Source organism: Numenius arquata, chromosome 10 (assembly GCF_964106895.1).
Source record: "Numenius arquata chromosome 10, bNumArq3.hap1.1, whole genome shotgun sequence".
Classification (NCBI taxonomy): Eukaryota; Metazoa; Chordata; class Aves; order Charadriiformes; family Scolopacidae; genus Numenius; species Numenius arquata.
In genome coordinates this window covers 2,941,298-3,063,193 of record NC_133585.1, presented here as the reverse complement: position 1 = coordinate 3,063,193, position 121,896 = coordinate 2,941,298, and the positions used below count along the sequence as shown (strand labels likewise).

The 121,896-nt window shown below is 42.2% G+C and overlaps 4 protein-coding genes across 4 annotated transcripts; 1 reads left to right on the top strand and 3 right to left on the bottom strand.

The window, feature by feature from the left end:
- Window positions 1-5,316: 5,316 nt before the first annotated feature.
- Window positions 5,317-12,518, top strand: ZNF488 (zinc finger protein 488). Its single transcript, XM_074155178.1, has 3 exons — window positions 5,317-5,535; window positions 8,985-9,213; window positions 11,323-12,518. The coding sequence occupies exons 1-3, from the start codon at window positions 5,317-5,319 to the stop codon at window positions 12,516-12,518; spliced, it is 1,644 nt and encodes a 547-aa protein (XP_074011279.1).
- A 7,774-nt stretch (window positions 12,519-20,292) lies between these two features.
- On the bottom strand, window positions 20,293-35,267 carry RBP3 (retinol binding protein 3). The gene is made up of 4 exons (XM_074155150.1): window positions 32,220-35,267; window positions 24,741-24,931; window positions 22,374-22,516; window positions 20,293-20,621 (listed from the first exon to the last, which is right to left on the bottom strand). The coding sequence occupies exons 1-4, from the start codon at window positions 35,265-35,267 to the stop codon at window positions 20,293-20,295; spliced, it is 3,711 nt and encodes a 1,236-aa protein (XP_074011251.1).
- Window positions 35,268-45,935: 10,668 nt separating this feature from the next.
- GDF2 (growth differentiation factor 2) lies at window positions 45,936-48,913 on the bottom strand. Its single transcript, XM_074155093.1, has 2 exons — window positions 48,568-48,913; window positions 45,936-46,876 (listed from the first exon to the last, which is right to left on the bottom strand). The coding sequence occupies exons 1-2, from the start codon at window positions 48,911-48,913 to the stop codon at window positions 45,936-45,938; spliced, it is 1,287 nt and encodes a 428-aa protein (XP_074011194.1).
- Window positions 48,914-54,570: 5,657 nt separating this feature from the next.
- Window positions 54,571-66,455, bottom strand: GDF10 (growth differentiation factor 10). The gene is made up of 3 exons (XM_074154900.1): window positions 66,158-66,455; window positions 59,784-60,691; window positions 54,571-54,762 (listed from the first exon to the last, which is right to left on the bottom strand). The coding sequence occupies exons 1-3, from the start codon at window positions 66,453-66,455 to the stop codon at window positions 54,571-54,573; spliced, it is 1,398 nt and encodes a 465-aa protein (XP_074011001.1).
- Window positions 66,456-121,896: the final 55,441 nt, after the last annotated feature.

Genomic DNA, 121,896 nt, shown 5'->3' with positions numbered 1-121,896 from the left:
ATCCTCCGTTCCTTATAACAACGGAGAATAATAAGCGCCGCGGACAGAAGCGCTCCGCCTGCATCAGCTCAGTTCCGTTAATATCTGCAGTTTATTGTGCGTGACGCGGTGTGCCCGGTCGGGGGCTCCTCAGGCCGACAGACCTCCTGGTGGCATCAGAGGCGGTTCTGGCAGCGGCCACAGGAGCGCCTTGGCAGGAAGTCACAGGTTACGTGCTGCAGGGGAAACGCTGTCACGCTTCTGAGCAGAGAGGAGTAAGTTAAAAGGTGAAGGAAATGATGGTTCCGGTACTTAGTATTTCTTTTTTTATTTATTTTTGCCCTATCGGTTTTGTCGGCTTGGCAAATACCAGAGCTGTCCTGTTGGTGTTAGTCCCTGGTCTGGAGAAAGTCTGGAGTGGATGTAGAAGCGGCTGGGGAGACTGGGGGGTGATGCTTTCCAGCATCAAATACGTGCATCAGGTTTTATGAGTAACTTCTGTGCTGTTGGGTTGGGGTTTTTTTTCCAACTGAGATAATTGCTTCGAAAGTGATATCACTATATGCAAATCAGCCCACAGTTGAAGTGGAAGGTGAAGGTGAAATGGAAGAAGCTATGGATTTTTTTAACAATCAAATTAGTTTAAGAGAAACAATTTTTACTATCCCCTTCCATTTGTGATTGTGAAGAGCTGAATTAGTTAATTAAGTTCTGCCTGAAAAGTTTCCCCTCTTGCAAAGGCGATTCATTTGTTTCCTTCACGTTGGCAAACTTGATCGCAATATTAAGCAAGGCTGCGGTGCTTTCGCGACCACCAAGAAACTCCAAGTGATAGCACAGTCCGGCAGGGTCGCTGCGGCAAGGAGAATCGGGCCAAATCCGATGAAAACAGGGAGACAGGGGAGTCTTTGGTCGAATCGGTCTTTCTACATTTGGGCAATTCCAGACATTTCTTAGAAGAGCTTGCAGTGACATCTGAAGGCCGTATAGCAGAAAATCAGGGATCTGAAAAGCAGCTCAGAGCTGTTCCTCCGCCCTTCTCTCGCTTCCCCTCTCTAGAAACATATTTTTCTCATGAGGTGAGGGAGCTACGTAAGGGTTTTTCAGGAAGGCAGAAGCTGTAACCCCAGTTAGTTAATGGGAAGGTGAGCAAGCGCTAGGAAATGGGGAGAGAGACCCAGAGAACCAGGGTCCCAGCTTGGAGGAGCGTTCAGGAAACTAAAAGATGATCAGCAATTTGCGTGCTGCTTCTGGAAGCGAGCTGGCTGGGAGCAGTTGCTGTGAGCACCGTCTCTTCCGTGTGCTTGTTGATGGAACACCCGCGGCTGCACAGTCCACGGAGGGGCTGCCTGCCCGTAGGTACTCGGTGTTTGACAGATCTGTCACACTTCTCAGAAATCAAGATGCAAAATCCATCACTCAGGGACATGGTCTATGTGTATCAGATACTCTCTGGGGGATGGAGAGGCCATTAAGCAGCGAGTCCCTAAACTCATCCGTATGAGGGATTCGCATCGGTGACAGATAGAATATGGAGAACACCCATCGTCTAACAGGTGATCCGACCCTGATCTGCCACTAAACCGCTCTAAATATTAATTTATTTCACCCTTTCAGAGACGTGGCGGGGGGTGTGTGTGTGTGAGCCCGGAGGGATAGGAGCTGCTCATGCAGAAGGCGAGCCGGAGCAGCAGGATTGTGTCTCTGGGAGGTGACGGCTCTCCCAGCGCTGCGTGTCCCTGCCTGCGTGGAACGGAGCTGAAGATCTGACCTTCACACAGAGGCTTAGGACAGAGCTCTGTAAACTTTGCCGTAGAGCAGAAAAGGAGTGAGTTAGTCAGATGTAGCGAATTTAGAATCACAGAATTGCCCAGGTTGGAAAGGACGTTTGAGATCATCGAGTCCAACCATCAACCTCACTCTGATAAAAACCGACTCTAAACCGTATCTCTAAGCACCACGTCTGCCCGGCTTTTAAATACCTCCAGGGATGGTGCCTCAACCACTTCCCTGGGCAGCCCATTCCAAGGCTTAATAACCCTTTCAGTGTAGGAATTTTTCCTAATATCCAATCTGAACCTCCCCTGGCGCAACTCGAGGCCATTTCCTCTTGTCCCATCGCCTGTTCCTTGGGAGAAGAGACCGACCCCCACCTTCTCTGTTTCAAAAAGAGAGTGCTGTAAATTTAAACTACACTCCCTCCCTGACATCACCCTGACCAAACCCTATAAAAACCAGTACCTTTGGAGCCACCTCACCCCTTTGGAGACCTCTAATCTGCTGTTTGAGCAGAGACAGCGCGCCCAGAAGCTGTGGAGATGAAGAGGCTAAAACCACCAGGGACTCAGGGGATGTCCTGCTGTCACTTTGTCATGGGACGCTGTGTTATACTGAGATGTTACACTAGATGGTGCATTTGACAAATTATTTGAAGAGATGGGTCTGCCCATGCCAGAAGCTTTTGGCCTAGGGCTGACCCTAACGTTTGCTGTGTACACACAGAGCATCTTTTCATAACTTCCCACAAAGTTAACCCTTCCATGTAAGAGCTGAATGTCACCACAGCTGCCAAGGCTGCACTTTGAGACTTCGGCGTTTATGCCTGTAGGTTTGAGGGGCTTTTTTTGCCCATCACAGGTCTTTGACTAATTCAGAAGTCACTTAGCAACCAGCAAACCGTAATGGCATATTGAGTGTGAGGGACGCTTGAGTTTGAGGAGGGGAAAGATCTGTTAGAAAGTATGTGCTATTCCTTATTAACCTGCATTTCCTAATTTCTAGGCGAATTCACTGGAACTGAAGATGTGCACATACTGATTTATTCGCTGGAGAATAAATATTGATTTATTTGCCCCACGGTCTTTTCCATGGAGCAGTGCTTCTAAGGAGGAGCCATGGTTTCTCTTCCCCCTCCCCAGAAGGGTGGATGATCCTGCAGGCCCGTGGGACGGTGTGTACGGGCAGAGACCTCTATGTCCAGGGCACTAATTATTCCCTGCCCTTCCCCTTGGGCGTGTGGAAGCCCCTCTGTGCTCAGGATTTGGGGCAGGGGAGTAGGCAGCACAGAGAGCTGATGGTTGCAGCTCTGTCTTGCAGGTGACAAACCCAGAGTGGGGCAACAGCATCTCCTGCCCCTTTGGGAATCCTTCTTTGGGACATACATTATGGCAGAAATCACTAGGTGGTGCTGTTACACGTAATTCTCACACTTTTTCTTGGTACCCGCACATTTTCAGGCATTGGAGAAACGGTTCTTGTTCGGGTTGGGTTTACAGTACCTCTTTGAAAAGCTGCTGAAATAGAGAAAAGTATCAGGGAGTGTGACTTCTTCCGACCCTCGTGTCTGTGCTTGGGCTGAGATTTCTGGAGGAGGAGCCCAACCGCACACAGGTAGCACCTTCCTAGGGGAAGTGTGTGTGCTCAAATCCAGCATCCTTCCCCATGGAAAACTCAGCTACGAGGATCCTGGGTTTCTGTTTCCTCTGGAACGACCGCAGTGTGCCACGGCACAGCACTGCCTTAGTTTACGTGGAGAAATTCAGATTAATTTCACAGAAAGGGAAATCTTAGTAAGAGGAGTTGCCTTCTGGGCACGTGGATATGTGAAATAATGTCAGAAGAGACTAGGAATTTCCTGAATGTGAATTCTTTAGAAAAGAAAACTGGTTCGGGTTATAATTTATTTCTAAACTTTTTCTTATTCAGAGATACTTCTAAGCATTTTAGATCTCAGATTTAATTTCTGATTCATAGTCATAGAATGGTTTGGGTTGGAAGGGACCTTAAAGATCATCCAGTTCCAACACCCTGCCCTGGGCAGGGACACCTCCCACCAGACCAGGTTGCTCAAAGCCCCATCCAGCCTGGCCTTGAACCCCTCCAGGGATGGGGCAGCCACAGCTTCTCTGGGCAACCTGATTGGTTTGGAACTTTTACTTTTGGTGTTAGTTAAAATAAATAGGCCTTGACTGTTTCCATTTATTAAAAATGGGTATAGTTTACATGGAAACAGAAATACATATGAATATGTTGTGTTTATTTAGGTAGATTTTATATATTGTTCAAATGCACACGTAGATCCCATCATTCTGTTCTCGCACCAGTAGTAACTTCAGGAGATTATTGGGAAAGCAGGCAATGAAACTCGTCATCAACAGAAAGCAGAAACCCATTCTGTCCTTTTCTTAGTGACTGATCTCTGCCATCTGACCTTTCTTTCACCTTTTACATCCCACTTTTTGCCTTGGTTCTCTGGTTTGGGCCTCCATCCTTCAGGTGTTTAATACTCACTGCGTATGTAACCACGTATTTTAATGTTTTCAGGGTAGGGCCTTAGATCTTGCCTACCAGGAAGAAATTTTACTGAATTAACTATAGCGATTTATAAACTGATTTAGTTAAATCAGTGCAACTCTCCTGAGCGCTTTATATCACTTCAGTTTAAGTCATGAGTCAGGGAGTAACAAATCAATTCTGTTGGCAGAGAGTGAGAAAGATTAGACTGGATCTTCAGCCCTTCTCTCTCGGTATTTATTAGGCTAAGGCCTCTTCAGGGCTTGTTGCTGTTCTCTTTAATTTTCTCTGCCTAATGGACCTGATCCAGCTCCTGATGGCGTAAACGAGGGTTTTTCCATGACCTCCAGCTGGGAGCTGGAGATGGCAATATCTTTATTAAAAACCGAGAGAAGCTGAGAATGACAAATAACTCAAACCTGCCTCCTCGCCGCGTACAGAGTTCTCAGATTGTGGCTCATGCTGCAGAAACCGCCTCTGCTCTGAGAATTGGAATATTCTACGTTCAGGGCAGGACAATCCACCCTCCAGAGAGAGCAATCTCTGCTAACGTTACGCTGAGAGTATCCCCACGCGAAGAGTCACGATCTGATTCCGTTTTCCCAACCACAGCAGATAAGTAGGATCTCACGTCTATTTTGAGATGGGAAGAAAACAATCTTTTTGTCATTCTCCCCAGGTTTTGTGCATTCGGGCTGGATGGACTCGGGGCTCGGGTTATTCCTGGTTTTGTACTGGCTTAACCAGAGACGAGACTCACGTTGCGTTCCCAAATCAAAAAAGCACAGCTTTTGAAAATGCCATTTCAAAAAGTGCTTGCTGGTTTTTTTTGGTTGGTCTCCTTCTCTACCTTTCTTCACACTTCTACAAATGACTAATATTAAATAAGAAGAATACCTGAGAATAAGCTGAACAAGGATGTGCCGAGTTCCACTCTCTGAAAATTTTGCTTACTGTTTTGCTTATCTCATATCATGAGTGGTGATGCCCTTTTCTGTTTCCATCTCTGTTCCAAATGCAATGTCTTCTTTATTTTACAGGTTTATGATGGAACTTACGTCTTTGCCTAAATTCCTTTGGACAAGTGACAACAAACTTTTGCATCACCATTTTCCCGACATACTGGCTACTGTTCATACCACCCAAGACATTCCCGAAGAAGTCGTTTTCGGACCATGCATGCTCCAGAAGACCCTGCTGGACACTGTAGCTTTTATTGCTCTCAAGTGTTCTGACAGACGGAACATCCACTATGTATTTAAGGTAGGAGAAAGCAGCGTTTCACGTGAGTCATCTCAAAACGGGTTGTGCCATCCCTGAGAAGGTAACTTTGCCCAGGAGTAGAATTTTGGTTTCCTCAGCACAACTAACGACTCCTTCAAAGCGGAGAAGCAGCCAGCGCGCTTCTGATTTACAAGCTGTAGACTGGAGGAACCTCAGTGAAAATTTCCTTTGCAGGAAAAATACCAAGTCCTATTTCTACGCTGATGATTGATGACCTGCCCAGAGAAGCTGTGGCTGCCCCATCCCTGGAGGGGTTCAAGGCCAGGTTGGATGGGGCTTTGAGCAACCTGGTCTGGTGGGAGATGTCTCTGCCCAGGGCAGGGGGTTGGAACTGGATGGTCTTTAAGGTCCCTTCCAACCCAAACCATTCTGTGATTCTATGATGCTATGACCTGCTTCAGCACTGACAGGGAATTGGAGGAAAGAAGGAGAAATAGTTTAGAAACTTCCCACTCAGGTTTTATCATTGCAAAGGACAAAGGAGGCTTATCAGGAGGTGTGACAGCCCTGTGGGAGCAGAGAGGGATGACTGTGGCCTTGCACTGGTCCATGCAGGTGGTACCTCCGCAGCATTTATTGACAGATCTGAGCAGCACTAACCCACTTTGCTCAGTGATCCATAAAAGTAAAGCCACAGTGGCAGCGATCTACAGTATGAACTGTAGAAGATGACAGTCAGGCAACAAGTCCACACAACCTTCAGGTGGCCACAGCTTACTGCTATTAGTACATGGACCTCCTAAAGTTACCTTAGATACGTCTGCACTTTTCAGTCACTGTAGAGAAGGCACACGGATATGGCTGTGAAACAACAGGAACTGTCTTGTAAGGAAAGTCAGAAACCCCAGGACTGTGATGGGGTTTTAACTCTCCAGCTCTAGTTCCCAATTTTCCTTTTGGGAACTTACCCTTAGTGTTCCTTAGCCACTCTTTATCATAACATTTTCATTTGGACAATGCATATTTCTCAGGGTGGCCTCTTACCTGGGCTTTCTGGGTCTTGGAGTGCGTTTCGGTCACCGTTGGTCGAGATGGAGATGGGGAGGTGGTGTCTTACAACGTGAGGCCAGAATTTCCCATGTGGTATGGCATGGATAGATCTAGGAGAGATCTTAGGTTCTCCTAAGATTTCTGTGCTCTGGAGGAGAGCAATCCCAGGGAGTTCGTGTAGTATGGAAGATGCAGCTGTTGGGAGATACCCATTTGGCACTTTTGCCTTAAACAAATTAAGAAAGAGAAGAAGAGGCTTCAGGGGGTTTCTGACTATTTGTTTGAGTCTCTGGCACCAGTTGCTTGGACCATGTTATTAGTTCTCCAGGAGAACTACAAGCTCTTTGGAGAAAGATCTCTCCTGAAACGAGGCTTTATTTGTGGAATATTGCTGTGTTTCCTCTGGGAGAAATGACAGTTGACTCAAGAAAGAGCCCCAAAGGGTTTCTGCACTGGCAGAGCCCTCCAGAGGGATGGCTTTAGTGTTTTGCTACATTTGAGCTAAGTGATTGTTGTGCAGCCATGAAATTGGATGCCTGGGCTGGCTCAGATCTCCGTCTGTGGGCAGTAAATACATCAAATTCCCTGCAAGTAGCTGTTTCAGATGCAGTCGGTGGCCCCATGTCCTCTTAGCTACTCATCAGTAAGAGTAAACCTTCCAGAAATCAGGAACTATTGTTAAGCTCCTAACTCTGGACAGTTAATTAACAATTCAATCATGATTCTATGTTTTTATCGTAGCACCGAGGCGCAAAAAAGAAATGTGTTTTGATTTGTCGGCTATGGCACGAACGGAATATAGACAGGAATAATTTGGCAAGGTGGATTCTTCGCAGCTGAGGTTCCTGTTCACCACAGCCCTGTCCTTCACTCCTCCCTTCTCCACCTTCTTCAGGCTCCCTCAGCTCTTTCCCTGGAGTCCCGGTTCCCGGAGGAGCCGCGTTCCCTTTGACTTTGCTTGGAGCGTCGGGTGGACGCTCGGTGTTTCTGAGACACAGAAAGTAATAAATGACAGCCTCTGTCATAGCTATTAGTTACAACCCCCGCGTGTGGGTGGGTGTGCTTGTGGTGCTGTCAGACTTTTCTATTTCTCAATCATTGCTAATTACCACGGCGTTCAGCGAGAAGCAGTTACAGGGCATGCTGATTTATTTTCTCCCTTTTTCTAATTAACTCTTACCCTTAATGTTTCATTCTTGCACTCAAGCTACAGATGTGGTCATGCTCTTTTCATGGTAGGTAATAGTCGGAGAGAGTTAAAAACAGAGAAATAGCCAAAATACTGTTTCTGATACCGAACACCAGGGAATGGCTGCCCTGCAATTAGTGGAAAACAAAGAGCTATACGTTGCTCGGGGTGAGATTTAGATCACACTTGTCATTAGACATTTGTCATTTCCAAACTTCTTCCTTTCTAAACAATGACTTGGTGCTTCAAAAATTAGTTGAGGCTTTTTATGCGTGTAAATGTTGCCCTTGATCGCCCTCTGTTTCAGCCTCCAAGCGATTAAAATCTTCCCCGTCTTTCAGATGCTGCCGAGGACATAGATCTGCTGCGGTAAACACCAAAGAAAAACCTAGAAAGAAATAAATCGTTCCCTATTCGGAGCAAATGCAATAAAGTAACTAAGACGGGAGCCACACACGGAATGAGGAGCACGAAGCCAAATATTTTACAGTTATATTATTTCCAGAGCATGGTCAACCTGTGACTAAATGACTTAGGAGTCCTGTGGAGGAAGGAGTGTATGTGACTGAGGACGATGCCGTAATATACACACAGAAGGGAAATTTAATTTGAGCAGTAGAATTAATATTATTTTTTTAACTTCTGGGTGCCTGACCTTGCAACCTAAGCAACGTCTTTTAATTTAATCTGTTTGGTATTTCTGAATGCACACATACTGAATACCAGCCCCTCACTACTCTCAGAAATAATTTAATGAAAAGTATTCATCTGATGAGCTTTTATCTGTTTAGATACCTTGAAATTAATTTAACCGATGTATCAAAGGCAGGGATAGGAATATATAATAATATATTCTTTTTTTTCTGAAGAAGGAAAGAGATCATATAAGTGCTTCTTAGTTGCATTCATTAAATCTTAATTTTTACGTAATCTAGCCAAACAGTTACATATGCAGATATTGTCTCCTTGGGGTGTTGAATCAAAAAACTGAGATTATTCTTTTGCCTCCTGATCCGTGTCCTCTTGTGTCAGTGAAAACCTCCACATGCAGCTGCCCAGAGCGTGTGTCCATTTCCTGGCTCACACCGTGCTGGTCCAGGGGTCCTCACATCTCGTACCCCCCAGGCCACAGCCCCCCCTGCTCTGTGTGAGGCAGAGGACAGGCTTCAGTCTTGAACTTGATGGAAGTCTCTTTTGGGTCCCAAGACTTGAAACTTCCCTTTTTTTTTTTTGGTGTCCTGTCTCGCAGGTCGATGTTACGTCGGTGCACAGCCCCACAGGACTGCCGTGGATGAGGCTGGTACAAGCGGCTGCCAACAGCAAGGAGCAGAACTTGGAAGCTTACTTAGAAAACAGTCAGTTATACTATCGCTCTACTAGGAGAATCAATAAAAATGAGGAGCTGCTCGTCTGGTATGACGAGGAGCTTTCCAGCCTCTTGGGTTTCGATGAGATCAAAGCTCAGAGTCGCCAGAATGGTGAGTACTAAATTGTTGACTCAGGGGTCACCGAGGAAATAAGTGAATCCGCAATTTCTTTAGTATGCGGTGATCTTGGAATATAGGAAGTAAAACCCGTCTAAACCCATCTTTTAGCTGATCAGCTAAAAGAGAAGACCTTCTGCTTTGGGGACTGAGCTGGAGGCACAGAGCAAGAACAAGTTCACAGCTCTCAATGCCATTTTCATCGCTCCTTTCCAGCAGAGGATGGTGCACTAGGGATTAACGCCGACAGTTTTGAGCTGTGTAACAGATGTCTCTGCACCTGACTACCTTGGAATCCTAAAAGCCTAAAATATCCATTGGAAATACGCTTAATTTTTTAGCTCACCGAGGAATCAGGTATAGGCTAGTGTTTGGCTTTAGTCTTGTAAATGAGCAGAGCTGGAAGAAATACCTAACAACCCCAGCAGTGCAGCCTAGAGCACAGTGTGCCTGTGCAGCGTGGGACCAGTGGGAGCAAGGAAAAGGGTGTGATTTGCATTCTGAGATGCTGCTAGAGATTCACTGCTCTAAAAGAAATGGAGTTGGCAATTGTTGAAAAAAAAATAAAATATCTAGATTATGGAGAGACCAAGCAAATGAGTGTCAGGTCCATGCCAAGGTTGACTCCAGCTGTCATTTGCTCCAGACTTTGACGAAGTTAGACTGGAAAAAAAATCCCTTTCTGCATTCCCTTTGGTTGATTTAAACACAGCTGATACAGCTTGATTAGGAAGGGTTGGTAAAAGTGTGAGTTGCTAAATCTACGTGATAATGTACTTGCCTGTAAATTAATATTAAATTAACATATAGACACAATCAGAGCAGGAACCCACTAAAATGTTTTAACTGATTTCAGCATATTCTGTTAGCATCTGTGTAGACACACACTCTCAGCCCTATGCATTTCCCAAGCCGTATTGTGATCTACACAAGTCTATATTTAGACTCAAGACTTTAAACCAGCAGGAATAATGTTCCACCCAAACCAGACGTTATTTTCTGTGCCACGGGCATCTGTGCCTTGAGGCATGTGACAGTTTGCTGCAAGAGCAGGAGTGAGGGCTTCAGGCATTATCAGCAGATGATTTGTGAAAAGTATTCAACTTCCAGAGAATCTTATGCAGAAAATAGAGGCTCATGCCAAAATCTTTGACTTCAGGTCTAAACCACATTACTTGGGTATATAGAATTTAACAGTTGCTCTACTCTGCTCTGGTGAGACCCCACCTGGAGCACTGTGTCCAGCTCTGGAGTCCTCAGCACAGGAAGGACATGGACCGGTTGGAGCGGGTCCAGAGGAGGGCCACGAAGATACTCGGAGGGCTGGAGCCCCTCTGCTGTGAGGACAGGCTGAGAGAGTTGGGGGGGTTCAGCCCGGAGAAGAGAAGGCTCCGGGGAGACCTTATAACGGCCTTCCATTATCTGAAGGGGGCTCCAGGACAGATGGGGAGGGACTCTTGATCAGGGAGGGGAGCCATAGGATGAGGGCCAACAGTTTGAATTGAAAGAGGGGAGATTTAGATGAGATCTTAGGAAGAAATTCTTTCCTGTGAGGGTGGTGAGACCCTGGCCCAGGTTGCCCAGAGAAGCTGTGGCTGCCCCATCCCTGGAGGGGTTCAAGGCCAGGCTGGATGGGGCTTTGGGCAACCTGGTCTGGTGGGAGGTGTCTTTGCCCATGGCAGGGGGTGGGAACTCAGAGATCTTTAAGGTCTCTTCCAACCCAAACCATTTATGATTCAGCCTGTATTAAAGCCAGGGACTGACTTTGGAAACATAGACCCAAATCTGGGTTCAGACTTCAAATTGTCATAGAAGTTCCTATGTTTTAATCCAGATCATCGTGTACTGGCCATTTTACGTAATACTAACTTGGCTGGAGAGTCTAAATGAAATAATTTCTGCAGGTAGCACATGGAGGCAAATATGGGTGAACCATTTTCCATAGCAGCAAGGGGCCTGATTCTGCACTGGCTTTAGCGTTGGCCTGTGTGATCTTGACACAAGAAATACTTACGGGTTTTTTGTTTGTGCCAACAACAGGGTCAGGATCTGCCCCCGATGGTACCTTTGCAAAACTCATTCGTCTGTTGTCTGTTTCTGCAGAGCTGAGGTGCCAAGAATGTAACCGAGTCTTTAAATGCGAGCATTCCTATCTCTCCCACGTCCGCTTCCTGTGTGTCCCTGAGAAGAGCGCGCTGCTATGGAGGAACTTCCAGGACCCTAAGACTGAAAAGAGCAACTTATCTGAGCAGGGCACAAATTTCCACAGCCTGGCAAGGGATCTAGAGCTCAAAATAGCAGCTTGTAAAGATGATGCCCGTGGTCTCCCAGGAGAAAAGAGAGCGAAATCCGAAGAGGCCGAGAACAACAGAAGCAGGAAAACAGTGTTGTTGGAGAAAACCAATCATCTGAGCGAGGAACGTAACTGTGGGGGCAAGGAAGAGGCTGGGGGGGAGCATGCTTTGGCTGGTTCTTTCTGGAAGCTTAGTTCAGGGAGGCCGTCAGCTCGGAAGGACGCTTTGGAGCAGAAGCAGAGCGCTTTCACCGAGGTCAGGAGGATGAAGGAGAAGCTGAGGAACGAGAGACCGAAGGAGCCAGAACAGGAGGATGGCACGGCCCCGCTTGGTAAAGAGCAGGCATCAAAGGAAGCGTTGCTGAACTCCTCCGGTAGTGCTTTCTCCTTTGTGTGGCCCACCAGAGCCCGAGGAGAGCAGAAGAGCGCTTTCAGCAAGCCCAGTAAGTGTCTAGCAGAAAGAGCTGCAGTAAATTCTTCTCATCCCATGAGTGAGTCAGCAAAGAGCCTGGGGGAGCTGTCGGGCTTCGTTGCCACCACAGACATCATGTGCTGCAGCGCTCTCCTCGGCTCCAAGTTCTATGTCAGTGATTTGTGTAACGCTCAGATGCTGCAGACAAGCATCACTCGGAGCAGTGTCTTCCCATATACCTCAGAAGCCTGGCCCAAACAGGCAGGAGGACAGTTACAAAACACAACCACCACTTCTTCCTCCTCCTCCTCCTCTTCCTCCTCTTCCTCCTCCTCTTCCTCTTCCTTGACTCTTCTTCCCCCCACCTTCACCTCCTTTGGAGTGGCTGCCCAGAACTGGTGTGCCAAGTGCAACCTGTCCTTCCGCATGACGTCAGATTTGGTCTTCCACATGCGGTCGCATCACAAAAAGGAGTACTCCTCGGCCGAGTCCCAGTGCAAGAGGAGGCGAGAGGAGAAGCTGACGTGTCCCATTTGTCACGAGTACTTCCGAGAACGCCACCATTTATCCCGGCACATGACTTCTCATAATTAGAGCTGCGCAGGGAGACCTCACCAAGGGACTGGGCAGGCTGGGTAAAGAAGGGGAAGACGATTCACTTGTATCCATTTCTCTTTGAGTTTACATAAATTTCTTACAGGAAATCACTGTTTACAATAATTTATAATAGATGCTTTGCAAAGCAAAAAAAATAATATAAAATGTTTACAAGAGTCTGAGTGGGTTGTAAGTTTTGAAAACTCAACCTAGCCCTTGTCAATCTATTTTCGAGGAAATAAAATAGTGACATGAATGCAGACACGGTGTTGATTTGCAAAGAGTTGGGAACAAAATTATTTGTTTGGCAAAGAGATTTTTCTTTGCTTGTGTTTGATTTGCGGGTGTCTCTGCAGGACAGTGTGAATACAGAAGTAACAACCGCCTCATGGAACGAGGAATCTTTAAGCACTAAACAAATCAGAGCTTATACGCTAAAAGAAAAGAAGTTGCTGTTTTTAGCAGCTTTGGTGGACTCTCACTCCTTTATGTTAGCTGAATCCGCTGAGTCTGAGTAAAAAATTGGTATCTTACTGTCTCCTTGGCTTGGAAAGGGACTTGAAGTTAAGACTCTTATCTTGAAATTTGTGATCGTCAACAGCTGGCCAATAGACTGCCAAAGAGGATGTGACTTGTAAATCAGCGTATCCGAGTTCTGTTCTAGGCTCTGCCACGTTTGAAACATCTTTTACAAAGTCAAATCAGCCTGGATCTGTATCAAAATGCCACCCGTTGTCAACGTTACTGTGTAGACACAGGGAACAGAAGTTCTGCCCCGATCTTGCAAGATCCGTGTGACTTCAGAAGGTGTACAGATCTGATGGGGGTAGAGTTTGGGCTGTTGTTTTCAGGTTGGGCATACTAAAGAAAGTACCGGGTATTTGAGTTACTATTATCTACTGACAGATAGAATCTTTGCACTTTAATTGTGGAGGACAGGCTCTGTTCTGCTGACAGCGAGAAGAGGAATGTTCTTCACAAAATGACACAGGAACTGCATTGCATTAGAGCAGCTTGTCTGTCCTCTGGGTTCTACGTGGGCCAACTCCAGCTTCTTTGTAAAAGTGCCAGATTCTCTCTATAGCCTGTCCATATGAGACGTTTTTTCTCTTGCCTACTTTGGTTTGAGCTCTTAGAAGCTTGGTTTGCTTAGTCTCAGAAGCGGATGAGTTTATCCTGCTCTGGGTGGGTGTGTGGGAAGCAACAATCCTCTCTATTGTTACTGCGGCTCATCTAATTAGCCTTTCATTACTTTTTTAATCCATTTAGGGGCTTGTTCTTGACAGCTCATGACGTGTTCTTCAAGCAGGCATTTCTCTCTCTCGTATACTATTTTTTCAGGTTGCCTGATGTTTTTGTGGCCTGTCTCTGAACCTCATCTGCTGTTATTCCCTTTCAGATAGGTAATTATCAGAAACCACTCATTTCCCATCCGAGAGTAAAGGACATTGCAATATGCTCCTTATTATTTTCCGCCACGCTGATGATACAGTCCAGTCTAGTTTGTCTGCTGCACACTGGACAGAGGTTTCCTTTGAGTTCCCATGAGGATACCTGGGCTGGTAATGCAAGTATCAGCAAGTAAACACATCTGAGTGATAAAAGAGAGCCTGAGAGTCTTAGGCTGTCAGTTGGGATCAACATATTACACTCCCTGTCGTCTCTTGGGAGATTTCTGTAAGTGAGGAGATGTTATTCTTCCTAATATTTTGCTGTTGAACATTAATAGATGGCTGTTTCCCATTAACATAAACATTGGACTTATTACAGGCCAACCACTGGCTGTGCACCCCGGCTTTATTTTCCAAACATGAAGCGATTAAACTGTTAGATCATGCCTTTGAGTTCAGAAGACATAAACCCAGACTGGAGGTCTGGTTGGATTGTAGGACAGCTTTCCAAGGTCAGCGGTGGAAGCCCTTTCACTGGAGTCATTAAAAACCCCCAAATGAACAAAAGCTTTGAAACGTGGAGCAGGGGGAACAACCTTGCATTGAGCAGGAGATGATGTGGTTTCCTTCTAATCTTTCCATCTCTAGTTTGTGCCCAGTAACGTTTATTGGGCAAGGAATATATTTATGGCAAGGTTTAATGGGCCAAATTTCACTCCATCTGGTTTTCTCTGGGTGCCGGCCAGTTTACCGTGAAGCCAGTGTCCATAAAGTGTAATGAAGGACTCCACGGTGTAACCGCCCCCGTGTGCGGTTGGGGTTATAGTTCCCATTAGTAGTTTATGCCAGATTGTGATCTCACTTATTCCAGTGCAAATCCAGAATAATTCCATGTCGCTGCTCCCCGTTTACATCAGTTACTTTAAGATCAGCCTGGCCCAGTTTAAATAAGACTAAAGATTTTTTGGTGCCATCGCTGCAAAAGGTCCTCTTCTCTACTTAGTGAAAGATGCCGTGTTTTCTTAACAGTTTTCTGGTTAGAAACCTGCTTCAGAAGGACAAAACCAGCTGCGTAATGCTCCGCTTCAACGGTACCCGGCTCCAGGGGCCTGTTTTTCCCGCACGCCACACCTGGCCTGTCATTTAGATGGGGAACGAAGCGGTGCCACGTCTCACCGGTTACATGTTTCTGTGGCTGGTGTCAGGGATCTTGAGAAAGTGGGGAAAATCAGCCGCTGGTAAAAATCAGCTGCTCAATCTCAAAACCTTCTTCCAGTGGTGTGTTAGATCTACATCCTTAGAGGGCTCACCCGCAATCAAAGTTCTTCACTCTGCCTATGGTATGAGGGTTAAGCAAGCAGCAAGGCTACAGGCAGAGACAGCTTTCCTCTATGTAATGAAATTGGGGTTTTTTTTTTGGGAATAGAGGGGGGAAATCGGAATTCTTACCCCATTTCTTTGTGGGTGTATCTCAGCCACAGCTGCCATGGACTTATGGCAGCGACTTATGGACTGCCATGACAAGTGATGTATGAACGAATGTGTAAACGCCTCCTGTGCACAGAAAGACAAGAGAATCAGTTACGAAAAGTGGCAGAGCTCTTTCAAAATGCAAAAAAAAAATGAAGGGAGGCTTTTAATCAGTTTTATTTCTGGTGCTGTGCCCACCTCCCCCAGCTACGGGGACGGCGCAGTTCGGTCCCAGCACGTAAAGACTGGGGATTTTCCCTCTTGCAACATGGAAATCCCAGCGCGGGCAAACGTGCGCAATACTGCCCTGGCTCCTTCGTAGGTGGGCGCTGGCATAAAAACAGAGTGAACAAATTGCTTCTTATATACTCGACTAAAGAGTTCTGTGAGCTGAGACTCGATGACACACACCCAGGTGAGCACTATGCCATCTTGTTGCCTGCTCCACCTGTGCTAACAGCAGAGCAGAGGTGCCACCAGAACCACGACTTGCTTCCCCGTGTGTAAAAAAGATAAAAAAGCCCCTCGTGCCGGCGGAGAGAATGGCTTTTGTGAGTCTCGGGCTTAAGCCACTGTCTCATCTAAGCTGGGTTACGTAAACCAGGGGGTCTTACCCAAAATTTCTGCAGATTTTTATATCTTGAAACAAAAAATAACTTGTATTAAAGCTGAGTGAACCAAGTATCGCACAGCAGAAGGAAGCCTAACGAGACAAAGAAAAACAAACTTCCTATAATTGAGTCATGCTGGAAGCTTTTTTTTTTTTCTTTCCTTATGTCTAGAAGTCTGAGCATTTAAATTGGTGCAGATGAAAGGAAATCCTGCCGGAGGAAAGGCACGCCCCCCACCAGGGCGGGGGGTTTGTGCAGAAATTAAGGGACTTCAGGAATTCATGAAGGACTGCATTCAGCCCCAGCGCAATCCTGTGATTTTACTGCAGGGATCTGTGTCTTTTCCACAAGGAGAAATGCTCAGAAGAAATAAAATAATAGGATTTTGGTTTTTTAAAACTGGAGAAGGAGACAACATGAGGCCAGCAGAGCGGTTCTGTCCCTGTCTTGGCTAGCAACTGCCTGTGCTGTTTTGGTCAAATCCCCGTTTCTCGTGACATCTGTTCCTAGATGAGTGACAAGTGACATATCGCGACGCGGCCGAGCTTACCTGTCCCGGCTGTGCTCCTCCAGAGGGCTGTGAGTTTGCCGAGAGGCGATGCCAGATTAGGGTACTTGTTCACTCATTGACCCCTGACCGCCTTCTAATGACGATGTGTTCCTCCATCCAAACCGCACCCAGATAGGTTTTTGTGGAATATGTATTTCCTTGCTTTTGGAGGGTAATTTTTCACTAACTGATGCAGTCTGTGAGCTCCCGTTGGTTCTACAGACCAAGGGCGGAAAATCACTGCGCTAGGACAGCTTTTGTGGTGGGATCAGGAAAGGCTGCATTAGAAGTGCTCTCCAGAGAGCAAGAATGCAACATTTTGTAGTAAAAAAAAATAATAAATGAATAAGCTGGCTGCCATTTCTTGGTCAGAGTTCTGTGAATTGCTAAAAGGAGAACGATCATCCTGCCAGGATGCCTGATACACCAGCGCCTTTCTTGCTGCCTTTAAAAGGAACGTGATTAGAATGAAGCCTTCGGGAAGTCATTCTAGGTGAGGAAATGACGTGATAAACCGTTGAATGTCCGCGTCAGCTCTGGAACCAGAGGAGAGAAGGGTGGCAGTTTCAGCACGTTGTGCTGTGGAAGGGCGCTTCCGAAATCGCTTGCCCCTCCCTAAGAAAACGTCTAACTTTTTAAACCACAAACCACGGGTTTTGCATAACTGATTTTCATTCATAATTTTGTGATGTTCAAACCTTTCGATGCAGCGTGATGTTCTGTACAATCCCTGTCTGAGGTTGTGTGACATCTGCTGATTACCCTGTGCTGTGCTCACGGGTGGGGTGGGTTTTCATACGAGGCTCTGGTGGTTTGAGCTGACACTTTCAGTGGTCACTTCAAAACATCGCAAGTGCCAGGTGGAGCCAAACCTGGGGGACGTACATACGCAGTGGGACATGCAGCTCGGGATCCGTGTCTTCCTTGATGCTGCAGAATAAGGTGGAAGATCCACACAGAAAGCAGCTGTGAGGGAAAAAAAAACAGTCTTCTCGACCGCACAGATGATAGAGATCAGTTTTAATTCTGAAAGTATAGGTTTAGGTTTCAGGGAAAGTTCTGTTACCTGTCAAAATTCCAGCTCTTCTAGAAGTGTCTGGTACCCCTAAACACTACAGTCCTACCAGGTTCAGTGCCACTTGCCTCAGGGAGTCCTGCAGACTCTGCCTTTACAGGTATTTCCTTTTTGTCAGTTCTGAGTTTGCTCCCTTTCAGCTTCACTGGAATAAAGTGAGATAGAGTAGGATATAATTCATCTATCCTGCTTGTAGAATTATATCCTACTCTATATCCTATATAGAGTAGGATATAATTCATCTATCCTCTCTCTGCTCTGAGATAAGCAAGCCGGTCTTTTCAGGGTCTTCAAACAAGGTGTTTCCTGTGACCCTACCTCGAGCAGAAAGTACAGTCCAGCACAGTGTACACCACACCATGTCCAGGTTCTAGGCTCAATGAGATGGGAATAAATTTGACACAGCAGTTCGTGAAGACAAGGAAAAAATAATTTTTTAAGCCTGACTGATAGTTTCAATGCATTGGCAATAGATGACCTATGAAATAGTAAATATTTTGTCAATTAATACAGTTTGTCAAGGTTGCACATTAATCTTCCAGTGAAATCAATCACTTTAGTGAACTAACAGCACTATTGATTTCAAATGGACCCACCAGCAAATGCATCTTCATTGTTTTCCCAACTGGATTCCAATTTCTAGACATATTTATTATTTGTAAATACTTACCCTATTACTACAGGAAGGAATTATTTGCTATTTGTGCCCGTAGGGTGTAGCTTTTGGTCCCTGAATGGATGGCGAAAGTTTTTAAATGTTAAACAACTACTATTGTTCGTACATGACAGCGCAACTGATTGTGTTTAGGAAAATAAAGCAGTATATCTGGATCATTTAGACATTAAAGAGGCTTAAAAGACATTAGAAGAAATACATTAGTGTTGTTTACTCATTCATTGACTACTCCAGACTCTTTCATATTAAGTATCTTTAATATTCTTCATACATATATCACTTTACACAAAATTCTGTATGAGTTTTAATTCATTTAAATATTTTCCACAACGCTGAGAAGTTCAACAACTAGCTAGTGCATAAAAATCAAAATAGGAAAATGACCCAAAAGAGTCCAGGTTAGCGATCGCGCTGAGTGTAGCTGATAAGACAAACAAGTAGTAAAAAAGATGGAAAGTCTGTCTGGTTATTAAAATTATTTGCCTGTAAATACTGAAAGAGATTCTCTGCAGTCACATGTTTAAACACGATTTATAAAAACCCACAGCAGTAACTTACAATTGAGCGAGTAAAAAGCAACGTGTACATACTATCGACTCAACTGACTAAATTTGGGGGGACCGTTTTCCTAACTTAATTGCCTCACAGCTGGCATTCTGTAGAGATGAGAAATGTTGAGATCTAGATTTGAGATAGAGGTATTTCTAAATCATTACAAAGACAGATGGTTAGATAAGAATTGCAAGAAAGACAAGGAATGTTGTGCCTTGATTAAGCTCACATCAATAACTCTGTTAGTTGCCCTGGAATACACTATTAATTACTAGCTTGTTAGCAGGGTGCAAAGGATGCTTCTCTGCTTTGTACTTGTCTTTGGGGCAGGGCAGACAGCAATCTGGTTTTAGCCTTAAGTAAAAACATATGATTTTTTTCCCTGACTGTTGATCTAGCACTGGGTGAAAGAGTCGATGCACGGCCTTTCTCCTGCTCATCCCCCGTCCCTCTGCCAGATACCGGGGGAGAAGCCGCAGGCACCTAAAAAATACCAGGAGTTGGGGCAACCCTGACAGAGCAGGAATGGTTATTTTTGGTACATCTAAATGACAAAATGGAGAAGAGACTTAATTTAGCTCTTGCATTTTGGAAAACAGACTCTCCCAACTACCGTTAATTCTCCTTTAATATCTATAAGTAAGAATGTACACAATTTCCAAAGGAGCAGAGGTGCCTTTTCTATTTTTGCATAAATGCTTTGAGGTGGTTCACGTGACTTCAATACTGACAGGTGGGATTTTCTACGGGACCGATGGATATCTCTCTAATTTGGAGCTAAATCTTAAAAAACAGACACTGCAACAACTAACATTTACATTTAACCACAAGAGAGGAATACAGAATTCCCAGTGAATTATCCAAGTACCTCAGCCATGCCCAGAAAGAGGTGGGTTCCACAGAATGGGTTGAAAAGGGAGTCACTTTGAGCTGTGTACAGGGAATCAAGCACTGACCAGAGATTGAACGGAGTTCCCACTCCTTTCTAGGGTTTACATTTGGGGCAGTAGCTTGCTTTCCCTAAGAACTTGGTTACTAGAAATCTCACACAAAGAATGAGACTCCGTTGTGAAGCCTCCCTCAGCTGATAGGAGCTCAAATGCACTTCTGCTGCCCAGAAGAGCACCATTGCTCCTGCTTGTGAATTATTCTGGGCAGCAGAAAGGCCTTGCACCTCCTGCTGTTGGAACTGGGCTCTTGTGCAGTAAACAACCCGTGGTTTACTGAGCTAGACAGACAACAAACGGAGGAGCACTTGTAGCACATGCACATGCTGTGAGATTTTTAAAGTCTCAATTTTGCATTAGTTACCTAAATTACGGCTAAATCCTGTTCTGGGTTCCCAAACCCATTATTAGTTCAGCTCCTGAGAGTAGTGTAAGTCCTGTGGGCTCCTTTGAAAATCACAGCCTACCTTTTTTTCCGGGGGCACGTTCCCCCACTGGGCTATCTAGAGCTGTGCAGGTGAGCGCTGAGCATCTCCTTGGCTTTGATGAGCGCCGTCTCAGCCGGCGTTTCCATGTGAGGAGGCACCCCTTTCCCTTCCCAAGAAGCGCTCCCCGCAGAGGTGACCGATCTGGAGGTGGGGATGATGATGTAGAAGTTGGTATCATCTACTTGATGTGTCTGCGGGGAATGGCAGCCCCCACTGGTCTGTTCCCCAATGATGAGAGCTCTGCCCAGTCTCTTCATTATGTACACAAACTCCTCGGCAGCCCCGGCCGTCACAGCGCTGGTGAGGATTATCAGCCCCTTCTGAGAGCCATACCTCTCCCCTGCCGGAAAGGACAAAAAGCATCCAAAAATGCATCCGTTTTCAGAGATTTTTTTGCATAATGGAGAAAGAGAAGCCAAGATACAACACACTTCATTCCCTACCTGCTATTAACAAGCAAAGAAGTTTGGGAATTACTTAGTACCTATGATGTTAAAGCACTTTTCACACTGTCACCCTGTGTGGTGCTCTTGTGCCATCAGTTTCTGGTTACAGGCTCCAGCTGGGAGGCCGGCTCATGGTCACTATTGCTGGCTCTTCTGTGGCTCTTTTACAGGAGCTCTAGATCCCATCAGAGGAGCGGGACAGGAATACTCGAAGCTTGGCCAGCAGCATCTTTGGTTTCACTCCCATCCCTGCTCTAGGAACACGGCTGTAGCAGAGCTTGGCCTGCAAACTATGCAGGCAGCATTTTATGAAATTATAATTATAGCAGTTTCCCACAGGCTTTTTATAGTCTATAAATGGAAGCTGTTCCATGGCTTTTGTTGCACGTCCTTCAACAAGTACCCCTTTATTATTAGGATCTGAGCCAAGTTATCTCATTTTCTTACAGAAACCAGCTGACAGGAGTAGGAGGTTTTTTTGCACCTCATTTTCAATACATCTGAACATGCTAGATACTTTTTGAGAGCTTAGCTCTTTTGAAAAAGTGACCGGTGTGTCATAACTGGCACCTGATAACTTGAAAACTACTCTAAACTGCTCTAAAAATGTCATTCTTTAAGTAAGTTACAGTATGACACATGATTCTCATACTAAACTGTAAGAGAGGGGCATGGTAATTAATTTTCACACCATCTTTGCTCTTCTCATTTCACTATAGACATAATGTCCATTAGAAGACCCCTTTCACAGCAGATATATATATGATACCGGCCCAGATCCAGCTCCTTTGAAGTTAATATGACTCTGCCTGTTCTCTTTGATGGGAACTGGAATGCCTCCATAGTAACCGTATCCTTTAGCAGAGCCCACCTCCGACTGCCTGGGAAGACAGATGGACCCTGCAGCCTCTGACAAAGTTTAACCATTTCAGCGTGTTCCAAGCCAATAATTGCAGACCCCACTGTGACACCCTTTTTGGTTCTGTCTTAGCTTTAAAGGGGAAAATAATTAAAACCAATGTTTAAGGCTTCTCAGCACTTTAACTGCACTTTATGAGCACTGAGCAGCTCTGTTTCTGCACGTTGCAGCATCTTTTCAACTTCCTCCAACAGTGGGGCAGGGTATGTGTGGGATACATTGCCAAGTGCTCCAAACTCACTCAAATGTGCAAAATTTAGTGCGTCTCTTTCTCTCTTGCATTCTCTGGACAAACTGGGCTATTGTGGGTGTTTTCTTCTACTGAAACAGTGGATTACACAGGTAGGAAGTGAGCAACTACATAAGAAACTATGTGAGTATTGGAAGAGATATTACTAGAAGTCCAGGCAGCACAGGATTTATTTTTAATTTTGGCAACTTTTAAAAGCAACAAGTCACAACCGCTGCACACAGTATTCAGTTAAATTTTTGGGGACCGGTTTACAAACCTCCGTGCCAAATATATGCCATTCCTTGTTATTTACAGACGGCATTGAGGGACGTGGCTGAAATGCACATTTTTGTTTTTACATTCCCTGCACAGCTTGAGCTAATTGTGGCAGGTGCTTTCACCAACTGAGTTACGGTGTCTAATGGCTCACTTTAAACTACACAAGGAGGGATATCTGAAACGAAAAGCTACTCTAAGAAGAAACAGTCATTTTACCTTTGAGCTGTGGCTGGGTCCAAATTTCCTTTACTGAGTCACTGGGTCTGTCATAAACTTTGTCCAGGAGAACTTGGTGTCCTTCATCAAAGAAGTATGAGCAGAGGATTGCTATGGAAGTGGTGGGGCCTCCAATGTTGTACCTTTTCAAAAATTAAAACTATTAAGGAAAGAATTGAAAATCTCCCTTCCAAGTATTGTTCCTTAGCATCAACACTGAAAGGGCTTACGGCTACATTTTGATACATTTGCATTAATTCTCCCCTATCATCATTTGCACATTTGTCAGAGAAACAAAATCCTGTCTAAGAGTCTTGGGCTGTTACTGCCCACCACTGACACACATAAAACTGAACGCTCTGTTTTTTTCTTGATCCAACCCAGAAAAAAATCCAGAAAGTAAGCAAAGACTTTTAATCTGCAGAGAAACATCAGATTCTCATTATTCTTCTCCTCTGAATAACCCATGCTATTACTGACATAGGCAGCATGAGGAAATACCTAAACCCCAATATATAAATGTAAATCCTAATCTAAGCAATATATGTTTGTAGAACTGTCACGTTCTTATTTCCTGCTGCACACAATGAGAATACTTGGTGTTTGGCACCGTATAAAATCAGGCCATTTCTTTTTGTGCCTAAAAATGGCATTAGTTGCTTCATTTAGGACAGTCGTGTTTGAAACCTTTGGTTGTAGTTTAATTTCATACCAGTCTATGAAGACTGTGAAACAAACGGTGCTGATACGTAAAGGTTGTTACAGACTGCTTGTGTGACACTGGGGAAGCTGTTTAGTTATCAGTGTCTCTTCTCAATGCTGTGAAGGTTGAAAATAGGAAGTCCATGAGTGGCACAGCTGTTCCAGGAAAGGGAACTATTAAGGTGAGAGACATTATGCATTATGGCTAATCCCATGCAAAATTGAAATGATCAAAATATGAAATTCATGAGCAGCCCAGCTGTTCCAGGGAGGGAAACTTGTAAGATGAGAAGCATTATTCATTATGGTTAATCCCATGCAAAATTGAAATTACCAGCCTTGCCTTAAAATCGTAAGATTGGTCTAGGGAGAATTTCAAAAAGTAAAATATTTGGGGCTCTCTTTTATATGCCTTCAGACACTGGGTCTTTTGTGTGCACTCAAAGGGCTGGAAATACATTAAATAAAAGAACACCAAAGCAACCCAAGAAAAGAACCGTAATAAGACCATTTGGTAGCTCAGACGTTATTTCACCTTTGCTGTTTTATTGCCCCTGGCCCTTAATAGGAGTTTTGGCTTGGGAGAAAACTGGGGCAAGAAAGAGAACAGCCCCAGTCCCGTCTCAAGTCTGCTGGAAGATGGTGGGGCCTTTGCTGAACTGGAATTTAGTCATGGGTTTGGTTTTTTGGTTGCTGCCCTCCCTCCTCTGTGATCACACAGTGAGATCTCTCTCTCTGCTCTCATCTCCACACTCATCTTTTCCTGCACATGCTGTAAATCCCAGAAGAATGTTAAGAAGATTACCAAATATTAAGAGCCCTGTGATGGCAATGGACGTAAGTGGTTCTAGCATTGAAAATAAGTTCTTACAAAGGCCTTCTTTCCTTTAGCTGATATTTGCAGTATTCTGGGCTCACAAACATTAGCTCTGGACCAAAACAAGGGAATGACTTACCTAACTATTGTATGGGAAATGCATATTTGTGATATTCATCTGCTTTGATAGATGGCAGCAAATGGGTGCCATCTTCTGGCTTGTAAGATTTGGAGCACTGTTGACACACTGAAGTGTCCAACGGAACCTTAAGTTGAGAGCAGGTGATGATGCTGTAGCTTTGTGCAGCACGGTCCAGGACTGCTACAGCAGCTTTGGGGCAACAGCACCTTTAAAACACCTTTGTGCTCTGTGCACAAGAGTCACTCTGTACAGGGCTGGTTGCCCTGCAGATATGGCAAACTAGATGTTGTAACACAGCCTTACGCATGGTCTGTTTTTTTGACTGTTCAATCACTTGACCACTGCCAGCAGTAAAAGATTTAATTAAGCTGTATATATATAAATATATATAATTAATACAAGGCACATGCAAAGTTAGATTAGAAAGAAATGAGAGAATGAAAACAGATGGGACATCCAGGATTGCGTTCTGCAACATATTCCCTAAATTTGCTGATTTAGTTCTAAACATCTCAAGTGATGGTACAATTTATCTTGAGATATACTTCCAGACTGTTACTGTTTCCCTTGGCTGTTTTCCTTTTCTCATTTAATCCCAGCAATGTTAGCCTGTAAACAGGACAGTAAGCCATGTAAAGCTAATTCACGGTTACAAGTAAAATGCTGGTTTGAGAGAGCTTTGGTTATTTGCCATTCAAAGGTTTACCTCATGTCTATGATTAATGCATCCGTGTGAACAATTTTCTTCCAAACATGCTCTACCAGTAGGTCGGACACCTGGGTTAGAAGTTCACTGTCTCCAAACATATCGAATCTCAGATAGCCGACGTTGTTTTCAAATACATTTGTGTGGAATGAAAATTTAATCAGATCTTCAAATACTTCTGGGGAAGGGATCTGAAAGAGTTTGGAAAAACAAAAGCAAATCATTTGCTGGCACTGGTAGCTTGGCACAAGATTCAGAAAGAATGATGTGGGTCAAGTTTAGTCCAGGTGGGACATATACGAGGAATGTAACCAAGTTCAAAGAACATAATGGATGATATTAAGACTTTTGCATATGAAATATAGGTTAGCATTGGCTGCTGCGTTGTTTGCTCAGTAAAGGGTGCATCAATAGCATGCCCAGAATGTGGATCAGGCACCTATTTGTCAGGGCTCAGTTTATTTTTAAAAAATACAGGAATTTCCTTGGACAAAAGATGCTGAGCAGACTACAAGCACCATCCCCCCAGCCTGCATCCCAGGCCACTATCCCAGGCCTGCCACCCAAGCCCACTTGCTTTCTTTAGTAGTTCTTTCTAAATACAGCACTTGGGACTTTGATAATCTCTTGATTGGCCTCAGCTGACAAACAGCAGCTGGCTACAGGTGAGGGTGGCCCCAGCCCCTCTTAACGAGCCAGTCCCTGTGACAGTGAGGAGCCTGGTGTGTGAGGCATGTGCTAGGATACTCAGGAGGTGTTAAATCTCTTCTATGGTGGCCACGTGCCTGCAGTCTCACGTGTTAGGCTGTGATTAATTTCATTTTGTTTAGCTTATGTTATTAAACAGCAGAGTTTTTTTTAATAGCAATGTGTAGCCAACTAATAAAGTTATTCTAATAAGCCCTAAATGCACTGGGGATGTAGGCTGCTCCTATTGCCAAACATATGCTTTACATGCATGTGTCTGAAAATGGAAGACTTTCCTTCAGCTTAAGGAGATAAAGCTTTGGGATATATATGACTTCTGTGACCTTCAGCAATTGGGCCTTTTCTCCTCAGGGTTGCTGGGAAAATGATTTTATACTTGCTTTTTAATCATTTGCCCTCTCCATAGCTCACCCCTAGACAATCCATACTTTTACACCCGAAAGAACGAGGAGTCAGCAGTGAGCCCTGTGCTAAAAGGTGCTCTGCCAACCTGCAATTTGCTGCAGAATTTGGGAGGCATTTGGTAGAGGAGTCAGGCAATCTCCTGCCCTACGTGTAGTGCTCTGGCCTGGGGTTCAGCTCCTGCCAAAAGCATGTCTGCCCCCAAAGAAGGTATGTAATGCAGCTGTATTTGACTCAGCTCAAGCACTTTACCTTTACCTGGGGGAAAATTACCCACCATATCCCACTTGGGGCTGCCCTGGGCTTCTTCATCATTCAGTGCCTTCTCTATGCCAAAATTGCCAAAATTTCACACATTAATTTAAAAACCCTTTTGGCCAGTACTTATTGATCTGATTGTAAAAGCAAACTCTGCTGAGTCCTTTTCTGTACCCTTCTTTCTCACCGTACCTTGTGAAAATAACCGTTGTATCTGGACTGTAAACATATCAATCCAGCACTGCCGAGTTTGTCATTTCCAATCCACTTCCCAGTGACAGCAATGCTACTTGATCTGCCCACTGTACTTTGATTAACAAATCACAGTTTTGAAGAATATATCCAGCATGCATTGCATTGTTCTGACAGAGCTCATCTCTAGTTCAGAAGTACTGGTCCCCCCGGGAGAAAAAAAATCATCACTCGTTGGTGACATCGACAAATAAAGTTGATGTGTTACTCTCAGCCACTTACTAACAATATTTAACTGAACACACAGATTTCTTAGCATATTGTCTCCAAAAATAATTGCTAAATGCATACCTATAAGCATGTTCATTAAAAATAACCTCTCTGTCTATGTCTGGTAATTTATTTTTTCTAGTTGTTCTTCTACTGTGCTGCATCACATCTTTGTTCACCGAGGACTTCGGTACCTGCCAGCAGTTTTGCCAACTCCTGGAAATTCATTACAGATTTCAAGGTGGGCAGGTTGCTCCTAAAGCCTCAGGTCTCATGGGGTAAAAATGAATATGCAAGGATCTCAAAGAAACTCTTCTTCATCTTTGTGGCTGCAGGAAAAGGTATGAAAATATATCTGTTCTAAAGGCTTTAAGACCGTAAGTCAGGTGAAGAGCACTCAGAATGGGATTCTGAGGGGCTGGGGAAAGCCTCCTGATTTTTAAGCAAAGGAAGGGAGGAAGCTGGGACTGACAGTAAAGTTGTTGTCATGGAAAATCGCAGGTTTGTGACACTGGCACACGGGCCATTTTCTGCGGGTACCCAAGGAGGTGAATCTGGCTTCAGAGAGCAACAGCGCGTTCTCCTTTGGAAGGCAGGGCCTTGTTTGCAGGCCAAGGACAAGCTGGGACAGGATGCAGCTGAAATTAAGATCCTGCTGCTCAGTCAGACAATGTTTACATACAAATGACTTGATGTTAAATATAAACCCTCAGGTGCCTTAGTAAGAACACTATAAGCAAAGTGGCTAGACTAAAGGACCTCCAAGGCCACTTAAGCCAAGGAAGAATTGTTTTTCGTTAACTATATAGGGTCTCCAGCCCTATCCTACAGTCTCCTTCCACAAGTAAGTGGCATAACTGGAACAAGTGACGTGACACAAAATAGGACCTAGAACACTGCCCTGGGACACACGCAGGGAGTTTCATCCCTGGCTCTGCTACTGACACATACCCCAACCATGAGCAACCTCCTTTTTCAGCTGTGCCTCTCTTCCTTCTTTTCTCCCCTTTCACCTCTCCCCTAAGTTGTTTTGCCTATTTAGATGGAAACTGTATTTTCGTTGCTAATTTTGTGCTGACCATTGTAACGTAGCTCTGAGTTTCAGTAAGTTTGCTCGTGCTGTCAGCTTCCAGCTGTTAAAATATTATCAGCCAATACCCTTGAGCCATTGCAGATCCTGAGGCTGGTTTAAGAACCCTGAGATCTCAGGGGCCGAGTGGCGGGTTTGCACCTTGCTTTTTTAGAATAACATTTGGGTTCCTTGTGTACCTTCACAGGCTGGAATGAACCGTCCATCCCAGTAGGTCTCCCAGCTCAAGGACTGAGCAGGATCAGCTATATCGCTGACAGCCCACTCTCACTTGCTCTTAAAAACACCCATAAAACTGGGTGATTTCCAGGCAATCCAGTTTAGTACGTCACTAGCCTTACTATTACAAAGATGTTTTTAACGTCTAGTGTAAACAGTCTAAGTTCACTACTTTCTACAGTCTAAGTGCATTACTCCTTGGCCTATTTTCCATGGACAAGGGAACAGCTTATTCTCCTCATACTTGAAACAGCCTCTTATGTATCTGAAGACTGTTTTCATGTCTCCTCTCAGGTTTCTTCTCGCCGGAATAAACAACTCATATCTTTTAAACTTTTTCAAGATGACTCTTACTCAGCCTTCTCTTTGCTCCTTTTCCTCTTTTTCTGCCGTCTCACCACTTGAGACACATCCTTCCAGAAAAACATTGCCCAAGACTGCACAGAGTACACTCTAGCTGAATTTTCTTCATGAATATAGCTGAATATAGCGGAAGACCTTAACCGTTCCAGTTTGATGGTTATTATTTTTTACTGCAATAACTTGACTCTACTGATGCGTTCAGCTTGTGAACTCTGAAAAACCTGTATACTTTTTTACAGAACTCCCCCTAAACAAGCTGTTTTTCTCCCAGAGTCGTGCAGTCAATTACTATCACCCTAGAAACTGTGGAAGAACCCTGCACGTGTTCTTAGAATCATAGAAGTATAGAATGGTTGGGTTGGAAGGGACCTTAAAGATCGTCGAGTTCCATCCCGCTGCCATGGGCAGGGACACCTCCCACTAGACCAGGTAGCTCAAAGCCCCGTCCAGTCTAGTCTGTCTTATTTAACCTCATCCTGATTTTCACAGATTGTTTCTCCAGTTTTTCCAGACCTGTAGCTTTGAATTCTAATCCTGTCCTCCATTGCACCCAGACAGCTAGGACTGGGGCTGTGTATGTGTGTGTTACCAGAAGTAAAAGCTGAAACTCTCTGTGACTGTGCTCTGGAAAGGATTAAAAGAGATGGAAGGCACTAGGAAAAGAAAAAAAGTGATTAACAAAGTGTCACATTCTTTTCTGCACCAAATACAAGAAGCATGAACTGCAAAAGATGAAGAGTCCATGAGAGTTAAACACGAGACATTTTTTGGGCTTGCATAAACTGGTATAGTTGCACTGCCTTTCCTGTGGTTATGTTGCTATAAATCAGCATCGTGTGGGCCCACAATAATTTTTTTTCCCACCCACTGGCAATAGATGTAGGAATTTGATTATCTATCTTGACACTTTGAGGCTGAGCATTTTGATTTCACTCATTAATGAAGGGACATCAGCAAACTATACTCCTTTCTCGTGAAACATCTGTAACTATCGCCTCCTTCAGCAAGTACAATACTCTGCAATAGATACATATTATTTATCTGGGAAAAGGAGGACTTCAAATGCAGGAACAATTTCTCTTTATAAAGAGATTTATAAAGGATTTATAATCCTTTATCTTTATAAAGAATTCATTTTTGTCTTTGATCATCATTTTCAGCCCTTTATCTAAAACACAAAAGTACTCTTCGGTGTGAAGACTGCATTAAAAGTATTTAGGCGTTATCAGGGGGCCAAAAGAGTCACTCAGGGAGATTCTTGTCACTTAAAATTGACATAAAACATTTGCCAAAATCAGGTAGCCTACAATACTCAGATATTCATGATCACAAATGTTTTGGTACAGAAGGGAAGGTCTGACTGGAGGGAGAGAAAGGCAAACAGAAGAAAAAGAAGTAGGGATTATGGAACTGAGCAGCAGCAAGTTTCCAGAGCTCTGCCTCATAAGCAAAATGCTATTTTCTGAATCACAAACAATATATACAATATTTGCCTCTGGGAAGGCTGACTTTGGAAAAATGGCATTTATGCAGCAGACAACTCTGGCTGGTAGTGACCTTGCTGCTGTCATAGAGGAGACATGTTCACCACCCCGTATTATGCTTCAGCAGCTATTCTAATGTAGCAGATGCAAAGGTCTACATGCGTTTCACTTGTCTGTCTCCTACGTCCCATCCCATCCTTCCTGCAGTTATTCATCATCACTTTCGTTTAATTGCGTTGGATCTGCTTCGCTGTCAAGGTCGTTATCAAGAAAATCCCACTGTCAAGGGAAAGGGTGGCTTGGAAAGTAGGCAGCACAAGAGAAAAACTAGTTCTTAGGTTTTTGAGGAATAAATGTGATACAGATTAAAAGAGCCACTCTGTCCACGTATAGGACTGTAAAAAAATAATAATTTACAAATGCAATTAGTGCCGTCATGTCAGCTTCACTATAATCTTAAGGCATTTTCTCTCTGGGGTATTGGCATGGGGTATTCCTGAAATTTTCCACAGAAAGTATCCCCAAGGCAGGACTATTGCTTCCCAGTGCTCAGGTGAACTTTCTTTCACCCCTATCACAAGGAAAATCCTTTACTTCAATGTGTCTTTGTTTGCTCACCTTCTTTCTTAAAGTGTCTTAATGCCACTCCCTTGTTTCTCTGCCTCCCAATTCCTTAAGCACTATAGGGAACACATACGCCTTTGGAAACTATTTTAGCCTCATAAGAGACCCGGGCTTTTCCTCTGCTGTTTATACATTATCTCCCCTTGGAGAAAGCTCACATTTGTCCTGATTTTCATCCACACTGATGTGATTTCCTTCTTATGGATATATCCCTGACCTCTTCCAATCATTTTGCTTGACAAAGAACTGAGGTAAACAGAGGCATTAATTAGTATAATGGCCTTTCCTCACTAGCTCTACCAGGATCAGAATCTCACGTCATGTGACAAATAAGATATTTGTCCTGTACATCCTGTTCTGAACATTCAAGGTCTGAGTAAAGTAAGCAAGGTTCGAACAAGTAAAAATAGCCATCAATTACCATTAACAGCTTTCAGTGAAAACACTGACTAATTTGCAAGATGGGCCCACTTTTGTAGAATGGGGAGAAATTATCATGTATCACTACTGATACATTGCTAAGAATTTAGCAGGGAGCTCTCTCAAAAACATCTTTAAAGTGAAGTTTTCTACACCCAACAAATGTAGGAGGGTAAGAAAGTGAAGGAATAGAAAAATCCTTTAATTAATTATTTCCATTTAAGCTTAGAGGCAAGAATGGGGACGGTACTTCTCAGTTAACAAACTTGAAAAAAATGTCCTCCCCGGCAATGCTTAGACTTTGTCCTTGACCTTAGCATTGGAGATAATACCACAAAGGTCATACCCACTTCAAATCATGCATGCCAAAAACTTCAGAGGATGGAAGCCCACCGATTTCCTCCCCCAGGAAACATTTAATAGTTACCTGACACTTGGTATACTCTGGTTCATTGCAAAGGCAAATACATTCTCTTCAAACAGTAATTTTATGAGTCCCCGGAGAAAAGCCGTCTCTGATAGCCGTGCTAGAGCAGTAGCCAGAAAGCAGCGAACTCCATCCAAGAAAGGGATCAGGTTATCCTAACCCTCCCTTTAATTTGAAGATGGAATTTTAACAAGTGCTCCTGGGAGCTCCCTCCAACACAACAATGAAGAAGAAAGATTGCCAAGGCAGAGCAGTATATAAATACCCAGGCTCAGAACAAAGCACAGACTGTTATGCAAACCACACAGCAAGGGCAAAAGTAGATTATTAAAAATCAATTTCTCCCTGGGGTCACCTAACTTCCACCGAGATACTTCTTCCAATGTATTTCTAGGTCACTGGGAAACCATCTGATGCTGAGCATGAGATACAATCGGAACAATTTTCCACTGTCACTAGCAAAGGAGCTGCTCGTTATTCTGCTGTAACAGAAGTCAGGTACAGCAATTTTATATAGAAAAATCCATTGTGTTTGGTGGGTGCATTTTATTAATTTTTATTTTAAATTATTAAATTTTGCATTTACTCTGGTTCAAACAAATTTTTCTTAAGTTACAAATTCGGTTTGTAGCCAGTGAGGTTCTGCATTGATTTATTATACTCGAAAGGCCACAACACTGAAAGAGAAGGGCTCACAGAGACAATGAGGTGTCTTCCCTCTCACCGTGAGGCCCTGCGTATTTACTCCTGTGAGATGGCAACTGAAAGAGATTCAAAGCCTGAAGGTTGTTCCCAAATCGCATGCATCCAGAACTACCACCTACTACCATGAGCTACTACCCTGACTTGCTTTAGTGTCAGAGAGACCTCAGCCTCCAAAACCCACTCAGGCACTGGCTTCTCTTCTGGGTACAGGTAAATCCCCGTGGGTTTATCATATGGGCTAGAAACGAGATAAGGTATCTGCCCCAGTGCTCCCATTCTAGCTGGCATCAGTATAGCTGGGTACAAGTCAACTGTACCTGTTTTGGCATGATGCCTGGGATGCTGTCCTTGGCGTGTTCGGGGACGTAGAGTAATTTCAGGTGCTCATCATCAGAAAGAGCTTGCAAGTTGGCAGTCACCTTCTTGGCCAGTTCCTCTTCTGTATTAATCTTTTTATAAACACCTTTGTTGATGTTCTGTGTGAGGTTGGATGCTATAACAGTCCCAATATCCACAAAGGCGTAATTATCTGCCACAAGCTTGCCTATAGTTTGCAGCATCTGTGGCACCTGGGCACGCAGGTTGGCAATCTGCTGAGCTACAGCCATGGCTTCACTGGCCTGGATGGTGATGTGTGGCTCCACCCCAGACACACTCCATACTTTGCCGGTGACTGGGCTGAGCACCACCTGGCTGGGGATGGAGGCATAGAGGGAACTGTTACCAACCCGATAAATGCCCACCGAGAGGGAACCACCTACTGTGGGCTCACCAATAACCGTGGCCCGATGTAGATCCTTCATGGAGCGAGTGAAAGCTTCAGCTGCGGAGCCACTCATATGGCTTGTTAGGATGTAGATGTCCTTGAGGGAACCGTATCTCTTGCCGGCGACTTGGGGGAGAGTCCACACCTCTGTGCTGCGGGAGGTACTGCGATCGAAGATGGTGTAGAGGTGTTGCCGAGGCTCGGGCTCAAAAAAGTAGGAACAAAGTATTGGGATGGCAGTGGAGTAGCCACCTGTGTTGTACCTCATGTCAATGATCATGGCATCCGTGTTCACCAGCTTGCTCCATATCATCTGTATCAGCTGGGGTCCAATGGCCTTCACTGTTTCTGCCTCAGCCATCATATCAAAGCGAAGGTAGCCCAGGTTGCCTGGCAATACCTCAATTTTGAAGAGCGCCTCAATGATGTAGCTCAGTTCCTCAGGGCTGGGAATCATGTTGGGAAGCTGTTCTTCTGGTGTTGGCTCCACATGGCTGTGGAAGACATGAAGCCGATGGTCCCCTGAGGCCTCCTGCAAGTCACTGGTAAGCTGGGAAGCCAATGTCTCAAAGTCTACAGCTGATCGATAACCTCCTTGGGCCCGTTTGGTGCTAAGCATAGCACTGGCCTTACTAGCCACTTCTGGGATGGCATAGTGAGCCTCTAGGAGTTGCCCGGTACCTTCCAAAAGTACTCCCATGTTCTTGTGAAAAGCTAGCACCTCTTCAGCCTTCTCCAGTGCATCCTCAGCCAGGACTATGGCATCGGGCACAACACCTCCACCCATCCAGCTTTCCCCATGGTTGTCTATGAATGTGATGACAGGAACTGTGATAGTGAGGCCACGGGTGATTCCCTGCTCAGGGTGCAGCAGAGGGAAGGTACGGGTGTGCGAGAGGCTTCCAGCTGTGATCTCGCCAATCAGGGTGGCACGGCCCAGGGTCTGCATGAGGTAAGCAAACTCCTCAGCAGCTGTAGCAGTGTGGTGGCTGGTGAGCAGGTAGATGCCACGCTGAGCCCCGTAGGGCTGGCCCAGCAGTTCGACCTGGCTGTTGTGCTCCTGTGTGTGGTTGGTGCGCCTGTCATAGGTTGTGAAGAGATGGACGGGGCCAGCAGCAGGATCTTGGAAATAGGAGAGTAGCACAGGCACAGCAGAGGAGGAAGGGCCACCGGGATTGTAACGCAGGTCCATGATCAAGTTCTCTGTATTTTGGAGGGGCTCCCACACTTTGTGGACAATGTAAGGTCCCAGCTTAGCAAGCACAGAGGCATCTGCAAACTCATCAAAGCGCATGTAGCCAACATTGCCGGGCAGCACCGACACCTTGAAGACAGTATCCACCAAGGCATGCAGCAGCTGCTCGTTGTCAGGCAAGTTGGCTGCCACTGCAATTGGCTTCTCATCAGAGGGGGCAGCAGCTTCGCCTGGCATCATGACTCGGACCAACAGGCGGGGGTCTTCAGATAAGGTCTGCATCTCAGTGTTGAGCTTGGAGGCCAGGTCCTCTGCTGACTGCACGGAAGAGAAGTCGGAGGTGACGAGGCGCCGCAGCAGTGCTGGCACCCGCTCCACTAAGCTGTAGTAGTCCTTTAATATGTTTGTGAGGTGGCTTAGGGTGCCCGGCACTGCTCTGCGCACTGCCAGGATGTCCAGGGATTTCTGCAAAGCTTGCTCTGCCTCAGTAGCCACACATGGCATCACCCCACTCACCTCCCAGCTCTGTCCACCCCCACTCAAGGGGCTCACAGATCGTGACACGGGAACCATCATATAGAAATTGGAGGGGCCAATACGCAGCTTCTGGATGTCCAGTGAGCCCCCGGCTGTCTTCTCCCCGACAGTGATAGCCCTGTTCATGTGCTTGAGGATGTAAGCCACATCTTCAGCCACTCCTGTGGTGTGGCGGCTGATCAAGACAATGACATCCTTGTCCTTGCCGTACCTCTCTCCCAACACCTTTGGCAGTGTCCATATCTCTGTGGTAGTATTGGAGGGACGATTGTATACAGTCTCAACGTGCAGCATCTTGTCGGCTTCATGCAAGTATGAGATGATGAAGGGGAGGCCAGAAATCTGTCCCCCCGTGCTGTGACGAAGATCTATCACCAGGGCAGATGTCTCTATCAGTGTCTTCCAAACCTTGTCCACCAGAAAAGCTCCAACTTTCTGTACTGCTTCCTCTCCTATGATATAATCAATCCTCAGGTAGCCAACATTGCCGTCCAGCTTGTCATACATGACCACATGCTCAATAAGACTCAGGAGTTGTTCACGAGTTGGGGAAGCCTCAGCTTCTTGTTTGGGAGCTGCATGCGGTGATGGCTCATAGGAAATCACCAGCCTTGGGTCATTCAGAGCACCTTGCACTCCAGCTGTTAAGACACTGGCCAGCATTTTTGGATCTGAGATGTCCAGGATCTCCCCGCTCTTGATCGCTTGCTCAATGGCTTCTTGCATTCCCACTAGGTTTTCAGGATAGCAGTAGTTATCCAGAAGGACTTTAGCCATGTCCAGCACTAGAGTTGGCTGAAAGATCTCCTCGGCAGGTATCCTGCACATGATCAGTGCTGAGAACAGGAAGAAATGTGTCCTGATCATTTTGGGTTTGTATGGAATAGAAAAAAGAAGGAAAGAAGTCAGAAGCTCCTATTGATTAAGATGAATGTGGCTCTCCAATGACTCTCTGTTGGTGAATCACTCTGAAATCCCTCTGTTGAATGCAGGTGCACTGAACAGATAAAAATCTTTTATCTGCATTAAACCTTTAATCTCATTAAAATGGAGTGCATCATCCGAAGTGCACCAATAGACGAAGTTCAGCTCCTTACTACTTTACAGCCTTCTTATGAAACAGTAATAAACTTCAACCAAGGCAGATCTTTCTGGCAGTTAATTGTTTCCAAAAGCTACGGTATTGCCTGTTACAAACCGTTCCTGGCTTATCCTGACAGTGGATTGCTTAAATGCAAACCTTTGATTTAAGCCCCAATTAGAAAAGCAGTCATCCAGTCTTTTACTATTATTTATGAAAAGCTTATACCAGGAGACTCTGCAGTGACTTAGCTCTATCAATATTTAATATTTTTTTCAAAAGTTGTTGACAATATATTGTCTTTGGTGTTTTTCAGTCTGAGCTGCAAAGGACTGTTCCTACATTCTATGACTAAGGGCTCCAAACAAGGAACTCCAGACATTTAGAACAGCTCATAAAATCCGAGGTAATGACAGCCTGTTAATTTCTGCGCTGAGAATTGCAGCGTTTTAAACAGGACTTTGAAATACATTTGCCTCAAGATAATACAGCTAAATCTGAGGTGACTTTAATCTTAATAATTTGCGCTCAATTAGGATTTACTTGTAATACCATTGAGTAACATATGGTCATGTCTGATGACAGCTCCCAGCCAATAGACTTTAGGCTCAACATACCAAAATAGAACGTGTGGGGGGGGGTTGTTTTCTTCTGCTCACAATGTATTCGAGACCCTATTGTGTAAAGAGTTTGAGAGAGGATCAGAACATGCGGGATGCAACTGCGGGCTGTACCCATGTGAGTTGGCAACATTCGGAGCCCCAGGACGACACGCCAAAGACACACAAGAACAGATTCTTGGCTTTAAGTCCGAAAAGAGCTGCTACCCCAGCCGTTCTGCTTGCTGGAGGTAGCTGCAGAACAGATTCAGGAATCTGGGAAAAGTGTGTTTTTGTATTGCTTTGAAAAGATCACTTGTTGCTATGTATGAACGCACGCAGGAGGGAAGAGTCTAAAGATGGTCTGCCCTGGCTGGGTGTGCTCTGTGGGTGCCATGTGTGGGTGTCATGAGTGACAAAGCAAAGTGTAGCACAGTCCTTCTGGGTCATTCAGTTGCAGTAATATAACAAGTCCATATAGGAACAGCCTCGTCGATATACACGGGTACAATTTCATCCCATGGTTGATTTGTATCTGTGTGTATGTAAATGTACAAATGTAAAGGCATCAAAGGGGACAATTAAATTGTTCTAAGAGTCCATTAGAGAAAGGAACGCTCTATGGCAAAAGCTGTAAAACTCCATGTTATAATCACAGCTCTCTCTGCCAACCAGGCTGTGCTTTCATCTGTAAAAACCCCACAGTTTAAAAAATGTTGCCTCTTCCCTTGTCAAAGAGAGGCCCAGGATACAGTGGAAATTGTTGTTGATAGCATATAAATAAGTTATTAAGCTTCAGGTGTGCCACAGCAACATTCTGTGTGCCTCATCGGTAGAGAAGCAGTGAAATTCAGATCTGTTGTATCTTCTTAATTTTAGGGGGCTGTTCTATATTGTGACAATGTGTGACATCCACCACAGAGCTAACTCCTGGGCATTACCGCCAGTTTGGATCGCTCTTCTTGCTTTCCTCCTGCAAAGAACAACCCAGCCCTCCAGGCAAAGGTAGCCAGAACAAAAACTCTCCAGCACAACCACGCTTTGTCCCAAAACTGACTTTTGAGCTATGGGATTTATTGCCAGAACTGCATTAATTCCTCATGTGGCCAGCAGAGTGGACAGGCCCCTGGGCACATTGATTTTTATTGTTTTTCTAACTCACAGCAATTCTGTTTGTCAAGCTTGGAAAGTTTTTGGGGCAAGGGATATCTTCTGCTACATTAATGTCTACCACACACTCTACCTGTACTTCCAACCTCTGATAGTGTCTCTAAATGCTGTTACCACAGGAATAATTGCACACGCTGTAGTGTACGTTAGGATAATCAAGTCAAGAGACAAGATATTGTACCTCATAAATTCCCAACTTAATTCTTAAGCACCATGTGCTCCGTGCACTGACTCAGGCAGCAGACGTCTGAAATAAATACGTTATTGTGTCATTAATGCATACAACCAAGAGGGGGATGATACACAGATAATCTTAATTCTGACATTTCCCACTTTAGCGCACGTAACATTTTAATGTTGTTTTACTCTCAGCAATTTTTGGGTGTTCCAACATCTTTCAATTAACTTGAAAGGGAAAATATAGACTAATTTTGTTATAATGGAAACAAAGCATAATGGTAAAGAAAATACACGTGATCTAAAACAACGAAGTAAAAATGTGAAAATATGGAAGGGTTAGATATTTCGCCTGCTGGGGAAGGGGGCTGGGTTGTTCCATGGGTCCCCTTTTCTTGTTTCTTATTTCTTTCTTCCTTTAATTCCTGCTGGGTGCAGGAAGGGGGCATGCCCAGCAGCCAAGGAGCAGGGTCACAAAATGGATCCATTGTGACAGGAATTGGGAAAAAAAGTACAATAATCCATGTCCCTAAGAATATGTCAGGATGGATCTCTATTTCTGTCCGTCTGTACAGTAGCTTTAAGCATGCAGCTTTCTATCCCGGAAAAAAAGAATGACATTGCATGTTTATGGAGTATACCTAGGACTTTCTTTATTAATCCTTCAGTACATAGTACATAATGGATACATATTGATATGAAACTACTCAACAAGTACAAGATAATGGTGGAAATAACGTTAAATTATTTACCATAAAAATCAGTTTAAATCACAGCAAATCTTAAAAACAATCTTATTTTTTCAGAAGGGCTGTATTCTTCTGTGCCACTTTCTGCTTTTAGAATAGAAATTAATAAACTTGAAATGACAAAGCATTACTCAAATTTTCTTCAGTTTCAACTTGCTGTGCAAAGGGCGTTATGGGGTGTTACAGATGTTATATACAAGGTGTTAACCTCATCTTACTGTCGATGCAACAGACACAGATGAATTGCCATGAAAATCATACTCAGAAAAGAGACAGTGACAGGCAGTAACTGAGCATTTTTAATCGACACGTGCCAGATAATTACATTCCACATCTAAATGAGTTCTATATATCCACTGCTAAACTCATTTTGTGATAATTTTTTTTTCCTAGCATAAGGAAGTATTTCCACAGACTCACAATATTTTTCTCTGGTGAAGCCTTATGTAGAGGTTAAAAAAACATGAAATAGCCCTTTCCTGCCTGTGACTGTTGTAAAATCGTAAGATTACAAAAAAAAAAAAAAAAAAAAAAAAAGAATTTTTCTCTGTTTTTCTAACATTTATTGTGCGTTGTATTATGTTCTAAAGATTTTTTTATCAGAAAGTCTGGAAACCGTAGCTGAGGTTTTTATGAAGGTAGGGTTTTGAGAAATATATACAGGATTATGATTAGTTTTACCAAGTAAAAACCAAGATATGGCAACACTCCATAGTTCAATTTATTCCTCCAGTTCGGATGCCTATTTGTCCTCATGCACTTCATCACTAATGCACAGAAACAAAACTCGCTTCATAATGGAAATGTAAAATAAATGCTTCGCCCAACAAGTATGACTTAAAAAGCTAGGACAGTGGAAAAAAGTATTTTTCCACATTGGATCTGTTCAGTGATTTATTTCTCTTGCCCCGAATTCAGTGTGACATGTGTCACTCACTGCTACCTTGGTAATTCTTTATAGATGATATTAGAAGGTGGTGTGGTGGTCCACGTGGTGTGGATTCCTCAAGCTTTGGAGAATGGCTATTTACGTACCCATTTCTTGATAAATATAGCTTAAATTTTTATCAAACATGTTGTTGAATGCAAGTGTGTTCATTGAACTCTTGAGTACCCAGATCCAAAATGTAACTCTACCGTCTAATTTCCAATATAACCCAAGCCAAATTCCTATTTTGATTTTAGTTTTGAGCTGAACTCAATAGCTCAGGCCTAACTCTAGATTATATAACTCATAAAACTTTATGATCCTTTAAAATCTGTCCACAAGTATTTCATTTTCTGACTTCCTGTGGGTATGAACTTCCCACATACTCTAAGAAGAGGTATTTTCTTTTATCCATCCCAGACTAGTCTGCAAGCAGGGTCTGCATCACTCACATCACATGCTAAAAAGCTTCCACGAGAGTGAAATTAAGTATTTTGGTATCTATTTTTCACTTTATATATTTTGCTCCAATATTCCTTGGTTCCGCTCTGCGGCTGGCCTCACTGTTCCCTCACCAGGCCCATATAGACCGTTTGGTCGTTGATAATCTGCAGTATCGGAAGGCTCATCTGAAGGTGGCAGGAAAAGCAGTTTTTTCACTGGCAGAAACGCCAACAGAATAAAGGAGAAATTTGGAAATAAACTATTTTGCTTTCAGTGGAGCCTTCTAGTACAGCCATATTTTAAATTACATGTAAGAATTAGAATTAATGTAAAGGTGATACTGGGCTCCTAAATACTCGGAGGAAGGCTTTATTAGCTCAAGCACAGGGCTATGCCAATGAAGTACTTATTGCTTGCAGGACTTGGTAAGTATCTCTGGACAAACCTCTGCTGCCTTTTATAGATATACAAGTCTGGGTCAGTGCTACTCCATGGCTGTCTGCGGTAGGCATGACTCGATTGCATAGTTATGGTCTAAGACACTGTTTTCTGTTCTGTCCTTGTACTGGATTTTGATTTTCTTCTGTTAATTTCCCCTTCCCTTCTCTTCCCTTCCCTTCCCTTCCTTTCCCCTTCCCTTCCTTTCCCCTTCCCTTCCCTTCCCTTCCCTTCCCTTCCCTTCCCTTCCCTTCCCTTCCCTTCCCTTCCCTTCCCTTCCCTTCCCTTCCCTTCCCTTCCCTTCCCTTCCCTTCCCTTCCCTTCCCTTCCCTTCCCTTCCCTTCCCTTCCCTTCCCTTCCCCTCCCTTCCCTTCCCTTCCCCTCCCTTCCCTTCCCTTCCCTTCCCTTCCCTTCCCTTCCCTTCCCTTCCCTTCCCTTCCCTTCCCTTCCCTTCCCTTCCCTTCCCTTCCCTTCCCTTCCCTTCCCTTCCCTTCCCTTCCCTTCCCTTCCCTTCCCTTCCCTTCCCTTCCCCTTCCCTTCCCTTCCCTTCCCTTCCCTTCCCTTCCCTTCCCTTCCCTTCCCTTCCCTTCCCTTCCCTTCCCTTCCCTTCCCTTTCCCTTTTTACAGTGACCAAGAAAGAGAAAAGGAAAAAGAAAAAAAAAAGAATGAGAAGACAATATATATTTTTATTGAAAGACTGGGGGAGGGTAGAAAACGTACATTCCCATTTTGAAACCTCTCCTAATTTCAGGCAGGAGCAGGTGGAGTCATCACAGATCACAGAGCCCAGCTGTGATAAACTCAAACCGACCAGCTCCGCTGAACAGATGAACTGCCACATTCCAGGTAAGCAGAATATTCAGGAAAATCCATTGCACCTATCCAGCCTGAACTAATTCAGGAACAGAGTTTTGAATTTTGGCAAGTAAATTTTTAACAAAAAGGAAAAACTGATGTGCCGTCCTTGGAGAATGGCTCTATTACGTGCTTGCATTATCTTGCCTGTACTCCTTAGATCCTACCTTTCTGATAGATTTATATGTTTGTTCAGCATGGTGCACCAAAGAGAGATAGCCGATAATAAATAGTGAATATTAAATATTGCATCGAGAGCCCTACTATCCTGAGGTTATTACTTAAATCAGTGAGAACTCCAGCCGTCCACGGTAGCCTTTGTTTTTAGGTCCGGCACTGCCAATGGCTACCACCAAACCGATTCCTAGGGACCGTGCTGCTGAGGCGGGACACCTCTGATGACTGGTCAAACGTGTCCTGGCCCTGCTGTTGTGAACTTTGTTGTGAAGAGCTCTCGTTGCTGGATCAGAAGTTTCGGTTGGGCCAGTGTCAAGGCTTTTGTGAGGGCTAATGGCGGGTCTGCCGGGCTCCAGCCAAACCATACGCCTCCGTGAAGGGACTGTCTCAGGGCATCCCATTTTCCAGGGCTACACTGAAGCCATTCTCCTGTGAGGATTTTAGTTGAATTATGACTGATGGTCCAGCAGAAGCTTTAAGGGAGAGGACAAAAAAGCAACAGGAGCTGCTCTGAGGCAGGTCGGAGGGACGACATGTTGCTGAGGCAGCCTGGAAGCAGCAGCCAGCACAGAGATGGCAGTGGGGCAGCTCAGAGGTGTGGAGAGGACAAAAAAGCCTGTGCCCAGAAGGAGAGGCATCTTTAAACTGCGGGATTTTAAGCTACCCTGTGAGGGACAGTAAGAAAATGAATGGAGAAAGACGGCTGGGGAGTAACGAACAGAGCTGCCGCAAAAGCACCAGGCAGCCTGAAGATGGCGCCGAGGCAGCACGAGACCCCTCACAGCCCAGAGACGGCGTGGCGGGAGCGGTCTGGAGGCCTCTCACGGCCCGGCGATGCCACCGAGGCAGCATGAAGGAAACACCGAGGCTTAGAGAAAACAATGAAGGCTGAAGAGAGGCCAGAGGTGGCTCTGAGGCGGTTTGTTGGCCTCGGTCAGCCCCGGAGCGGCACTGAGATTTGCACCTCAGGCACCTGCAGTTGGAGGCTCCCGCCCAGCAGATGGGCGGGCGGAGCTCTCTGAGCCCCTCCTCTCTAGAGCCTGCGGAGGGACCTGCTCTGGTTTTGTCTGTGCTAAACACACAACAAATGGTACGTTGGGGAGTTAACACGGGGAGAAGGGATGTAGTCAGATGTGGTACCCTGTGAGCTGTTCCGAGCAGCCAGAGGGGACCCGGAGCTGTCTTTACACTGTTTGAGGGTGGGGTCTTGCCTCACACACACTATTCATTTACTGCTTGTTGGCTTTGCCAGCTTGTTCTGTGTTTCCCCCGGGTACCCTTCAGCTCTTCTTTGCAGTAACAAGCTTTGATGCAGGGCTGCGTATGAGGAGCTACAGCAAGGTACTGGTACCTCCTGGAGCTCATAGTGTGTGCCTCTGGGGGCCTATGTGGTGCATGGCCATGACCCTACCTACGTTACCTGCCTGGTGATGGCCAGGCTCTGAGGAGGCTGGAGAGAAGAATCAGCTGTGGTCTGGGAGCAACATTTTTTGTGTTAGAGCCCAATTGTGTCTGAAATGATAAGCCCCCTTGAGAGGCAGCCTAAAAGTTCAATATCAGGAATTGGCAATTCTAGCTTAACATTTCTATATTGTCAGGATCTTTCCAGTATAAAGGTATCTGAGCAGATACCAGCTGAACACCTCCAGATTCCCGTGAGGCCATTGGCTCTTCAGCTGTGGAAAAGAATAGTGAAAATGGAGATCTTTTTGACTTTTAGTGATCTCTGGTGCTGTGTTGTGAAGTCGTAAGTTGCATCTGCTCTTCTGTGTTGGGATGTGGCACAGAGGAGTGGATGAGATCAGAGGGCATTGTGCCTCCTGCGTACATAAACAAGGTGGGAAGCTTTGTAAAAACAGCCACGGCTGTATCTCCTGACCCGCTTCCACCGTGTTTATCTATTAAGACTGAAGTGCTATAGGGTAGGCATAAAATTGGCTGTGGAGTTGGCTGGTGTTTCTGATGTTACAGGGCTGTTACACATACAGCAAATGGGCCTGAGGAGGGAATGCTCCAGGCAGTTTGTGTTAAACAAATAAGTTTTAATTTTAACTGTGTGTCTGCTGGACAGTGCACAGGCCCCGATTTGCACCTCAGTACCTACAAGCTGTTAGTCGATGTTCAGAATCCAGTGATGAGAGAGGGTTTTCTCAGTGTCTGTTGGGGCCCGGCTTGAAGCAAGGGGCAAGATGCTTTGCCTGCTCTTTGCACCCCATATACTCTCTAGCACATCTTGGCCACCTGGCTGATTCGTTGCCTCACAAAGCAGTTGAAACATGAGGGAACTCGAGCAATTGTTTAAAATGAAACGTTCAAAACTACATAAATCAAGCTGCTAAATATACAATGTAAAACCAAACATCAATTTGACACACACTTCAGCCGTGCTGTAGGTGGCATCTGTAGTCACTACCGTGTTCTCATTTCTTCGTCACCCTGGTCATCACCCTATGGAAAGATTCATATTTCATTTTACTACTGTACCAACCAAAATGTTAAGCCTATCGGAATGTGATCGTTAAAGCTGGCTGGAAGAGCAATTGATTTTTTTGGTTGAAATACAAAAGTGACTTGTAGTCCGGTTTTGGGACAGGATCTGTAGAGCTTCTCTGGAATTCTGATAGCATAGCTAGGATCTGAGTTTTTGAGCCAGAAATGGCTTTGGGTTTGCTTTTTGTTGGTTTTTGTGTTGTTTTTTTTTTCCTCCAAATAAGCTCAGGAGCAAAGATCAACATTTGACTTGAAAATGTGGGGAAAAAAAAAGAAAAATTGATTCTTGAGAATTTCTCTCTTTGAGCTTGTGGGGACTGTTCTTTCCCTTTCCCCACTTTTTCATTTAATTATAGACAAAGTCCTGTATTCAGTGAAGTCAAAATATAACCAGGACCTTGTGTTTTGATGACTTAAGGGCACACAGCTACAATTACCTTGACACGTGGGTGAATAACTTTTCTAATGGGATCACACCAAGTGCATGTTCGGTGGTTTCTTTTCCTTGATGAAGAGAAGTTGTGCAAAATGTCATGAGCTTAGGAGATGTGAACAAAACAGGGAGACAATACAGGGGGTTCTGAAAGAAGGAAGACATAACCATGAGTGTAAAATGACAGGAGACAGTGGGGAGTGGTAAAATGAGAGGACAGGAAGCTTAAGAGGTTAATGACATGCAGCGATGGATGGATGGAGTTTGCATGGATCCACATCTCGGATCTGATCCAGTTGCAGCCCAGTTCTAAAGGGAAAGGCTATAAATCAGTTCAAGGATTCTGGTGAATCGTGCTTTGTGCTCATGGGTTGTGATGTAACCAGTAGTTCTTGATAGAATTACAGCCACCCTGCTCACACTCACCTGCTATTTGCTCTGTATTAAATTAACAATAGTAAATAAACTGTGTATTAGATTTCAAGCTGACCCATTCATGCCAAATGAATTCGTCTTGCCCGCAGGCTGCCCTAATTTAAAACATATGTATCCATTTAAATCCTGTTGCTTCCATACATTAAGCTACTGTTTAGATTTTTGCCTCATCAATATTCTTCACCATTTTGAACAGATGTGTAGTTTGCCCTGGGTTTGGATCAAAAGTGTTCTCTAATAGATTTTTATTTTTGTGTGTGTGTGTTTAAGGTGGTGGAGGAGTAGAAGTTAGGTGGACTGTGGTGGCATTGTACTGCACTTGTACCTATCACCTGAAATCAACAGAAGACACTTTGTCTGTTCTTGTACAGGAAAAATTTTCATTAGAATCAAAGGAAGATTGCTTTAATTGCAGGAAAGATGGGGTCCTTGTTCAGTGAAAATAGAACTGAAGTCAGGAGAACTATTGTATGATAGTATATTTCCCATAGAGCAGTGTAAGTCTCTTAGAACACAGAAGTTATCAGTTTTTCCCAGACTTCTAAGGGTTGAAAGAATTCTGTATGTAAAATACAGTTTCTCCTAAGAAGACATTTTTAAAAAATTGGAGCCTAATGTCAGACTCCAAGGAACATATTTAAGCCTCTCAATAAGTCGCCTGGGCTTTTCACAAGTGCTGAGCTCTGCCAACCCCCACTGCTCTTAGGATACAGCTTCTAAGGCTGGACGTCGTTTGACTGCATGTTCTTGCAAAGAAATACTAAGAATATGCAGTAGGTCAAAGTGGCTCCTTATCTTTGTGCGGAGATAAGGGCTGCCGTTCCTCCTAGGAAACAGTGTCTTAGAAGCGGAAGGCTGCACTTCTTATCATTCAAGTATGTGCCATAAAGGGGTAAAAATAGGGACGTTAAGGATAAGAAAGCTGAAACCAAGGCACCTGCTACCCACAGAAGGAAACTTGGGAATGAAATAGGACTGTGAGTTTCTTCTGTTTTGAATACTGCAAATCTTCACGTACGGGAGTAAATAATTTGCCTGTAAAAGCCTCTGAGATTACTGATATGAGAAAAGGGTCGCAGGACTTAGATTTCTGACTTTACCATGCAGACTAAATTCTGTTTACTGAGTTTTACAGAAGTTGAAAATGTCAGAGTTGGCTGAGAGAATTAGATTTCAATACCTATTAAACATTTAAAGGGCATCTTAAATCCCCACTGAAAATCCTTTAGTTTGTGACCTGAACAGAATCGATTAAACAGAAAAGTTAAAATAAGGTATTCAAATCTTATCCCTGTTGCCCAATAATGCGTAGTTCATTCAATCTCACACTATTTTAATCCAGTATTCACTTTGCCATGATATGTAATGCAGGCTATTTACAATGATTGCCATTCTTTAAATGCCAGTTTTCCTTTAAAACAAGCAGCAACAATAATAACCAGCCCCATACCCTGCTCCAGACCTTGTTTGCAAGGATTTTGATGTGCATCACTAATGTACAGATTTACACAGAGCAGAAAAAGGGGGTATTCTTATTCCTAGCGATTCTGCCTTGTATACTACCTGCAGCCGCATTCTGCCACTTTCATCCCTTCGTAGTTATATATCAAAGTGGGCACACCAGCATCATCCTTATAAAGAATGGAGATTGAATCCAATTTGGTTGGAACACAACAGGCCTTGGAAGCTTTCTTTGGGTTTTGGAGATGCACCAGAGTTTGGACAATAGCATGTTTTGTTGGGGTAACGTTATCTGTCAGAGGGAAGAAGCAACCTCCTTTACACTCAAAAGCTTCATAATCTTTCGGTGCAATGATCCAGGAATCCCAGCCAATCTCTTCAAAGTTCACATGGAGGGAAGTTCTCCGGCAGTGGTTGGCTCCGATGCTTCTCTTGCTTCTGGAGGAATGGTGGTGGGGCCCAGCGATGGCCTTTTCCTCTCCCAGTTCCTCCTCTTCAGACGAAGTGTTGTTCTTCCCTAATTTCTTGAGCACACTTTCTTGTTCATGAACAATCATCTCCCGGAGCTCCACTTTGGTCTCTTTTGTCCCATTGCTGCGGTCATTGGAGAACACTATTAACAGGGGCAGATTTTTAGTGTCAGGGGTAACACTGATATCCAGCTTCCCACAAGTGAAACCACCTAGAGCCTTACTCTCTATAACAACCTCTAGCTTATTTTTAGTTTTCAGTTTGTCTGCCCTGACCCATCTTTTCACAGCGCTTGACACTTCAAACATCTCCCAGCCACACTTGTGGATATTGTGGGAGACAAGGAAAGATTTGGTACTTTCTGAGTTTTCCCAGTGGTCACCACCTAGAACATCATAAATGACCATGTTGCCTTCCAGCCTAGAGAGAGACCCGACTTCCCTGTGACAGGAGATATAAATTCTCAGTTCAGCTCTGGTGATCTCCTCATATCGTGGAATAGAGATGTTGAAGAGCAAGATGTGTTTCTGAAATGGATTTTCTTCTGGTGAAGTTAAAGAAACAACATCTGCAATAGGAAATTAAAACACGTGGTTACAGTGCTTCTGACTGTCCAAGTAAGTTGCTTTAAAAAGACTCAGGATTTTGGGGGGGTAAAATAAAAGCATGATGATCAGAATTAAAAAAATAAGTAAAAAATACCATCTTCTGGCCAAGTTTCAAGGGCAGGGAGTGAAAATTGGAAATGGAGGTCCCTGATGTTGGTAGTATTTTCACCAAGATTGCGTGGTCAGGTGAGTATTTGGAGGGGAGCATGAACAGTCTGCCTAGAACAAGCTGTGGATGATGCTGGTCAGTATTAAGTACATAAATAAGGCATCTGGGAAGTGTTCAGATTTAGCAATTTCTAAAGAGATTTTTACACAAAGAATACTTAAAAAACCCTATGAATTTCCTACTCTTATCATCATGCAATGGGATGCACTGCCCTCCTAATACAGAGAAGTATCCTACATAATTAAGTGTCTCTAAGAACTAGCTGTGCTGAGGCTTTTGTTGTCTTCAGGTAACTTTGAAAGTAGCTTGAAATACTGGGAGTTTGGGGAAATAGAAACGTTTTTGAAAATCCTGAACTGAAGCTTCAGATTCTGTCTAAATTGGGAAAGTCTTGGTGGGAAAGAGCCTTTCATGCCCCAGCCCCAGTCTGTTCCAGTTTGGACTCACTGAGCTTGTGTGGGTTTTGTTTGGTTTCTTTTTTTTTCTGCAAAGGTATGTACAGTACCAGAAACTCTGCCTTGAGAGGGGCAGATGTTTGTCTGGAAAATCAGATTGGTGATGTTTAAAAGTCATCACTGACTGATGTCTGTTTGATAGTCAACGTAAGATAATTACTCATTCATGATTGGGTTTTAGGGCAATTTTAGTTGGCTAATGTTGATACTTCTTCAGAGTGTTTCCCCACTAAAGCAGTTGGAGAGTCAGATATGGAAACTATTATCTAGCTCATACTGTTAAGGTTTCTTTCCATTTCAGGACTAGGAGCACTAATTTGGGAGTCTGGAGTTCTCCATAGTGCTGTTACCTGTGTCTGTCTGTCTTTTGTATAAACAGAAGCTTCAGTTCTCACTGTCTCATTTTTATCATAAGGATTGCATTTACTTTGAACTTTTTTACTTTTTCTTTTGATGGAGCTTTTAAAACTCTATTAAATGTTACACAGGCAGAGATCTTTTATTTTTTTAGTTGAGAAAAGCTTGACTACCCCATTCATATAAATCCTTCCATCTAAACCAGAATTCTGGGGGAGCACTGCTGTTACTTGCTTGGATCCAGAGACATTTCTCGGTTGGCTGCTGTGGTTTTCAAGTATGAGAAGAGCCCACCTGAAAGATGAGCTCTCTAGCATGGATGTCTCAATTACAGATGATCAAATTAAAACTCTGTCCCAAACCTCTAGCTTTGAGAAACATGATTCATGTAAACCTTGTTATTCAGTGCATCATCTCAGTTGATGGGTTTGAGAAGATAGTATTGTACAGTAAAAATGCCAAAGAAGAAAACTAAAGGTAATTGCATTTTTTCAAAGATTGAAAGAAACTACAGAGCAAGACTACAATCCAAAATTTTAATCTGTTTCTTTTCTAAAGAATCTGTGGAAGTTAGACACTCAGTTCCCTCTGAATTTCAAAAGAATCTGAGTACCTACTGTCCATGTACATCTTTAAAAATTCTAGTCCACCTATTTAGGACTTCTCCTACCTTCAATACTGAAGCTCCTTACAATATTGGATGCGGGGATGGAGGACTTGTCTGCAGTATATCTGTTGTATAAGTCAATCATGAACTGTGGTGGTTCTTCTTTGGTCTTCACTTGTGAGGGGACTCTTGATAAGTTCAAACTCCTTAGTAAATCCGTCTTCATATTCTCCAGGAAAGATTTAAAGTCGAAATGAGTCTCATCTTCCACTTCCCCAGGATCATGAAAGTGTGCATCAGGCTTTCTAATAGCCGAGAACTTCTCCCAGTCTTCCAAAGGCTTGCCTCTTGTCAAGCAGGCAATGATGTTGAAAACAGAGAGTGCAGCTAATACTCCAAAATAATGCATTTCTTCTATATTTAATTTCTGGTGGAGTGACAAGAGGACAAGGGTATTTTAACTGCTTAAAAATCTTGTTTCATTACAGACAGAGGAAAGGAGATGGAAGGCAAACAACTGGAATGCCCTTTGCAGATCACTTTCTTGTGTTCTTTTTGCAGCCTGCTTCAAACCCCAGCCTCTTGTCAGTTGTCAAGCAGATTGGTTGTACACTTGCCCTTATCAGAGTCATTGATGCCATGCTTCAGCTTCTGTTATCTAACAAAGCTCTTAGTTAATGAAGATTCTATAAACATCTGACAAACACATGTGGCTGGTGGGAAGGACACTGTATATTGTAAAGAATCCACATTTCACTTTAGGGTCATCATTGCTTAATTACACTCTTTTATCATTTCCTTGCCAACACAGAGAGAAGCTTTCTTAGGGACGTAGAAGATGTTTACACTGTTTTCATTAAGACTAGAAAATAGAGATCTAGAACAAAATTACTCTATTAGCTATTAGTAAATAACAACTCACAAATCTTTATTACAGTCAGTTCACTTGCCATCAGAAAATCCCCCATCATTTGATGGAGACCTGTGATTCTGCAAGACTTGATCTCATGACAGTACAAACAACCTTAAAACTTCTTTCCGTTTATCAGCCAAGAGCTATTGTTTGTACACAGTGAAATATCTGTTTTGTGTCAAGTTTGCTTCGTGTTGTTTGCAGGCTTGTCCATTTTCAGTTTGATTCCTTTGGTGTATGGGAATTTAGCTTTGTTTTTATAGTGTCTTATGTAATATATTTCTTAGATTCTTGACAGAACAGTCCAAGAGCAACCAGTCATTATTTCAGTGACCTCAAAATGAAGACAGAACCAAGCCTTCTAAGGCCACATGGAAAATAAAAGGTCTCCGTGAAGATACAGAAGATTATCTATGAAGATACTGTTATCCATGAGAAGAATAAGCCAAGGCAAAAATACAAGGCTGATGATAGAATTTCTCATGATACAGAAGGAAAACCCTAGTTTATTTATAGACAAAAATACCACTTGCTATTTATCTTAATGAATGCATTATGATTTAATCTAATGATGCATGTCTTTTATCGGTACCATTAATGTTTCATATTTCTTAAGCCAACTCAATCCATTCTGTGGCAATCCATGCCACAAAGTCTGAATAGCATTATCAGCTTTTACATTAAAAAAAAATCTCATTGCAGACACAAGGACAAAATTTTGTCCTTTCTGGCCATTCTTCTGTTTTCTAGCAGTGCATACACAGTGTTTACAGTGAGCCCAGACTTTTCACTCACTCACTCGTGTGTCTGTTCGAGTGACATCTGGGATCCAGGATTCTGGTTAATTATGTTCCTAGGGTGTAAAGTCAGAAAGGGCCTTGGTCTCCTGCAGAGCAAGACTTTTACTCAAGGACTTTGTGTTTCCTACCTGCATGCGTGTCTGGCTAAAACAGAACTTTTTAAGGGTCTCCAGAATTTGTCTGAAGATGTCAAAGAATCGAAGATTTCTTTGATTTTTGTAGCACTTACTCTAAAAGATTGTCACTTTCACTTAAAAAAACATGATGCTTCATTTATTGTTTTATTGTGCCTGGCTTCACCTTCTAGGCTTGTGACTCTTGTGACTTCCTGCCTGGCTTAAGGAGCCCCATAGCGCTGGCATTTTCTCTCTGTCAAAGTACTTGTACAGTATAATCAAGTTACTTCTCAGTTTACTTTCTGATAAAATATACAGATTGTGCTTTTTAGTCACATTAGAAGACATTTTCTCTAACTGTTTTTGTTTCTTTTTAGTGTTTTTTTCAGAATTTGAATGTCTTTTTGAAAAGGTGAACACTGGGGCTCTGCATAGTGTTCTAGTGGGAGTCCACCAGTGCCATGTGCAGAAATAAAATCTCCTTTCCTTATGTGGTTCACTACTCCCCTGTGTATCTTTTGAAAGCTTTCATTAGCTCTCTTTACATAGCATCACCTTGAATGCTCATACTGTGCCATAAGTTCCTGTTATTCACCAAAATTGTTTTAAGAATTATGGCTTTAAGAGTTATGGGTGCAATCCTTTACTCGGTGGGAACAGCCTCCATTCCTCGTGCCTAGGTACTAAGTTCTGCATCTGCCTACCTTAAAATGAATTTTGATTACATAAAGCACAGCTAAATTAAGACATCTGTATAAATACCTCTCTCCTAAACACTGTCTTCTGCAAATGCTGTGGGGGTTGTTATATACAAACTTCCAGTTCATATATGAAGATGTCAAATAGTGTCAGGCCAAGCATCAGCTTTGCAGAAACTTTACAATGAACAGTTTCATTCAGTGGCAATTCCTTTTGAAAGCTGCTCTTTGAGGTTTGGCAGTGAGACAGTCATTAATTCATGTGATACACAAATATATTAATATTGTTCAGTGATTTCTGTTAATTATGCAGCCTTGTGTGAGTGAATTGAAATAGTCCGCAAAAACCTAAGTACATTCTAGCTGTTGCTGTTACCTCTGTCAATGAAACTGTGGCCTCAAAGTATGACATTGGATTTGTTTTAGAAAAAAAATATCCTTAACACTTTGTTGGCTAGTATCAGCTGTTTTCCTGTTTTATCTGGTTTTAATTATCCTATATTAATATATCATCAAGTTTTTTTTAGGATTAGTTAGTAGAATTATTTTGACCTGCTATTTTAAGTGTTTGCCAATAGTAACTTTATCTAGAAATTTTAATGTTGAGTGGAATGGTTTACTGGTTGTTCATGGAAATCAGAAGATCTGCTGGAACCAAGAGTAAGGTTATCAGTGTCTTCCAGCAGCAGCTGACTGCAATTGTGCCATTTCAAATGCAAAGTTTCATTTTCTGGAGGAAGATTAGACATCCACGTGCCAAAGACCCAGAAAGTAGTAGCCACTGCTAAACACATAGTGGTTTAAGACCTTGTTTGCATTAGAGAATTGGACTGGTACAGCTAAACTCCAAATGAAATAAACTTTACTAACAGGAGAATTGTATTGCTTGTGTAGTAAGGGCATGCCTTGAGAGCTATGCCATTTACAGGTATAATTTTGTTTTGTCCACGTTACATAACATAGTTATGCCAACAAACCTTTCAATGCAGACTAAACCTTTCAGGGGTTTATAGGTATCCTAATGAGTATAGGAGTAGCATTTTCCTGAATGTCGTATAGACCTTATAACAGCTCATAGGATGGCATCTCTTTCCTAGTTACTGTTTTTGGAAGGAAAGTTGGTACCCAAGGACTAATTCAAGATAGAGAAAATGTTCCTTAAGGAAAACAAAATGCGATAGATGAGATCATAAGCACACTAGGCTAATATGTCATTCTGCTCACAGCTGGTGCTAAATGGGAGCAAGACTAGACCTACAACTTAAGATACTTTGAAAATTTTTATGCTTATCACTGTTCTGTAGGAATAAATGATGAATTTCTGAGAACTTTTTACTTTTTCTTTATGCATTTAGCATTACTTTGTCAACTGTAATTGAGTTTCTCAGAATTTGTAAAATTATAAAAGCATAAGACCCTGCAGTTTTAAGGGAGATATTTAACGGCAACAGTATACAGAGGTTTGTCCCAGTATTTCCAGCGTGAATCACTGTAATGCTGGCAGTCACTACAAAGTGCCTTAATTTACATCTTATTGAGAGATGCTCAGGAGGAACTAGCGAGAACTGCTATGAGAAAAACATTGCAGACACTCCTATAGGCACTGAATCTGGCTTTTATATAGGTTAGCGGGAAGTACCACATTTACACACCTCTGTTGTCTGAGAATCTGCACCACATGAGTATGGAATATTGGTGGCAGAAGTCACCTAGCACCTTAGCAGGATTGGAGCCTTCCAGTTAGTCATTCATCAGGAGGCAGTGTGTGTAGTATCCTTCCCCTAAACAATACGACTTGTAAAGGATAAGATAGTGCAGAAGGTTAGACTCTCTCTTGAGGAGGAAGCACTTCTTATCTTGCACTCTGTGCTACCTCACAGACTTCAGAAGTTTGTTCTGCTCCTGGTCTGCCTGTGCTTTTGTACAAGTAGGTAGCGGAAAACGGAATATGTGGCAAGTGTGTCCTGGCACAAAGGGACACTGAGAAAGAGGATTGACAGGCAGAACGATGGACCATTAGCTCTTAAAGGAGTGCTGCAGTGACAAGGGCTACCATGAATGTATCAACAGAGGATTGTACAGGAGTTAGAGGGACGCAGAGGCTTTATTTCTATGAAGACTTGTAACAGAACCACTGCCAAATATTGTGTCCCTTTTTGATGTTCATTGTTGGAAAAGAGCTGTGAGAAATTTTTTTGAGGCTTAGAATAAGAAATCAAAGTACCTATTTAAATCTTAGCCAAAATATATTTTGACCCTGCTTTATATACTAAAAATACACAATGAAAAGTATTCTGGATAATAGATGAAAGGGGTCTAATAAAATAGGTTACAGTAAGATCCAGTGAATTGAAGCTAAAGCTCAAAAAATTCAGACTAGGATTAAGCCACTGCGTTTGAACAAAGAGCACTAACTTTTGGAACAACTACTTGTAGTCCAGTAGAGATATTCTATCACATGAAGTCTTTAAAGCCAAATTTATGCATGTTTTTCAAAGATACTCCCAAGCTCAAACCAGAAACTACTGGGCAAGGTTCTTTGATCTGTGCTGTGCAGGAGGGCGGACTAGATGATCACAGTATTCCCTCTCGACTTTAATCTATTGAGGTGCATTATGACAAGCTTAACATGTATTTACATGTTTCCATCTTATTAACAGAATGTAACAGAGTGCATTCAGAGAAAGACAATTCAACTATTTTTAGATACTACTGTACCTTTAATTTATTAGCTTTTGTTAAAAGCATGTAACAATCTAGAGGATATAAAGTATAATTTACAAAAATATAAATCTTGGTTATTTTATTTTTAGTATTTCAACATATTACTATATAGTATGTGTTACTCAGAGAATATGTTTAACAACCTGAAATTATCCAGCAAACCAAAAGTGTGGGATATTACATATGTCTTTTGTAGTACAAATTATATATTAGGGAAGGGTATATTAACATACTGTTTATATGAAAGCTTATGCAGTGCACTATACTTGCATCCTGAAGAAAATATACATTTTAAGCCCTTTATTACAGCATTTTTTTCAGTATAAATATGCAGATTAAAAGTATGAGTGTTTTAGGCAAAAAAAGTTTTGATTTGTGTACAAAAGTGATATTCTAAAATAAGGCTGCCTTTGCAAGTTCACTTCCCATCTTCTTGGTTAACTGAAGAGATAAAATAGCCAGAAAAATATAGTCAGAAAAATAAGGTATAAAAACATATTTTAGTCCTTTGATTATGGAAAACTTTAAACTTAAATTTCTCACTAAACACCAGGTGTCTTGGCTAGGTGGGTTAGGAAGGTATTTGTAAAAGTATTGAATTCCTGGAAGAAGAATATGAAAGACAAATGATGACAGGGAGCCATATCCTTCCAGGTGGGAATGTGTACAGTTTTAGTCTCTCCGCGTGTTTTCTGTCGAGGAATTGTAGGCTTGCATTCATTCATCCACACAAGTGGATTCATCTCCCATTCACAGCTTTCCCAGTGTAGGCGGGCAGGATGCGTATGTCTCCTTCAAGATGTGTTTGTATGAATTTATCGGCAGGCGCAAGTTTCAACCGACATATTGGGATAGACCTTTAAAACAACGTTTTTGTTCTCATCTAAGAACAGGACGCTGAGTGAGCTCATTTTATCAGGAACGCAGCAGGGTTCTGGGATGCCGGGAATGATTCCCACTGCTTTTACGATGCTCTGGATTGTAGCATGATTTGATGGCCGAACAACCTGGAACAGAGAGGGAAATAGTTATTGCTTCGTTTATGAGCAGTCACTTTCCCAGATGGATTTGGAAAATGACAATAGTTGTGTTTTTTTTGTTTCTGAAAAAAAGTGAGTGTATGTGATTGAGTGAGAAGGCTTTGCAGCATAGTCACTCCCTCACACGTCCGGCTTTCCTGTGCAGGGTGTATCCAACAGATATTTTGTCTTCCTTATGCTGCCTTCACAAATACCAGAGGAGGGCACTGGTGGCACAGCCAGCAGTCAGGAGCCCAAAGAAAGAATGGGCTGCACCTACTCGCTGCTGGAGGCAGGCACTCAGGAGAAGAGGACTCAATTGGGGCACACTTCTCAGCCATAAGATCTTATCTTTTGTTTTCTTAACCTCTTGTCGGACTTGGAAAATTGGCTACTATAATTATTTCTGAAATAACTTTTCCTATGTTCCAGCAGGATTTCTCCTCGTATATGCTAACCTGGAATTAGTTACTTTTTCCTGGAGCAATTACTCTCTTTTAAAAGAGCAGAGCGCTCCAGAAGTATTGTCCACTGGGGGGAGTTAGTTTGGAATAGTCAAACAAACTGACAGAGCCTTTCTCTTCATAACCCCATGACAAACAAGTACTTCATACTTGTAGTCTTTGCCTGCTTCCCTCTGCCTTCCTCACCTGCTTTTCTGTCCCCCCTGAGCTAACTTCGAAGTGGGAGAAGAACATAAAAGGCTGGTAGGGCAGGAGAAGTGTGAAGTGAGGCTTCACAGCAGCTTTACTGGTCAGGCTACTGAGCCACAATCTTATTTCTACTATTAATTTTTGGATGCAGTAAAGCATGAAGCTTCAGTGACTCCTCGTCGGTTGTCGTGCTTGAATACTGTCCCAGCAAATGACTCCAGTAACAGTAGTGAAATTGTTTCAGTTGTGTCAGGCTTTTTGCTACAGTTTCACAAGTTTCCTGCACAGAACTGGTATATGTGGCACGTGAAATCTTTCATCGCTCTTGGTATGTAGCTGTCTATCAGGTGGAAAATGACATCCATGGAACAACAAATGGGGACTTTGCACACCTCCACATGGAAGCAGATACTTCAAGTGAGAAGAATTAATGTCTCCTCTATCTTCTCTGTTTTTTAAATAGTAATTGAATATATACAAAACATGATTTTTCATTTCCATACAAAAAGTTATGTAGACCATGGGTATAACAAAGGAGCTAGTTCTTAGGATAATTCAATTTTGATACGTTTACTTTAAGTGTAACATATCAGCAAATCAGATCCAAACCTTAATTGCTGTTAAAGCTTTCAGATGTTCCTTAACTTAAGCGACCTCATTTGAGCCATTACAAGGAGAAACTGTGAAATCCATCCTTGATCCTATGGGGCTTCAAGACAGCATTCTATAGCAAAGTCCCAACAAGTGACCAATCCTGGAAAGTGCCTTTCTGTAATTAGCACATGTTGGCATAATTAGCAACAGCTTGCTCTCTCGTGCCACCCTTCATCTTTAGATTTCAAAACTGTCCGCAAACAAGCAGCAGTGAATTAGTGTCACAGCTACTGTGTGAAGTAGAAATAAGCTTCTACTCGCATTGGCCATGTCAGCAAATCTGGACAGCAAGAGAGTGGCAGAAGTAGTTAGGCAACTGCAGAGTTTAGAAATTCAAAGAACTTCAGCTTCTATAACCTTTATGAAAAACCTCCTGAAGTGTTCCTGGCACCTTTATTATTTCATATTGTTGTTTGAAACAGTCTCAGATCCTAATGTACTACTGAAGCAGAATTTGTTGACCTCATGCAGTGGAAAGCCATCATTGCCCTCTGTGCCAGTTACTGACTCACAGGATTCCTTAGTATGAACCTGCAGAAGATCCTACCAGGATCTTCTCCTTCTGTGCAGTCTCTAATATCTGCAAGGAACATATAGATGTGAGCAAAGTTTAGCGTGAGCAGCTGTATGCCAAAGCAAAAACACTAATTAGGTTTCTAATGCCTGCAAGTGTATACAATATGCACAAAAATTCTCATAGAGAAAAAAAGGGTATTATGGACCATTACTCTGTACAGAATCTGGCTCCCTGAGCCCTACACCCACGGCAGAGCCAGAGAGCACACCCATCCCACATCCAGCCAGGCTCCAAATTTTCCAGCCCTTCTGGAAACCTGGCACAAGTGTTTGGTGATCATGAGCAAGGCTTCACATTAACCTTTGTACCGATGTGCTGAAGTGGAAAGCTTGGAATAAGGAGTTGAATGCCCAGTAGTGATGGCACTGAGGAAGCGGTAATGTTTTAAATGCTGGCTACTAAGTTATATACAGCAAGCCAGGTTCTGCTCTTGCTTAATCTCTAGGACAATCCTATTTTAGGAACATTTTGGGCCTCAGAAAATAGAAGGATGGTGATGTAGCTGAAAAGCAATTAACAGCACGTTCAAAATACTTTAGACCTGCCCCTTCTGCCTGGCGTACACCCCTTTTCAAGTCTGTTTTATCATGAGTTTGCCCCTCAAAGCAATAATAAGCAATACTTCTTAGCTTCAGGAAAGTTTTGTTTTCAGGTTTGAATTCAGCTCTCATGAACTGATTTGCTTACAAGGATGAAATCAAGAGAATTCTAATTACTGTAGGTGAGGGAAAGAGTATGTTCCCACCTACTTCTACCACACGTAGGATTAGCATTTATTTGGCAAACGCAGCAGTGCAGCCAGCCATTATTAACCATAGAAGCCAGTCTTCCTCCTCACGGTTCAGGGAATAAGAATTTCAGCAGTAAGGTAGGTGAACTTGCTATGGCAATATTTGTACCAGAGCTGATTTGTAACTAGATTAAGAATTGAAGTTATTAAAGTAGATGTGCAGAGTAATGTATCAATACTTTAAAAAAACCCAATCATACAATGTGATGATACTTGGCAATACATGCCAGGTATTTAAGTATAATTCTATCTCCACAGTTCTGAAAGAGTACCTCGGAGTTAAGTTATCTGTTGTCCATCACAGCTGATGTAGACCAAGACTGTGTAGACTTCATGAATAGCCTTAATCTGGGTTTTGATTTAGGAGTGCCAAAATCACATGCATGCTTTCCTGATTTAGGGTATATAGGCAAGAAAAAAAGCTATTTCTCCCTCCATAATATTTAGCAATTCTCTGACCTGAAGCTTCTTTCATGCTCACCTCCTAGTTATCTCTGTTCATTTGGAAACAGTCATTTAAAAAAGTTACAGCTGTGAATTTGCCTCTGTTTTTTTCCCCTCTTAAAAATAAAAAGAGAGCAAAAAGTAGACATCTTCCAAATCAAACCCAACCAAAAATCCTTAAATCTATGTATCTATGATTTAGTTTTAACTTTCTCTCGGGTTTTCTTTTTTATTTTTGGGGTTTTTGGCACCAAGATGGTAGTGCAGCCACATTAATTTCTCTAGAAAACAAGTATCAAAATGAGAACTGAAATAAGTGGTTTTGATTTACAAGGGAATCTTTATTATATAGGAAGTAATATTTCTAGGTAAGACATGAAGTAAGTTGGCAATATTCCAGCTAGAAAAGGATCCCCTCTCTTTTGGTTCTGTCAGCTGTTGTGTCATGCTGTTTTGCTCACAAGAAGCCAGATATGTTACATGTATCTTTTCTCTTGTTTTTCCTTTTCCCTGTTTCGGTTTGTGTGAATGGTGTAATTACACTGTGGGCCTATGGCAGAGACCCATATCCGAGGCTGTGTTTTGTTTTGGATAAGTTAAACGGTGATGGTGTTGCATGATTTCTTTGTACTACAACAAAAAAGTGAAGCTGTTATGTGAGCCTGTGCAAGCTTTAATTTTTACCAGACCATGTATCGATTTAAATATACATGGTTTAGCATCGTCCAGAAACACAAGAACATGTGGTCAGGTTTGTACACCGTACCCTGATGTCTGGATTTCCACTGTTTCTGGACTTAAAATAGCCTGAATATTTGCTCTTCCTGAAATCATACTGCTTATTTCAATGCAAACATACATCAGTCTCCCTGTATGTAAAGCAGAGCAGATTCCTGTCTCAAAGCTTTGAAAGTCTCTGCTGTAAAACTCTGCTGAGTGACCACATGCAAAAATGGCAGTAGAATAAATAATCAGGCCATTTGTAGGTAGAACTGCAAAATAATGACAGTGTCTAAACATGCAGGTTATGCAGTGCTTCAAATCCTCCCCTCCCCATTACTTGACAGTCCTATAAAATGCCAGTAATCCTTGTGCTAAATAGGATTGCCAAAACTTCTACTTTTCACCACAGAGCAAGTTAGTGGGAGTGGGCCAAATCGAAATTCTGTTGGAGTGGGAGTTCACGTTTGCCTCTCCATTAGCAAATTTCACACTGCTTCTCTAGGAGGAATTCAGTACGCTGCCTTTAGAGTGTTACAGACACCAATTTGGCATTTCCAGTCACAGAAAGAAAATCAACTTTTTTGTTTCAGGAGGATTATCTTAATTTTAAGAATTTGGTAAATTAAAGAAGCACCAGAGAATTTTGAGACACAAATATCAGCTTAACCAGCACTCTTATTTTCAAAGTGACAAGCAGTTTTTTAAAGTTAAAAATAGTTCAGTGTCACTACTCTGCATGTTTCTCCTAAGGTGGACTTCAGAAATACTCTGATACAGTACCTTGGTTTATTATTAGCATATAATACTTTATACTTCTGCTATGACAACAGAGTAGTTTGATGATTTAGTGTGTGTAACCATATTTTAATAAGCTACGTAAGTCTTTGTGGTGTGGTTTCAAGATGTAAGATGAGATATTGTAAGATAAACAGGAGACCTTTTTCTTATTCTTCAGTTACATTTAAAGGTAACTTGGAATCTTTTTGCAGTCTGAGGGAAACGATCACAGTTGATAGAAACAATATTGCTAAAATTAATTAGGCTGAATAAGGCAACAGAACACAGTGAAAAAGGTAAAAATCTAAAGGAAAATCTAACCAACAAAGTAGTTGGATAGGCTGAACAGTAGATTTACTGCTTGCGAGCTAACAACGAAAAGGCATACCACCTTGGGCATTGGGAATTCACATGCCCCTGCACAGTAGTAGGCATCAAATGATTTGGGAGATATGATCCATTCATTCCAGCCAATATCAGCAAAGTCAACTTTCATGTATCTTCTTGAACAAATCCTTGGCTCATTCCATTGTTTTCGCCTTGCTTTCTTCATTGTTTTCTCATCAAAATTTAGCACCTGAGACTTTGTAAGTGTTTCTGTATTTTCTTGCCCTTTTCTCCTTCGGTCTTTCCGTGAGGCTTTTGGTTTCAAGGACTTGTAGGCATTCTCCCATATGTCATGTTTGTTGTATTTATTGTTGTTATAATCTACTTCTGGCAACTCATTGTTCTGAATAGAGCTAGAGATGTACGTATCCCTCCGCACTCGGGTATCTGTAGAAGCATTAGGGGATAGATTTGGGTCGCCATCATTGGAAGGGAATGGGTCATAACGCTGCAGGGTGACTGCCACGCTGTTAGGTTCAGAGATTGCAAGATCATTGGCATAAACTAATATATAAGGTAAATGACTGGCGATCTGTTCAGGGAAGCCCTGATGTTTCTCCCCAGAATCAAGCTCAGCACAGAGAATGAGCTCTCCAGCCCGTTTGGATTCTTTTATGATGTGTGAAATGTCCTTTGCGTGCCAAGCCCCTCGCCTTTGAAGAGACACAGTGATGTTCCCTTTCACTAGCCCATAGGCAGAATTCTGGTGAATGCTTTGGAAAATGAGGTTGAGCCGCAGGATCGGAGGCAGGTGAAGGAGGCGGCAGGAGGAGTTCTTGGACCGCTTACAAAACACTTCCCGGTGCCGAGGGCGTTTATCAGCATAGAAGTGAAAAGTGGCAGCAAGGATCATCTCTGAATCCTGCATGGATGTCAGATTGAAGCAGTACAAGGGCTTCTGGGCCAAGAACTCTGCAAGAGAGGAAGAAAAATATGGATAAATATCTGAGACCAAAAATGGTAGCCAAACCCTTATTCCTACATAACTGGATTAACAAATATTGCTTTTCGCTTACCCGCTTCAAATCAGTTAGTATGGTGAGCTTGTCACTTCAGCTTTAAACTATGGTGAATAAGAGGAGGAAAAAATCCTAACAGTATTTAATACAATATTACAATATTGTATTAAATATTACAAATATATATACAAATATTACAATAACATTGGGAGTGTCCAACACACTGGGCAGCTTTTTTACACATGAGGGATAAACCTCTTCCCAGAGATTTTCAGTTTCAGACTGTCTTTCATTCCAGGCAGGCAAGAAAAGCAATCCTTGCTTCTATTGCATTTACAACAAAGGGAAGCTCAGAGAAGCTATCAAATTTGCCCACAGCCAAGCTCCGAGTGGTACCTTACTCAGTACACTAGCTGAAAACCTGGTTTACAGTTAGTATTTAAGATGGTCTAATCTAAAGCCGACTGCAAAGATGCCTGAAAGATCTCTGGGTGCTAACCCTGTGGGCAACAGCATATGAAGTTCATCGTCCATAAATAGCCCACAAGAGACATTTCACAAAGGGGGTGGAAGTCAGGCAGTGTGACAAATATTTTGGGGGCCATTATTCTTAGGAGCAATCCTCCTTTCCAGTATACATCATGTAGGAACTTTGTTTAAAGCACTAGTTGCTTTCTAAGACTTGTATTTTGATCTGCTTGGAGTTAGTAGCAACTACTGTTGAATATGAGCCGACTCTTAAAATTTGAACTCCATTTGATATGGCTTCTTTTTAGCTTGTTGAACAATTTGTGCTCAGGTTACATCTCTACCCTCCTCTCAAGGAATATGAGCAATTTTACACTTACAACTATTTATACCATGTGTATTTAAACAATAGAAACCCCTCTTGGTGTACTTAAATGGAATCCCAGAATCAAACCACCATGCCTTCATAGTCTAGCAGGGGTTTTTTATTTTGTTTTTATACAGGAAAGTGGTGGCAGAACCAAGAACTGATTCCTGTTCTCCCAAGCTCGGACTGGTAGTAAGAATGCATCAGGGGACTACGGTGGGTAAGTCTGCATCTTTAGTTAACCCAAGTGCCAAACTTTCTGGCAGCCCTTCTTGACATACCTGGAAATTCTCTGGTAGCAGGGAGAAAAACAAAAACAAAAACCCAAAAAAACCAAACCCAAACCCACCAGCCAGCCTTCCCAGAAACCCTTGGGTTTCTTTTTCAATGTGCTGTGGATGATGAGCCACAGAAATTTTGACACCACCAGAAAGGCAGCACGGTTAACTGCCACCTGGCAGAATGGTCTTCCTTTTAAGCACAGTTTCATTTTAAAGATGGAAATCAGTAGTGCTGTATCTCACTAAATTGGTGCTTGCTGGCTTCCAGTTCATGTTGGATAGAGCTGTCATTTGGACTAAACCACAGCAGATTAGGATGTTCATTAATTCCAGGCCCCCATAGAAAGTACAAATGTTCAAGTTTCCATCTACACCATCTGGTTTTTTTCCTGATGCGGTGAAGTGGAGCAGCCTGTACTGATGCCCACACGATGGTTTCAGAGGTGGCAGAGAAGCAAATAGAAACCATATTCTGTGATGAGAGGCTATTTATTTCTGTCAGTTCAGGACAGGATTCCTCTCAGTAAACTTTTTTAATCAACACTAGTCTTACACACATACTCATACTATGAAAAAACATGAAAGTTTATATTCTATTCAAGTCTTTGAAGCATAGCAATTTCACAAGGCTGCCAGCCTATTTTTCAGACCAAGGAAGAGAATAATCATAGTACGTCCTTTAGAACACTGTGTTAATGTTCATTCACTATTTTGCATATTTTTTAAAAAGAAGTTTATCTACTGCCTCTCCCCCCCGAGCTATGTATAGTTGAAATTTTTAATATTTTTTTTAGTACTAGAATGCTCCTAGCACCATCTGTTCTATAGATAAGACCATGAAGCATACGCATCCCTGGGATAAAGGTGTCTCAAACACCAGAGTCCCAGGGTTTCAGGTGGGAAGGTAACTTGTAATGACAGCTCAGAGAAAGGGAATTTTAACTCATCTAAATTAATTCTGCATTCTAGAGTGAAACAAACCCTTTGAAAGTAAAGATTATTTGTAGAACAGAGTAAGAATCTGTGAGTCTGCGGCTACTGAAAAGCCAGAAGCAGGCTTTTTAGGAACTGAAAAGACTTGATGGAGCATGGTCATATTTATCCTATTGCATCAGATTGCTCAGGCTTTTACCAACCTGTCAAGCAAGAATTGTTACATTTCCCAGGTCTGCTCGGAGTTGAACTGTACTGTAAAGCTGTATACAGTAAAGCTGTTACTATTTTACTGATTGTATCTACCTCCGATCACTGTAGACAGCTTCAAGTTAGGAATAGAGGTAAGATGTGTGGAGGGTATACACAAGAGGTTGGTAGGGGGGAAAAAAAAAAAGGCAACTGGCCAAGGAAAGAAAATACTAGCCTTAGTAGGTAGTCCACGTAGGAGAATGTTGTATTGCAGTAAGTGAAGATTAGAAAAACAGATCTATGTGGTCTTTCTGATAACACATTTGTGAGACAGAAATCTGCACAGAACCTCATTTTAAGCTATGAAATGATGTTAAAGCAAGGATCTAGAGGCCAGAATTACAGTTCCCTGGGTAACCTTCATTTGAGTTTTCTTGCACATATGCATTATGATATAGTCTTAAGTAAATGGCTGCTAATTTCTACTGTTCACCAAGACCTTTGCTTCATTTAGCACAAAGGATGAATGGCGTTCAGGGAATCAGCCTGAGCTGCAAGAGTCAATTTATGGGGCAGTTTCATGGCTTCGGTAGCAGATTGCTGCCATGACAACTAATTCCCCCCAATCTTAGAAACCTAGGTGAAGCTAGGCAATAACTTAATATTTCACATTTGGTCATGAACCACTTAGGACTTCACTGTGTAACTAATTTCAGTCCATTGGTGCTGTTTTCTAAAGCTACAGAGTTCCCTGAAAACTGGAAAGAACCTAAAGAAAAAAAAAAAGAACTTGAGAAATTAGTTTATAGACTCTCCCTCAGCTCCTGTCAGAGAAATAATGAATCCTTGTGAGCACACGTAGAGGTGAGCTGAGAGGGGGTGACCAGATGTTTGTGAAACACGCTTCCTGAAGTGCTAAGTACCACTGGAGAAACATGAAGTTGTATTTGGAACATGTGCAAATAGCACATACATATGTATAGCAAATGCCTCACATTCAACATGGAGAAATATTATATATCCAATAACGCAGTCAATGCCATCTGTACCCTGTGAGGGATACAGAGGATGGCAATACAGTTGGGTAGCTGAGGCGACATCAATAATGCAGATGATAAAGGAGCAAACTAAGTCTGGACCCACATTTTGCACCTCTGGAGCCCTACTCTTGACAACTGTAACTTATACTGATGCTTGAGTATCCCCTAACAAACAACTTCAAGCTGCAGCGTAGGAACAGGTTACAGATTTTTCTGAAAAGTATATGATAAAAAAATAAAAAAAAAGTCGTAAGTCCATTGCTTGAGATAATGAAAAGGAAATTATTGTAGGCATAGTCGGGTTTGCTTATCTCAATAGGATCAGAATTATCATCTGTATTTTGTCTAGAACGGATGTTCCACATGTCTTGTTAGAAGAACACGCCAATTTCTTCTTCCAGAGGAAAAGTAGAATTTCTTGGAGGAGGTGAAGAACACACTGCCAGATATGGTTCTTCTCCCCTCCCTCATCTTGTGTCCTTCTATGGGTCATTTCAGACTGTTCATCACTAGGCTGATGATTTACAAAGAAATACAGTTTATTGTCATAACAAAGGAACGTTGCAGAGGAGCTTCTGCTTTTGTGCCATGTTACTGGGGAGAGATGGGATCCAGTATAGAAGGTACGTGGGTGGGACACAGAAGGTAGGAGTTTTGGACATAGTCGTGCTTTATTTCCATCGCATGGACAGACAAGTTACATCCAAGCATCTCTGCCTTGGTTTCATGATCTGACAGATGAGTAACATAATACTGATTTCTAATTGTTCAGTACCTGTGGGTAGAAAACGCTGCTATTTCCGTGTTCTACACCAGAATTTAAACCACTTAGATGCAAGTAACTTGTTCAGCAGATTAATTGAAAAATGAAGCAAAAAGAATACAGTGCAATTCTTGCATTCTTCCCAAATCGCTCTTGTGGTCCAGGCCCTGCTTGGGGAGCAGCCAGCGAGAGCTGCTCAGCTCACAGAAAAACAGGAGTGATAGCAGGAGGTCATGAATAACCATCCACAGTGGAAGTTCCTTCCTAACCCCCGTTAGTTAGCAGCTGCCTCACGATCCAGAGCACAGTGATTTATTTCTCTCCCAAACGGCTGTGATCGCTTTACGTCCTAACTCCTAGATTCCTAGCCATTTCCATTAGCCACTGACCCTTCTGCGGGGTCTCCTCCTCCTCGAGTGATTACTTTTGAATATTGCATTTGACATAGGCTAGAAATGAAGTTGGGGTACACTAGAGGATACGGATTATTTTGTGATATTATAGTAACCGTTCCCTAAAACACTGTGTGGTGCATTTTGTCCTATACGTGAGATTTTTAAATGTAGGGGAAATGTATTAATTCAAAAGCTCCAATCAATCAGATGCGTCTATAAAAAAAAAAAAAAAAAAAAAGTATTTCTGGCAATGTAAAAAAAAGTATTCTAGAAACTGATGTAATTCTTACTTTAAGAGCTAAGGTCTTAGTCACAGTCTGTAAGAGTTAACCAAAGGAAGAAGGCATTTTCCAGGAAAGATATTTTGGGTTTCCTTGGCAAATGATAACACATTTAGAGTATTAACGACGCAAACCTCCTCTTTCTTATTTTGAAGCAAGACTGGGGTAATGACAGCGTCGTTTTGACGCAGTGTTTGTGCTCTCCCACCCTCGAGCCAGGAGAAGCTGGGGACATGTGTCTCCTCAGGTTCAGGCGGTGCAAGGACTTGGCGGTGCCGCGCAGTGTTCGGCGGTCCCGCAGGCGGCACTCTTCCCACCGGCGCCCGGCGAGCTGCGAGGAGAGCCGGCCGAGGGGACCTCGCCTGGAGCACTCGCTACTAGTTTTATGCTCCAAGCATCTCTGGAAAGATCTTTCGCCCCCGGTGCGATGTTCCCCGGGAACAGCGCTTCTTTTGTCGGCTGTTTGCATCCCAGTCTTTCCGGAGGGAGATACCTTCTTGCAGATGCTCTCCGGGAGGGGGGAAGCCGTCCCCAGAGCCCAGGGGAGATACCTTTTCCCTGTAGTTAGCAAGGACCCCCCCCGCCCCGTGACAGCCCCCGGCAGCCACTGACAGCCTCGGCGCAACCCCCTCTCTTTAACGGGAAAGAGGAGCGAGGGGGGGCTCCGGCGCTGCCCGCCGCCCCCGGCCCTGTTCTTACCTGGCCTGGCTTTGAAGCTGCGGACCGTGTTGCCGTCGCCGGGCCGGCTCCCCTCCCGGTTGTACTTCTCGTAGAGCTTAAGCATGTGGACAGCTACCATGTCCTGAGCGATGCTGCCCAGCGCGGGGGGCGGCGGAGAGCCCCCGCGGGGGTCGCGGCCGGGGGAGGGCGAGTCCCCGGCGGCCGGCGGCTGGACGGGGCAGGCGGGCTGGCTGCCGGCGCCCTCCCCCGCGGGCGAGCGGCAGCCCCCATGGCCCAGGGCCCACAGCAGGAGGCAGCAGGTCAGGCGGCCGGCCATCGGGGGGGATGCTGCGGGGCGGCCGGGCGCGGGGCGGCGGCGGCGGCTCGGTCGCTGCTTGCGTCTGGGTCTCCCGGTCGGCCCTGCCGCACCGGGGCGAGGGGGCGGCGGGGCCGGGGGAGGGAGGAGGGAGGGTGGGGGCGGCCCCCCAGCCCCCCCCGCCGCCGCCGCTGCTGCTGATGCCGCCTCCGCCGGGCCAATCCCCGGGCCCGGGGGTGAGGAGCTGCGGCCCCGGGGGCGGCGGAGCGGGGCTGGAGCGGGGCTGCGGCGGGGAGCGGGGGCAGCACCAGAGGTCCGGGTGCGGGGGGAACTCGCGGGAGGGGACGCTGCATTCCTCCAACGTGAGGCTTCCCCGCTCTTTAAAGCGTAGCGGGGAAAGGAGCTAAATTAATTAGCGCACAGCCGCTGATTGGAGACATATGTCACCGCCGCCGCTGGGGCAGGACGGCACCTTGGCTGCCTGCGCCAGCGAGGAGGGGCTTGAAAATCATTTCTAAAAGATAGAAGCAAATAGATAACAAGCGGGCAGGCAGGCGGTGGGAAGGGACGGGAGGGTGGGTGGATGGCAGGGACAGCGTGAGAAGGAAAGGGTGTAGAAAGAAGTGGAAGGGTCTTTTCTGTTTCGATCGGCAGAGCTGACGGTGTTGTCTTGGAGAGGCAACGCTGTAAATAGTGTTTGTTTCAAGGATCCCGGAGAAAAGAGAAGTCGCCGCTGGGTCCACACTCTGGAAGACCCAGTGTGAACTAGCCAAGAGTGCAGCAAGGGTCACTGATAATTCCAAGCAGATACTTAAATAGTAGGGGTTAAAGGGGCTGTGCACGGGTAAACTTTTGTCATTGGGCTATTTCTATGTGTGATCTGAAGGAGGAGAATACTGGCATGAATTTCTGAAGGATTTACATGGCTTAGGTCGGAGGGGGTTGATTTAAAAGTGAATGGTGCATGTTGTGTTTATTCATCATGTGACACAGGTAGTTCTGAATCATAGTTTATAGTCACCCAGCGGGTATAAATGCTGCTATAATGAATAGCAGTTTTAAAGACAACCTATAAGGAGAGTGGTATATTTTAAGGGACTTTGTTCATTCTGCCTCCTTTTTTAAAGCTTGTCCTCCAGTAGCCAAGACAGTTACTTTTCTTGGAGAGTATACAATGCAATAATTGAAAAATTGTTGGAAAAAGCTACTGTTGCTGTGTATAACACAACTCTTTTGTGATTTTTTTAACCTTGAAGTATCAATTCTGAGCAGATACTATTGAAAGCCTCTGAACCACAAGTTTGTAGTTTTTGGATCAGGGCAAAGAAAGGTTTGATTCATTTTTAAAATTAGCACCAGGCCACATTGCTCTGTGCCCCTTGAATGTATGAAACGAACAATTTGCAAAGACAAATTTGCCCAAATGTATGTTGCTAAAGTATCAAACCTTCTATTAATTAATCTTTGCTTATAAATAAGCCAAACCATCCTTTGATGCTTGGTTTTTTTGTTTTTTTTTTTTTATTTTCTCCATGGTAGCATGCTCATGACCTCCACTGGGGGTGTGAGCGAACCTTTTGTTGTTTGTGGTTTTTGTCTGTACTGTTTCTATACAATCAAGGTCCTGTGAAAAGGAGGAAGAGGCAGCAGGAGGTAGGAACAAGCTGGGCTATTTTGGACCAATGTCCCATTAAAATGTTCTCTCTCTCTTTAACTCACTCCAAACTCCTATTCAGGCATACACTTTGTATCAGTCTTTAACCTGCACTAAAACCTGTAGGACACTGATACTTTGACATTGTTGGGAAAGAATTAAAGAATCAACCAGGGATGGCTAGTATTTCTTGCCTTATTTTATTGCAGAGCAGCAGGAATTCAAAGTCTTTAAAGCTCTGGTACTTTGACTCTTTTATGCAGCTGAGATGATGAAATAAAAATGTGTTTGGTAAAGGAATTCAAATTAGCACTGGGTCACATAATTCCCCTGTTCTGAATATGGCCAATCAATGGCATCTCTAAGGCATCTAGAGGCAAGAGCTATGCAATTTCTGCTCATGCAGAATAATATTCCTAGCGTGGAAATTTCTGCTAATTAAAGCTCTTGCCAAGTAGAGTCTTTTTTTTTTTTTTTCTTCTTTTTTTCCTTCTTCTTAAATAGCTCAAGTCAAAGCTTTGCAAGCCAGGACTTGGAGAAAGTCTCCCTATAGTTAGAGCAATGCATTCGAGATTTTAAAGTGCACATCTAAGCTTCCTGCTAAAATAATTGTGATATAAATAGTGTTACACACCCTTAATAACAGCATATATATATCAAAAAACGCCAAATAATATTTTCTTATGAAATTAGAGATAGCTATACAAAGGAACTATTGTGACCTGTGCTTGTGTTTTGTTGTAGAGCATAATGTAGGAAATAAATAGGAAATATATAAGAGGGGATATAGGGCACCAGGAGGGGTATCTATTCTTTTTATTCTATGGTAAAATAACTTATTAACTCCCTTTAGGCTTAGATCTATCTATATTAAAAGAATTTTGGCTGACTTTATTTTAATAGTAAAGTCAGTAGCAGGGATAATGAAGGTCAAAACTCCAGGGAAGTTAATGAAACATAAATTATTACTGAATTTGGGCTTCAGTCCAAATTTCTGGTTACTACGTATTGTAGGACAGCTCATTCATTTTTCACTCACAAAAATATCTTGCTACGTATAATACCAGAGAATTAGCTAGGGCCATATAAGACCATTCGTTAAGTATATAACTTAATAATTAGAAATTAACTGAATGAAATGCAGTGGGCTGCAGGTTCTCATAGAAACTGATAACAGAACTCTAAAAACCCTTTTCACGTTCCATCCAAAATCATGTGGTATGACAAGAATGATATATAGTCAGCAAAAAAAAAAGACTTTTGTGGTTTGGTCAGTTTTTCTGAACAACAGTGAAATTATCTTAATACTCAAAAAAGAACAAAGAGACATAATCGTGTTTAGTTGTTACAGCAAGCAGAATGGTCAGAGGTCTCCAGAGCCCTGGAAGGCTCTCACCATGAAGAGAAGAGTTTGGGCATATCAGGCAGGGATTGTTGGGAGGGAAAGCTTTGCCTCTTGCCATTCACTGTCCCACTCCATCCCATCAGCTCAAGAACAAGCTCTCACCTTGGATTTCCATTCTGGATCCACACTCTTTCATATTCCAGTCTGTGGCAAGAATAGCCCTTCCCCCTGTTGGGCTCCCCGTCCTTCGTCTTTAGTGACAGAAGATTATTTTATCTATCTTGCTAAGAAGCAAGAATTGTATCTATCCACATCCTCCCACACCAGCAATGGGGTGTAATTACAGAAAGTGAGGAACTAGGAATGAATATCGCTTTTCCAGTTTTATCTCACTGAGACTTCAGAATTTATTTTTCCAGATTTGAAGACTTTCAGAACGTGTTTATGACAGGTCTGTCTATTTGGAGCCAGAGGCTTGAGTTTCTACCTTGCGGTCCACCATTTATACTTGGAATGAGGATGGCGTAGACAATAATTAGTCAAGCATCTCCCGTTCTGGTGGTACCCAGCAGCTGCCAGCCTCTGCTGGAGGTTTTTCTCCATGCATAGGTTGCTAAGGGCAAAGATGTCAGCTGGTATTAGCAGAAGTAGTAATTCTGTGATGTTACGAGGCACTGGTCTGAAATGAAGACCATGTTTTATTTTACTTTTTTTTTTACAGCAGGAACTTTCAACTTTTCAGTGACCTGTGCACCACCCCATAGAGTCATTTAGGAAGAAAAAAAAAAAAAGATATTTTTTTCCCGTTAAGAAAGGGAAGCAAGATTTTCCAGTAGAAATTCCAGTGGTAACTCATATTTGTTGAAAACCTGGTTTGTCCAGGTTGATAACGCTGCCTTGGAACTCACCTGAACTGCAGTAGCTCCTGTCATTGTTTGAGAGGTGTCTCCTTGCAGTGAGAGGATGTGTCTGGCCATTGCGCTTCCTGGGATACATGCCCTTCTCTTCTGTGGGAGAGGGAAGCTGTAGACCGCGCAAGAGAACGAGAGCACAAGGCCACCAAACCACTCAGATCGTGGCTGAAGCAAAAGCAGACAGCTTTAGAAAGGCGGGGTGTGTGTGGTGTGTGTAAATCCAATTTCCTGTTCAAAAGCAATCTTAAGGAAATATTTCAATCAGCCCTAGGCACCAGTCTTTAAGTTCCAGCCAGCAACCTATGGGGCTTTGAATTCCCTGTCCTTTTACTCAGCTTGTTTCCCAGGCAGCAAAGGCTCTTACTGGGGTCAGCGTTCAGTACAAGTCCAGAGCTCAGCCTCGTGCACTTCGCAGGCCAGATGGATACCTGCTGAGCAGCAGTTGCCAGGGTGCTTTTCGAGAGGACGAGTAGGAACGGGAGATGGGTTAGAAAGGCTTGATGAGGCTGCAGGGTACCATCATACACCCTGCACCAGTGCTGAGATGGCCAGCTGTAATACGCATCTTCAGGCTCCTGTTTACAACTGGAATTTGAAGGCTGCAGAGAGAGGGTGGGGGAGAGGCAGCAGCAGCTGGGAACCATCCATGACCACAGCTGGTTTTGCAGAGATCTTCTCACAAATTGGGTTGGGATGTCTCCAGGATTTTCTTGGTCTGAGTAATGCTGCAGACGAGGGGAGGATGTATCGTGCTGATAGGACAGAGAGGTTTCTGCACATGGTGGACTAGAGCAGACAAATCTTGGGGAAGTATTTCAGAAGCAGCTGCTGACCAGTAGGTGGCAAGCGTGCCCCTAAGTCAAGGCTAACCCATTGCTCTCTTGCGTATGGGACACTGTCATGTCCTTAGGGTGACAGTTGGGATCACATATGATCCCATAGCATTTTCGCACTGAGCAGCTCTGTCACGTAGCCTCAATGTTTCCAGCTTGCATATTCACAGACTTCTAAGGAGGCTATGGCTGACCTCCTGCACTGTGCTTGTGGGAGAACCTGGCCCAGTGAGGTAAGCTTGGTCCTCACAGCTCTCCCCTGAGCTAGAGCAGCTGTATTAAGGATCCATGCTTTCTTAATTGCGAGTGATGGAGAACTCGCAACAAGAATTGTATTTCCATTAGTATTTAAGGTTTACATGTTATTTTATAAGCATTTTTTTGCCTAAGTCTCTTTGTCATCTTTTTGGAGCATGTGTTCTTTGTTCCACCACCAGAGACATGACAGTGTGTGTTCTTACTATTGCAATTGTGTGGATCCATGCTGACATCCTTCCCCCAGCCCTCCACATACTGAAAAATGCATACTTTTAAATGCATTCTTTCCCCGAGCAGGTGTTCTGGATGTGAAGATGTCTTCAGGATAGATGAAAGCAAAGAGAATGAGAGGTTTTAACAGGTTTCCAAGCATCCAAGCACACTTTTAAAAAAAATAAAATAAATAAATTAAACCTCTATGGGAAACATGTAGTTCCAGGCAAAAGAGTAAATGCATGTACAAGTTATTTTGACCATGATTCCCTACCCACCTTGGATTTTTTTTTTTTTTTTTTTTTTGTAGTAGATCAGAATGCTTTTAGGAGTACAGGATCCTTTTGTGGCTTTGTTCTGGGTCAGTGATAATCATCTAGTGGCCATGATGGTCCAAGTCAAGGCAAGATTTGAGGGCAGAGGTAAATATAATTTTTTTAGATAACTAGCATAAGGAGACTGGAAGTTTTTCTGAATTTTTCATCCATCCTTGTTGGTCTGATGAGAGCTGTTGCCTCTACCTGCCTTCCTCTGAATCCATGAAGCCTCTTTTCATGTTTCTTATTCTGTGTAAGCACTTACCTCCCTCTTCAGGCATTTCAACAATTCAACAGAAGCTCTTTCTCCAGATATATCCCCTTTTCCATATTTCCATATGTCTCTCATTTTCTCAGATTCAGCATTTTTGAAGGGAGATACCAACATCTCTCACCTCTTTCTGAGGAAAATCCTATTCTGTCCTCCAGCCTTCAGCAGAAATGTCCATGAGTGAGTGAGTGCAAAACACTAGTTTTCCTGAGGATTTCACCATTCAGCTATACAATTGGAAAGAGTCATTCAGGTTGTCATCCCGTATTATGTTCAATATACTTAAAAAACCCAACAACCAACACAGAAGGTGACCAGAGCTCAAAGTGGAGTTTTTATTCTGATTTCCATAGACAGTATTCCTGGTAATAAATGTAAACTCACACATTGTGTATAAGCTGACTCCACAGATCGCTGCTGTGTAGTTTGGGTCCATGTGGGTATTTTGCTTGTTGTAAAAGAATACTAAGGGGATGTTTTCTGTTTTTCTGTTGTACTAAGTTGTGGGCCAAAATGTAACGTCACTACATGAACTTTGGAGTTGCACCCAAGATGAATTTGGCCCTGTTAGTTGTTAAATTCTTGCTATGATTGGTCTCAGCTTGCTCAGAAAGGGATCATGCCAGACTAGCGACCACAGAAATCATCAGTTGAAACTCCACCAAAATTCTCATTCCCTGTAAATTGAAATATTAAGCTTTGAAATAAGATGCTTTGTTCTTCAATCTCACACTAACTTTTCATTAACATTATATAACTCTCAAGCTATTAGGAAGCTGCCAATTAAACCAGAATGGATTGAAGTATTCGAGTGGAGAAAAATAGGAACATAATTCTAAATGAGGTATTGTACTAGTTTTTGGCATCTTGTGGCATTTTATCTCTGATATTTTCAGTTGGAAATTTCATTGCCCTCCACCCCCATTTACCCCAGATGTACATAGATGTAAGTAAACTAAGGCCTATTCTTAGCATATTTAGTTTATGAATTCAAAACCACCCATCATCTGTATGAATGACACAATATGAACAATTTCCCAGCTCCTTCTCCCAAACTCTATGCAGAGGGATTTTTTTCCACAGAAATAACAGAAATTCCATAAGGCTCACTTGGAATTGCTTTATAGCAAAAGAATGAATAAAGCTTGTAGATAAATATTGGAGCAGAAGAATCATGACGCTAACACTAGATTGTTTTTCAGTACTTAGAGGTATAATTGCATGTGACTTCAATAAATTTCTGCTTTGAAAACTTGTTTCTAATACAACTTTTTAGATTATCAACACATCAGTGGAACAAAAGAAACAAACATAATTAATTGATGAGTTAGTCACTGTTGAATTAAAAGGACCACTGATTTAATGGCATGGCAATCTCTTTATGCACCCATAATGGCTTTGTATGTTCATGTTTTTTTACATGCTGGTGATTTCCACATCAAATAGCTATTTCCACTTTATGCACCAGCACTGGTAGGTTTCTGGAAGCTAATGTGAATTCCCAGGGCCGGCTGTACTGCGTTCCTGCTGGGGATGGGTAGGACAGGAAAATTCAGAATTATGGGTAACCAGCTTGTGATTATAATACAGTAAGCTGTCAGACTGACTCTCAGATAGGCATAAACTCTACATTCCTAACGTGTATAGGCATAAACCCAGTAAATGTTTATTTTTTATTCCTAATGTCAGAAAATAAGGAATGCAGGGAGCAAGTTATTTTACTTGCAATGATGACTTTTTAGAAGGGAAAACTAGGTTGGAACTACATGTATCCATTAATAATGTCCAGCAGTGGTAGAAACTTCCATACCCAGAGAAATAATATATTTTCTTCTTTCATGCTTCTTCTCTTGAGGAAAGATTGTAAAAAGAAACAGAAGACATCTGAACTCCGTGGCTAAGCATACCATTGGATGTCATTCTGATGCCAAGATGATGTAGCACAACCTGCATAGGTTAGAACAGATATTCCAGACCTTTGTTTCCAGCATCTTAGTACCTCCCAGAGCCCAATGAGACAACAAGGTGGTGGAATAAAGTAGCCCAAGTGAGATGAGCAAAGCTTCCATGGCAGACTTGGGGCTCCACCAAGGTCTAACCGCCGTGGTTCTGCTCAGTGAGACAGCTGTGAAGCAATGAGCAATGTGTTCTGAAATTGGAACGGGCTGCAGCCGGCAGTAAAAGTCTGTAGTCAAACAAAGCTCTAAGCCTCTACTTTGTGTTTTTGGTGGGTCAGGCTCCTTCCACGGGAGCTGAAAGCAGCCGTGGTGCCGCCGTGTCCCAGAGCTGGGAGTCGGAGAGCTAGTAAAGTGGCTCAGCAGGGTTGTGCTGGAGCAGAGGCAGCTTCCAGCGGCCCCGTCTTTAGTGAGGAGTGTCAAGTTTTTATGAGCATCGTTACATTTTTATAGTTTAATGAGTTTGACTATTAAAGCATAACAAAGGACGGTAAAAACTTGCCACGGCTCATTTCCGCACTCGGTAGCAAGTCCTTGCTATGTGTAGCCTGGGTCTCTGGGCAATACTAAATAACAAAGGCCAGCTTAATACAGTGCTTTTCACATCTTCCTTATCTGCTTTAATCATCTCGGGCCCTTTCTATTTAAAAATTGTCTTGATTTGATGTGCTTTTTATTCAGCTTCAAAGGTCTCAGCTCTCCAGGTCTGGAATTCACACCTGTGGGTTGACTTCTCCAGGAAAAAGGATGGTAGTTTGTATAAAGGCTGCAGATGGGAAGAGAGATCAGTAGAAGGCATGTTTTGAAATACACTGTCACAGAAACTAAGGAGCCCTGGATTAAAGAATAGGGTGAGGAGTTTCGGTAAAGAAAAGAATACAGTAAAGAAAGCAACTATGAGTAGTTGCCAAAGCTAAAAGTTGGACAGAATGGAGAATGGTGTGTTAAACAGTGGTGCTGGCATCTTCACTTACAGGAACATGGAGGTGGATCCAGGCTTCAGTCCAAGGGAGGTTTAGTGCAGCAGCAATTCAGAATTCACTCTAGCTACAGCCCATGAAGTTGATAAATCACTAAAGAGTGTTAAACTGAGATAGACACTACTACTGCCCAGGATGGGAGTGTTGCAGAGAACATGGCAGGGCACTGAGGTGTTCAGGCAGGGGACTCCAGGACTGGAGCTCGACAGAGGACCAAGTGCATGAAGGACAATGAAAAATATGGTGCAGAATATGAAGAGCAGTTCCTTAGGGTGGGCGAGGGGCAGCACTGATTTTTGGTGTCTGTGGATGTCAGAGAGCTCTGCGGGGATGTTTCTTTGTGTCTCTTTCTGCATTTATAAAGAGAAGTTAGACAGTATGATAATTCAGTTAAAATCTTGCAGGGGGAATTTTAGATGTCTTTTATTTCTAACAGGCAACTTCAGGAAATAGACAAACAAAATACATGAAGCTTATGTTTTATTTTGGTTTGTTATTTCAATAGGGTCTTTGCAAAATAGAGTTTTAAGTTTTCTATTAAACTGAAACCTATAAAGCAACTTAAATGTAGTGGAGCACTGATGTATTGTTTTTCAAAAGGTATGTAGGTGCCTTAAGGTGCAGAAGTGCATGTACCTAATGGCATTTCCAGAAGGAACCTGGTATCTATATTAGGAATTTTGGAAAATCTTACTAGGTGCTAATCGGCAATCAACGTATTTTCATGCCTAAATATGATTATAATTGGGTTCCTTGTGAGCTTTAGGATCAAAGTGCTTTGGAAATGTAAACTATTTTATTATTATTTACTGTCTTCACTTAATTTGCTCATATGTTTTATGAGCTCTTGAAAGTCATTGCAGAGTTATGGCAACATGATCCAGACCTGGAACAAACCCACCAATGGTGATACATTCAGAAGAGATGTATTTACCACCAGGCATTCCAGTGCTTGCCAGTGGTGCCCAGTCCCCAAAGGTGGTTTGTTGCTACATTCCTCTTCCTGCTCACAGTCTGCATCTAATACCACTTGCGCTCATGACTCGGAGAACACAAGTTCCTCATGGGGTACTTGTCATTGCCAAAGAAACCACTCATTCTTTTCTTCTTATTCCCAGAAAAGAAATGAGGATTCTAGCAAACTATTCCAAAGGGAACTGGTAAATTCAGGGATTCTGCTTCATGACCCACATGTAACAGGATCTTTTACAGCAGAAGGGAGTTATAATAAACGTCACTGAAAATGCATTGCAGATCACTGTTAAATAATCCCTGCTTTATTGAAGTGAAAAGTGATTCAATGGGACAATGATGAATGTGGAAGAAAACCCTCCTAGTGACAGGACAAGTCTTTTTAAGGACAGGTCTTTTTAAGGTTGTAGAATGGTAGCTGACCTTCTGTGGGAAGACAAGTAAGCACTGGTGACAAGAATTCCAGCTGGCAGACTTTGAAAGCTTCCAGCTTGGGAAGGAAGGAGAGGGACCAATTATACAGGGGGTTTCTCAAAGGAAGGTGTCCCTGCTTGATGGGGAGGAGGAGAAAGTAGCCTATTCTTTTGTTAACAGCAAATAAGAGATTGATTCTGAGATTTCACACCAGAGCAACGATACTACTTTGTCATCCTGAGTAGGAGTTATGATCTACTTAAGTGTGTGTGATGGGCAAGTGGCAAAACTGAATAGAGACCACAAGAAGGTAAAGAAAACTCTTACAGAAACATTATCGTGTAATTCTAACTTGACTCTGTGTCTTTGTATGGGAAGTCTACACGTGGCAGTGGGTGAGATGTGAATAGGAAAAATGTGAAATTGCCCTTTCTGATGTCACCAAAAGTTGAGTTGTCAGAGCAAGCATGTTCCAGGAGCAGGAGCTGAGCTAAAGAGAGGTAGGAGGAAGGGAGGCAGAGGGTGCCATGGGACTGAATGATGCAAGGGGTGATGCAATGTGAGATTAGTCCAATGCAGGGAGAGAAGCTGCTTGGAGTGAATGTGGTAATTACATCTAACTGTCAATGAGGGGGTGAGAAAGTATGTATACTGTGACGTCACAAGTGAAGCTCTCGGCCTCAAACACTTCCCCAAAAGGTTTCGAAGTCCCATTGGAAATAGCTGAATTGTCACAGTGAGAAGAGATTTGAAGTTCCATTGAGATCTAGTTCCTGAAATATTCTTTCTAACTTTTCCACCATATTTTCTCTTCAACTTTTCCACCAGAATCTGTGAAGATTTGGTGGTTTCTGTTAGATTTGGGTAAAGTTTTTGGTGGAACTGAATTATCTAATGCTTCTGCTTATTTTAAACATGAAAACCTTTCATCTTTTCCTTTCATTCCTACAACCAATGTAGAATTATCCATGCAACATCAACTACTTTTATCACAGTCAAATTGGTAGGGTTTATTTCATATGCCTAACAACAAATGGCTAATGTGAGGATTAATTCCTCTTATTGTTATACTGTTCCTGCCAAGGAATTATTTTAGTAAGATTCATTTCTGCAGAATCTGGATGTGGCTGGTGGTGACCCTGTCATGGACATCCCCCCCTTCCCCCCCGAACGATGAGGCATCATCTGGCTTTTAGACACCCAGCATTATGTGAGATGGGTTCCAGCACACAGATAACTAAGTTTAGTGACTGAAACCGGATCCTATGAATATCCCTATGGATGAGGAACTACAGCTGCCTAAACTCAGTGTGTTGGTGAGCGTTCCTCTTCTATTTTCACTGGCTAAATGGCAGCACTGAAAGAGAAATCGAAGCTAAATGTGATGAAACTCATATGCTGACAATGGAGGTACCATCGATGTATCAGGTACTGTGACATGTAATACAATATGGTCCCGTGGTGGGATAATTTCCCATCTTTCCTGTATCAAAACCTGTTAAACTCTTTCAGTACAGAAAACACCCTTGCACACATGTACAAACAGACTTTCATACCTGTATCATACATTTTGCATAGTGGTGTTTGTTAAAAAAAAAAAAAAAAGTCTCTCTATGTGTTTCTTTTCATATTCACTTTAAAATGAAATGGAAAAAGCTGCCTTTGCAAGGAATTTTTATTGGCGAAGCATATCATTTACTTTGGCTCCATAAATCAAAGTGCAGTCGTGCTGCAAAATATGGGTAGCCCATTTAGAAATATTCCATCAGGAGGTATAGAGGTACAGTATATTATACCTGCTGGTTCAAATAAATAGCATTCTCAATTCCTGTTCATCTGTATATAATATCTTTTATTGCAATGTGGTGCTTTCCATCAAGTTAGTTAATTTTGTTCCTGCAATTCAAGATGTAATCGATCACTACAGTACTTGCCCTTGGGACAAAGTATCTTTTTATCCAGTGTGTTGTTTCAACTTTTCACCATTCTTTTAAAAAATATTCTATATGAAATATCGTGGCGTGTGCAATAAGTTTTATAGTTCTTTTTTTTATTGTTTTTTCTATCACTGCATACGTATGTAGTCTGTAATGTGTACTATATACATCTTTCTGTTCTCTACCTGCACTTTGTTTTGCAAAAAGATGTATTTCAGCATCATTTGCGTGAAACTTGTGGGTGATGTCTATGACCAGCAGGAGTGATGGAGCTCTGCTGTGGGATGTATGAGGAGCTGACCAAGAGCTTATGGGTCAGAATTAAATGGGGGGGCAGGGACAGGTGATGGTACAGTGGGCGTCAGCTACTGGCCACCCGACCACGAAGACTGAGAGGATGAGGCCCTCTCTAGACAAATAGGAGCAGCCTCATGTTGATAAGCCCTGGTCCTCATGGGGGACCTCAACCACCCTCATATCTGCTGAAGGATCTAGTGGGAGGTGTCCCTGCCCATGGCAGGGGGTAGGATCTAGATGATCTTCAAGGTCCTTTCCAACTCTAACCGTTCTATGATTTCAGCTAGCTTTACATCACAAGGCTTCAGTTCAGCAAATTAATTTTGTGCTTAATCTCTTGATGTTTTTATAAAGCTACTCAAATAGAGAGCAATGCAGAGCTGGGTTTTCAATTTCAAGGTATTATAGTTAATTTTATTTATAAATTATTCCTTCAAAATAAGTGCAGTGTTTTTCTATTGGACTTTTAAAATCTTGTAAATGTTTTAGACATTAAAAGAATTTTTGTTTTGAAAGTAATTCAGAATGAAAAATTCATGAGAAGGCTGTGTCAGGCTTTATAACCGAGATGAGTCCAGAGCCCCAAGCAAGCTAAGAACTAGCTCAGGAGGGACAGAGGTGTAAATCTTACATATATATGTATGTTAAGCTGCTAAAATAAGTATTGACTGACTTACTGAAGCTCTAGGTGATACAAAGGCGATAAGCTGGGAAGATCTCAATGAGAGCAAGTTATGTGGTTAGATACGTTCTGTGGATTGAAAATTCTAGTTCTATCCATCAATTTTAGATTGGCTAGAAATTTTTAAAAAATAGATTTTCTATGAAATTCCATTGAAATTTTAAACAGGCATGAAAAAAATAGAACAAGAATGGGTTTTGTTACTTTTGAATTCAATTTTGACCAACTGGTTGAAGTATAATAATTGAATGGGGTTATAGGGATATATGTTAAATTTTTCCTGCACAATGCATTTTAAGTTGGAGATGATCCACGTTTTTATTGCTCTACCAAACTGAAGAGAAGGACTTTCTCTTTAAAAATAAAATTATATAGAAATATTTTAGTACTAGGATCATAAATTACTTCAGCAATATGAGTTAACTAACCATTCTAACGCACAGATGCATCACTATTACAGCCAACAGATAATGGTGGAAATTCCAGAAACAGTTTTAGGTGTTAGAACTGAGACTTAATTAAGGCTTAGTCTGTGGGGTTTTTTTGTGTTTGCCTTTTGTTAGGATTTCTAGCAATTGAGCTACTGGAAAGAATATTCATAAATCAAGAAGTTAGTTGAAAATAGTTACTTTATATGCATCCAGCTTCTAATTTTGAATTTGGGGTGGTCAGTCCCATCTGTGATGCCTGAAATCTGTGTTTTTAAGCAACTGGAATGTAAGTAGTGCAGCATGAATTGCAATGACAGATCTCTGGCAGAAATTGAAATCTGTTGCTGAAAACAAAATTATATTACATTCTGAACAATTCTATTTCCAGTAAACTTTCAAGGGTAAAGAAAAATGGCTATGGAGTAGTAGGAAAACTTGTACGGTTTAATAGTAGTATATGAGGAGGAAAAGTTTCTAAAAAATGTTCCAGAGTAAACAGAAGTAATTTCCCTCTTGAAAACCCCTCGTAGAATAGCCCAAATGTTTCTTTAAATGTCTTTGGGGCAGCTTAGCCTGTAACACTTTCTCCACCGAACCACATACGCAGCACTGGCAGTTGTTCGCCAGCGTTACCGTACTGGTTGGCTATAGTTGTCTTGTGAGCTATAATGCATTGTGTATGTCCCCGTTCCTCCAGTGAGACTGAGGAGTGGGAAACTTCTGGAAAAAACTTGTTATCAGGTGTATAAGTGTGTTCTCAGAGCTCCAAGCTCTAGGTCTGACATACTTCGGCACTGATGTTGAAAAATTCCTGGTTATTCAAATACTACTGAAGTCTCAGACTAGCCCATAAAGTGTATTCATTAAAGAAATGTTATGGCACTTATCCAATACCTTTGAGACTCTTTAGGAGTATTTTAATTTATTTTTGACAAATATCGGGTTGGGCTTTGTGCTTACAGTCCTTGGCAGCACTTGGAGGTCATCACCCAGCTGCGTGTATATGATAAGTTATGGACTGTATTTATATGTTCTTGCTTTGGCATTTGAGTTTGCTTCTGTAGATAAGATTCATGGGCTACTTTGCTCCTACCTGTCATGATTTCCTGTCTTTTCACTATGTCTGTGAGGTGAAGCTCTAGTGGTGTCTTCAGGATGTTTTCCTGACTATTCTGGCTGTGGTTACAGAACTGAGGATTCCTTTCCTCTTTTGTCTTCCTCCCATCAGGTACGACACCGTGAGCATCCATAAGCATTGCTTGCTGACTGACGGCACCAGCGCCACATACATATAATTTTCATCATTCAATGAAAAACTGTTGCTTAAAGAGCTTAGGGCTTGGAAAATAATACTTCATTTTGTAACAAAATATTTCAGGAATATACCTTGCTGTTCTGTGTCCTATACCACTTCATAAACATTCATTACTGTTTGAATATACCACCATATAGTTGGGCCATTGCTTTTCACATACTCTCTGGAGTCATTTTTACTACTTCTGAGCTTCTAAATCAGAGAAGTTCTGTCTGTCCTTCAGGTGTTACAGGAATTTTGAACTCCTTTAGTAAGAATAGTAGAAAACTACTTTTATTCTTATGTTCTTGACAATTGCCTGTTGTTATGATTGTCAAACACTGCACATTGTAAGCACGTTTTTCACATTAACAATGAAGGCAGAAGTGTCATGAATTGAAAATTATTTATATATTTTGGGGGAAAGAAGGTAATAGATAATGTGGGCCTGTAACTGAAGGATGCCAAAGGCAGAAGGAGCTTCCATGAACAGTTGTGGTGCTGACACTGTGGCTGTTTTGGGAAGAGAGGAGATGGAGAGCTGGGGAAAGCTGGAAATGGCTGGAAAATGAGTTTGAGATCAGAATAAAGAACTAGGCAAGTGACTGAGTGTAGGGTATAGAGAGATTGCAAAGGGACGTCTGGAGGGATGAGACATGCTGGATCGTGGGTCCAAGGGACCTTCACTTTGTAATCATCTGCCACATTCTCTAAAAAGCATCCAGTTTTTGCAATAAATGAGGCAGGAGACACCTTTGCCATGCAGCCTTCCTAGAGCAGGTCTGCCTTGAGCGCTGAATTAATTAGAAATCTACAGATGTGGTTTTAGATTATCATAGCAGATACACATAGAGTCGAAATTCAGGATGAGCAAGCAAACTGAATTATAGTATTTTCACATATCTGCTGTTTGACTTTGCAACTTGAATCATACTTTTGAAATAGTGTTTTCTGTATATACTAAAAGGATTGGGTACAGAGAAAACATATCCATTCCCATTGACAAATACACATATTGGGGTATACACAGACTATACAAACGGACACTCTAATGGAGGTATAGGCCCATAGGCACAAACATACTCACAAAATCAGGAGGGCATAGGACCACACGTGCCCATACAGAAGTAAAATCACATACAAGAAGCAGGAGGCACATAAGCATTGCATGAGTACACACATAGATACCTACACACCACAGTTCCCTTCACAGCTCTATAAAGTGACAGAAAGGCCTGGAGCTGGGCAAAGATCATTAAAAGACACCCACACAGCCATGACTGTCTCAGGCTGAAAAAAAAAAAGGAATACTGAAAAATACTGTCTGGGAGAACAAAACAGGAGAGTCAACCCATCAAACGTCTGGAACTAAAATAATGCCAGAGAGTATACCCCAGCCAAAAGCACTGCCAGCAACGAAGTCAGTCACACAGCGAGAGCAGTCATCCACACATACATATGCTGCAAGAAAAATATCCACCACCTGCCAACTGGCTACTAGCAACCATGACCCGTGTGTGTGTGTGGCCACTGTGTTGGCACCGGTGTTGGAAGAGGAAGAGGAGTGGAAAGAAAGGAAACAGCAATAGGAAATCAGAAACAACAGAGGTGAAATGGAATCAGGGCTCCCAGTCAAAACATTTGTTTAATAGAAACAGAAGTCTGGAATGTGTACAATTTATGTTTTACACAGTGAAAGGTCCTGCTCATGTGTGAAACTTCAGCCTTCTTGAGTAGCGGGAGGTCCTGTATGTGTGAAACACATTGCTCCACTTAGTACACATCAGATGTCTTGAAAATGCCACACAATGAACCAGGTGGCTAATTGGCTTCCATCCTTTCAGTTCCTACGACAAGAAGAAATTTGGTCAAGTGGTGAGAATGGGATGCTCGGTCAGGTCTCCTGCCTGGTCTTCTAGGCTCTCTCTCTGAAGTGCTGTGTGATCTTGGGTGACTCATTCACACTCTTTGTGTCTAAGTCTGCTGTGCGTAAAATAAGGCTAATAATGCTTCTGTACCTCTTAGGGGTGCAGAAAGATCGAAAGAATGGATATAAAACTCCTTAAGATTTGTGGAAGATATCGAGTAGAGGAAAGCTGAATTGCAAATGGCATTCCTGAAATCTGTCTCCGAGTCAGACACAGTGTTGCAGGATAGATTTGAGTGACACCAGCATTTCATGGCAATCAAATTGCATTTTCATGCTGATTCTACATCTGTATCTCCTGTATTTTGTTAGGATAGTTTTCAGTATGATACAGTAATTTTTTTCCCAGTGTCATACTGTTACTCTATGGCATCTCTATACCTAAACTTTACTTTGAAAAAACTTCAAGTAATTAAAAAAAGCAAATTTGACCTTCTTAATTTCAGTATTTTCAAATAGCTAATAACTATTTTTGCTGTATTCTTCTTATCTATTGCGTTCTGAACACTTTTCTTTACAAGCCTAAATCCTGAAGAAAAATCATCCAATAAGTTAACTGCTTTTGTTTTCCTCCCCAGGAGATAAGCTATAAATGGGGGAGCTCATCTGATCCTCTATTCTTATTTTAGATAGTAGGAGTTTTTGTGATAACTTGATTTAGTGCTGTGTTGCCTTCCCTCTCAGCTCCTAAGAAACTGTTACAAGTCACCATCATGGGAATCCTTTTGGCCGTGCCAGGCCTTGGCTTCTCTTCTGTCATGAGACCTTGCTTTGAGTTGATAAAGTGACTTATCCATCCATCCACCCACCCACCCGGACGAGTGTGGGTTTGGCCAGAAATTCAATCCAAGATCTAAGAACCTAGATAAATTTCTGTTGAAATAGTAAGCACAGTAAGTTTTCTTTCCAAGACATTCATGTATTTTTAACAAAAAAAAAAACATTTCATCAATAAGTTCCAGACCAGCAATATACCAGTTTCTTACCATGGGAATTCACCTCATGGCCTAAATGTAGAACTACTCAGAATTTCTCCGTAAGATGTTTTCTCATCAATGAGTGTCATCCAGAAAACTAAATATAGGCAGGTTGTTGTTGATTTTGACAGTATGCATTTAAGAAAATAAAGATGAGGCACTTTAGTGGGGTGGAATGTTGTTTGGAATGACTGGATTTGGTACTGAAATGTATTTTGTCTTGAATTGTTTGTCTTCATACGGTATTTCATTGTGGTGTATCACAGCCCGTTTGGAAACTGCATGGGAATGATTCTCCTGAGGAGGTGCTTCACTGGGTGAGCGAAGGCGGTTGTGCATCTGCTTTGCCCATGTTCTGAGCCCACCAGACAGGAGAAGGCCGATTCAGAAGCCACGTGCTGAAAAGCAAGATATATTAGCTCAGGCTCGGTGCCATGTTCGTATGGTTACGTGGCTTTTGGATGGAGCTGGCTGCCATCTGGCTCGTGTGAAGTATGGTAGAGTAAAATCCCAACTGTCTGCACCTCTTCATCTGGACATCCCCAACATCTGGTTAGAGAAACAAGCTGTAATTCACTGCTTAGTAAACTTCCTTCATCTTTTCTCAGTTTCACTTCTGACTTGTGTATTCGCAGGTTACATCTGCTTTTTCACAGTATCTTCATGGCTACAGTGTTCATCTCATGCCGGTCATTAATGTACGTAAACCGCTGTGCAAATAAATTAAAACTGTACAGCTGCTTGGGATTCTTTCACTAAATTCTCAGAATAAAAACTGGCTTTATGTCCGGTTGAGAATATTCATGAAAAAATGCTGGTTTGATTAGAAAAGAATTTAAGGAAAGAGTCATAAACCAAAAACTGTAACACCCTCCAAAAAAGTTGTTCAGCAGAAAGCTCTCTTTTCTGGAAAAGCTTGGATGTCTGATTTAGTTTTATATTTATATATATAAAAATATGCATATTTTTCAACTTGGATTTTCAGCAAAGTAAATAAAATGCCCAAAGGGAAAAAAAAAATCTCTAAATTGTTGCTGGGCAAACCCTGATCACTGAAATAACTATTTTAGACAGAAAATGCTTGGAGAAGTTGCAGATTACTATGAACTTACAATTTTTATCTCTTACTCAGTTTATAAAATTTGAGTCCATTTCGGGAGAATGTGTTCAGCTGGACTGAAGTTAAACATTGTAAATTGCTTTAAGTCCAAGAGCATCTGCATGACTTTTAAGGCATTTGAGCCTGGAAGAAAGGATACTGGTTAAGGTGTGATCTTGGTCTGCTTTATCCATGATTTGCTTTTGTTCTTAGGTTAGAAACTTCTCAGTACATCCATCAGTTTTTCACGCAAGCTGAGTAGGATGATCTGGGATCTGTATCATTGTGTTTAACACAAAGATTTTTACTCTCTTGCACTGAGCCCAGGATCATGGTTTGTCCCTCCAAAGTCAAAACATTTTCTCCTGGATAAGGGAACCTGCCATAAAGAACTTTTTGCAGGAGGAGATGTCAGACTCCCTTTGGACATAGCCTTCTATTTCTGAAGTTAAAGAACTTTGTATTTGTTCAATGAAAGGCAAATGGTGCTAGAAATGCAGTGTATAGCGATGAGGCTGTATCACTGGTGACTGGTAGAGCCTGTATTATATTCCATACAAAACTGTGCTGTCCAGGAGCTAAAGATCAAGTCCTGCAGTGTATTTCTCAAAGGCTCCAGGTCTCTGAAGCTGCCGTGCCAGGTGGTAAAGGCAGTTCCAATCACTCATCAAAGCTGCTTCCTGCAGAAAAAGCCAGAAATACTTGTATGTGAGTGGAACTGGCAGACGGCGGGCGAGTTGCCACTTTTACTTTGGAAGTAAACGTCTTGGGCTCAGTTCTGCTTCTGACTTTCAGACATGGCTGCTTCCCAGCTGGAGACATCCCCCATCAATCAGCTTGGCCTGAGTGTACAAAATGAGATTTAAAAGGCTAGTTCAGTGCCTCCCATCTTCTTCCCAGAGTGGGCGTACGGAGTTTGTTGGGAAGAGAGGAGGGGGAAACAGAAACACAGTACCTGGAAATACAGCACGGGCAAGTCACCAGGGCCCTTACACACGCTATGGTACAAATAATAGCTGTCTGAGTACCAGCGTAATTGGTTCAGTAGTATTTGTGGAGGAATTTTAACTAAGCTATCAACAATTCATCCTGAGCCTCCTTCCCACTCCTTGTAAGGATTGTGCAAAAGACAGAACACTCCTCTGCTACCACATGGTGACAGAAGACTGAACGACTTTGTTCTCTTCACAAAAGTCAGATCAGTTCCAGATTATTGTAACCATGATAGTGGTGAATTTGAAAGGCAGCAAGGGCTGAGCATGTTGCTTGGAGCTTCCCGGAGGTTTAGAAAGGAATCGTCTTGATTAATAAATTCTAGGGTTTCCAGAATTATGGCTTCTCCTGTTCATAGCACAGACTCAGGTAACTACTTGGTGATGGTTATGGTGGAGAGACAGTTTAGGATGAAATAAAGAGCCATTCCCTGGTGTTGGAAGATGTTTCATATGCTCTGAACTGAATACTAACTCTAAGAGTGTTTGTGCTGAAAAAACATTGAGATAAGTGTGTTATTTCTTAGTATTTTTCCTTTTTTTCTGAGGGAGGTATTGTTGGTCCCTGCAAAAGCTAGACTTCAGTGGAGCATGTTTATTCCACGCTGTTGTTAAAAAGCAGACAACTTCACAGTGCTGCAGACAGTGTCTCTAAGGCATGAGCAATTGCAGCTTGGATGAAAAAGTCTGATGAGACAACACATGAAAAAGCCAAGCCCAGGGAGAAAGCTTACCCTGCGGTTCATATTTCATTCCATTTTACCAAAAAAATCTAAGCTCTCAGAAGCAGGTGAATATAAGCTTACCCTGCGGTTCATATTTCATTCCATTTTACCAAAAAAATCTAAGCTCTCAGAAGCAGGTGAATATTCAAAGTGTACAATTCCATTTTCCTGCAAGCGAACGGGAGATACAGAACAATTAAGTGAAACATCGTGATTGCCACCATCTGGGAAGTTCAGCGTTTGTTTGAATAGTCTGAGGCACTGGATCTATGCAAGCTGGTGGACGAACTAAAGCTGAAGTGATTAGTTCTATTCCTTGAACGAATTGGAAAAATGAAAGGGATCTGATCTAATTCTGAGCAGATGCCTCTTCCTCACACCTAGGGAAAATACATGGTGCAAACAAACCCTGAGTGAATGCAGTTTCGGGGGGAAGGCTGGTCAGTCCCCGCCGTGTTCGTGGTATGTTGGATCCAGCCCTGATAAGGACGTTAGACAAGACTGTATTGTTTCAAGTTCTGCCACATACTCGACGTGTCACCTCAGGGAAGTCATTTAATCTCTTCATCCTTCTGTTCTCCAGGCATCAAATCTTTTCTTTGTTCACTGAGATTACAGACTCTGGAGAGTAGCGATAGTTTCCGTTGAGCAGCAAATACACCATGAGTTTCTGGGCGCCAGAGTAATAAAATTGTAATCTGTCCTTCTGAACAGCTCGTAGATGGAGGATATTGTTTCATTTAGTGCTCTAACTTACGTGATCACTTTCTCTCTGTAGGGAGCTTTATTCTTCCATTGGCTATAGGGAGCCTGAGAATGTGAGATGACTAATTCAGTCTGAAGTTTGCCTTTGTTCGCACCTCCTGTAGTTCTTATGAATTCTGAAAATTCAGTTGTGCTCATTGTATTCTACTCAGTGTTGCCAAGAGTTGCCTCTCCACCTATGCTCATTTTTGCTCATATGCTCATTTCACTTGATCAGTGACCACCCGCCTCTGTTTGAATTTTCAAGGTGAATGATTGAATTGAATCTTGCTGTATAGTCTTTCCAACACTGGACCACCCACTTACCCTGGATCCCTTAAAACAAACAGACAAAACATCTAAGTTCTTTGTTCACCCTCAACTTTGCCAGTATTATTTTACAAGCATAATCTTGTTAAATACCTGATAATTAGTGGTAATAGCCTTTTTAACTTCTGCAGCTGTCAAAACCACACATCTCTAGCAAAAGCATGAAGAATATTAGGTATCCAGGCAGTAGGCTACATTATCCCTCCAGTTTGTCTCAGCTAAGAAAAATATCTCCATGATGTAACTCACATAACTTTGGTTCTTGTTACTGATCAAATTCATGGGGTTTTTTTTTGTTAGTTTTTTTTTTTTTTTAATGATCTCAGTCCTCGAAGCATCTAACAAAGGCATCAAGGCCGACAGCTTCATAAAGGAAAAGGAAACTTCTCCGCATTGTGCCTTTTCTTTTAAAGAAGATCCAAGGAGGGCAGAGGGAACTATACAGCGGTCCCCACTAGAAACATGACATGTAGCCTTTATTTTACTGTCCTGTTTGTCACATGCCAATACTCCGAATGTGGGATGTTATAAAGATCTTGGAAACAGGCTGCAGACCCTACAGCCATTGTACCAGCTGAAATCTCCGCCCCCACAGCTGGAACCCAGACCTTAATAGAACAAAAGCCCTTTCCACATATTCACCATGTGTCTGTAACACAGTTATGTTCTCGTTAACGAGTTTGGAAGTGGAATTGTCCACGCTTTGCACATTGGTAGGAGGGTTCAGGGGGTTGGCAGGGCTGCTTGTCGCAGTTCTGCAGCTGATGTATGGTAGAACTTTAGCTGTGTCATTTATCCTCCAGGTGTTGGACTCAGCATAAGAAGAAAGCATGAATAAAGAGCATCTCTAACGTGTTTTAGGGTGTCTGTCACACATAATTCTGTGATGCTGGATAACACAGGAATAATTAAAGAAACCTATCTTGACAGCAAAGCAGTAATGACCTACCTATCCTGAGACAAGCTTGTACAAGCCCAGGAAAACCCAGGTTGCATGAAGATAGAGCTGGTTTTGTCCATGTTGACAGATATTTTAGCCATTTTGTGTAGACAAGGAATGTGCTTAGAGCAAAGCTAGTTGGGAACTGGGCTATTAGTACTAGCGAAACCAGAAAAAAAACAAAGTGGGTCAGCATGTGATTTTAAACACGATTCCCTATCAAGTGTTTTCTAATTAGCCTGGCTGCCTACTATGCATGGATGTGTTTCATTCCCGTGATTACAGTTTATGACCAATGGATTTTTTTGTGAACAATTTAAAAGAGAATATAGAGAGACCACGTAATGGCAAACCAAGTTAGCACCAAAAAGACTGGGCCAACAGTGTGTTTTCTTATTCAGTGTTCTAAGGTATATACAAGAAAGAGATTTTCTGTGACCAAGAAACATAGAACATGTCTCGGTAGATAAAATCATGCAAGAATTATATTTGCTTTAAGAAGAGTGGAGGTGACAGATGGTAGAAAGTTCCATTCAGAAGTGAGGAGAAACTTCTTTCCGGTGAGGGTGGCAGAGCCCTGGAACAGGCTGTCCAGGGAGGTTGTGGAGTCCCCTTCTCTGGAGATTTTCAAGACCCGCCTGGATGCAGTCCTGAGTGATGTGCTATAGGAAATCCCGCTTTAGCAGGGGAGTTGGACTAGAGGATCTCTAGAGGTCCCTCCCAACTCTGACAATTCTGTGATTCCGTGTAGCCCCTTGCTATTGGATCATGATTAGATGTTACTGGCAGAGGAATACCGAGTTGGGCACTTGGTGACAGTACATTTAGCTGTGTGGCTTTTAACTTGCCTTTGACTTAACTTAAAAAACTCATGCGTTGAGATAAAGACAGGTTAATAGAACGGCAATGGAAAAGGAAAATAACAATAATAATAATAATAATAATGATGGTAAAAGAATATACAAACTAAAGTGGTGCAACACGAGTTGCTCTCACTACCCAGTGATTAGTTGCCCAGCCTGTCCTGAGCAGTGATTGTGGATCCCTGCCCCTTGGCCAACTCCCATTTCTATACTGAGCATGACGTCTATGGTATGGAATATTCCTTTGGCCAGCTTGTCCTGTCTGTGCTCCCTCTCAGCTTCTATGAGAAGCTGAAGAAGTCCTTGACTAATATAAACATCACTTAGCATCAACTAAACCAATATGTGTTATCAGCATTATTTTCACACTAAATCGAAACCACAGCAGCTACTGGAAAGAAAATCAACGTTATCCCAGATGAAACCAAGACACCGTTTTTCCTGGACATTTCTTGTACAGCTGCTGGGTCCAGTTCAATGGACTTTATGGCCTGTGAAAGGGGTTGCATCACAAGGCTTCCCTTAGAGAAGTAAATGTGTGTGTTTTCCAGTAGTCCGGGTTATGGATGAAACTTGGTGGACTAGACTCCAGGTAATTTTTCCACCGTTTCTAGTGAACACACTGCAGTTACAGCTGAGGTTTCTGATAGGGTTGATTGTACCCATAGTTTACATTTGATACTTCCTAGGCAAATTCTAATTGCTCAAAACTGGAATGCCTACATTGCTTGGCATTCACACAAAGTAGTCATAGGAACACCATAAGAACTTTTGATTGTTCCTGTGTCAAAGCATTTACTCTGATTCATCAGTCCAGAATTGAATCCATCCAAGTTAAGGCTATTTCATGGGAAGACTCCATTCTGAATCTAAGGGTAACCTGAGAAACAAATAACTTTGTTATGTCCTAATTTCCATGTCTGCATGAGACTGGTTGCCATTTTCAGACTCCTGCAAAGAGTAACATCCCTACACAGAGCAGACATGGATTAGATGCTTTTTGGTGTTACACTGTGACATAAACTGTAATGTTTTTAGGCAAATATTACCAAAATTTGTGAATGTATTTTTACCTAAGTATCTCAAAGCTTCTCAGAAATACTAAGCTTATCCTACTCTAGGTTGTAATATCGGGTATGTAATGAGACAGTTGGCACAAATAAGTGAAGTATATAACTGAAGTAAATAAATAAAGTAAATAAAGTGTTATTAAATGCGTAAATTAGGGAAGAGATTATATAAATTATCTCTCAACTGTGACGAAATATAGCTTATGAAAGACATAGTAGGAAATGCCCTCTTTTACCATATTGGTAAGTTTATGTCTAGTTGCTCAGAGTCTTTAAAGGATTTAAGCTTATTGTACAGAAAATCACTACAGCTGTCCCTGCTCCCCTTTCCCTCCAGCACAGCAGAATGGCCAGCAACTGGGAGTTCCTACAGCCACAAAATCTGTGAAGGCCACCCACAAAAGTGTGAAAGGCTGACTCTCCCGAGTTGTAGAACTTGGATTGAGTCTCAGAGCTCGGTATTGTCAGCTCTGTCGGTAACAACCCAAACTTATATTGCTTCAGAGTTTGACAACATTTTTCAGCTGAATACCAAGCGGATCTGAAAAAACCTCACCTCAGATTCATCTCTCTACTCATTTGTGAAGCTGCTCTCCAGCTTTAAAAAATATTAAATGTTCTTTTTCATTTTCCTAAAATGAACTTTCCATTTTTCAGAATACAATTCCTTTAAACTTTGGAATACCCCTCAATTTTATTTTTAAATGGAGAACACAATTACTGTTTGTCAAATCCAACTGCAACATTTTGTTTTTGATCAAAGTTGTTTGGTGCTGAAAATGTTGGTTTGTTGGACTGAAAATGTTGGTTTGTGATTGACCTAAGACTAATTTGTTCTTGATATTTTAGAAATACCACCACCAACAAAATATTAATGCAACCTTAGTTCTAATCTCCCGTCCTCTTCTGTACACAGCAGCCCATACTTTTTCTCTTGTATTTCAAGTGTAAAATTCTCTGATGTTCATCAGATTTTGTAATAGCCCTCAATTAGAAAAACGTGCTTTCCAGGAGCGTAAACACGGCATGTAACATGGACCAGGAGAGCTGCTTTGAAATGTCAGATTTCAAGGCCTATGATTAAGAATTTGATTTTGAATCATTAATCTTTTGGGAAGTTTCCTTTTTGCTCAGATCCTGGAAGTTCTCATTGTAGTGTTGGGCTAGAGGCTGTGTGTGCAGCAGCAACTTGTCGGCACAGTAGGAGGATTAAGCTTTTGAAAAATTCTTTTCCTCTAATGAAAACCCTCTTAGGAAGGGTCGTCCATTGCTGCCAATGTAAACATTCGCCTTGTATCCGTGCCAGCAATATAAAAATTTTTTCTACAAAAACCAAGATGCTGGTGTGTGGTGAAAACATGAAGACCACGCAAGCAAGCTCCAGTTACACACAAAACTGGAAAAACTTTGAAGAACTTGTTATCAAAGAGTAATATACGGTCACCTCTGCTTACATTGAAGCAGTGTTTAGAGAACTTGTCTTAAATCAGTACCACATATGACAATAACTGTTAAATTCGTCACAAGAAATAGCCTTAGACCTCCTGAGTTCACAGTACCAACAGACCGGATAAGCAAACTAGGAGGATGAGAGGCATAAAAAAAAGGAATTTATCCACTGTCATAAGGGAAACAATTGCAAAGCTGAAAATCATAATCCAGGGCTGTGTGTGAACCTCACGGAATTCAATACAGTTTTGCCATCTGATGGTAAAGTGGTAAAAATTCTCTCTTCTGCCTCCTTCTTCAGTGCCATGTTCACGAGTCATGTGTTTTTCTGACAAATTCCAAACACTGGTTAATTCCCGTGAGTGACAATGAATAAATCTTCCTGTTACTGGGCATTTTGAGTTACTTCCAATTACTGGGCATGTTTAGTTTGGAGAAGAGGAGGCTGAGGGGGGACCTCATTGCCCTCTACAACTACCTGAAACAAGGGTGTAGAGAGGTGGGTGTTGGCCTCCTCTCCCAAGTGAATAATGACAGGAGCAGAGGAAATGGTCTGAAGTTGCGGCAGGGGATGTTTAGATTAGATATTAGGAAGAATGACTTTACTGAGAGAGTGGTCAGGCACTGGAACAGCCTGCCCAGGGAGGTGGTGGAGTCGCCATCCCTGGAGGTATTTAAGAAACGTGTAGACATGGCACTTCAGGGCATGCTCTAGTGCCCGAGATTGTTGGGTTGTGCCTGTTTGTGGGTGGGGTGGGGTGTGGTTGTGGGCGTTTGGTTTGGTTTTGGTGTTGGTGTTCTGGGATTTTTTGGGTGTGGGGTGTTTTGGTGTTTTGTTTTTTTTTTGTTGGTTGGACTCTATGATCTCAAAAGTCCCATCCAACCAAAAATATTCTGTGATTCTGTGATTCTATGATTAGGAGAGTGGAGGCTTAGGGTATCAATAATATGCTACAAACCCTCTCATTGCTCTTCCAGCCAGCTTCTCCCTGGCTGGTGTTCGTTGTTATAACTACCGGGAAAATGGTGATATGGTCTGTTGAAAAGAAACATTTTTTCCCAGATATTCTTATGAAAAGTAAATTTATTTTTCCATCGAACTGTACGGCTGCAAATATTTTGATTGAAAAAGATGATATTTTATCAAATGTGTCAATAATCTGAATATAGAAGCATCAGCTTCCTAATGATTTAATATCACCAATACGGACTTCCTACATGGTTAATGCTAATAGGCCTTGCTAACGCAACCAGGTGCCCCTTTGTACCCATTTGGGTCTTTCTGAGTGCATCTCTCAACTGTTATTCAGGAGTTTATACCTTTCCCAGTTGAATCTTTTAGGTTGTTTTTCTCCCTTTTTGCACATAGATGACTTCACCCTGAATAGCAGCCAGCACATTGTGTGCAGTTGGATCTGGGTAGTTCAATACCTGTCATTCTCTCCTCAGGAACTGTATCAGTGAAGAAACTGGCAAAGCAGCCGGCGTAAAACAGCTCGTTTCATAATAGGAACAATTCATTAGAGGGAAGGATTTTTAAAACACCAAGCAGTTGGCACCCAAATTGCTGGACTTGCCTTTGTGCTTACACTTGTGCTTATGTGGCTGCACCGGGAGCTGAATCAGGGAATGCGATGAAAACTTCCTTTTGCAGAAGGAGGGGGTTGGATTTTCAGTTGGATGAGTTCCCTGACCCAAATTACCGTGCAACCGCACAGGCATCCCTCTCAGTGACAGCCCACACTGAGATCAACTTAATTTGCTCATTTCACCTCAGCTTAAGTGGTTGGTGAACATTGGAAATAGCATTTTTCAAGATCTGTATTTCTGGAAGACATTATTTCTTGTTCTTTATTAAGTTTTTGTCTCCATTCACATGTGCCAGGGGACACTTTCTTGCCTTTGCTCAGCCTTCTGCTCTGGAGATTAAGCCTAGGTACTGGTATTGTATTTTATGCACTGGGCAGGTGAAAACATGTTTTAAACAGTTTCTCAAGTGTAAGTTATTGAGATGAATTCAGAACCTGAATAAGTAAACTATGAACAGCTGGTGGCTGTGTTACTGCATCCTCATGAGCTGAAGCATCGCTGCCAGTCTGGTACATAAGGGAAGAAAACTGCTTTTTTATCAGAGGTGAGATGCAGAGATCTATCAGGAACACCTTCACTTAGGCTGAAGTTTCTATGTTCGAGTCATTAATAAGACTAAACTCCAGCAAGGATGTAGATTCAGACAAAACACTGCACTCAGAATGTCCAGCTGTTGATACCTCAGTTTGCGTTTAAACACTCAAACAGCAGGACGTGCAGTTTCTATTCCGGGTTGAACAGGGGTGCGTTCCCACTGAGGCGGTGTTAGAGAAAACTCCAGGTACTTCCTAACTAAAGAGTGTGTTAGAATCAAAATCTTGTTTTGGGCAAAAGGGAATATACCGTATATATGGAATTAACAATGTATTGTTAGACGGTTAATGTCTTAACAGTCTAATAGACCAAATGATCAGCCATGTTATGGTAACATTATGCCTACATTACAGGAGGGGAAACTGAGGCAGAAGGAGTTGACAAGAATTATCCATGGTCAACCTGCAGGCAATTATCTGACTGAAATTAGAAAGGAGCCTTGGCCCCACTCCATTGCTCAGGCCATAGGGCCACACTGACCAACACCCCCCTAAACCAAAACACCCAAAATAATAATTTCAGGACATTTCCTCCTTTGCCATAAAGAAAGAAAGAATTATTTTGACTTCTGGGAGCCTGTTAATGACCCTTCTGGACTTCATTATTGTGCAAAATTCAACTCACCCCCACTAACCTTTTCTCTGGTACAATACAACATGAATTTTCAGTGACCACACACTGTCAGGACCGGAATTTCACTTGTGAAACTCTTGACTATTGTCACTCAGTAAATACTCGGCTGTCACAGCTTCTGTGATCTCTTTTCCTTCAGCCACTGGTGACTGCTTGGAGAGATATCACCCAGATAGATCACAAACCCGAACCGGTGTCACTGGAGCTGTTAAAGGATACATGTTTGGTCACTCTCATTTGAGATTTTTCCAAATAAACAGGATGATGAAGACATTCTCAGTGAAAAAGAGAAAAATACTGGTAATGCCTGAAAAGTGGGATTTGACAAATCACTGTCTGGATGGTGTCTCCTGCTGCTTCCAAATGAATTTGGGACCTCATTTTGTTAGATGCTGGAGCTGGAAAAGGGGATCTGTCTTCACGGCATAATAAAGCACTATGAAGATGCACCCAAACTCTGTCTGAATAACATGAGACTCTCTCCAAGATGGTTTAATTAGTCCAGTACTTCGTTGCACATGGGATCTGGGCTGGCTTGTATAAGTTCTGCCCTGAGGATGTGCCGTAGGAGAAATGGGTCTCCAAACCACATAATATCCTCAACTGTCAAGCAGAATTTCCTCTGCTAAATATTTCCTGTTTCTCTCCCTACACACACTTATCTCCCATAATTCAGATTCTTCCCTGTGCATACTCTACATTTTAGAGAGTGGAACATGGCAAGAATTTGACTCCAGGCTACAGAGGTGAATGCAGAATGCAAGATTTAAATTTAAATCAAATTTTTTTCAGAATTTCATTGTCTGGAATCAATGTAGAGAAAGTCAAAACTTCTCAAAAGATCCATAAAGTCATAGCTTCAGAATTTCTGAGGCCTGAAGGGACCATCTAATTCGAGTTGCATTCTGACAAAAGCCAATGAATTTAGTTTAGTTGGTTTATACTGAATCAATGGGATTCAACCTCAGGCTACTATAAAAATCCAGACTTTAAGAGAAATCCACGTAGTTCAGACTTGGTCGAAGGACCAGAACTTTCCCAGTTTGAGCATGTGTTCAGGCCATAAGAAGATCTGATCTGATCTTGTTTCTACTGGAGCGTAAGAACACAGTCAGCTTCTCTGCATGTTTTCCATTATCATTTCCAATTTACTTCCTTAATAGAAAATAAAAGCATGACCCCCTTCTGTCCTCAGCTCCAGCTTGTCCCATCTGTAACAACTGTAGAATCAAAAGATGTAAGCATTTGTGAAAACTAAAAGCCACTGGGAAAATATGTCTTTTCTATTGCCCATCACATTTTGTTTAAAAATCCGAATTTTTGGATGAAAACATTTCTGACTGTAACCATGCTATGACAGGCCATCAATATTTATTTAGAAGTGGCATCAAAAAGACAAGGAGAATCAAATGTCACAGTGCATTTGTCACAGATAGCTTGAAAACAAAGTGAAATTTATTATTTTTCTCTTTCTCTGAAATGAATGCCTGTGAGGGCAAATAATAAAAGACTTTTCAGAGCAAAGGAATTCAACTGCCACTCCTCAAAGAAACAAACTCTAACAAATTATTATTAGCTGGAGATTCAGATTTTCTCTTGTGAAATGGATTTTGTTGAGTTTTTTTTTCCTTTTATTTCTTTTATACGCACTTGGATAAATTACTGGTCTGAATAGAGCTGTAGACACAAATTGATTAAAAATCACTTGATACATGGTGATGTCTGATGGTCAGAGACATGAGAGTTCTCAGAATATTTCTTGTGCTTACTATTAATAGTGTGTGAACACAAAGGCACTTGAAAGAACCTGAACCTTTCCTGGACAGGTTCTGTGGAGATGTGATCAGTTATAGGTCTTATCTAGAGGAGCAGCTCACAACTGAAGCACTGAATTACTAGGGATGGAGCTCAAGGAATTAAGGGTAAAGACCAAGGACATATTTGGACAATTTCCAGCCGTTCTGTGGCCCATATTGTCATTTAGCAGTTTTCGGGCTGCTTCATACCAGAAAATAGATTTGAAAAGTGATTTGAAATTGTTACATTTGCTGTTCTAGATACAAAGGAGCACATTACAGAATCACAGAATAATATGGGGTTGGAAGGGACCTCTGGAGATCATCCAGTCCAACCCCCTGCCAGAGCAGGGTCACCCACAGCAGGGTGCACAGGAACGTGTCCAGGCAGGTTTGAATGTCTCCAGAGACGGAGACTCCACCACCTCTCTGGGCAGCCTCTTCCAGGGCTCTGCCACCCTCAAAGTGAAGAAGTTCCTCCTCGTGTTTAGATGGAACTTCCTATGTTCCAGTTTGTGCCCATTTCCTCTTGTCCTGTCCCTGGGCACCACTGAAAAAAAGACTGGCCCCATCCTCCTGACACCCACCCTTGAAGTATTTATAGACATTGATGAGATCCCCCTCAGTCTTCTCTTCTCCAGCCTAAAAAGACCCAAGTCCCTCAGCCTGCCTATATATTTACTTGATAGTATTAGGCATGTCACCCTCTATGCTTTGGTTTCCTCCATCCTATGTATCAAGGCCATGCTTCTGTAAGGATAATGATGGATACAATTATCTAAGTCACAGGTGCTTTGTGAGGTTTGCTATATTAGCATGTCTGCTAGATTAGTCATGCTCCATGAAACATGCTGTGTGGGTCTTAGGTCTAATTATAAAATGTATTAGTACAAATTGGTCTTTGTCCAGTCATGTTTTTAAAAGCAATAAATTTAATTTCGACTTGCTCAGGTGGGCAAATAACTGTTACTTTGATTGTTTCCTCCATCTTTAGGGAAAAAAACTGATCCTGCAATTGAGTTTCCTACTTGATATCATATTTTAGGAAGAAATATTGTCTCCATTCTATGATTCTATGATTCTTTTACTTTTATTTCTTTTGGTGAGGGGCTAAAATAGACAAAATAATTACCTAGGAAAGAGCAGATCCAGATGCTGTGCTCATGAGCAGGAGGATATTTATGATAGTAATAGAATTCTTAAGGTAGCAAAGGAAGCCAAACCAGAGCACATGGAGCTAAGGCAGGCATTTTTTAAATGTGGAGGTTGTTCATAAATACAAATATTTAATTGGGGTTCTGGAAGATTTTCTGTCTTCTGGGGTAAAGGATGTAAGTGAATATGAGACGCCATTCTGAAAGGTAGAGTCTGGTTCATCCAGAAATGAGAGCCATCAGGTAGCAGTCAGTGGTGTGAATCTATGGTCTGTGTCGTGCAGGGGGTGAGAGGAGTTAAACAAGTGATCCTTGGAGCTTCTAAGAACCCAATGTACATTTGTAGTGTGATTGGTGCTGTACAGATGTACAGAACAGGTAGTCTCTTCTGAAAAGTGTAGAGTTTAATCAAGATATTCAAAAGTAAACAAGTAGGGAGTGAATCTTCGAGTGTTTATTTTACATCATTATCAAATACTAACTACTTTTGTTTGGGTGTTACAGTAACGGGATTTATAGGAGAAAACTGAAACTTTGTGGGCTAGAAAGGAACTTAGGAAACTTCCCAACTTAATTATATTTGCGTAAGAAATATGTTTTATCTCTATAAAATTATCAGAACCACTGTGGAGAGAATGAAGATGTCTCTTATGGAACATGCTTCCAAACTGTTCTCCTCAAAGCGTACCCAAGCTCACTGACTCTGAGGCACGTATTTGTGGAAGGACTCGCCTGCATGTTTCCAGCATTTTATTTGCTGTGTAGATTTCCCAGGATTGCAGTATAAACACAGGAGTTTCAGGTAGAATGACAAAGAATTGCCAAATTCTGAAATCAGCACTATCTGACAAAACCACTGTTTCCTCTTCGTCAGCTGTTACAGTTAAGAGATCAAAACAAGGAAACCCACACTTCTCTTGATGTGAAACTGGGGACAGAATGATAATAGGAGAGGGTTTATTATCCATAACATAAACAAATGAGGTCGGCTCCCAAACCTGCAGCCAACAGTCAACAATCTGATGGAAAACTGAGACTTTGATGGACAGATTTTTACTTAGGAAGTGCAAACCATCATAAATGCCCTGCAAAACAGATTTCTAAAGGCAGCATAGGTGCTGCCAATAATTACTTATTACAGTCAAAGAGATAAAAGAAAATTGCCTCAAAATACTCAACAAAACACTCAACTGAGGTGGCTGTTAAAAGCCTGGGCATTTCAGTCAGTACACTGTCAGCTGGGCCGTAGGAAGAAGGCGTTCTTGATATTATGGATAATATAGGCTATATCTTAGTATATGGAAGATAACTTATGTATATATGCGCAGCTTAACACGTGCAGCTTAATAAACTAGCTAGAAAACAGCATTGCTCACAGGTATTCTATGCCCTCAGCCACACTGGGGTACAGTAAAGCTAGACACGATCTGCATGTGGTAAGTACTCGGGTTGGAATATAAACTCTTTCCCTGCATCTGGCCAACAAGCACCACATCTGTATCTAATAACTCTAATCACCTTGCGTGTAACTTAAATAAATCTAAATTACCATGTAAATGAATTACTGTTAAAATATGACCTGGCCATAAATCTTCCATAGAAGAGGAAGTTTCCCATGGTGAATTCTGTTAATTCTTACTAATTCCATCTAATTACTTTGTGAGATAATAATGAACATATTCTCTTTTGTTTTCACCTGGTGGTTATCAAATCTTTCGCTGCTTCCTAAGAGCACAGTTGTTCTGGGTAAGGAGAATATTGTAACCTGCTGTCCTTAGACTCCGTACTTGGGTAAAGTGATAATGGTTTTGTGGCTTTTGTTAAAATGGTGCCTGTCAAAATGAGAGCAAGGAAAAAACAACTGCAAATTATATGGCTTAGAGCAAGAAAGCATGAGGGGAAATTTAGTAAGCAGTGCTGCGCAGGAGGTCAAGCCAGTTTGAAATCCATCTGAAGCATCTCTGCACCGCACTGGGTTTTGCAGCCAGATGCTGAAAACCAAACCAACTATATATTATAGAGGATCTTTAGAGATACGCAGAACACCATCAGTCCTGCTGGATCCAATGCAAGCTCATTGTCACCTATGAAAATGACGTTCATTAACAACTTTAAAAATAATGGAGGTAACAGGAGTTGGAGTGTACCATTCCAGAACTGAAACCACACATGTGCAGTCACGGGGATATTGGCAGCGAGCAGCAGGAATAAGCCTCAATAGAAAACCATATAGTTAAGCTCATATTTATGGTGTGGGAAGCACTTGAATCGTGCTCTGCCAAAACCTGTTTCCCCGTTCATCTTTTCTAATACTGTTCTCTCCGGCTATTTCATGTAAACAAAACAGCAAAGGGCCATTCTTTGGGCCCTGTATCAAAAGGCAGGGCACAGCTCATGCCCACACCCCTTTACTCTCTTCCATCCAAAGAAAGCATCAAAGTGTCAGCTGGAAACAGTCCCTGACTTGAAGAATTTCCATGCCATGCCCAGGCGTTGCCCGAGAGAGTGTCAATTGACATGGGCCAGAATGATGCCAGGGAGCAGGCTAATAATTCTGCAGTAAGAATGGTTGTATGCTAGCGTATGCTCGAGCCTATGCACTAGCCATAATTAATTTACTAGCACAGAGATAGGTTCATTATGTACATGTGTTAATCAGGTAAATATATTCTGACAATATGGTGAGTGTGCCCGAAACATCCGTCTTCCTTTTTACTCCTCTCTAAAGCTTTATGTAGTCCAGCTGGCTACAAGTGTGAAGCAAAAGGCTTAGATAAGTTCAAGAAGGTGATGGAATAAAATCGTAAATATTTGGAAGGTGTATTAGAACCACAGCAGAAGGCACTATGAAAGTGTACTGCATTACTGGTGTTCAGGTATTAACTTAGATTTGCAAGGAATGGCAAAAGGATTGTCTACTAACGCAATAGTTCAAGGCTATCCGTATATTCTCATGGCTGGGTAAGCTCCCAGTTCAACAGGAGCCTGATTTCTGCTCTTAGTTCACAAGATAACCATGGGCACAATCACTTCACCTCTCGGCTGGTAGAGTTGATGGTATTTGCAAACCATTTTAAATTTTCCCAATGAGAAGGCTGTAAAGTGCTGACCAGTGTTAGCGGCTGGGAACGTCTGCAGAGATCTTCCTTTGCTTCTGTAATCACTGATTTGAGTTGCAAAGGAAAGAACTGGCTTCTGGATAAAGATACGGACGGTGCCGAGAAAGAAAAGAATCACTGCGGCTGCAGGCATTTGTAAACCATTAAGGGCCACAATTTCAATGGGTTGCAGAGGGCTTTTCACCACGTAACTCCCTTGGATTGCAACGGGAACCGACTGCTTTTGAAGGCTGAGCTGTGTTGGCATAGCACAATGGTGAGGTTTTCATCTCACAGTCATTTGCATGGCAGTGATTTGTTCCTTCCATCATGTCTTCTAAATTATGCAAAAACTGAATAACAGACCGCAATAAAAAAAATATAGAATTATAGCCAGGGACATAATACATACTTTTCAGTAAGCCGGCACTGAAAAAAGGCATGTGCGTTAACTTTACAGGGAAAATCACTTCCCAACAGCCTGGCTCTCAAGGATGGGAACCTAATGAAATGTCATGTCATAGATGATGACTCTGTAAAACCTCCCGCTGCCTCATATTTGAGAAGAAAATATTACCACATTGACAATCAACCCTAATTATTAGACTGCAGAGAAAGCAGAAGTTAATGGTATTTTCAGACCCATTCTTAGGCACAAAATCAGTCAATTCCTGATGCAAGGGGAGAGGAGGAAGAGTCTACCTGAGTAAGGTACTGGGGAATGCAGCAGGTGCACACAGCTCAATACTTTGTCAAAAAAAAATTGCCTTTCTGTAAAAGTAGGCTTTAAAGAGCTAAAATTAGGATGCTGACGGTCAGTTTGACCGTATGTAGAGATCCCACAGGTCTGTGTCACTGTCCTTAACACACCACTTTGGCTTTGTTGGTCAAGTCTGGCTCTGGGCGTAGGTGGGGCCAGGCTGCTGCTGGGATTGATATTCCTGGGTGTGTGATAGAGTCAGTGCACAATTGTAATCAAATTACTGCCCTTCAGTTTTAATTTGAGCATATTTCTCTCTGATGATAGTTCTTTTGTCTGCCATGTGTTTAGACAGTACCACCACGGGGACAGAAACTCTTCTTAATATTTGTACAGTGCTCTGACTAATAGAGCTCTCTGATCACAGAACTTGGAGGTACCGAGGCCATAGAAATATAGATAGACCCAGCTCTTTAACTGCTATAAAAATAGTATGAATAATGGAGAACCTGAGGTACTTTTTTTTTACCTTTAAGAAATTCTAATTTTTATGGGAAGGAAAGTACAAGCTGGAAATAACTGGTTCCTTAGCAAAAGTTATCATGGCATTACTTACTGCTAACCACTTATTTTGGATTGTCCTGGTGGGTCTGGGGCATCCTTTCCCCAGGTCTGACTCACGATCACAACAGGGACTAGTCATTCCCTGCGTTATTATAGCATAAAAGTCAGGGATGACTCCTAAAAATGACAAAGCAGGAAGCTGGGAACAAATTCAAAGATGAACTATAAAACTAACGTGAATTAAGAAACATTCAGTCTGTCTTTTCCACATTTTCAAATTTGGACCCTACTTATTTTTTACAAAATGTTTTTTTTTTCTGGGAGAATGGACAAATATATTACTTCTATTCCGTAAGCAATCACAGAATGCTTATGCCGCTTACTGCCTGGATGTTCCGTGTCATCTTGTGCATGGGAATGGCCTTTACAGAGTTCATTACATTAATTATTTTCTCATCACTGTAATTGATTCCTTACAAATTTGTGATTTCTGCATGAAAGCCAGTTTATTATTTTATTTGTAATTATGCTTCCAAATAATTTATGTTGTGGCTCAGGATAACAGCTGGCAGTCAATTTCCCGCTGCTCAGTCCCATTTTTATTATTTCAGTCCTTTGATCCGAATTAATTTATATTGTATTTTAAAATTTGCATCAGTTACTTTTCTCTTAGGCAAAAGAAGGCTGCTAATATTATAAAGTATTGTCTTGTTTTTTAAATATCTCAAATTTTTTACCATCATCTTTGCTGTGCTTAAAGCTTTGGTGAAAGGGATATTCCAAACTCTTCAGCATCCTCTTAAATTTGGGAACTCATTTTTGCTGGCATGTTCTGTCCCATGCTATGGAGCTCCTCTACCACTCATTTGGGATGTGTGATGTATCCAGTCTGAAAGGAGGTTGTAGCCAGGGAGGGGCCGTCTCTTCTCCCAAGGAACAGGTGATAGGACAAGGGGAAACGGCCTCAAGTTGCGCCAGGGGAGGTTTAGGGTGGATATTAGGAAAAATTTTTACACTGAAAGGTTTATTAAGCATCAGAAGAGGGTGCCCAGGGAAGTGGTGGAGTCACTGTCTCTGGAGGTATTTAAGAGCTGGGCAGACGTGGTGCTTAGAGAGACGGTTTAGTGATGGTTTTTGTCAGTGTTAGGTTGATGGTTGGACTCGATGCCCTTCCGACCTGGGCAATTCTATGATTCTATGATTCTATTCTATGATTCCTTCATTCCCAGTCACATACAGTCCCGTACCACTGGAATTCGGGGCCAAATGGGCCAATGACCTCCCTCATTGTGTCCAACTGCTGTTTACAAAGGAAAAGTGGCAGTAATGGCAAGGGACAGTGATGTGTGGCTCTCCTGGTCTGGTGGCACACTCTCCAGCCAGGGGACCGCAGTGTAAATCAGCGCTGGAAGAATGCTGAGGTTTTGAAGTGAACGTTAGGAAGGGCTGTTCCAAGATAAAATTTTACTAGAATATTGACATCTGGAAGTTTCCAGTCCACCATTTAAACAAGAACAAAACAAGGCAAAATTAAAAGCCGGCCAGTTTAGCTTGGAGGGAAGCATTCAAAGCAGAAATTAAAGTAACCACAAGAGAGAGAAATGCCAGTATTCAAAAACAGAAAAAGGGAGAGAGAAATGAGATACTGCACTAGCAAAAGAAAGTGTCTAAATTTTGTATAGCAGAGAGTACTATTATTTTTTCAAGTCTCTTTTCCAGAGCAAGATGGTCAGATCTAATGGCTTGCTTTACCAAATTGGGATTATTTGGATTCTAGTACTAAAATTATAGTTAGGAACTTTGTACCAGTGTGTAGGATATATACTGGACAGCTTGAGGGGAAAGAAGAACATGGATTTGAGCAGATAGTACATACTATTTGCAGGAAGGTGCTACTTTAGATGCTATGGCTGCTCTTGCTTTGAACTTGCAAAGGCCCCTAAATGTAATAAATTTAAGAAATGTAATAGATGTGCTGTGGTGTTGGTCTCTCTCACTTTGCACATGTTTTAGGATGTGCCCTGTCTGTCATTTCTGCCCAACCATTAAGGGCAACATTATGATTCCATTAAAGTCAATGAGTTCTGTGAATTCAGTGTATCATGACTCTACTCTGGGCAGCAAAGCAGCTCCAGAATTTCCTGGAATAGTTACCTTTCCACTAGGAAGAAGGGGGCAATTTCACTCATCTCTCTGAGCTGTTTTTTATGAGTTCTCACACAGACACCTCTTTTCAGGGTATCTTCTCAGAGTATATAGCCAGCTGTGAAAGAGAAGATCTTTTAAAAATGAAACCATAGGAAAATATCATGCCACAGGAGAAAATTTGTTATCACATGGAACGTGTTGCCTCATGTTGTCTAGTCTCAGTCTTGCCAGTTCCCATTGGGACAGTCTAAAGCGACCCCAAAATCTGTCTCTGTTGATGAAGGACCAGTGCTTTTATAGGCAGCCATAGCCACAACGCTGAAGTATTCCACAATTGCAGTCTTAACTAGAATAAGTAACTCCAGTGTAGAGTGAGGTCCCAGTCTCAGGACCAGCAAGACATAATAATTCAAAGGGACTCCCATAAAAACACAGAGCAGAGCTGACTGTCTGGGTACAAAATATATTCACTGAGGGGGGGAACAGTTATCGAATCCCAGTTAAGAGATTCTTGATTTTTAACCTAAGGGCTTCTCTTGCCAGGTTTCTGGTGTGGATGTTACTGCCCTCAGGCCTCTGCTCTTTACAGTGGCCAATTCTATAGATTATGTTACTCGTAGCCACACTTGGCTTGTCATTGTAGCTGTGATATTTTATGTTTCTTGGAATAACAATAAAAATAGAATTGCCAAATTGAAATGACAGAACACAAAGAAACACAAATTAATTTTGTATTTTCCTCATTTGTTTTGGAAAAAAAAAACGTTTTGCAAGGTTGGCCCAAAACTAGAAGGGTTTTCACTGCTTCACACTTTACAACGTTAAGAAGTGCATTAGAAAAGCTGTGCTTTTTACATCTCAGTAGCTCTTCCAAGTTGCAAACACAATGCAGGCAAGACACTTCTGGTTTTAGTTCAAGGTACTCATAAAAGTTTGACTTTGAAGGAACTAATGTTCTTTTCTTTTTTCATGGCACTTTTAGAACAGATAGCTGATTATTATTAATTAATACCACTTTTTATCACTGAATTCAATAAAGGGAAGCCAAACCCACCCTCAACCCTCCTCAACACTCAGTACAGCTGAAAGGAAAGGAGAAAACACAATTCTTTTTACCATAAGGTGGCAAAGGGACCATAATTCAACAATAAGAATTGAGAATTCGAGCCTGAGCAGGCCGTCGATAGCCAGTCTGGATTTCTGCTCGGCTTGGTGTAACTTGGGTGTAGAACTCAATGTCCTTGTGGCTTCGTGTTTGCGGCCGTTCAAGTACTTACATGACTCCGGTTGCCTGTATCTGATTTATGTGTTTTCAATAAAATATGTGATGATTTAGATCTTTCTTAATTTTACAGATGTTGTTGGGAAGAAAAACCAGAGAGGAATAACTTTTTTAAAGTAACCGGGATTTTGGCTGCCTTCCTGGGTGGTTCTGATTAGCAATGTCTGTTCCGGGACTGATTTCCTAAGGTTCATAAGAGTGCTTCAAGATAACTTTCCCATGGAACTGAAGGATTGATGCTTCTGAAAATGCTGGCCTATGTGACTTTCCAAGGCCACCTGGAGTTTGCAGGAGCAGGAAACAAATGTGCTCTGCAGGTCCCCAGGTCAGACTTGCCCCCTTTGTCATTTTGTACAGCAGGATAGTAATTCCCACCCATATGAAGTCTCAGAATCCAACAGTTTGTCTTTTCACCTGGATCAGAAGGTCCTAAAGAACAGCAAAGCATTAATTTTCAAGCTCATGTCCACAGCAGCAACAGAGAACTTTGCCTTCAAGTTTGTGGATAAATTTATCATAATGGACAATTTCAAATTCCGGCAAAAAAGTGTTGTCAAACCCATGGTGTTAGTATCAAAAGTGGAAAAGATACTTCTATTTCTGGCTCCTGCAATAGGAGCATTAACTCACAGGTTTCACGGTGGCTTGGAAAAAAACCTGTCTAATTAGAGGCCCTAATGGTGTGGCTGCTTCTCTTGGTCTCAGGAAAAATATCTTGCATATGGTACCTTCTCAGTCCCTGAGTAAAAGGTCTGTGTTTAAAATATACTTCAGTGGGAAGGTCTAGTTCCACCAGCCTCAGGGTATCAAAGAAATTAATACCTACCTTTTGAAAAATATTTCAGCACTTCTTGCTCGAGAAATATTCAGCGATATCTTTACACCTGCAGTCCTGGGAAAAAGAGGCCCTGGTCTAACTGTGATCAAATGTGTGGAGTAGCTCTCTCTACCCAACGACCGGCTGCTTAAATAATAGAAATATTGCCACTGGTTTCAGAGTCCATTTCACTGAACCGATTGGGTCTTGCTTAGCTGTATTTCATGGAATTAAGTGATTAAATGTATGCATACATGGGCGCTATCTGATTCATATCATTTACTTTTTAAGGGCCTATAAAAATCCATTTTCTTTTCCCTGCCTCTGTGACAGGAAGTGCCAGAAGAATAGCAAGCTCTGAAATGCCATCTGGGAAATTTTAGCAATAAACAGTTGTGCATATTTTCCCCCAAACTGGAAAGAAGTTAATATTTCTGTTTATATTTCATTTAGAATCTGTAGTCTTTTGTTATTGTTTTGTTTTAATAAACATTTGGAGGGAGGGTCCTTCCACATTTTTTTATTTCTTCCTCCCAAAACACCTCCCGGGAGGCAAAGGGCTGGGGAGAAAATAAAGAAAAGAAAGACAAAAAAGAAGTGAGATTTTCTGTTGAGCTGACAAAATATTTTAAAACCAACAGCATGGTCCTTCTACCTTTACTTTGGCTGCAATGAATGGCTCTTCACAGCATTATGCCGAGGGATAGGAGCTCGACAGGAAGATCACGTTCTCCCAGAAGCACTGAGCCTGAAATGATGATGCCCCGTCCATGGGATATTGTTTAGGGAGCTTTCATCTGTTAAGGTGCATTATGTGAAATTTGTTGTGATGCACTGAAATGGAAGGGGGGGCCGGTAAGTCTAGACAGTGACAGCACAGGTCTTTTACAAAATAACAACCTCATTTCCTTTTTTCCAGTGTGTGTAAAGGGCTGCGTGTGCTGATGTAGCTAATCCTTGCATCGGGTTTTCAATGGCCACCGTGTGCACCCTGGTACCGCACAGGAAGAATCAACAAAGTTCTGTGAATGCAGTTTTTTTGGTGTTATTTGTTTATAAGGGGAAGAGCTTTAGATGCATCCGGACAAGCCGGGGATGGGTTTGCAAAATTCCTGGAGGGAGCGAAAAAAACACAGAGAGGGGCAGGATAAGAGGAGAAAACATACATGCCCTCAGCGGGAGTTTACTGATGGACACAGAACAGCAGGGAACTGATAGTTGCACGTGTGTTTCATTGCTCTTCTTCTACAGATCAGCCATATGCCAAGTCCAGGCTCCTTAGACTGTATAAATTAAAAGAGACTTTCTTATTTTTGAGCTGGAACAGTCAGGTTTCATCTTTTGCTCTTGCAACCACAGTGTCTGTGCTTCCGTGGCCAATTGTGTATCTTTCATCACTTTCTTCTATTGGTTTGGGTCCAGTAGAGATGAACCCAGACCAAAACCAAAGAGGCAGGACCTCTGCAGCGAGCTTGGAACCCAGGCTCCTGGCCCAGCTGCAGGCTCAGCCCTGATGCTGGAACTGCGATGAGGCTTAGATCCCTGGCCAATCCCAAAGCCAGGGCTGGATGGTTTTACCTCAGCTACCCTTTTAAAACAAGAAACTCTTCTGAACTAGCTGATCCCAGCAGCTGTACTCTCTGACCAACACAGAGTCTCTCATGCTTTCATCCCCAGCAGCCCCGGAGGACAGAACAGCACCATGAGCTCAATTTCAATTACTGGGGAAACTGAGGATAAACGAAACTTATGCATATCTGTGCATGCAGGAAAGCAAGGAAATTCCTAACACTTGTTCACCCATTGTTGTTTCTAGCAGAATTAATGCTTCATGACTTGTAAATGCATATGTAATGGCCATAGAATCATAGAATCATAGAGTGGCTTAAGTTGGAAGGGACCTTAAAGATCACAGAATCACAGAATATTTTTGGTTGGATGGGACCTTTGAGATCATCGAGTCCAACCAACAAAAAAAAAAGAAACAAACAAACAAAAAAAAAACAAACCAAAAAAACCACAAAGATCGTTGAGTTCCAACCCCCTGCCCTGGGCAGGGGCACCTCCCACCAGACCAGGTTGCTCAAAGCCCCATCCAGCCTGGCCTTGAACCCCTCCAGGGATGGGGCAGCCACAGCTTCTCTGGGCAACCTGGGCCAGTGTCTCACCACCCTCACAGCAAAGAATTTCTTCCCAATATCTAATGTAAATCTCTGCTCTTTCCTTTTAGAACCATTCCCCCTCGTCCTGTTGCTCCCCTCCCTGATCAACAGTCCCTCCCCATCTCTCCTGTAGCCCCCTTCAGGGACTGGAAGGGGCTCTAAGGTCTCCCGAGAGCCTTCTCTTCTCCGGGCTGAACAACCCCAACTCCCTCAGCCTGTCCTCACAGCAGAGCGGCTCCAGCCTCTGAGCATCTTCGTGGCCTCCTCTGGCCCTGTTCCAACAGGTCCATGTCCTTCCTGTGCTTCTGGGGGGCTCAGGGAGGCTGCAGAGATCAACAACCATAGCCCATTTTTGCCCGTTTGCACTGAACATATATTTAAACCAAGTTACTGATAGCAATCCAATTCAAAGTTAGAATTATCTGAAAGCTGATACCATCAGCTGATTGTTTGTTTTTGTCCATTTTTTCTTTCTTTCCTTTTTCCAGTGTGATTCAGTGCAACTCAGCAAACCAAACAAATTGCAGTTTCTTGTGATTGCCATAAATCTCACAGTAAGTTTTTGGCTTTTTGGTCCTGTGGAAATCTCACTTCTTCTAACTTCTGGGTACAAAGAGAAGCTGGGAAATAGCTCAGAAAGCAGAAACTTGTCCAAAATCTTCCCCAAACTGACCCTTTGTGTGGGACTGGCAGCACAACTGGGAGCACCCAGCTTGTGTGCCAGGCACCACCTGCAACAGGAACTCAGTCCCTTCTTGTGACATTCATCAAGCAGAGCAGCTCACGGTCCTGCAGCTTATCTTGAGGCTGAAATGAGAAAGAAGAAAACAATAACGGGGCAGAAAAAGACACATGAGAAAACCTGGCAGAAGGCAGTCTGGTCCTTACATTTTATCAATTTTTATTATAAGAGATTTAGGATCAAAATGTCTCTTGAAGACACGTGGCATTGACTGCTGTTAGAGAGAACCCATTGGACTGATTTGACCCCAGGCTGCTCCAGTGTGTCAGTACCAGTGCTCAACGGAAAAAACAGAGAAGGGAATTTGAAGATGGGAGAAAGGCATCGTTTGAGATAGATAGTCCCGGGGAAGGGCACTGGTCCGGATGTCAGGAGATAAGGCTTCTATTCCCAGCTCTGCCATTCACCTTCCTGACCTCACACAAACTTCTTCGGTACAAGGATTCTCATTACGTGTCTGTGCAATTCTTAGTATTACTGGGCTCCCGTATCACTTGGCAATACCAAAAACTAATACAGTTTTATTTCAACCTGACACTGGCTCTTCTCAGGCCGATTCCCAGCTCTTTTTGTTGCAGTAACTTTCAACTAAGAAATTAGAGGATAAAACTTAAACCAAAAAGTGAGGATGTAGCTCCAAGAACAACAACAAGATTTCATTAAAATGTTTATCGTGTAATCAAAATTCAAGTAAAAAAACAATCTTCTTGCTATCCCGTATCACCAGAGCTTATTATAATAATAATAATTCAGTCATTTAAAAAAATGCCAAAAACCTTCTGGGCTCACATATTTCATCTCTCTGCCAGAAAGGAAACTACAGAATTGTGTTTAGAAAAAACAACCCCAAACACTACAATGATATCAAAACTTTCTCTCTTTTTTTCTTCATCCAGAGCCATAGAAAATTTGTGGAAAATTTACAGGGTCATTTTCTGCTATGGTCAACAATTTTTTATGTGGTCCCATATTATGGGGTGTTTGAAATATTTTTTGTGACTAAGTAGCCTGTTATTTTCCATTTGCTGTGCTGTTTACTGGTACCAAACTGGTTGAGGGAGTATTGTAATGTAAAGCAACATGGGCCAGAACTGCAGCATCCCATTATAGACCCAGAAGGAAATAGCAGACCAGGATGAGGACCTGTCTTACTTAATATTTCTTCCATTTTCTAGAATCTTTTTTCTCCCTTTTCTGGCACTTATTTCCCAGTTCCTTGCTCAGGATTAAATGCCAGCCCTGCGTAAGGCACTGAGTTATGACATGGATGCAGGGGTCAATGATTTCACCATAACACTCCTGTGCAGAACAGCAAAAGTCTGGCACATGGAAACATATTTTCATTTTCATTAATATGAAAATACCAGTAAATATTCAAGATATTTCCAGAATATACTGAGAATCTGCAATGAAAGTAGGCATAATATTTGGAATATTATTACTGCTAAAGAAAAATCAGGCAAAAACATGACAGCTTGTAATTTGGCACCATCTAAATAATCACAGAATGTTTCAGCTTCATCATAACAATTACTTTAAGCAAAAAACAATCTTTTTGAGCAGGTGTGACATCTAGTTAGCTGCCAGTGAAACACTGGACGAGGGCCATAAATGCCAATTTTAAAAATGCACAATTGCAAGATAAATGCCTTAGATGTGCAAGTACAGAATTGAAAACCAAGAGGATCTTATATACAGCAATATCACGTCTGACATTGATTTCCAGCGAGCAAGTCATCTAATGGACAAATTATTCATCACTTCAGTAGGCAAACAGTCATCAAATCAAACCATTTTGCCCCTGTTTCCCTACAATAAAAGACAGAAAATAGCTACTGACAAGGATTTGCTTGTAAAACTGTCGGAGACTGACCAGCAGCCCAGAGCTCTGATTTAAATAGGATCTTTACCTACTCGAAATGACACAGTGACTGTTCCAATTCACGTTAGCAGAGAAATTGAGATCAAGATTTTTTATGCTAGCAAAGTCTAGAGACATGTGGATTCTATTTGCCCAGCAATTGTGAATAATAAATAAACTAAGTCACAATTTGTTGGTAGAGCATTTATGGACAAAAAAAAAAGAAGAGTGAGATTTGCCAAAACTATTATTCTCAGAGTTTAAATCCACAGATAATTTAGTTGCTATTTCCTAGCTTTTCTGTGATGCTTCAGGCCAGCAATTCCTAAACTGTGGTTTATGGACCAGTGGTGGTCTGTAAAACAATGATAAATGGGTCTGTAGCTGGTTTCTGTAACTACATCACCTTTGTTGTGTTTCCAGTGAAAACTTGGATGGGGAGGGTGGGGCAGAGAGAAATGCTGAGGGTTGACAGTGACAAAAAATTTGGAGTCCACTGTATTGGAACATATAATGTAACCTTTTACAAGACTGCGATATATTTGTTTCAAGGGCTTCATGCATTGCAAAGAGCATTCAGGACTCAAGTGTGTTGAGGGCTGAGCTGGTTTCCAGTCTCCGCAGGTCCCGCCACTGCATTGTCCTCGTTAGCGTCAGGCTGGAAAGTCTCAGCTGCAAAAACCACACATTCTGAAGAAATTGGGTCCAGTGTTCCTGGCACTGACCGGTGCCCACCACTGGAGAAAGAACTGGATGACAGTTAATGTGGAAGGCTAATTGTTCAAAACTTAACAAGGTGGGAGAGGGGGAAAGAGAAAGAATCCTATTTTGGCGAGTAATCTGGGGCAGATACATCCCACAGACAGACAGTTTGTGCCCCAAAGCTTGGTCTGATTAGCACAGTCGTTATCTCTGCCTCGCATGTGGCTAAAGATGTGCTTGGTTCTAACACGATCCAAGCCCTTCATTAGTACCCAGCCTCAGTTCATCCCTCTCTGTGACCTTCTGGGGCGGTGAGTTTTAAACAGGTCGGCTTCATGCTGTTCAGAAATCTTTCCATTTCTTGCTTCTAAAATTTCCTGCCCTTTAGTGGCAGCGACTGTCTTCGTGTTTGGGATTAAAAGGGAGGATCCGTCTGTGGGAAGCGATTGGTTTCAGAATGCAAACCACTCCTATTTAGAGGAGTGCAACTGCCGATTCTCAGCGCTGCTGAAGATACAGAACGTCTTCATTGCATTATTTGATAATAAAGCACTATTTGATAATAAAGCAAGATGCCCTTTGACTCTAACAAAGCTCTGTCCATTGAGCTGTGGAACTCTCTTGCTACTTGTTTGCTAGGTACTGCACATCATTAGAGTTTATAAAACTGCTGCTTTGTTCAAAGAGCCAAGGCAGTGTGTTTCAAAGGTGACGTGCTCTCTTCTTAGAGACTGTATTTTTCCTTAATGCTTCTATTAACCTAAAGGAAAATAGAGTAGCACTGAAAAAAATACATAGTTTTTCTTGCATTTGTCCAAAAACCAGATGATAAAAACATTCTTTAACGACATTCTTCTACAACTTAATCTATCTGTTCATGAATAGGAAGGGGAGGAGTGGAAATAGTATGCATTTTCAGTGGTAGGGATCAGCTGTCTAATGCATTCACCACATTTTTAACTAGAGAGAGGAGAGGTGGGAAGTCAGGCACGATTGTAGAAACTATTTAGCCTGTAAACCAAGGCAAACTGGAATTTTATTGTCTGAGAATGTATATAATACCACATTTCTGGTGATATTTGTTAGCAGCAGTGACTGACCTCGAAATTTTAGAACTAAAAAACCCTCAGAGCCTTCTTGAGCTGAAAGGCCCAGATTTTTTTAAACATTCTTTATCAGCTTCTGTATATGGCACTGAAGGGACAGAGTCCCTGCAGCTTGTGTACCATTTCACATATGAAGAGTAATGTTGGGTAGCACAACTTTCCATGGGTTCACTTGTCTTGTTCCCTCTAGAAACCAGCATAAGAAAAAATGGGATGTGTCCTGCCACTGGGATTTTGTGTAGGTTGGCACATGGGAAGGAAGGAAGGAAGGTGGGAAGCCCTTGCTCATGGACTTCTCTTGAAAGTTCCCGCAGGAGTAGAATTTATCCCTGTGACCGTCTTCTCTAAGTTACTCCATCGTTGCCTGTTGCCATTTATCACACAGTTCTTAGACATTTGGAATCTGAAGAACCTATAAACATAAAATTAGACTGCATAATAGTGATGTTATTTTGAACTCTGTACTTTACTGCTAGAGCCTTTCTAAGAATGGCAGAGAAAATCAGTAGCTTATGTTGTCAGTTTTCAAAACTCTTTATAATTGGAAGCTGCTTTTGATGATCCAGTGCAGCAAAAGAATGACATTATACAACAGCTTAAGGCAGGAAATGAAGAACAAAGTTCTGTCTCATAAAAATAGGAAAAGAGATAGATACACTGAATTGATGATTATTCACTGTTGCAGTGTCCATATGTGTCCATCCTAGACCAGGCCTCCCTTGTGCCAAGAGCAGTAAAATCACATAAAAGGACAGTGTCTCTTTCTTAAAATTTATAGTTTAAACTTTGACATGGAATCATTTCTGAATAAGATGTAAATTTAAAGTTCAGCAGCTACTGCAGAAAAATTTCCATGTGGAATTCCTTTTTCTGAGTGCAGATAGATCATTCATATAAATTTGATTCTTACTATGTTATCAGATGGGCAGGAAAAAGTCCCAGCTATTTCCCTTTTCTCTAGCCTGCTGCTCACATTAGTAGATCACAGAAGTTTTCTCTTTCTCCACTTGTTCAGTGATTCTTCCAGACATCTCTTTTTACATAATTTTTTCAGTGGCCTAATGGCACGTCAGCTCTTGCAAGTGCTCTGGCTTCACTTACAACACGTCCTAGATATTTCCATTTTCTTTGTAGCATAACTTTAGAAAGAAAAGGTTGCTGAACTCAGAGTGATCTAAGAATTTGATTTAAATTCATTCTATTTAATCCCTGGTACTTTCCTAGGGCATTTATTTTCAAAGGCATTTAGACATCTGTCAGTACTTTTGGTAGTTTCCAGCTGTTACATCCCCGTAAGAAGATAGAAATTACATAGTTTTGTAATTGAATTATAGATTTGGGATAACCAAATTTTGTTTAAATTATGGATGAAGTTGCTGCCTTGTCTGCTTTGACTTTAATCCTTTAGAGGTATTTCATGGCTTGAGTGTTACTGCCAGTGCATGTTAACTGACTCCTCTCTTTTTCTCTCTCCTCTTCATTCCCTCCTCCCCTCGCTGAAGAACCCAGGAAGCCTTTGTCTCCAAAAATTATTTGAAATGGCTGTGTGTGCCCATAGAAAGCTCAACATATTTTCAAAATAGTGTTTCTCAATAATTCCCCCCAAATCTCTGATTTTCTTCACAGTCATAAGAACTAGTGTGTGTTCCTACCGTTATTTGGTTTAAGGAAAGCTGAAGAAAAGCAGCTGATGGCAATTACCAGAAATGTATTGTACATTGTACAGAAATGGAGGGGATCGCAGGGAATCAATGAGACAATATTGGTCAATAATTTAACAATGGTCTCATCCTCAAGTGACCCAACTGCAAACTGATACCTGGTCATTCAAGGCTAATGATTCGAAGACAGACTCTCAGCTACATTATTTCTTTGTGAACCATCGGTTGTGGAAACAGATATATTTTAATCCCATTAACTGATGAAGTTGTCTAGGCTTGCAGCAAACTCACATGCTTTCTGATCATGTCAGGTATATAAAAATGTTTGAAAATTTAATAATAGAATCATAGAACTGTCTAAGTTTGCAGGGACCTTTCAGATCATCGAGTCCAACCATCAACCTAACACTGACAAAACCACCACTGAGCCATGTCCCTCAGCACCACGTCTGCCCAGCTTTGAAATACTCCCAGGGATGGTGATTCCACCACTTCCCTGGGCAGCCTGTTGAACATTGTATCAGCAACTTGACTCTCTAAGAACTGCATCAGCTGCTTTTGGCCACGGGTTGCAATTTCCTCTGATGTACAACACCTCTAGCAGTAGAGTGATAGTACTAAGTAGAATGAGAGGGAAAAAGTCATGGTTTGGATCCCAGGTGCACTTGGAGATCTCCTTTTCCATTATAAAGCAGCTCAATTCCATTTAGCTTCTGAAATTAGGTATAGTCTCATTTTCCATGCAGATTTGGGTAGGCGGGACTTTGATAACATTGCATGTCCTATTATAGGATCAGCACATGAGTATCTTCTCACTGGGACAGTCTTTTGCGAGCATTTTTCAATGGTGAAATGTGGATTTTGATGGCAGCAGCCATCACTTGTGCTGGGTCTGTTCTTATCTTTGAACACCTTCAGAGCAAAAGTCCCCAGGAGCACACGCACCCATCTTTATTCCAAAGAGCGTGCTGTGAAGACACCTTAGAAGACTGTAAGAAACCTGTACTTTGGGCTGGGCACACCCTGTGCATCTTTGAGCAAACACACCAGATGTACGAGGGAGCAGTTTTTACGTATCATTTCCAGCCAACGTATTATATTAGTGGTCTGCAGCTTGTGCTGAATCTCTCTTTCTTAGAATATTCTAATAATATTTGGGGGGCTGGTGCTGTTCAGTTATGCCTTTAAACGGGCAAGCCTGGGCAATCTGAAAAAATTCTGATAACATATGGGATGAGGCACTATGTCTTCAGGAAAACATTTTGCAAAGCATTAAACCAGTAAGAAGACTGGCAGCGCCTTTCTAAGATCCCGTACACTTATCTGTTTATCCACCTTTGAGTGGAGGAGCGGGAAAGGAATGAAGAAATAAAGATCATTCTCTGATTATACACTGACCAGATCCTTAACTACTGTAAGTCATGTCGCTGTGAGGATTTGAGTCATTTGGGAATCTGAAACTGTATATTGCAGATTAGATGGTGAAGTGGAATTAAGTAGAGTTTGAGTGTATGAGGAATACAATACTGAACTTCAGACGAATTTAGGGTTACAGGTCATGTTGGTTCAAATTTCGGTCTGAAATGTGTTTCAGCTGGCAAAATTAAAGTAAAATGTAAAGTAGGGCATTGAATTTGTGACTTTCAAGTTTTCCTTCAGTTTTCCCTAATTTGTGGTATTGTAATATGCACAAAACCAACCGAGCAGCCTCAGGATGAGGAGGTCACTCTGTGCTTCTGCCTGTGCCTGCCTGAAGATCTCTTGGGTTTTCATCTGGGTTCTGATAACAGTGCTTTTGGAAGTTCATACCGTTTGTGGGTGAGATGGGAGCCATTCTTTATACTTTGCTTGATAACTCTTCAAATGACAAATTCTAGTTCATTCAGTATATTTCTGAAGGTTTTAGCTTTTAAAAATAAGCTCAGGAGAACTTGCCTACTGCATGAGAAAGCAAAATGCAGAGCTTGAAAATTGCTTTTCCCGTTCTGATGTTAATCAAAATTAACTCATTAGGGTTACACGGTGGTGTCAAATTTACTTGCAGGGGTTAGAGTTGGGAGTGTAATGGAAGGAATTGCTGCTTCTTCTCTTCCTAATCATCGCAGCAGTGAGGTGCAGGGGCAGCAGTTTTGTTTTTACAAGTGTAAAAAAAGCAGAGCTGGCCTGAGGTAAACATTACCTTTTTCGATCATCCCAGCTTCCAGGCATCGGGAGTTTGAAAGTGAAAGATTGCACCCAGGCTGACGCGTTTATGGCCTGATATGTCATCTCTCTTCCATTAATGTATATATATTTTTTTCAGCCTCATTAGTGCTCTTGACCTCCACAGGTATGTTGCACTACTGAATCATGTAGTATGTAGCACTATGTATGTACTATGTATGTCCTTAGGCGTGGACATAGATAAGTCCTGAAAAGACTTATAATTTAATTGAGGGGGCTCTGATTTTTATGCTATAAAAGAATATGAATCCCCTGTTTGCATTCTCCACATTATTCATAATTATACAGACTTCTAGCATATCGCCCCTCAGTCATAACTTTTCAACCCTGAGGACTCCTGATCTATTTATTCTCTTTTCCTGTGGAAGGTGTATGATACCTCTCACCATCCTCATCATCCTCTCTGTGCCTGTTACTGGTGTACTCTCTCTCCTCGGATCCCTTTCTAGGTCACCCACCATTGGCATGTCTCAAAGCCCTAAACCTAGATCCTAAAATCCTCAGAAAGAGCCTAGGAAAGGTTGTGAAGGACTTAACAACATTTTTTTACTTAACTAGGCAGTGGGTTAGTATCAGAGAGCCAGATCCTCAGTAGTATTAAAATGGGAATTCTTCTTAAACTATCTTACCCTGACCTTTGGGGGAATGTAGCATCACTCTCCCCAGGGGATCCGGGCTGTTGTACTAAAAAAGACTCCACAGCTAATATTATGTCAAGTTTTAAAGATATGTGGCGTAGAAAATGAATTTAGCTATGTGCATATTTGCTGAAATTTTTGCGTTGCTAACCACTTGCTTCTGCTTCATATTCATGGCTTTTCTTTCTTATCCAGAAAAAAATCTCTCTCGTTTAAACACATATGTTGTTTCAAATATATTGAGCCGCTTGGCTTTCAGCACTTTCAGAAGATATTATTTTCCTCCTTGTCTTTTATTGCCTGAATTCAGCCCTTGTTAATATTAAAACAAATATCTTGGCACCAAACGCCGTCTCCCTGATCCCTGGTTTTTGTTAGCCACTGTTTGAAAACCTTGTTAGCTCAGTGTCGGGCACTCATTAAACTTTCAACTTACAGAGGCTGCCTCCCAGCTCTGACAGATTGTGCGTGAGCACGTGTTTGTACGCGCGCGTTTGAGTGTGGGACTTACTGACCTTTACCCAAGGCCAATAAAACTGTACAAGAAACGCATACCCCCCCGTCCCCCCCAAATCCAGGGTGTAATTCCTCCCTTCCATCTGTGGCATACAGAACCCAGCAGTGATCCCATACAGGGCTCCATTCTGCTCCCAAACAATGGGCTGCTGTTCAGTCCATATTATCATGTATTACCTTCGCCGTGGAAACTCCTCATTACTAAGTTAATAAAATATTTTTCTTCCTTCCCCCCAAATTTTTCGCAACAAAAAGATGCATGTCTTTGCATTCAGAATGATCGATATCTCTGCTTCCGTAGGCAGGTAGTAGCATGTTCTTTGTTTTATTTTGTTTTGATTTTTTGTAGGTTTTTAAATTTTTTTTATTTTTCTCTAGCAAGGCTGCAGGCAGCACGGGAGATGAGGGGGATTCGGTTTTTCTAAAGGTTGGGCTTGGATATGCCAGCGATTGCCTGGCTTGCATATGTGGAAAAATACTGTCAAACAGCACAGCAGCTCTTTATTTTTTAATTGCTACGTGACGTTTTAATGTTTTACTTTAATTACGCATCCCTTCTCCCAACACTTGCCTGCTGTTCTGAAAAAAAAAAAAAAAAAAAGAAAAAGGAAAAGGAAAAAAGAGAAGTCCTTCGAGAGCAATAAACCAAATAGAGACACTTCTCTACAAGCATCAGAACAAAAGGGAAAGCTTAAAATGCTTTCCTCTATCTCTCTCCTCCATGATCCTGTAACCCAACAGATTGCTTTTCAGCAAAAGGAAAGCATCAGGAATTTGAAATATGTCCACAAAGGACCCCTATTCCAGAGTAAATCAGCGGTGATGTCAGTGCTGCCGTGCTGATTTACACCAGCTGGGAACGTTACCCCTCGCTTTGGTGGGTTGTACTGGTGTACACCTGCCGAGGAGACAGGCTGTGAGGCATCGACAATATTAGTTCAGGCTAGAGCGCTGTTCTGATCCGGCTCTGTCTGTTAGGAATTAGGAATGAGTCCCATGAAATTAAGGGAGCTTGTAACAATATCAGGGAGGGTTAAATCAGGCCCCTTCAATGTCTGCTAACTTGCTTGGCCTCTGAATTAGTTCCCCTTGCTGTTCATCTCTCAATAGCTACTTGTACTGCAAAATATCAATATTTGCATTGGGCAATGTTGCCTTTAAGCCCAATGGCTGATTATTTTTTGTGGTTTGTGCTTGAACTGAGATTCAAGGAAACGAGGGCTTCTCCCTCCCTCTTACTTACTCACCTCCTCCTCATGGTGAGGAAGTTCCGATGGTTTCAACTGCAAAAAAAAAAAAAACCAACCAGCTTTTGATGGATAAGTTTCAGAAGAATTTGGCGATAGTTTATGAAATACACAGGACTTGGTCTGTCCTTTCCAGGGTAACTCTGTTTCCAAAATAATCCTAGTTCTGGCCTTCCAGAGAACATTTCAAACCAGTGGCAGGAAGGCGGCAGATGAACCATCTCTGCCCAGACCATGAGAGTCTGAGAGAGGCCTCAGCAGAGAGAGCTCCCAGGCTGACCATCAGGAAGGATCTCCTTTGAGGACTGTCCCCCCCACATATGGCAGGTCAGGCCCAAACCCATGGGGGAAACTGGGGGCTCTGAATGGTTGTAGGCCCTAAGGAGCAATCCATGATCCTTTTTAAGGTCTAGCTCAGAGCAGGGAACTGAATACAATTACAATCCTGCTGGTTCAAGTCAGATAATATTTTGACCCCTGTAACCAATTTCTGACCCCCGTGAGGTGTGAGAATCTCTTGCTCTGGGTGGATTGAACTGGTTCCCATGGTGGACACGGCTCCCATGGTGCCTGGCATCACTATCTTTTAAACCCAGCCGCGTGTTTTGCCAGCGTTACTCCAGGCGTGTGTGCTGGCTTCCCTGCTGGTTGGAACCCAATGCTTTAATTTTAAGGTCACCTAAATTAATTTCTGTGTCAAAGGATGACACAGATCAATGACAAGACCATACTTTCAATGTTATTTTATAATCTTGACTGAGCAGCCATTCCAGGAAAGCATTGTCAAGTCAGGATGAGGCCAGATCTAACATGGATGAAATTCTCTTCCCGTGTGCTGCCGTGGATGAATATTTCACCACCATAGTTTTTAAGAGAGATAGGCATCCAGATGGGTCAAATCTTTACTAAATCCTCTAGTAAAAAAAATGAATGTGCTCTCCATTTAAAGTAAGGATGCCCTGCTTTTTTTTTTTGAGGGGCATTATTTTTGTTATTTAAAGCTTTTTTGTTTAATTAATATAAAACAAAGCTTATGTGGGCTGATCTTGCACAGCTCTCTAGTTGCATCTTATTTCTGTGGAATTGAATAGCTTCATTATTTCTTTTCATGTTTGTCAAGGTGTCTTTCTTTAGCTCCCACAGTTGTATGAAATTTCATCTCTAGTTATTTTAAATAACATCCTGCTTTTCTGGGTGCAAAACAATGTATAACACAGCTTGATACCATTGAACCCTGATAGCTCAAAGCTCAAAACCAAACTAATGAAGAATGATTTTTGCATTTAAGCTCATTTTTTAAGACTCCCAGAATTCAGTTTTAGGGTTACAAGTTCCTGACTCATGATTTTTAGCAAGCTTGATTTGCCAGCAATAAAGCTGGCTCTGAAACCGAATTTTAATTCTGGGAAATAATTTTGAGTCTTCAGAAAATATCGTTCCAAAGTAACAGGAAACTTTCAGAGATTAGGAATAAAGGTGTTTATACAGAATATTTTAATTTGATTAAATCAGTGAGTTCTGAGGAAAAAATGCTTTGTTGGGGTACTTCTGGTCAGCTCTACTTTTGCAATACTACTCTTGACTTGAAATCCATCACTTTCTCTTTGGACCATCCGTCACTTTTGGAAAAATCTCTCCTTGTGCTGCCTTCATTAATCTTCCCACTTTTGCAAGATGCTGCTTTTCCTTCCCGTGGATCTTACTGTCTGTAGAGCGGATCAAAGGGGATGTTTGCCTCATCAGCTGAGACCCACATCACTGAAATTCAAGGGGAGCATTGCCATTGATGTCAGTGATACCTGGTTGTAAATGAGTAAGTTCATCACTATCTACTTTCTCCAATTTTTTACGCCAGCAGAACTTATTCCACTGCTTGTCACCAGCAGGAAGAAATTAGCTTTTATAGACCTTGTGCAAGCTGGACTGTTTTCCTAACAGGAGAGAGGGGGAAATGAGGTAAGAGGAAAAAAAAAGAGATGGGGCAGGGATTTCCTCTTTCCTGTTTTAGCTGTGACATAGAACAAAGCAGAATCCATCCTCACTGCCCCTCACGTGCAAATATTTGTTGTCACAGAACAGTGGATGGAGGGGGTGGCACCTGTGATCTGACCTGACCTGGTGGTAGCACCCTGAGTCATGTGAATGGGGCACAGGTATCGAATACACTGGTACAGCGAAAAGTTTGTTAACATAACAAACAACCTAAACAGGTTTCCTCAGAGAAACTAAGGTGGAGGCTTTCAGAAGAGGTCTTTGGGGCGTCTGTTCATATGCACACAAATTGGGATTCCTGTGTCTTCTTTTTAGCGGTGGTGAGGAAGTTGCAGATTCTTTCTAACCCAAAT

Excerpts from the sequence above, each read along its gene's own strand:
- ZNF488 (XM_074155178.1), top strand. The coding sequence starts at position 5,317 with ATGATGGAACTTACGTCTTTGCCTAAATTCCTTTGGACAAGTGACAAC. Across the intron at positions 5,536-8,984 it reads ACATCCACTATGTATTTAAG|GTCGATGTTACGTCGGTGCA; the intron begins GTAGGAGAAAGC and ends CCTGTCTCGCAG. Across the intron at positions 9,214-11,322 it reads AGCTCAGAGTCGCCAGAATG|AGCTGAGGTGCCAAGAATGT; the intron begins GTGAGTACTAAA and ends CTGTTTCTGCAG.
- RBP3 (XM_074155150.1), bottom strand. The coding sequence starts at position 35,267 with ATGATCAGGACACATTTCTTCCTGTTCTCAGCACTGATCATGTGCAGG. Across the intron at positions 24,932-32,219 it reads CAGGCATCATGCCAAAACAG|ATCCCTTCCCCAGAAGTATT; the intron begins GTACAGTTGACT and ends AAACTCTTTCAG. Across the intron at positions 20,622-22,373 it reads GACCCAGCCACAGCTCAAAG|GGGAGAGGTATGGCTCTCAG; the intron begins GTAAAATGACTG and ends CCTTTCCGGCAG.
- GDF2 (XM_074155093.1), bottom strand. The coding sequence starts at position 48,913 with ATGCATTATTTTGGAGTATTAGCTGCACTCTCTGTTTTCAACATCATT. Across the intron at positions 46,877-48,567 it reads AAGGAGCTTCAGTATTGAAG|ATGTTGTTTCTTTAACTTCA; the intron begins GTAGGAGAAGTC and ends TTCCTATTGCAG.
- GDF10 (XM_074154900.1), bottom strand. The coding sequence starts at position 66,455 with ATGGCCGGCCGCCTGACCTGCTGCCTCCTGCTGTGGGCCCTGGGCCAT. Across the intron at positions 60,692-66,157 it reads CAGCTTCAAAGCCAGGCCAG|AGTTCTTGGCCCAGAAGCCC; the intron begins GTAAGAACAGGG and ends CCTCTCTTGCAG. Across the intron at positions 54,763-59,783 it reads GTGAATTCCCAATGCCCAAG|GTTGTTCGGCCATCAAATCA; the intron begins GTGGTATGCCTT and ends TCTCTGTTCCAG.